The sequence below is a fragment of the Phoenix dactylifera genome, unplaced genomic scaffold (assembly GCF_009389715.1).
Source record: "Phoenix dactylifera cultivar Barhee BC4 unplaced genomic scaffold, palm_55x_up_171113_PBpolish2nd_filt_p 000077F, whole genome shotgun sequence".
Lineage (NCBI taxonomy): Eukaryota > Viridiplantae > Streptophyta > Magnoliopsida > Arecales > Arecaceae > Phoenix > Phoenix dactylifera.
Genome location: NW_024067676.1, coordinates 919314 through 1063492, shown reverse-complemented (window position 1 = coordinate 1063492; position 144179 = coordinate 919314). Strand labels below are relative to the sequence as shown.

The 144179-nt window shown below is 41.1% G+C and overlaps 6 protein-coding genes and 1 pseudogene across 7 annotated transcripts in view; 3 read left to right on the top strand and 4 right to left on the bottom strand.

Moving 5' to 3' along the window:
* LOC103715082 (auxilin-related protein 2-like) overlaps positions 1 to 20209 on the bottom strand; it is a 22531-nt gene extending 2322 nt beyond the window's left edge. Inside the window, exons 1-7 of the mRNA XM_008802598.4 lie at positions 19416 to 20209; positions 13372 to 14941; positions 13153 to 13294; positions 12943 to 13040; positions 12732 to 12797; positions 12465 to 12554; positions 5104 to 5280 (exon numbers count right to left, since the gene is read on the bottom strand). Coding sequence (XP_008800820.2) covers positions 5104 to 5280; positions 12465 to 12554; positions 12732 to 12797; positions 12943 to 13040; positions 13153 to 13294; positions 13372 to 14941; positions 19416 to 20077 — 2805 coding nt within the window. The 5' untranslated portion in view covers positions 20078 to 20209. The remainder of the gene's footprint in view (positions 1 to 5103; positions 5281 to 12464; positions 12555 to 12731; positions 12798 to 12942; positions 13041 to 13152; positions 13295 to 13371; positions 14942 to 19415) is intronic.
* Positions 20210 to 25351: 5142 nt separating this feature from the next.
* LOC103715083 (translationally-controlled tumor protein homolog) lies at positions 25352 to 30139 on the top strand. Of its 2 annotated transcripts, XM_008802600.4 has the most exons (6): positions 25352 to 25635; positions 28438 to 28511; positions 28783 to 28908; positions 29023 to 29180; positions 29575 to 29638; positions 29789 to 30139. In XM_008802600.4, the coding sequence occupies exons 1-6, from the start codon at positions 25608 to 25610 to the stop codon at positions 29810 to 29812; spliced, it is 474 nt and encodes a 157-aa protein (XP_008800822.2). In that variant the 5' UTR covers positions 25352 to 25607; the 3' UTR covers positions 29813 to 30139. The 2 variants fall into 2 exon arrangements, with proteins under 2 accessions (XP_008800822.2, XP_008800821.1); XM_008802599.4 differs by lacking the exon at positions 29575 to 29638 and having other exon boundaries at positions 25355 to 25635.
* A 21825-nt stretch (positions 30140 to 51964) lies between these two features.
* On the top strand, positions 51965 to 53202 carry LOC120104704 (zinc finger BED domain-containing protein RICESLEEPER 2-like). Its single transcript, XM_039116291.1, has 2 exons — positions 51965 to 52959; positions 53050 to 53202. The coding sequence occupies exons 1-2, from the start codon at positions 52632 to 52634 to the stop codon at positions 53133 to 53135; spliced, it is 414 nt and encodes a 137-aa protein (XP_038972219.1). The 5' UTR covers positions 51965 to 52631; the 3' UTR covers positions 53136 to 53202.
* Positions 53203 to 56962: 3760 nt separating this feature from the next.
* LOC103715084 lies at positions 56963 to 61803 on the bottom strand (annotated as a pseudogene).
* Positions 61804 to 79108: 17305 nt separating this feature from the next.
* Positions 79109 to 99706, top strand: LOC103715085 (kinesin-like protein KIN-13A). Its single transcript, XM_008802602.4, has 12 exons — positions 79109 to 79822; positions 80528 to 80734; positions 83791 to 83967; positions 86358 to 86462; positions 89344 to 89421; positions 89570 to 89651; positions 93410 to 93572; positions 94556 to 94885; positions 95097 to 95315; positions 95417 to 96011; positions 96107 to 96172; positions 98907 to 99706. Exons 1-12 carry the CDS (start codon positions 79631 to 79633, stop codon positions 99087 to 99089), a joined length of 2397 nt encoding a protein of 798 aa, XP_008800824.2. The 5' UTR covers positions 79109 to 79630; the 3' UTR covers positions 99090 to 99706.
* A 14319-nt stretch (positions 99707 to 114025) lies between these two features.
* LOC103715086 (ABC transporter C family member 14-like) lies at positions 114026 to 127086 on the bottom strand. The gene is given in 15 exon segments (XM_008802606.4): positions 114026 to 114605; positions 114782 to 114905; positions 114907 to 114930; positions 114932 to 115023; positions 115600 to 115627; positions 115629 to 115664; positions 115750 to 116055; positions 116361 to 116575; positions 117523 to 117817; positions 118110 to 118274; positions 118475 to 119104; positions 119665 to 119751; positions 120467 to 120787; positions 124379 to 126603; positions 126733 to 127086. Coding segments are annotated over 14 exon segments (4533 nt in total). The 5' UTR covers positions 126488 to 126603; positions 126733 to 127086; the 3' UTR covers positions 114026 to 114504.
* Positions 127087 to 142214: 15128 nt separating this feature from the next.
* The window catches only part of LOC103715087 (pentatricopeptide repeat-containing protein At3g06920), a 3470-nt gene continuing 1505 nt past the window's right edge, over positions 142215 to 144179 (bottom strand). The window contains exon 1 of the mRNA XM_008802607.4: positions 142215 to 144179. This exon is cut by the window's right edge and continues 1505 nt beyond it. Coding sequence (XP_008800829.1) covers positions 142521 to 144179 — 1659 coding nt within the window. The 3' untranslated portion in view covers positions 142215 to 142520.

Below are 144179 nucleotides of genomic sequence, written 5' to 3'. Positions count from 1 at the left end.
AGATGGGCTCACCAATTAGCCCCTGTTGTCAGTGCCAAGCTCTTCATACTTGCCATCCCACTCATTATCTATAGTGGTGTTGTGGACTTTAGTGGTATGGCATTGTCATAGGTATTCAAAAAGTGCAATGCTCTCTTTCCCCACATGTATAATATGTAGGTGGCATCAGACGAGCAACTTTTAGGGATGCTTGCGAGCTTCTTCACTATTCTTGATGCTTCTTGCTACTTCTTGATTGGTGCTGGTGTAGTTTGTAGAGTTATTTATAGGCACACCTCCTATGGGGCTAGAGCAGGATTCTTGTTGCAAACTCTATTAGCTTGCCAAGATAAAGGGTTTGAGCCCTCCTTAGCTTTCTTTCAACATGCAATGCTTTTTGATAGGCATCATTCACACATGATATTTTGTGCTCTACAATTTCATTATAAACCGAAACCCATAAGCCATTTAGGTAATAGGCTACATGATTTCCTTCATCCTCATGCCGGCATACAAAAGCGTAGATCTAGAAAAACTCCTGTCTATAATTAGTGATGCTCATTTTTTCCTATCTAAGATTTATACAAGATTGATAGAGAGCGTCGGAGTAATCTACTGGAACAAAGTGACAATATAGATTCTTCTCCATCCTTAGCAAATCAACTATCTTCATTTTTCAATGCTCACTCGAGTGCGTTGGATATTCTTCCACCAATAAGCCTGCTTATCAGACGGGCCAGGCCGTGTTCGATACGAGGTACGAGCAAAATTAGCTAGCCCCGAGCCGAGCTCAGCCCGGCCTTCAGGCCTAGTTCCTAGGCCCAAGCCCAATATCTTCAAGCTTCGGGCTAGGCTTCAGGCTTCACGACAAAGCTTCCAAGGAAAAGCGAATAGCATCCGAAGCTTCACGACAAAGCCCTTCCACCACCAAAACTCCTCCGTCTCAAACTCTTCAGTGGAAAAGCCTCCATCCAAACCCACCTTCTCCACCAAAACCCCGTCATCAGGCCCAGAAGCGGCGACGGTTGAAGGAGACGACGACAGGGCTCCATCATCTTCTCCCCCGGCCTTGGACTCCTTGTTGCCTTTGTTGTTGGTTCTTGCGGTGGAGTACCCGAGGGCTCGAATGGGAGAGGTTTGGTGGGGGCAGGAGAGGGAGGAGCAGCAGACGGGAGGAGGGTGAGAGGAGGGGAGGAAGGGGGAGAGATGGAGAAGAGGGGAGAGAGGGGGGTTGGAGGAGGAGGAAGAAGAGAAGAGGAGGGTGGAGGCGACAAACCCGACGAGACAAGAGGATGATGATTTGGACTATGAGGCTGCCAGAGAATTCACACCCTTGAGGAGGAGACGAGACAAGGAGAGGAGAGCCCTCCTTCGTAGTTGGGTCAATTCAGGGAGAAAGAGGTGAGGAGGTGATGCCCTAGCCACTGCATCCTTTTTCCCTTTTGGTTGGATCTTGTGCTATATATATATATATAATTCTAGGCTTCTACCAGGTTGATGTAAAACTAAGCCTGGCTTGTTTAATCAGCGGGCTCAAATTTTAAACCTAGCCCAGCCTACTAGGCTTAAAATCCAAGCCTAAGCCCGTTCGAAACACTTTGAGCTCGGGTGGGCCGAGCAGATCTAGTATTTGAACAGGTCTACCCACCAAATAGATAGTAATTTTAAAGCCATGATTTTCACTTTCTTATTATTGTGGATGTCCATAGCTTCAAAGAATCTCTCGATGGTGGTGATCCAATCGAGGAAGTCCTTTGGATTGAGCCTCTTGCAAAACTCAAGAAGCTCGGGTTTGATGCTAAAGAGCCTTTCATGATCTTGTGTGTCTCTTATGAACCAAGGGAAGACGTATTAGCCCTTGATTTAGAGTCTAGTGGTGGAAAGGGTTGACGAGGTGCTCGAAAAATGTATCTGATGTCACATTATCTTCCCTATCTAATTCTTTAAGGCAGCAATCACAACCAACCACATGATCATGCTCCACCAGTAGTTGTGGTATCTGTTCTTGTAGTTGTTGGATCTCCACAACTCGGGATGTTACAGGTGCTTCAGCGAACTATTACTTCACTATCGATGTAGAACACCCTACGTGAATTGGAACCGCTCTGATACCAAAGTAGTATGCAAGGTAATGTTTTTCTTTGAGGAAGAAGATGTACCTAATAAAGGGAGTAGCAAAATTACAAAAAAAAGATATGATAAAAAAACTCTCAAACTCATAGAACAATGGAGAAGAGAACTAGAAACTTCAATTCAAGATGGCTTTTACAATGGCTAGGCACCTATATTTATAGTTATAGGACTTGAACTTACCTATGAATGTGTTCACATTCATTTTTTGCCGAAAAGGTAAAAGTTTCAACAAAAAAGAAAATAATATTAGAAAAGAATCTCTCCTAAGTCTGCTAGGATTTGATTTAAGCATAGGTTCGTCCCCGAGTTTGCCAGCATGTTCACGAGTATGGGGATTGATGCAAGTTTTATTGAAGAACACAGCATCCATCCGCTCAAGAAAGGCAAGCAAGCAAACTGCCCCAAATATGAATCGTCCCTTCATGCTTGGATAAAAATCGGATACGCATGAAGGATGTCAAGTAAGACAAGCATGTTCCGTACAAATGTGTAAAGTGGTTGTACAAATAATCTCCTCTTGATTGGATAGAAACTCTGATTGATCTTGATGTCGAATCTTTTCCAATCTGCCTAGATTTTATTGATGCCAGCCTTATTTAATTAGGGCTCCAGGATTATTTCCCAATCTGCAGCAACCTTCTAGAACTTAAGTCCAAACTCAATGACAAACCCCTTTACTCCTCTAGTAAGGACATGAACAAAGTCAAGTACGTGTCAGCTAGGCCTATGATGTGCAATTGTACATCATTTACCCAACCACGACATTTTTGCCATAGCTGATTAAAATGTGTAGCTGATCAGTTGGCTCATTTTAGTAGTTTCAGCTGTATCATTTCAGTTTCACTTTCAACTAGATTTGGATGAAATACTTCAATTCCAATTTCAGATTTCAGCCCAATTATTGTGTCTAGGATGAAATGAGCAAGACATGTTTGAAGGATGACAAAAACTGCCACTGTATTATTCTGTTCCAGACTATTTAAAAAGACAAAATGCTCTAACCAAGATTGCAATCCATGACTTATACCATCAAAAGGAGTAAAGATTCACAATATAAATTCCCTGATAGTGCCTTTATTTGGCCAAAGCATTCTTCCTGCATTTTTTACCATTTCAGGTTGCAAATAAGTGTCATGGTCATGTCATAAGTAAAATGAAATTAGTGGATTGCTTGAGAAAACCAAAGGTCTTATTTAGGCAAAAAACAATAACTATTACATCCAGTCTAGCGGATTAGTAGACATAGTTAAACCAGTGGGGCACATACACCTGCAAAAAATGATGGTTGTTATCTTTTTGTAAGCAGTTCTGGAAATTGAACCTGCACTCCTGTCTGGAGTAAATACATGGGGCATGTCCCATATTGCCTTCTGCTTTTCTTTGAGGACACCTTTTAGAAAACGTGCATGAGAGTTCCTCCAATAGAAGTACTTCTCATGTTGTATGGTAAACAAATGTTGCAACAGAACTTTATAGAAGCAACAACAAGAAGATGGTACGGCAAAACATAGGGCATAGAAAATTAAGTGTGGATGGGTCTAGAGTGGTCTTTGTCTGGCATGAACTAGAACGGGACTCAATTAGACATGGCATGATGTCACCCATTTATGTAACTAGAAAACAGGCTGCTCCAGCTAAAGTTGGTTCCAATTGAAATTTACTGGTCTAACTTAAAATATATCAGCAATCAGATCAAATTCACTACCAATGACATTCCAATTTTGCGAGAGTTGGGAAATATAGCAAAGTATAGGGTGAAAAAAACAGACTGCAAGGAAGCATTATTAGGGTAATTGTAAGGGACTCCTTAGAAAACATCTTGAAAACAGCATACTTAAAATGGATCAAGAAATTATCATTGATGTCTTTGTGGAGAAATCTGGATATCAGTTGGATTCTTCAATAGGAGGAAATTTAGTGGAGACAAACCAGGGTTGCAATGGTTGTAAACTTGAAATACAGTGATAGAAACCCAGTTTTTTTTTTTTTTTTTTGATTTAAGCTTGTTGACTGACACAAGTAGGAAAAGATAATCATGCTGAAGTCCATTCGTGCAAAGGTTCTAATGAGAGAGAAAGTGGGGGACGAGACTTCATGGGAAAATGTCTGGAATAAGAATTTGGATGTCCTTGATGTACCTATCTCATGCACCAAAATGCAATTACAGATGATACGAACAAGATATTTAATTTAGTTCATTCAGATAATATGACAGAAGTTATGTTTGACAAAAAAGCCTAATAAGTTTCCAAGCCCAATCAGATTTCTAAGAACTTTTTTTCAAGAACACCTGGCAAATTGTTTTCTTTCACTCAAGAGTACCAAAACTTCCTAGGGACAGGGACCTAAACTCCACTTTTCTTGTTACTAGGAGCAAAAATCTTTTCGATCATCAATTTTGCCCAGTCAGCCATATAAATCAAGTTTAAAATTTGACTCAGATGATGCCACACACATAAATGCGTATATGCACACAGAATGCATGCATATGCATGTATAGGGTTAGGAAAATTCTTCTAGATAATAAATTATAAACTTGATTTAAGTCACAGAGGCTCATTCATGGTAAATTCAGTCCCATGTATATGTCAACCACAATGAAATAGCAATAACATTACTCTTTTCTGATATACATAAGCATGGTTTGTAGTACAACTACCCAACTAGTACAGTATCGATATGGTCCAACTCTCAGTACCAATTTTTTTTTTTTTTTTTTTTTTGGGGGGGGGGGGGGGGTAACCGAGTGTTGGTTCACTACAAGTACAAGTTGGTACACCTAATACAGTCCAGTACTACAAATCATGTAACAATAACACAGGTTCTTCATAAATTCCTTCAGCATCCAATAATTTAAATATTGTTATGAGCTTAACTAGAAAGCAGTATGAAGAACAATGTCGACTCCAACAAAGTAGTTTCTTGATGACTGAAAAAATAAATATAAAGCAGCTGACCTGTAAGAAAATCAAACCATAATTGAATGCATACCTTAAGGAGATCAAAAACCTTCTCAGCAATGTACTTTTGTTGAAGATTTGCGCCCTTCTGTTGCACCTTATCAGGATGGATGCACAAGGTTGCTTTCCTATAAACCTTTTTTACCGCGGCAGCAGTAATTAAATCAGTCAAAGAAACAGGCTGCCAGCCACATTCAGGCCAAAGCACCTGTTTGTTTGCAACACAAACAAGATAACCTAGTGAATAACTGCGAAACAGATTGAACTTTCCATGAGAAAGCAAAATAAAGTCTAGTTTTCCCCTTTCATCAAAACAGGTCCGATGGGAGAAAACAGAAGGAACTACAAATGAATTCTTATAAATTAAATTCATGATTAACTAGTCTGGTGGTGGCAAAAACTTAATCCACTCCTATGTGGAATGGCATATATTGCATGATACCTCCTTCCATTCTCAAATTTTTATTAATGTAAGTATATATTGTCATCCGCAGGCACCTTGTACATGTGGTACATTTGAACAGTGGAACAAACATAAATTATGATACATGTTCAAATTTCAACAACGAATAGAGATACACTTAAAATATTTGCCTTCTTGAGTAAATGTATTTTCTCTTTTCAGGCACCCATCACAAATATCATATGATAATTTTACTCCAAAAGTCCAACTCGGATAATCATGCACATATTGCTGGATACACACTGAAAGCATCTTTGCATATGTCCCATATTGCCTAACAAAAAGAACCAAGGGAAAAATACTAAATTGTTTGTCTTGCATATGGTAGAAGTAGAACTAGGACAGTTATAAGCATTTTTTTGCCTCTTTTATTGTTCAATATTCTATCATTCAGCAGGTGGCATCACCTTATAGGATGGAGAAGGAGAACGGCCGAAAGAGGAAACTTCAACGTTCTCTTTCTCAATGCATCCACCATGAACACTGCCCTTGATCCATCCTCTCCCCCCCCCCCAACAATATAATATATATATATATATATATATATATATATATATATATATATATATATATATATCCATTGTGAAAATCAACAGCAATAGCAAAAATCATTTCACCCATCCATCAGGCCAGCTCCATAATCACTTCCACCTTGGCATGATGGCCAAGCAGTAGAAAAGGAGAAGCTTACAAATACTCCTATAGATGGATCTGTCTTAAAAACCACACTGGTGAGCAGCCATATATCAGGCTCCTTAAAAAGGAGTAAAAATTAAGAAGGAAAGATAAAGAGGCACGACCTTGGAAACTGATGTTAATCCTGCTCACAAGTTTGGCTTCCTAAGAGCCTTCTCTCGCATGCATGGTAAGGCAAGAAGGATGCACGGAAGTTGTCTATCGGTCAAGCCATATATCAAGCAGTAGAAAAAAAGAAGCTAGCATATGCTGCATAGTCAAGGCAGGAAGGATGTGTGGAAGTTGTCTGTAAGTGCAACCATATATCAAGCAATAGAAAAGGAGAAGCTAGCAAATGCTCCTATAGTTGGATACTTGGATCTATCTTAAAATTCATATTGGTGACCAGCCATATATCAGGCTCCTTAAGAAGTAAAAAATTAAAAAATAAAGATGAGAATAGGTGGCTTTTGGTGACTGATGTTAATCCAACTCGCAAGTTCAGCTTCCTAAGAGCCTCCTCTCCCATGGTTAAGGCAGGACAGGTGTGTCGGAATTGTCTATCAGTCCTCAAAAAGTAAAGGGAGTAAAAACTCTAAAGGATTTCTTTCTTTAGTTACTGAGATAGGATTTAAGGGGAATGTTGGCAATTCCAAACATGTAATAAACTCCAAAATAAGCATCATTCTATCGTACAACAAAGACATAGGTGAAATAGGTCTAGCACACACTCTTTTGTGAAAGAAGTATCTTTTCTATTGTTCGGCAAAGATAAAAATGAAGGAGGTCTAGCACACTCTCTTCTGTGGAAAGATAAATCTTCCTTCACAGGAAGACCCTTATAGGGGGTTTTCTTTCTTTGGCTTGCATAGGTAGGGACAAGAATAAACACCCATTATTTGTGCCCCACTGGGCACCCTAGCAAATACACATTCCCATCATCATAAGTAATGAAGACACACTGATCTTCTTTATTATTTTTATCTTACCTTCATCCTGCTGTAGTTTGTTATTTATAGGGTAAAAGAAAGAGACTTGCTTGGAAAGTGCACGTGGGTTTATTTTCAAATTGAACCTAGGGCACCGTCAAAGCTTTAATATGAAACATTATTCTTCTTGTAATTAACATATTTAGAATTTGTATTCATATAAGTTGGCTTTTTACCTTTGTTCAAAAACCGCATTTCCGAAATGTCAAACTTCTCAAGTTGAGTAATTTCTCCATATCAATCAGTAGGAATCTTGGCGAGTTTTCAGTTTTCACCCTCCTTACAAAGTTGTCTCTTTGATAGTTAAAAGTTTACGTGATTCAAATTCAAATTGGGAATGTGTTCCAAAAAATAACAGGAAAAACGTCGTCTTAGCAATATCATAGTTTATAGGAGTGAGGATCTGGTTTAAACTAGTAAAAATTTCGAGCTTAATGTCCAATGGTAGTCTTAATCCATATTCCGTGGGCTAATTATAAATAAAGTTACTATTTGTTAAGGAAGATGCGCCATTGTGTGTCTTCTGCAGGTGATATAGTGTTGCTTTGATAGCAAGAAAATAGGAGGGAGAGAGAGAGAATGTTAAACTGTATTTATGGAAGAAAGCTTAAGAGATTAAAAATCCACAAAACAAAAACAGGGTGTACACAATGCAATTTTAGTTAGAATACAAATGAAGATATGGCTCCTATTAAGGTTGGTAATTAAGAGATACAACAAAGTGACTATTTTGTTATTTAGGATTCAGATTACAAAATAATGAAGAGATGAATGAAGATACATGTCATAGAATTAGAGCTTCTTGACTAAGCTTCTAGGGTATGTGATCAATACATACCTTGATGACAATGTTGTATGCCACAGAATGTTAAAGACTAAAAAGGACTGAAGAAAATAATTTCAGAGTTGTCAAGGTAAAAACATCGAGGTGGTTGTGTAGTAAACAATATAGAGTTAGAACAAGTATATTAGATGGGATGCTGGAGTTGCATGAATTGAGGATATAGTGATGGAGAAATGATTGAGATGGTATAGGCACGTGCAATAAAGAATCTAAGTGGTTTCCATATGCGCTCCAATTTGACTTGGAGGATGTAGAAAAAGGAGGAGAAGGCCTAAGATAATATGGATGGAGGCTATGAGAGAGGATATGCAAAAACTTGAATTTTCATCACATATAGCTAAACAAGAATGTTTCATAAACAAAGATCCATAAAGTTGACCCTAAATAATTGGACATGGCTGGATGGTTATGGTAAAAAAAAATTGCAAGAGATATAAACTAAGGTTGGCCGAACAGGACCGAATCGCCCGTTTTGGCCCGTACCGAGCCGACCCGGTCAGAAATCGAGTCGGCTCGCCAATTAAAATCAGAACCGGCCCTGAAGCAGCCAAAAAGGGTCGGAACCGAACCGAACCAGTCACGAACCGGCTAGAACCGTTCGGAACCGGCCGGTACCGTTCGAACTCGATGAGTCGGCCCGATTCGGAACCAGGCCCCTCACCCTTTCCTTCTTTTGTTAAAACAAGATGTTGGAAAGGGCTTGTGGACCAAAAGCAGGAGCCGGAGCTCGATGAACGAGGATCGCCTTCACGACCGGCCAGTTTCGTAGCCCGTAAGGCTAGGGTCGATGCAGGATAATGGGCAGAGAGCAATATTCCACGCATCCTTTCAGCTGACCAGCCACAGCCACAGGGCTCACTAGGGAGTCGGTCACCACATGACTCCTTATCCGAGACATCCTCTTAAAGATATGATTGAGAGATGCTTAGAAGAGGCCACTATGCTACCTGGTCGACTCGATTAGGAGGGTGGCATACATCCTTCCAACATAACTAAGCAGATAAGGGCATGAAGGATAAGCAAACCAAAAAGGATATGAAGGGTAAGCAGGCAACAAATGGCATGAAGGATAAGCAGGTAGCGAGTGGCACGAAGGATAAGCAGGCAGCGAGTGGCACGAAGGAACGAAGGATAAGCAGGCAGCGAGTGGCACGAAGGATAAGCAGGCAGCGAGTTCACTCAAATTCAGAGACTAGGAGCAGTAGTTCTGGTGGTCATTAATTTGCTGGCCAGGGAGGAAGTGGAGGACATGAAACCACTCGCAACCCCAACGGAGAGTGTGGAAGAGCCGGTTCACTCAGATTCAGAGACTAGAAGCAGTTGTTCTGGTGGTCATGAATTTGCTGGCCAGGAAGGGAGTGGAGGACATGAAACCACAATTTATGAGACAACCGCAAGGTGGTCTTCGATTCATCGGGGGGTCCCGATTTACGCATGTTACACAAGATAGGGATCACGATACATGATTTGATAGAGCTCATGAGGATACAATTGCATATAGAAGATGGACTTCTTGAGGTCATTCAGGAGGACACGATGCAGCTGCAGATAATCTCGCATGTGGAGTAGGATCCATTGACGTATCAGCTTTTGAGTCATATACTGGATCCTATTACTCGCAATAATAGGCAGCCTATGATCCATACGGATACGAATATAGATATGGTGCATCTAAGGCATCTTTCAGTTATCCTACACAGCCCGAAACATCTTATAGATCCGATTTTGCTACCGGTTTATGCGGATGGGCCCTTTCACAGCCGTTTATCAGCCAGAGAATACCTCTCAGATTTAGAGCTTCAGCGAGAGATCTGAGAATACTTATAACCGAAAGTGCGTTCATTATGAGATGAACATACAAGACTACAATGCTGTTTTATTAGAGAGATGGACTGATCTACCTCTTGACTATACTAATGATCCAAATATCTACAAAAGGCATCGTTACTTGACGAAATTTTAGATATCAATATATATGTTATACTTTACATATATATAATTGATTGTATTATTTTATATTTTTACCTTACTAGTTAATTTTAGGATATTTCATGTTGTTTCTTGTAGCATGCAATATCTCACTAATCATTTTATATTTTGTATCACTTTAAAACAACAAAATGCATCATTTAGGTTATATTGGAATCATAGAAACATCAAAAGTTATTAAAAAACATCAAAAAAATATCAGATTAGACTAAAAATTATTGAAAAAGTTGAAGAAGATTGATTACCAATTAATTGAACTTGAAAAACTCAAAAAAAATTGGGCATGCCGATTCAAAACCGGTATGCCAAGCGTATCATGTGTCCGGTACGGTACCGAACTGGTACGGTACTGACCCGTCCACCCGAACCGCATGCCCAAGCGTATCATGCATCGGTACGGTATCGAACCAGTATCGTACCGACCCGTCCAGTGATCAATACGGGTCTCGATACCGATTCGACAGATCTTAATATAAATTTTGATATTTTTTCTAATCTTACGATAAAATTTCAGCTTGTTTCACATACAAGGGTCAAACACCATTCAAATGAGGCAATATGAATGCAACAGACAAGGCTGGCCATGGGAGCAAAAAGTCTAAAATAAACAGGTAGAAACCATCAACCAATGCTCTTAAGAAAATTGGGGGAACAATATAGGTAACAAACAGGCAACTAGGGGACCTCCTAGAACCTAAGTGCCACGCAGCTAGCCCAAAAAAATACTCTCAAAAAAAATTAATTGACATAAGGGAACATCTACAAAAACAAAGTTATATTCCAAAAGATGAAGTGTATCATATTAAATAAGATGTAAGTTGATGAGAAGAACCAAATTGGTAGCATTTGGTGCTAACTCATGAGTTGATCTTGTCCTCCAGATGATGCAACACTGTGAAGGGGGTCGTTCTTCTAAAAACGCGATGTCGAGGCCAAGGAATAAACAATGTGAGGTCATTATGGATGAAGAGAAAGGAAGAGGCTAAGCTCTAATAGTTATGTCTATGCAGTCAGTATGCATGTTTAGGGGAGGGTGTAAAGAATCCGTTCAAAGATCATCATAGGTCAAATGTATCCTATATTATTAATAATTCAGCAACACCTATCTCCCTCTACAAATGCATCTTACCTTAAACTGCACCTTATCGGTTCAGATTGGTATTGGTTTGATAAGGCAAAGTTTGATCTTTAAAACAAATGACAACTATGCTGCCAATTCTCAACCCAATGTCATCCCTCTACAAATGCTGGCAAATTCTTAGTCTAGGCAATTAAGAAGGTTTTGATGTGATACATGGAAGACCAATTTGTCGGAAGGAATTAACTTTGAAGCAATGATTAGAAGAATGAAAGACAATGAGGAATAACTGACGTACGGCTATTACTGATCTTAGAAACACATGTGAGAGATATAGAAAAGATAAATTGGTGGATGATGAGGAAGGGAACATTGGAAGTATGCACTAAAATACTAAATGGTGTGGAAATGTGCAATATGGTGAGTGCACCAATTGGAGGTTCTAGGCTCTAACATTTTAAAAACATAAAGGACATTTAGGAGTAGCACCAATTGGAGGTTAAAGGGTAACAATTTGATATAACAAGGCTATTTGCAATGTAGGCAAAGATGTAGTGGGCCCTAACCTTGGTGGACTAAAAAAAGGTATGGAGTAAAGATGAGTTGGATGGACCATTGATAATTGACTGGACGATGTTTTCTTTTCAGGTAAATTGGCCCTGTGAAAGAAGCCTAGTGAAGTAGGGTGCACAAAGATAAAAAGATGGAGTAAGGCTTGTTACTTTTGTTAACTGAAAATATAATGTCTTGCTACTGTATTTTGGTTTTGGCATCACAAACTCATTTTCTGAAATTAATGGTATGCAGTTTATGGACCATGAATGTAGAACATGAATACCCAAAAAATTAACAAATTCAAAGGCAAATTAAGATCTGGGTATATGAGACAAAAAGAAAAAGGAAAAAGTTCATCAAGGAAATTAGTCAACTAGGTATCCCACATTACTGGTGACAGATTGTAGAATCACGATACAAGCGATACTACAATATAAGTGATGTCTGCTTGCAGAAGTTCAAAAAGTAATTAAAATTCTGAAACTAGTGAATCAGCAGTCAACTGCAACAGTCACATGCCACTGTTTCAAAAGATCATCCTCAGGACTTCACCAAACAATAAGCAGCGCTATGTCACCATCTACTATGCAATACCAATCCAAACAAAAATCTATATAAGACAAAAACACCTAACACAAAAAAACATGGCACAACCAACTAAGAATACAAGCATTAGAATCTGGGATGCCAAAATAGGAGAAAAAGGAGAGACAAAAAAATTTTAAAGATGAAAAATGACAATCAAGAAACATCTTCAAGAAAGCAACAAAATTTATACAAGAAAAGAAAACTAGCTCACATATTGCAATGTTGATAGTAAGGCCCGTAAGTTGCCTTCTTTCCCTGCTGACCACCGTTTTACCTCAATATCCAGTGTTTCAGCAATCCTCTGAAAACAGCATAGAGCAGCATTAGAGGAAGTAACAACTGACATGACAGAGAAAAGGTCTTCAGAACAAGAACCTAGATCAAATGCAATTATAAGTGAAGTGATACTTTCATATATATAGTTTGAATGTAAATAAATGTGAAAATTAACTGCTTCATTCAGGATTAGAGGGCTTACATGTCTCTCTTCCTGCTCCCTCTGTGTTTGCAAATCACGCTCATTCTTCTCAGCCAGAGCTTTTGCCTGGACAAACAGAGTTAGCAGGTGTCTATCTTCAGTTTTAATAATAATAGCTACAGTGTTTAGACTTCTTGTTCAACTGTCAGTGGTGGGTGCAGGTGTCTATCTTCAGTTTTAAGCAGTACAATACAGACAAAAACACAATTACCGCACGCTCAAGCGTTCTTTGGTGTCTCTCAAGTCTAGCTTTTCTTCTCTCATCGCTCTCTCCCTCAATTTCTTGAAATTCTCCCGAGGATGAAGGGGCTTCAAAAAAAATAGTGATAATAATAACAAGTTAGTTGAATAGCAGTTATTAAGCAAGCAAGAACCTACATGATGGCATAAAATAATACAAGTTAAATCCAAAGAATATTACCTCCAAAAATGGAACTCAAGTCATCCACAATATGTGTTGTAGATGATGCCTTTTTTTTCATGGTGGATGAGGAACCAGAAGATTTCTTCCGAGCTCCATCAGCACTGCCCCTGCCTTGAGCTTGAGTGTCAAACGTAGTCTCCTGAAACATCCACGTAGTAAGTGGTAACCTGCTTAAATCACAACAGATGCTGCCAAATTTTAGACATAGGTTCTCACCGAGGATGTAGCACTTTGCTTCGGTGCACTGTTTGCTCGAGCACCCATACCAAAGAATGACTCGAGATCATTTTCCGTCTTGTTCTGTTTTTCTCTGGCAGCAGCAGCAGCCCTTTCACGAGCTTCTGCATTAGCTCTATCTACTGCTGCCCTTTCAGCTCTTATCCGAGCTTCTGCTGCAGCTCTCTCCACAGCAGCCCTTTCAGCTGCAGCCTTCTCTCTAGCTTCAGCAGCAGCCCTCTCCTTTGCTGCAGCAGCCTTTTCTCTGGCTTCTGCAGCTGATCTTTCCTTAGCTTCTGCAGTTGCCCTCTCAGCTCTTTCCCTTGCCTCTGCTGCAGCTCTTTCACGTGCTTCAGCCGCTGCCCTCTGTACTGCAGCTCTCTCAGCACGCTGCCGTGCTTCAGCTACTGCCTTCCCGCAAGCGGCCCTCTCAGCTTTTGCACGGGCTTCAGCAGCTGCTCTTTCCCGTGCTTCTCTTGTAGCCCTTTCCACAGCTTGCCTTGCCCTTCCCCTTTCCCTCTCAAGTTCTAGTTCTCTCACCCTTTCAAGTCTCTTTTGCTCCTTCTCCTCCCTTTCCTTTTGTTCCCATTCACGATCTAGGTTTTCTTGTTTCTCATTATCTTCTAGATCCTGGGCATCTGACTTTGCTTTTTCATCTCTTTCTTGCTGTGCTCGTTCTCTCCCCCTTACCTCCCTAGCATGTTTAATCTTTGCTTCAGCTCTATCCATGGCCTCCTTCATAGCAGCTGCAGATGCTGCTGCAGCTGAATTTGTTTCAATTTCTTCTTCATTGGAGAATACTTCTTCACGATCATGAGCATACATTTGAGGCTTTCCCATGGCAAAGTCTTCTAGTTCATCTATTGGAGATACACCAGATTTCTTCTCTGAATCTTTAGGGTAAGGATAGCTTTGACTAGACTGTGAAAAAGATTCATTATCCCTTCTTCTAACATTTGCTACAAAGGGTGCCGCTTTAATGACAAGTGGAGGAGGAGGTCTTGAAGGTGATGGAGCACTTGTAGGTTGTGTGAAGAGAGGAATTTCGTTAACAGTAAGCCATGCATCACTTGCTCTTTCCAAATGGTCATCAGATTTGGGAGATTGGTCTGCCATGGCATTTCTTCCATATGTATCTGAATTGTTTCTACGAACAGACTTCTGAGAATCAGAAGATTTAGTTGACCACATTTTTGGAGCAATATTTTCAAAAGCCTCCATTGAAGATCGTTGCGGTGGTTCTTTCCCAAAACGATGCCCAGGGCTTGTGCTCTGGACATTTTTTGGGGGGTTCCTGCCCTTCTGGTCATCATTCATCTCACTTGTATACGAAGGCATTGAATTTGAGAAGCCATCAAACACATTAGCATCATCAAATATCACACCACTGGCAGAAGCATCAGCTTTTGTGCTTCCAGAGTTGGCAGTCCTACTAATGTGTTCCAAAGGGTCATTGAATATCCCGGAGGATGAATATGCCGAGGTAGATGTTGTTTCCAAAACAACAAAAGGATCTTCTGGAGTACTTGCAGTTGGTTTAACTTTTTGTTGGTTAGTCTCTGGAATCTCCCTGCAAACAACATTCAAAGTTTGAAAAGATAATAGACAAATAACATATTTAATGCAAGAATATGAGCACTTAAATATGAATGATTGAAAGAAAACTACCAAATAAAGAAATTTAGAACACAACCAAAAGAAAGGTGGAGGATATATTAGATAATGAGTTCTACAAAATAACCAGCATTTTGAGAGGAGATTTTCCACATGGATGGCCAAAAACTTAGGAGGGAAGAAACTAACGTAGAGCCAAGATAATTCATGAATATCAGATGAAAATGTGAAATGCCAAGATAAGGTACATAACATCTCCATACAGTCACAAACATATGAAGATGCATCAGGATATGAAAATTGATAACCAAAACAAAACTCAACAAATAGACTCAGTTCATAACTCTATTCTCCTCCATCAACTTCATACATTTTCCCTAGGAAAGCAAAATTACTTAATAAAACAATGCAGGCATTTATAAAAGGAAAAATGGTTTACTTTAAATCAAGTTCTTAACTATTAAAACAAATTTTGTTAAGCATCCATGTAGTACACTTTGGAGATTGTAAAATATTGCCAGTGTAAGTGCATCAATATAGGCAACATGGTTGACCACAGGCTAGTGCCAACAAACAATGAATGCTTTCGTAGGTGAAAATAAATTAACTTGGAACTGTGATAAGTTAAATTCTGAAAAGTTGAGAGTAGATACTAATTTAAAAATATTGATGGTAAGCTATATGAGACTCCTGGAAAAAGAAAAGAAAAGAAATATAAGGTCAAAACTGAATCATCATCATCATCCGAGTTTTTTTTCATCAAAATGGGTCAGTTATTGAGCACAACTCTGAATCCAGTCAGCTATGGAATTCCAATCAAAGTCAAAATGCTAAAGGAATAAGCAAATTCTTACAAGCAATTAACTACTCAGCATCATCTAAGTACCCGTGTCAAGTCCCTGGTTGGGAGAGAGGCAAGCCATGAAACCTCTAAAGGCAGCTGGCAATCAAAAGACTTAAAATTATGATTGTAGTTTGACTTAATGCAAGTTATGAGATATTTAAGATCCCCATCAAACTGTAAAGAGTATGGATGAAAGAGAGACGAGAGGGTCATTGCTTAATGCAACGGAAAAGGCTTGGCTAACAAGCACAATGGCGTAGGTTCAAGTCATGGGCAGCCACTTTGTGCAAAAAAAATAAAATATAAAGTCAAAGATTAAGTATGTCCCCAGTTCGCCCCTCCCAAGAACTTGGATTGCTAAGACCATAACTAGGTAATGTGGCATAGATGAAGAGAGAAGATGACAAGGTTTTGAAATAGTGAACTTCTTTCATCAAACCAATGCACCAACTCATGTAAGGTTGAAATTGATAATAATATATAATCGATAAGAGACCTTCCCAATGACTGATTTAATCCTTAATCCTTTTACTCAGTAGTATTTAAAATAAGTGGAGAGAAAATGCAGTTGAGCCCTCTAAGGGTGAGGCAACAAGCTATAAGGCAACTAAAGGCATAAGCTTAATGATTGGATTTAGATGAGTTGTGACCAACATATAATCAACAAAGCCTAATAATAGGAACAAGACTTCGGAACCATCTTTGCTCTTCATTCAAATAAATGGTATCACCATTCTCAATGCGTATAAGATGATTTGTAAACTACCCTAACATATAATAAGAAATAACAAAAGTGGAATAAAAGAAAGTAGTTGGAAGAAAAATAGCAATGACAACACAAATCATAAATTGTAGCCAAACAACAATCTTGGGGACTTTTAACTTGTAAATCAAGGTTTGATGTTTTGGATAATGGATCTATTTTGGCCAAAACCTTAGTCTAAGCCAATTTTGGAACTAACTGGTTTGAGTCCAATATTCGATGGTTTTGGCAAGTTTCAACTAAAACCGGCTCAAATCGGTTATGAATGATCTTTTTATTCGTTATATTGATATTTTAGTGCCATCTTGGTGTCCTTCATATTGGTGATTTATGTCATTTTTAGAGCCATTATTTTGAAAATAAAGGTGGCTAATTATTATCGAACAAGGTAAACTGCAATGTCCAGGTATTTGAGAATGCACCACCCAAGACAAGGATTGCACAACCGGTACCAATAGGCATGCTGGTCGGTGATTGGTGTGGTATGGTACCAATCCATATCGTATCGAACCAACATACCGAAATCAAGGGTAGGAGAGAGAGAACCGGAGAGGAAGAAGGGAGGGAGAGGGAGAGGGGGAGAGGAACAAAAGGGTGCGAGAGAGAGGGAGGGACAAGCTTTGATGGGACTAGACGACCTTCGATGGCTTCGCGATGACGGAGAGAGGCTGGAGAGAGGTCGGATCCGAAGGAGGAGGATAGAGAGAGAAGCCAGAGCTGATTTCGAGCCGATCTGACATCGTTTTCCACTAGAGCGATGGTATCAGAGATGATTTTTAGCCGATTCTGAGCCCTTATCTTCCGATTTTCCCTTCAAGGACCAAAGCGAAGCTATCAAAGCTCCACTTTCCTCCCCTCTCGTGTCATCCATCATGGTGACCTGGCCATTCTTAGAGACCAGCAATCTCTTGGCGGCGGCGACAGTCCAACCGTCAAGTTGCTCCAATGGGGGGTTAGGATGTAGCATTTCAAGGGGAAGGGGAGAGGGGAAGTGGTTGTGGGTGTCGAGGGTTTTAAGAAGGGGAGGCATAGAGGGGGTTGTGGGGATCTAGGGTTTAGGTTGACAAATTGGAGGGATCGAGGGTTTGGGATAGGAGGCCAAAGTTTCAAATTGGGTGGATTCTTTCTTTAATGGGAGAGAGAGAGCAAGAGAGAGTGAAGATGAGCCTCGACGGTCTTGGACATCAAACGACTCGGACCGTCGGAGGTTATTACTGAGTTGGAGAGAGAGAGAGACATTCGAACTGTAGGGTATTATTATCGAACCAAAAAAAAAACCTGCAAACCATTCCGACTTGACGTCGGTTTGGTTCAGTACAAGCAGAATCATCTAATTCGGCTCGGTTTGGTAATCAATGACCCAATGTTTGAAAACAAGACCTCCTCCAAGGAGAGGAGAGAGCGATACCTAGCTCACTAAGATCAAACATAGATATTTGGAACTTTATAAAAACTTGATGAATTTGGTTGTGTAACTCTAAAAGACATTAGTGAGCATATGATGGATATATTGGCTGCTCCGGAGTCAATTTTGTGCAACCTTGTGATAGTATAACAATCCAAAAAACAAGATAAACAATTTTTTTCAGGTCTTCTTTTTTCAGTGGTATGGTTCAACATATGACACTGTATGTGAATTGCAGCACACAACGATCAAAAGTTGCCCGCAATGACACTGGAAAGGTACATGACTCACTCTTAATGTATATTCTAGATATACATAAATATAACTTTTCTACTTGTAAATTTTTAATAGCTTTAGGCATATCCTAAACTTGTAGAACGAATACTTGATACTTACAATCATGTCAAATAGTTCAAAAGCTACTCAAATATGAAAACTAAACTATATTAATAACTACAACCAAAGATAAACAACAATACAAAATTTGAAAGAACAAATCATAAGGTAATTTAATTAGCATTGATTTTGTACACACTCTACTCTGTCACTTTGTTATACAAGATAAAGGTTGCTACATTCATGTGCATACTCATACTGGTTTCTATGCTATGTTGGTGCATACCCATTAAGATACAAAGGATGTACATGATGTTAATAAGGACTTGCATGATACATGATGTATGATATTATTGTACATATCAGGACATTTGTACCTTGTCTGTAAGAAGAAGAAGAAAATAAAACAAAAATAATGATGGAGAAGAATTGAAAAGGTAGAATTAACAAGAAAAACTTTTCTCAAACCGTTAAATATCCCAATACTTCCAGAAGCATAGAGATAGTAAATTATCCTGAAATTTGATTGAGAATTAATACATTTACCGTTGTTCATAGCTCGAAATAGCAACGGAAGGAAATCAGGAAAGGGAGTGAAATTGCAATCTGGTAACAGGCTTGACAATATGAATTAATGGATTATGTTTCAACATAGCATCAGCTTGCCCTTCTTTCTTCAAGAAAAGATCGTTTGTCTAATGCAAGTTTTTAGTTCCTCAAAACCATAAGGGATTGAAAGAAAAAACAGAAAATTAATAATGACAAGTCTAAATCCTCCCATTTATTACTTTGAACCAGCATTTAGGAACAAGTACTTAAGGCGAGAAACAAATAATTATAACGGCTGACTGGTCTCATATTTAAACAGATTCTCTGTGATTCGATTAAGAAAATGCTCTACAAGACTTAGAATTCTAATATCAAATTTTTCCTTAGTAGAATGTATGTTTAATAAGGATAATTAGTCCACCTTTGGTCTAGCAATATTGGAAGAAAAGCAAAGATGCTCCGACAAAAGCCACAAAATTCAACATTTACAACAGAATAAGATCGTCAAGACATTGATGGAGCCAAGATTGTACCTTTTTTGTAGAGGACTGCTCCCGCCAAATCCAGGTATCAGCTCCTCGAATCCAGACGAGTCCTGATCTTTCTGCTCCCCCGATCTCTTATCAACCGCACTCTTTGACTCCGGTATTGCCTTCCCAAGATTCTCAAGAAGATCATCATACGGTGGTGACGAGACGTGATTGGATCCGGCCGACACCGAGGCAAAGACATCATCATACTTGACCGATGAGCTCTTTATTCCGGGAACCCCATCAAATATGTCATCATCATAGACGGGCTTATCATACACGGGCGACTTCGTCGCCAGCTTCGCCCCGGAATCCTTCAAATCCTCGAAAATGGAGTCAAAAGAAGGATGGGAGTTAGCGGACGCCGAGCGGCCATGGGAGGAGGAATTCGATTTACTCGGGGGGCCGCCAAAGACGTCGTCGTAGGTCGGGGGGCTCCGGCTGTCGGAGATCCCAACGCCGTGATCCCCGAAGAGGGAATCGCCGGTTGAATTCCAGCCGGATCTTGACTTGCTCCCGTAGTTGGACGACGCGGAGGATCGGGCAGATCCGGACCCAATATTGACGCCGCCAACGGAAGCGGCCTTGGGGGCGGCCATGGGTGCGTTCTTTCCCTGGGGCCGGAATCCGAAGTCCCGGGCCAGGAGGCCGGGGAACTCGTCCATAGTCGGGGGGGCGGCGATCGAGCTGCAGGGGTTGGAGATCTCGGCCGAGGGCTTCGATCGCCGCGGAGCTCCGGTTATCGGCGGCGAGCCTGCGGAGGCGAGAGAAGGGGGGGGGGGGGCTGTGGATGGTGCGAGCCCGAGAGACCGGGGTTTGGTGGGGTGGGAACGGGGATTAAACTTTTGGCTCGCGGAGTAGGCCCCGGTCGGTCGAGAGGGAGGAGAACACGCCTTGTATTTTGGCGCGGGGACCCACCTGAAGGTGGACGGTAAGGATTCGTCAGTGAGAAAGTTTGCTGTTTGGGGCTGAGTACTGAAAATTCTTGCGATTGAGGGGGTGCTTGATTAATATATGATGCATTAGAGCCAAGGAGGATTATTAAAAATGACTAATCTAATTAGGAAACACCGTACGGGGATCTCTTTCCCCATATGGCCAGCCGGGGAGCCACTTATGGATGTTATTATTGTTTTCATCTTTTATTTGACTTTGTTGACCTGAGTTAGTATTATTTTTGCTTTTCCTTTGAGCATATAGCAACAACTTTTGAGTTTTTTCCTTTTTTTTTCTTTTTCTTTTCACATATATGTTGCATGATAGGAACTAGAGAACTAACTTTGATCGGTCTCTTGGGTGCTGTGAAACTCTAAGAGGAAGCATAGCAAATGATATTGGATTGTTAGTCTTATATTACATGCGAATTATAGGAGTAGGTGAATTGCATGCATTTACAGAATGTATTAATAACAAACTATCTTCTTTTACAAGGGTCTAAAGTCTAATGTTGAAGATAATAAAAAAGATTAGAGCGTGATAGCCTAAACTATTCTAAGGTTTAGGAAGTTTATTGATATTTTCTGTATTTATACATGTTAAGTATTATAACTTGTACCAAAAGTGTCAACAAGCATAGGTCGTAAAAAATTAAGTTTTTGGAGTTAGTATCAAAGATCTAGGCTCAAGTTCCACCCTCGCCCAAATTTCAGTCTAGATTCCTCCTATTCTAGCTCTTAGAAAAGATTCATAAACTTGTACTACATTCAAGCCAAGGATGGATATAGGCTATGACTAATCTCTTAAAGTGTAAGTCCAATAAAATACATGTTGATGCACCATTGAAAAGTTAATTCAATATCAAAATACATTAATACATTTTACAATACTTCAGTCTTCAAAGCCATACATATTGGTGTAGGGTATATATTTTTCAAATCTAAATAAAGCCTAAGCTTAGACTTTGGCCAACCAATCTTAAATAATTCTATTATTTTTTTACGTGTCATTATTGTCATTGTAATTATTTTTTGCTATATGTGTAGACATCTGAGATTCAATGTGCGTCAAAGCTTGTCAATATCGTTCATCCTTTGTTAATATTCAAAAAGATGCTCTGCTTATAAAGTTGTCCTTTAAGCTAGCTCTTCATATATTGCATGAAATTCTTATATACATGCTAAAAGAAATAAAGATAGAAATAGAAACATATCACTCATTGCTTTTTATTTTGTGAGGTGAGTGGAGAGTAGATATTCCCAAGTCAGCATAGAAGGCAGTCATGTGGAGGGCTTAGTCACAAGCCAATAATTTTTGTAGTGACCGAGAGAATAGTTAAGGCTATTGCATCATTATACCATATGCTAAGGGCCCTAGATAGTGAAAGATATCCTCAGGTGGAATTCTTTTATCGCATAATGATGGTTGCTAAGGCCGAGATCAAGCAAGTAGACTTGAAGCACGCTCAATAGTATATTGACATCATTGAGTAGAGATGGGATTACCAAATAGATAGGAAATTCCATCTAGCAAGTGATGGTTTGGTCACTTTTGTACCATTTATTCCGGTACAATAAAATCTATGTGCAATTATTTGTTTATAAACTAAATCAAGCCTACTACAAAATTCAAAGTTTCAGTGCAATATTCCAAGAATGGACCTGGGCAAGGAACTTCTGACTGTCCTACATAATATGATTTATAAGATAGAGTCGGATTTGGTAGTTGCTGCTTAATATCTGGAGAAGTTTAAGTTAATTTTAATAGAAGAAGGGATCATTAGTTTCTCAACTCAAGCAAATCATTGACATCATATAATATGTGTATGTTTCACAGACTAAAACATTTAAGGAGGGCTCCCAGAGCTTTAGCAAGATGATAGCTGCGGCAGGCAAAGATGTGTTTCACAAGCTAAAGCATTTAAGGAGGGCTTTCACATATTCAACGAGAGGATAGCAGTAGTAGGTAAAGATAACATAAGTCCAAGTATTTTAGGATATCAACTATAATCGGTATGATATTTTATGATGAGTAGTATCTGATATGTAATTTGCTTGATTGCATTTATATACCAATAATGGTTCCGTTGAATCATCCAAAACCCCCAGAAGGTTGGCAATCCAGATCCTCTTGTGGATAATCTTCTGCAATGACTATAAGAACAACTGGTTTACATTCGTCTTGGTTCACAGTAAGTAGAGAAACTGCCTCATATAGAAGAACTCGAACAACCTCGTATAAGTTTGTTATTATTGGAGGCTTGAATTAAAGTGTATTGAAAAAGAAGATGGAGTTTAAGTACGATGATCCACTTCATAATAAATTTGTATATGATGAGGAAGATTTGATGACCTGTTGGCTTGATGGCTAGCAGTAGTAGCCAGAGTTTGATAGGTCATGATTGCCTCCTCTATTAGTCAGTTTCATAGCAAGGGAGATTGAAGTGGATATAGAACAATGGGTAAAACGATGTATATCACACTCATGTATAACCAAACAATCATAGAGGTCAAGGGGAGTCGATCATCATCATAGGGTTCCATGTTCGAGACATCCTCCCAGTGCTTCGATAAAAAGATACTAAAAAGAGGCCATCCTAGAACAAATCTAGTTAGGTAGGTAGGGTCACTCGCGATGGTGGGCTAAGTCAAGTCACCTAGTAGATTATATAGATAGAAACATCTAGGAAAAGAAAGATGTTCCTCAAATCAGCAAGAAAGAAAAAAAAAAAGAAAAAGGAACCACATTTCTATTGTAGAGAGTGGATGAGGAGGCTGTTTACTCTAATTCTGAAACCAATGATCCCTCAGATTACTAATTGCTTAGATCATCTCACGATATCAGCAATGATGATAATGATAGTTCGAACAATAATGATATGATGGCTAGGGAGGTGGCAATCGATATTGTAGGGGTGCATATGACTCATAACCCTATGATATTTAATTTATAGGTAAGCTGCAATTCATTCATACCACATAGGATGGAATTATGGTACACAACCTAGTAAAGTATGCAAGGATACGATTGCATACAGAAGACGGACTTCCCAAGATGATCCAAGGTATGGTGTTGCTATTGTAGTTGATCTTGCATATATAGTAGGATCCATGAATGTATTTGCATCCGAGTCATATATAAGATCATATTCGATATAGCTAGACTATGAGTTGTATGGATATTTTTCATTTGATGCATTGTATTCATATGGCTACTACCCTCCATGGCCTTAGACAGCTTATGGATCAAATTTTGTTACCTTCATCTTCATATGACCAATCCGGTATCAGATAGAGGATTTGTATCAATGTAGCCATGCAAAAGGCAGAGCTTATGGATTACAAGGCTGAGTGGCAAATTATTTGGAAAGTTAGAGTAATACACCAAACCTAGACTATAATCAAGATCCTAACATCTACAAAGGATATAGGGACTCCATAAAATTTTAGTTATTGGTATGTATTTTGTACTTGAAATCCATTTGATACTATATATGTGTATGTGTTAATCATTCATTCAATTATGTTATAATTTTGAGACCTATTTGACATAAAAGACATGTAAACAATATTGAAATCCTAAATTAAACAACCATAATTATTAAAAAATATTAAAAAAATTAAAATTGAAACAGCAAAAAAAGAAGAAAAAAAAACAAAATGACATATTAGTATGGAACTATGCCAATTGCATGTTGTGTGTTGCTATGGTGCCAAACCGATACTATATAGAATCGATCACCTACAGGTATAGCACCTGGTAGAGGTTTGGCGGACCATTATCTTGGGTAATTTCGGTCTTCTTATTTCTCGAGTATCTAGACAATCTTCGTGGAAACTCGGATCATCTTTATATAATGCTCAAAATATTATAATTTTGGCTATCATCTACACCATAAACAAGCTCATAACAAAAGAAAGCACCTTAAAATCATAAAACATCGAACGTAACCATTCTTGATCTGTGCCAAATATACCAAGCATATGGATTGGCTTGGATCAACATCCTAGACATACATGAAGATAGATCCAAACTAGATTTGGAACACCTTTAGATTCCAGTCCAGTTTGACAAAGTCAGTCCACCAGCTTTTTAGTTCTTTAATAACAACAAAGATTCCCAATCTCTTAAGACCATTTAGATGAAGCACTCTTCCACCAAATAGCTTTCTTGTACTGTTGCACAAAGCTTCGCCTTTACTCCTCTCCATCCATACAACTTTTGAAGAGGGAATAATGTCATCTTTCCAAGCCATGGGCCCATGGCATCCACCTCCTTGTGCCTACTTTTATTCCCCTTTCTACCCAAATATATAATACTGACCAGAGGCTAAGTTTACTTTCCACATGAAGATCAATCATGGTCTAATTAAATCTTACATTGCACATAACCAATTCCAAGGTCTAGCCGACCTGGCACAAATTTCTAAGACAATATCCTACATTATTTTAGACCGTTCTAGTCCAAATAATTGAACGATTTGATCCATTGAACCTCTTCCCAAATGCACCAAGAGGTTGATCAAGCTCAATCTATGGCCAAGCTGAGCACATGTTTATACTTAGTTTATCGAACCAATCACTTTGCGAGCTCGAAACATCTACTAGTCGAGCCAAGATAGATCGACTAGCCTCGGAAAACTTAGTGGATTGATGGATATCTCGGAACCATGCCATTGTAATGTTAAATTGGTTAGAATTATAAAAGAACTTGTCCGAGTCAGCTAAACCTGGTTAGCCGAACTTGGATTCAAACCACACTGACCTATCAAGTAAGAGGCTACTATAATCTAGTTCTAAATCCAAGTCCTAGACCGTCGTCCAACAAGGCAAAATTATAGAAATATACATTTTTTTGCAGAACGGGAGGTTAAAATCTCTAGATACTGGACTAAAAATTATAGAAATTCACAATCGTCGGATCTTTCATCCGGTGGCTGCACTAAAACTCCGCCGCGAGTTATCGTACCGGTCTGCGATTGCTCCCGGAAGACGTGGGTTCTCCTGAAACGACTGACAGCCGTCCATCTGGTATGTTCCCGGAATATCCCACCCATCGGACGGTGAAGATTCGAGATCAGCTCGAAGTCCAATTTAATTCCGGCTATAATTACCCGGAGAATCCTATTCCGCTAGCGACGAAGAAATAAGCCTCGTCTGATTCCCCTCCTCTCCCTCTCGCGCGCTCTCTCTCTCTCTTCCCTCTCTACTTCGGTGCTCTAGGGTTAGCGTTTGTTGCTTGATTCTTTGGTAAGGAACCATGATCGTCTACCAGGATCTGCTCTCAGGTATAGCAGATATATCTTCTTAGACTGTTTTCTGCTCAAGTTTTGGCTTTGGATTCGTTAGGAAGTTCGGATATTGGAGGCATAGCACAAGAATTAGTTTTTTTTTAAGAAAAAAAATATCAGTGGGCTACATGTGAAATTTTGATGTTTGATTGTCTGGTTTGATTAATTTGTGTCGTTTTTAAGCTTGGGTTGCTGGAATAATTCGGAAGTTGTATTTTTTTTCCCTATTTGATTTTGTTGTTCTATTGGTGGTGATTAAGATGGGCTTTACCTTTTGAGGTGAAGTCTTCTTGTTGATCGTAGAGCTGAAGATTATGACTGTATTTGTTAAAGTGATGCTGAAAATTAAGTAGTTGTTTGATGGTTATTGTTCCCGATGGAGATTTATTGACTTTATTTTGCTTATTATTGGTGCTGTGTTTACTGTGTCTTGCTTTTTTGGATTGAGCTTTTTTTTTATATATATTGTTACTTAATTTGATTTCTTTTTTTCTTGTTTTTGGGGACTGGTTCCTGTGTAGGGGGTCATTATTGCGCATATGCATGCTTGATGAGATTATTAATTTTCAATTGAATATGATAATAATTGTATAATAAGAGCATAAAGACCTCGAAAGAGAATCGTGGGTGTATATTATGTATGGAAAACTAGGAAGGGCTGTCAGGTGTATGTGGTATAAGGGGCCCCATATAGATAAACAATTAAAACAATTGAAACGAGTTAGTAGGATGAAACTAGACTGCATAGGGTTAGCCTTGTACCATCACTTGGATAGTTCTCTAGGAAGTGAACCGTGCAAGATGGTGTCGGTGCACAGTCATGATTCTCAAAGTAGAACAGGAACACTCATGCTGGAAACCAGATATGTTTTTCCATCGCCCCACCATTCGTTGCTCTTGAAGCATGTGTTTGTTCGTTCATGTGGCTTATGTGCAATTGGCTAAGAACCCTGGTATCTACTACTGCATGCACACACCTTAATGTGTTTTGAACTTGAACATGGTTAGGAAAATGCAAAGTTGTGCCACAACCTGATTCTTTATACTTGAAGCATACTGTAACAACACCTGATCAGGTGGCCTCGTGTTAACTTGGCTTCTTGAGTTGTTGGAAATTGGATGGCTTCAAGGCCCTAACTTGTGTTTCTATGTGTTTAACCACCCATCTTACGGGTTATCTATAAATTTCAAATTTAACGAATCGAGTACATTCAAGGTAGCCTTGAAGTGTAAAAAAACAAAATTCAGATTTGATGTTCAATTAATATTTGAAAGAGCAATGGTTTAAGAAGATAGTGACATAGAAATGCAGATGGTATCATATGTGATGTGGATGAATTTTGCTGGTACAGCGATTACGATATTTGGATGGTGACTGATATTAACCGTAGCAAAGAAAATATAGTCAGAAATAGATGTTTTGTATGGCATCAATCTTCGACTGTAGTTGATATAGATTTGAATCATGAATGTCCTCTAAAATAAGGCCACTGGGTGTTTTGGACAAGCGGGCAATCATGAAATAGTTGCGCATTTTCACATAGAAGCTGACAAAATGGTTGAGCTTGTGTCAATTCTGGTCAATGTTACAGGAGCCTCAGTTTGTGAGCAAATCTACTTGGTCAGGCTCCTGGTCTACACAATTTTATCACCTATGATCATTGTTCGCCTATTAAAGGATAACATGTTGGGAGAGATAACCAGAAAGGCAAATTAAGTAGGCATTTTATAGTTTTTGTTGGTTCTGACTTGGCTCTGATATAACACAACTTAGGCCTTTATGTGTGACAAGCTATCTTGAACTTGATTTGTTTTGCATTATAATGTGGCACTGCTAGCAACAATGTTATTAACTGGAGTTATAAAATGGCAAATTCATTTCTGTTTTTTGTGCAGGATTACATGTGAAATAACATAGCGTGACATGTAAGTGCTTAAATAGGTCATGAAGATTTTTATCTTTATATATGATCCAGTTTAATTTAGTCACTCAGCATATCTTACCCTTGTCAGCTATATATTTACTTTATTCTAAGAGAAATGGTTAGGACTTTCTGGTACATGTAATCACATTTTACTTTAGCAGTCTTTGAAGGAGAAGATGTTTCAGAATTGGGTAGGGGTTGAACGTGATCTCAGTCGTGTGAACCTTATTTAATTATGTGTTCTTCTCTCTTGAGCTAGTAATCGGTCTTTGTTGAAAATATTCTATCACCATGACACACCTTTTCTACACAAATTCTTAAAGTAAATTTGATTTCCATTATATGGGTTGTGAAAACCCGACTTGGAGCTCAGATCTGCCCATTTGGGTTGACATCTGCCTGTTTGGTTCTTCAACATGCTCAAAGGATTAACAAGTTCTTGATTTGTTATGCCATAACTATATTTACTAAGCCTTCTACTGACTGTTTCCGGATATCAATAAGTTGTTCACAACGACCTAGCATTTACAACAATTTCATAGTTTGACATGCATTTTATGACTGTCTGTCAGCCAAATGTCGACCTTTCTACCTTTTCATCTGGGCTTGCAATTGGCATTAGTACTGGTGTTAGGTCCTTGTATGCTGCCAACTCTGTAGTTGTTGTCAAAAAAATCTAAGATTGTATGTCTAAATTTCAACTCTTTCTGTTGATTCTTTACTGCTGTTGTCCTTTCAATATTGTATTTATCCATTCCATGGCTTCTATACTTTACCATGTCCATGCTAGTAGCACTGAACCTATGTTTTCCTGATCTGATATTTTTAATGATTTGATGCCAACATTTAATTGATCAATTTAATGTTTTTTTAGGTGACGAGCTCCTCTCAGACTCGTTCCCATACAAGGAAATCGAAAATGGAATGCTGTGGGAAGTTGAGGGGAAGGTTAGTATTTTTAGCTACTTGAAATACTTTTAAGCATACCATTTGTGCACATCCTTGTTTGTTTCTGAAAAGCCTCTTTTCCCCTTCTTTAGGTTTTTGTGTACTTTCATCATATATCTGCATAAAGTATGTCATGCATAGATTGCTTGGTTGTGAACTATTTTTATTCACTAACTATAAGAATTTTGAAATTCAAAATTATTATTGGTGACTTGGTGTGATACAAAAATCTCCAGGAACTTAAATATATAATTTGTTGATTGATTAACAGTGGGTTGTTCAAGGAGCTGTAAATGTAGACATTGGTGCTAATCCTTCTGCTGAAGGTGGTGAAGAAGAAGGGGTTGATGATCAGGCTCAGAAGGTGGTTGATATTGTTGACACCTTCCGCCTTCAGGTTCATGCCCTTCTCTTGGGTTAATATCTTTTATTTAGATTTATTCTGGAATCTGCCGGTCGAAGCTATATTGAAGTGTTTTTGATTTTCCATTATAATATCATTTATTAACAGGAACAACCTGCCTTTGACAAGAAGCAATTTGTGACTTATATGAAGCGTTATATTAAGCAATTGACACCCAAGCTGGATGAGGAGAAGCAGGAGCTCTTTAAGAAGCACATTGAGGGAGCTACGAAGTATTTACTCTCGAAGCTCAGTGACCTACAATTGTAAGTCTCAAGTTTCCATTTATTCAAATTTGATGTAGTTTGTAACTTTATATCATCTCTTGTGTGGATGATGCACAACTCTGTCAACTGTGACAAATTTTATGGCGAAGGCAACTTCTTTTATGGCTTAGTTGGAGCAAATGTAGAACAGCACATACAAACCCAAAACTTTTACCCTTTTATTTAAGTTTTCATGGAATTTATCAATTTGCCAGACTCTCTTGTATAAATAGCCAAGTCTCTATCACTCTTTGAATCTTCACAGCCATGAGCATGTGAATTTTCATCAGATGTGCCTAGAATTCACATCAGATGTGCCTAGCTACTCATGATAGCTGCACCTGGAAATTTTTGCATGCATATATCTTTATAAAACTGCTGTCTGTATCATTAGATATTCCAGCCTTTTGAGGTCAAGGTACCAACCTCCCAGCAGAATGGATGTTGCCAGGCAGAAGGCATGTGTCATGCTTTTGTTAACTTTGATCTTTTCAGTTGTGAAAGTTGAACTGTTTCTCTTCTAGGATTTTACCGTGTCAACATTTGGACCTCGAATTAATTCCCTGTTACACTTCTGTGACCCTTACAAGCTAATGTTTCTTTGGCAGTTTTGTGGGCGAGAGCTTGCATGACGATGGTAGCATGGTCTTTGCATACTACAAGGAGGGAGCCACTGATCCAACATTTTTGTACTTTGCCTATGGATTGAAGGAGGTCAAGTGCTAAGGATGATGTTGCCAGTCCCCAAGGGGATGTTGCTTAGTTAAATAGTACTGCCTTTATCTCTGTCAGAAGACCTATTATGTTATGCTGTTTAACATTTTCTCTTTTTATTTTCTCTCTTCAACTAACTGGTTTGAATAAGTACTTGTTTGAGTTTTGCTTAAGAGTGTTTTGATGAGTTTTTAATGGAATATTAAGTACCGGTTGAGGAATAAAATATCTTGCTGCTTTTTTCACTTGTTCTTGGGAATGAGACCTGGTAAGGTTATTTTGATATCTATGTTCTCTGTGGTGGTTGGAGAACAGCTCTTACTGACCATGTCTTCGTTGGATTACAAATGTCTATTTCAAGAGCAGTTGTATGCTCAAATATTCGGAGACTTTTCAAAGGAAGACTAAGGTAGAAGCCTGGATAGGAGGGGGGGGGGGGGGGGGGGGGGGGGGGGGGGGGGGGGGGAGGAACCTCCCTTCCATCAGGAAATATTCGATGCGGGAATTTCCAGATGGTCTTTGATGGCGTGCCACTTGCACTGCCAGCAACCTCCAACTAGGATGAACTTATTTTTACTCAATTCTATAACATACACTTGCTTTATGCTTTTATTTATCTAAATTCTGACTGTTAAGGATGCAAAAGTTAATGTATTGACAGAGTAGTTGAATCAGTAGTGAAAATTTACTTGAGGCTTTTCTACTTGCATGGAATTATCATCAAGTTATTTGGTTGATTAATTGAAGGGTGAAAGTCTTCTATCAAAGAGCTTGCATTATGATAGTAGCAGAGGTTTGGTAACTGGGGCCATCAATAGGAACCATAGTGGAGACTTTACATACATCATAGCGACAAGCTAAACAAGGAGTTCTGAGTCAAAAATTATGAATGCTGCGTTTTGTTACTAAATTTTTCCTCAGAAAAGGATACTATAGTAAAAATATGTTTATGAATTTATAGATTATGCAACTAGCACTGTTGTAATCAAACTGTTAAGAAGAACAAGTGTTTATGAGTGGGTGTGAAATGTATTTTCTTTTATAAAAAAGAAGGGCATTGTTTAGCCTTTTTTGCAGTTTCTATTGGGGGATTCGATGCCGGAAAGAGTGCAAATGTGAGGTACGAGATAGATATGGTAAGAAAATAAGAAAATGGGAAATATGATTATAGACGAGAGGCTCTAGTCACTATAAGGTCCAAAAAGGTCAAATGAAATCAAGACTATAATGAAACAAAAATATTGCACACAATATGTATGAAAAATGTATAGAAATCATAGGATAATCATTGCTAAACTAGTTTTATAAAGATTGTTGCTAGTGTATACTATTTTCCCGAAGGAAGCAAATAAAATTGATGATTATTACAAGAGCAATGCTATGTAGGGCTGGAAGTGGGCTCGGGCCGGCCCGAAGCCCATCGGGTCGGGCCGCCTGCGGGCCGGGCTATGGGCTAGACCCAATGATTGTCGGGCCGGGCTCGGGCTGCAAACTTAAGCCCAATTTTATTTCGGGCCGGGCTCGGGTTTCCCATTGGCCCGGCCCGGGCCCGGACCAAGCCCGAGCCCAATGCCAGCCCAAACCAAGCCCAACATCACGGCCCGAATTCCATTTGGGTAATAAAGACTTAAGCTTGGCTGGCTGGCTGCTTGGGTAACCGGTTTAGGGCTTGCAGAGGGCCAGAGCTCGTCGACCGGGTTCGTCGTCGTCGTCGTCTAGGGTCTAGTGGAGGCTCGTCGTCGTCGTCGTCTAGGGTCCGGTGGAGGCGTCGTCGGCTCGTCGAGTGCAGAGGCGAGATGAGAGCGGGGGAGGCTCGTCGGCGGCGGCTCGTCGAGTGGTAGGGTTTCTCCGCTCGTCGTCGTCGGCTCTCAGGTTAGGGTCCCTACTTCTGATTTTGCTGTTTTCCTGGGATGATTAGCGGATTTCTCGCCCCTCACCGTCACCGATGCCCAACCTCCCACCGCCTGCTCCGGTTTAGGGCTTGCCGAATCGTGATTTGCAGAGGGCCAGAGCTCGTCGACCGTCGTCGTCGTCGTCTAGGGTCCGGTGGAGGCGTCGTCGGCTCGTCGAGTGCAGAGGCGAGACGAGAGCGGGGGAGGCTCGTCGGCGGCGGCTTGTCGAGTGCTAGGGTTTCTCCGCTCGTCGTCGTCGGCTCTCAGGTTAGGGTCCCTACTTCTGATTTTGCTGTTTTCCTGGGATGATTAGCGGATTTCTCGCCCCTCACCGTCACCGATGCCCAACCTCCCACCTCCTGCTCCGGTTTAGGGCTTGCGCTCTTCTCTCCCGCCAACGCCTCATACTCAATTAATCATCTGATCATTATCAGTCTCTTGAGTTGGCCTATGTGCAAAAGCTGAATGAGTTACAGGATATTTGGTTATGCCTTTTCTTCTACTAATGTTCTGCTATAGAATAAAATGACTGATAGGAAGGTTTATTTTGCATGTCTAAGGGGTTTCTTTCCTGGTTAAAAATATCTTAAATCATATACTTCACCGGTGAACAGACAAAGTGACAGAGGGCAGAGTATCTAAAACAGAGTGAGACCTTATGGGGGATGCCTTGTCAAATGTAGTTCTTACGTGCTGGCACATCACCATCAAATTCTGGAGTGCATCTTTAAGTACATCTTTGGCTGAATCACCTACTCATGTAATTCTCAATTCTCAGATAGTTGAAGGTCATATTCTTAAGTCTGATCTAATTTCTTTCTATTTTAAATGAAACCGAATATAATCAAAATGAGCAGAAACTGAAAGAAAACATCCATAATCATGTTAAAAATTGGCCAACGTTTTGGCTGACATTTTGGATCCACAGTTTCAAAAGAATGAAAAATAGAATGTCTAACATTTAACTAGTGTCATTCTAGCTATAACTATTAACATTTAACTTTGTCAATAACAAGAGTTTTAAATTTTCGTACATATATGATGCTATAGGTTAAATTTGTGATATTTATTTTGTTATTTGGGCAGATTATTTTTACTAATGTCTCATTCTAAAGTGGGTGAAAATGAGACTGTTGAAGATTTAAGGAATGAGGATGATAGAAATGAAGATACTGCTGAAAATGTTTGTGACAATTCTTCTAAAAAAAGATCTTGGGTATGGAATCACTTTATCGAGGAAAAAAATTCTGAAGGATCAATAGCTAAGTGCAAATATTGTAAAAAAGTTTTAAGTGGGAGCACTAAAGGAGGAACGAGTCATCTAAAACGCCATCTTGAAAATGTTTGCAAGAAGTATCAAAAGAATCCGACTAATCAGTTGCTCTTACTACCAAGTTCAAAAGATCCGATAAAGTGTTTCAAATTCAATCAAGAAGAGAGTAGAAAAATTCTTGCAAAATTTATCATATGTGCTGAGCTTCCATTTCATATTGTTGAGCACACTATTTTTCTAGATTTTATGAAATCTCTTCAGCCATTATTCAAAATTATGGGTCGTAAGACTGTAAAACATGATTGTATGGCTTTGTATCAAGAAGAGAGAAAAAATTGCATAATGTATTCAAGAACCTAAGTTCTCGGGTTAGTTTCACTACTGATATTTGGACATTAAATCAGAAAATTGGTTACATTTCTTTCACAGCACATTATATTGATTCTGATTTTACTCTGCATAAGAAGATTATTAGTTTCAAGAAACTTCCATACCCTCACACCAGCTTTGCAATTGAAGATGCTGTAAAAAAATGTCTTGTTGAATGGGAATTGGATTGTAAAATATGTGCTATTACTTTGGATAATTGCAGCACAAATGATGCTGTAATGAGAAGGCTCCTGGTGCGGGCACCAGAATCCAGAAAAGACTCCAATCAATTAACTCAAGGTCACTGTGGCTTTGATCGAGTCCTGTAAATAAATTCAATAAGTCAGAAAGCAAGCCTCAATAAGTCAGAAAGCAAGCCAAGTCAGGACATGTTGCATGTTTCTACCACCACCTTTGCACACCCTTGGAGCACCACCTCGGCATCCACATCAACATCAGCTGGCCACCTCACCACCACTCCAACCAATGGAAGCACGCCAACCAGGATGAAGTCAAGCATAAGGAGCCGACCACATCATCTCATCAAAGAAACCAATGCAACGTCATGCCACCTCATCAGAAGAACCAATCACCATGCCACCTCATACAAGTTGACACGTCACCCAAATTCAAAGTCCAAGAGGTCGGCCACAATTTAAATGCAAGAAAATTTCAAATGGGAGCCAACAACTTTTCAAATCCTCCCCCTTAAAGCCGGCCAACTTTCTTTCCTTTTCTCTAGCAACCAAGCCTTCAAATGTGGAGCGCCATTCATTATATGTTTAAATTTCAAATCATGAGGAAAGTCTATAAATACCTCCTCATGATATCTTGTAATTTCAATTGATGAATGAATAAAAAGTACTTCTTTCTTCCTTAGCAATCTTGCTTTGTCACCTTGAGAGAAGGTTGGGCGTGAGGCCCTTGTTCCAAGTTGGGCGTGAGGCCCTAAAGCCACTACCACATCCACCGCTGCCCTACCTCCTCTCGCCTCCTTTTTCTTTTGTGATTTCCATTCCCCTCTCACGCCAAAGTTCTAATCCCTATTTCTTTGCAGGTCCTTAAAGTACTCCATGTCATTGGGTCAATTATCCTTCCAAACCAATAGCAAAAGGGCCCTGTTGCAACGGAAGATGAAGCTTGGTCATCCAATCATCAACCTTCGAGAGTGAGATCAAGGATCCTCCTCCAAAAAAATTTCAGAAGTTCAATGTTTGGTAAACCTCAACTCTAGGTCTGATTTATTGAAGGAAGTGTCCTAATCAAGTGGTTTCTCAACCACAACGGTCCATTCTTCTAAGTCCTAAATGAATTAGTACATGCGGGTAACTAGTCTTGAAATTACTATGCTCATGTTAATGTTTTCTTATCCCATATGTGACTGAATTTTCTGCTGCTATTAGGCTAGTTAATCAACATAACTTACTGATAATCCTTATGTTTAAATCCCTCGCATTCATCCCGCATCATTTTTGGTATCAGAGCAAGGTTAATTAGGACACGCACATTGATTATGCTGAAATTCTGCACTTGCTGAAATTTCTGCACTTTCCTGAAATCCATTGATGCCAAAATCCTAGTTTGCATGCCTTATTAAGTTTATGAATTAAATCTGAATATTTCAAATTTTAATTCCGAATTTTAGTTATTAAAGTTGAGATCTGATCTCCACAAATTTAGGATTTGAAGTTAACAATTTCAAAGTTAAATTTGAAATTCTAGGTTTGGGCTCCAAATCTGAAATTTCCAAATCTAAAATTTCCAAATCTGAAATTTCCAATATGACTTTTGCATTCGAATTTCAAAACTTGAAATTTTGAAATATTAGATCTGAAATCCAAATTTGAAATTCAAAATTCGAAATTAAAAATGGGAACTTAAATTGAAACAAAAAAAAATTTGAGATTCAAAATTTAAATTTGAAATTTAAACTTGAAATTTGAAATTTGAAATTCAAAAGCTGAAAACTAAAATTCAAATCTAAAATTCAAAATTCAAAAATTTAAATTCGAAATTTGAAATTTGAAATTTTAAATCTCAACTTGTGTGGACATTTAAAATAGTTGCATCCATCATAAATCATATTAAGGGCACTCTAATTGCAACATAAGGGAAGGATTTCATCACCTTTCCTTAGCCCAAAACAACCACCCTCATAAATCTAGAACCTAAGCCTAATTTAAAACTCAACTAGCCAACTTAACTTAGAAACCACAACGAGTCTTTAGGCTAATTGAATTTGGCTAATTCCTTGCTGTCTAGAAAAGTTCCGATCAGGGTCGTGGCTACCATCTTATCTGCCCAGCCCCGTTAAGCGGTTGGTGTCAGCTAAGTATGGTTAATGGCGGTTACACGAACTCTTGGTCCAACTGGCCTGGGCAAGTGGTGAACCAATTTTGATTAGATAAGTCTTTGATTTAGATTTAGCAAACCCTAGCATAGGCTAGTCATTTTGTTTTGTCTTGAGCCTTGTATGACAACTAGATCAGGATCACCCTACAACCCATCACATACACAACCCATTGAAGCCATGGACCCCAATCTTGAGACCATCCTAAGGACTATGACTGAGCAGTTCAAACAATTGAACAATAGGTTTGATCAAGTTGAGGAGAGGCTAGGAACCCTAGAGGAAAATCAACAGACCCGCGTGGAACCTGAATTGACACCCCAACCCCATCGCCACCTTTTCACTCCTGAACATAATCAGCGACGACCACAACAGGATCATGTAGACCAGGATGAACGAGCCCTTAGGAGTATCAGACTTGATGCACCCTCCTTCGAAGGAAGTCTAGACCCTAAGGTATACATTGATTGGGAAAATGACATGGATCAATATTTTGAGTGGTATGAAATGTCGGAAGAAAGAAAATTCAAATTTGCCAAGCTTAGGTTGACACGACATGCAAGGTTATACTGGAGAAATATTGAGAGGATCACTAGGCAAAGAGAAGAACTACCTATCAATACATGGAGACAGATGAAAATTAAGCTAAGAGAGAAATACGTCCCATTATCCTACGAACAGAGGTTACTAGATCAATGGCAAAGATTAAATCAAGGAGGAAAAACTGTATCTGAATACATTGCCAAATTTGATGAGTTCGCTATGAGGTGCAACATAGTCGAGTCAGAAGCCGTAACCCTATCTAGGTTTAGAGCTGGTCTTAAGGAGGACATTCAAAGGGAATTGTTCTTAAGGGAAATTCATGATTTAGACCAAGCCTACCAGATTGCCAGAGACTGCGAACGATTCCAGAGGGGACCCATTTTTCGACGACCTGAACCCAATAGGATTAGCAACCCTGGAAGCAGGCCAAACCCAAGTTCAAACCCATCACACAGACCCAATCCTATCACTCCACAGGCTCGTAGGGACGACAAAGGAAAAGCCCCTGAAGGTAGAAAGGAAAACAATGTCCCTTGTTTTAGGTGTCATAAAATAGGACATTATGCAAGCCAATGCCCCACTAGAGTGTTACACATAGGAGAAGTAGAAGAAGAAGATCCTGAGACCCTAGAGAATTATGGAGAAGAAGTCTACGAAGCAGAGACCAATTTGGTAGATGAATATGAAGAAGAGGAAGAAATCATTGAGACGTCTGAATTTCTAGGAGTTGTGAGATGTATATTGACCCAGGCTAAAGAACAAGAAGATTGGCGTAGGACCAACATCCTACAAACCTTTATCAAAATAGGAGAAAAAGCCTGCAAAATCATCTTAGATAGTGGAAGCTGTGTCAATGCCATATCAACCAACACCATCAAGAGTTTAGGGTTGCCTACCGTACCCCATCCCAATCCCTATAAGGTATCTTGGATAAATTCGACCTCAATACCCATTAAACTTAGATGCCAAGTCCAGATACAATTCCAATCCTATCAGGAGAAGGTATGGTGTGATGTCCTTCCTATGGGAGTAAGTAGCATTATCCTAGGCAGACCATGGCTATACGATCATGATGCTACCCTGTTTGGACGATCAAATTCATGTTCCTTCAATCATAATGGAAAGAAAATTGTAGTTCACCCTACCCCACCTAAGGACAACATTAAGAGGGGAGCTAGTAGTAGTCTGAAGGAAAAGAAACCTGGATTGAACCTAATCAATGCTAAGGAATTAGAGCAAGAGATCAATGAAGGTTCACCCATTTGGATGTTGGCTGTTAAGGAGACCCTGGACCAAACCCCAGTAGCACACCCTCAAGAAGTGGTTGAAATCTTAGAGGAGTTCAAAGATGTATTTCCTAAAGATCTTCCTGACAACCTACCACCTTTAAGGGACATTCAGCATGCCATAGACCTAGTTCCAGGAGCCACCTTGCCCAATCTACCCCATTATAGGATGAATCCTTCAGAGCACCAAGAATTGCAAAAGCAAGTTGGCGAGTTACTTAGGAAAGGGTTCATTAGGGAGAGTTTAAGTCCTTGTGCAGTACCTGCCCTTCTGACCCCTAAGAAAGATGGCACTTGGAGAATGTGTGTAGATAGTCGTGCCATCAATAAGATTACCGTCAAATACCGTTTTCCTATTCCCCGTCTAGACGACATGTTAGATATGATGGCCGGAGCCACGGTATTCTCCAAAATCGATCTTAAGAGTGGCTATCATCAAGTAAGAATTAGGCCGGGGGATGAATGGAAAACCGCCTTTAAGACTAAGGACGGCTTATTTGAATGGGTAGTGATGCCTTTCGGTTTATCCAACGCACCTAGTACCTTTATGAGGATCATGACCCAAGTTTTAAGGACATTCATTGGAAAGTTTGTAGTGGTCTATTTCGATGACATTCTTATATATAGCAAAACAAAAGATGACCACTTAAATCACCTTAGACAAGTTTGTCAATCACTTAGACAAGATAGCCTCTATGCTAATCGAAAGAAATGTGAATTCATGACACATAGGACTATCTTTTTAGGATTTGTCGTGACCACTGAAGGAGTATCTGCCGATCCCGAAAAAGTCAAATCCATAATCGAGTGGCCAGTACCCAAAACATTCATGACGTTCGTAGCTTTCATGGTCTAGCCACATTCTACAGGAGATTCATTAGAGGATTCAGCACAATTGTCGCCCCCATTACTGATTGCCTTAAGAGAGGAAATTTTGAGTGGACCAAGGCAGCTGAAAAGGCCTTTAGAGAGATTAAGGACAAGATGACACAAGCACCTATATTGAGATTACCCGACTTTTCCAAAGTTTTCGAGGTTGCCTGTGATGCATCAGGAGTCGGGATTGGAGGCGTTCTAAGTCAGGAAAACCACCCAGTAGCATTCTTTAGTGAGAAATTAAACGATGCCAAGCTAAGGTATTCTACCTACGATAGAGAGTTGTATGCAGTGGTCCAAGCCCTAAGGTACTGGAGACACTACCTTCTGCCACTAGAGTTTGTCCTATACTCCGATCATGAAGCCCTACGTTTCCTCAACTCTCAGAAAAAGTTGAACCCTAGACATGCGAAATGGGTAGAGTACATCCAGGCCTATACCTTCGTCCTGAAACATAAGGCTGGAAAAGAAAATCGTGTTGCCGACGCCCTTAGTAGACGATCTATGCTCCTCACTTCTGTTAGTACCGAAGTCATAGGTTTTGAAAGGCTCAAGGAGGAGTATGAACATTGCCCCGACTTTAAGGAAACCTACCAATCAATCCGTCAAGGACCCTCGAGCCAATTTTCCGATTTTACCATTCACGACGGATTCCTCTTCAAAGGAAATAAGTTGTGCATTCCCCGTACCTCCACCCGAGACTTTCTAGTTTGGGAAATCCACGCAGGAGGCCTAGCTGGTCATTTTGGTAGGAACAAAACCATCTTAGAAGTTGAAGACCAGTTCTTTTGGCCAGGTCTAAAGAAAAACGTTGCCCAAATAGTAGCCCGATGTCGAACCTGCACCACAGCAAAGCAACAACGACAAAACACCGGTCTATACACTCCCCTACCAGTCCCCGAATGCCCTTGGCAAGATATTAGCATGGACTTTGTGTTAGGATTACCCAAAACCCTGAGAAAACATGATTCAGTATATGTCGTGGTAGACCGATTCTCCAAAATGGCACATTTCATACCTTGTTCCCAGACTTATGATGCCTCAAAAATAGCTAAACTTTTTCTAAATGAAGTGGTTAGGCTACATGGTTTACCCAAGACCATCGTATCAGATAGAGACGTTAAGTTCACTAGCTATTTCTGGAAGACCCTTTGGCATATGCTAGGAACCAAACTCAAATTCTCCACTGCCTACCACCCTCAAACTGATGGTCAGACCGAAGTCGTTAATCGGAGTCTAGGGAACTTATTGAGATGCCTTGTCGGTGACAACCTAGGAAACTGGGATCTCCTATTATCACGCGTTGAATTCGCTTATAACAGCTCAGTCAATAGATCCACAGGAAAGAGTCCCTTTGAGATTGTCCATGGATATAAACCTAGAAAACCTGTAGATCTTATTCCATTACCCTCACATGCACGAGTCTCAGAGACAGCAGAATCATATGCACAACATGTCAGGGATTTACATAATGAAATCAGTAAGAAAATTGACATGAGTAACAAAGCTTATGCGCAAGCAGCTAATCGTCACAAACGGGCTAAGGAATTCATTGAAGGAGACTATGTAATGATTAGACTAAAACCTGAAAGGTTTCCCCCGGGAACTATGAAAAAATTGCATGCCCGCAGTGCAGGTCCATTTAGGATATTAAAGAAAATTGAACCTAACGCTTATGTGGTTGACTTACCCCTTGATTTTGGTATTAGCTCGACCTTCAACATCTCAGACCTTATAGAGTATAAGGGACCAACATTGATACCTAGTGAGCCTTTTGATCATGCTCCCATTGAGAGTGAACCCACACCTGAGTGCCCTCCAGCCACATTTCCAGAATCGAGAGATAGGGTTGAACATGTTTTGGATGATCAAGCTATCACCACCCGGAACAAAGGGTACCAACGCTATTTGGTTCACTGGGAGGGTCGACCAAAATCTGATGATTCATGGATTACTCGAGAGGACCTACAGAGACTTAACCCAGATCTCCTAGAAAAGTACCACAGCCAAACCAACCCCTGTTCGACAGAGTCGAATTCTTCCCACCCCGGGAGAATTGGTGCGGGCACCAGAATCCAGAAAAGACTCCAATCAATTAACTCAAGGTCACTGTGGCTTTGATCGAGTCCTGTAAATAAATTCAATAAGTCAGAAAGCAAGCCTCAATAAGTCAGAAAGCAAGCCAAGTCAGGACATGTTGCATGTTTCTACCACCACCTTTGCACACCCTTGGAGCACCACCTCGGCATCCACATCAACATCAGCTGGCCACCTCACCACCACTCCAACCAATGGAAGCACGCCAACCAGGATGAAGTCAAGCATAAGGAGCCGACCACATCATCTCATCAAAGAAACCAATGCAACGTCATGCCACCTCATCAGAAGAACCAATCACCATGCCACCTCATACAAGTTGACACGTCACCCAAATTCAAAGTCCAAGAGGTCGGCCACAATTTAAATGCAAGAAAATTTCAAATGGGAGCCAACAACTTTTCAAATCCTCCCCCTTAAAGCCGGCCAACTTTCTTTCCTTTTCTCTAGCAACCAAGCCTTCAAATGTGGAGCGCCATTCATTATATGTTTAAATTTCAAATCATGAGGAAAGTCTATAAATACCTCCTCATGATATCTTGTAATTTCAATTGATGAATGAATAAAAAGTGCTTCTTTCTTCCTTAGCAATCTTGCTTTGTCACCTTGAGAGAAGGTTGGGCGTGAGGCCCTTGTTCCAAGTTGGGCGTGAGGCCCTAAAGCCACTACCACATCCACCGCTGCCCTACCTCCTCTCGCCTCCTTTTTCTTTTGTGATTTCCATTCCCCTCTCACGCCAAAGTTCTAATCCCTATTTCTTTGCAGGTCCTTAAAGTACTCCATGTCATTGGGTCAATTATCCTTCCAAACCAATAGCAAAAGGGCCCTGTTGCAACGGAAGATGAAGCTTGGTCATCCAATCATCAACCTTCGAGAGTGAGATCAAGGATCCTCCTCCAAAAAAATTTCAGAAGTTCAATGTTTGGTAAACCTCAACTCTAGGTCTGATTTATTGAAGGAAGTGTCCTAATCAAGTGGTTTCTCAACCACAACGGTCCATTCTTCTAAGTCCTAAATGAATTAGTACATGCGGGTAACTAGTCTTGAAATTACTATGCTCATGTTAATGTTTTCTTATCCCATATGTGACTGAATTTTCTGCTGCTATTAGGCTAGTTAATCAACATAACTTACTGATAATCCTTATGTTTAAATCCCTCGCATTCATCCCGCATCAGCTCCGAGATCACTTTTGTTATTCAATGTTGTTTAGTGGGGAGTACAGTCATAATAGATGTTGTGCACATATATTAAATATTATGGTTCAGGATGGAATGAAAATCATTCATGAAGCTATTAAATGTATTAGAGAAATTGTTAGATATGTCTGTTGCCCAGATAGACAACCCAAGAGGGGGGGTGAATTGGGTTTTAAAATAATTTGGCTATTAAAACTTTTGTGGATAACTAATTAATTCTTTTGCGAGATGATTAATTAGTTTCTATGTGCGGTGAATGAAATGCGAGAGATAGAGAGAGACAAACAATCACAAACACAATATTTTATAGTGGTTCGGAGCTAACCCTTGCTCCTACGTCCACTCCCCAAGTCTCACTTGGGAATTCACTATAACCCCTTGGATTACAGCCGGTTGTTTTCCAAGCTCACAACCAAACTTGTTGTTTTACGAGCTCACAACGAACTCGGTCGGTTTTCCCTGGCTCACCGACTAGAACCGCCCCGATTGTTTTTCCGGGATCACAATCGAACCCTTACACACGTTGGTTTTACACTCGGCTCACCAACCAACCTCAATACCCTTGATTCAATCCCCCGATTGAACCAAGTAAAGACCAGGTGAAAATAAAAGGTACAAACAGAAAACACAGCTTCTCAAAAAGCAGATAAATAACAATATAAACAGAAGAAAAGTTAGAAGCCCTCAAACACGTTTGAGTTGGAGTTGAGTGGGGCTTCTCGAACTTCGGGTCTCCTCTTGAATGTGTGGTCGACTTGAATGCAGGAGGAGGCTTCTTTAATTGCTGGGAAGAGGAAGTTGGATGGAGTTAATGCCGCTCTTCCCTCTTTTTGTTGAAGAATAGGTTGCAGAGATTGAATGCTTGATTACTTTGAGTGGAATAGTTGTTCTCGCTTTTGCTACAGTCCTCTGTGGCTATTTAAACCAACCCCCACGGAAACTAGCCGTTAGAGACCTTTTTCTGCCCGTTCTGCACACTCTGCACAGCCTGACAATATGTCCGTTGGTGGGTTGGAGTCGACTCGCGCGATCAGGAGTCGACTCGGCTGTAGCGGGAGTCGACTCATGCTTTTCTGGAGTCGACTCGGCAACTGTTTCGGATTTGAATTAAAGTAGCCTCTTCGACTGGGAGTCGACTCGTCTTGACCCGGAGTCGACTCGCCAACTTCTGGAGCTGACTTGGCATTTTCGGAGTCGGCTCATCCCATGAAGTCCACGGAGCCAATTTTCAACTTGGCCAACTCGAGTCGACTCGATTGTCCTGGGAGTCGACTCGGCGCTCAGAGCCCGAACTCCCGATCTTCTGTCTTTTGGCTCGTCCAGTCTTGGAGTCGACTCGAACTTCCCCGGAGTCGACTCGGCTCTCAGTTTCCGAAACTTAGTCTTCTGTGTTTTTGGTGAAGCGCTGCCTTGGAGTCGACTCGAGCTGTCTGGGAGTCGACTCGAATCTCAGAGACAGCAAATTGGTCTTCTGTCTTCTTTGGGGTCGCGGTGTCTCGGAGTCGACTCGTGCAATGCGGGAGTCGACTCGAATCTCAGAGTCCGAAAACTGCTCTCTGACTTTTTCCTTGTGTTCCTCTGAGAGTCGACTCTCACTACCTTTGGAGTCGACCTGCCAACCATCGGAGTCGACTCGCGTTCCACAGGAGTCGACTCGAATCTCAGGGTCGAAAACCGCTCTCTGACTTTTCTGCCTGTGACTCCTTGGAGTCGACTCATACTTCTCCGGAGTCGACTCGGTAAACATCGGAGTCGACTCGCGCACTTCAGGAGTCGACTCGCTGACAGATTTTGAGTTGATGCTTTTTGTTTGTCTGTCTGTTCTCAGTTGGAGTCGACTCGTAATGGTCAGGAGTCGACTCGAGCCCGTGCCAGTGATCCTGATACGCTTGGAGTCGACTCGTAATACTCTGGAGTCGACTCGAGTCTCAGACTTTGGTTCAAACTGACTTCTTAACTTATCCAAAATATTATGAACCAAGTCTAGAGACACTTAGACAAGATTTTCACTGAAACACTTAATTGAATTCATTAGTAAACAAGAGATATACTCAAATGCTTTGAGCTCATCAAAATCAAATAGGGTTTTAATCAATCACTCCACAATCTCCCCCTTTTTGATGATGACAAAACATTGAGTATATGTAAAGTGAATTGCTCTATAAACAAGGAAGTAAAATCCATAAATGAATTCAGATGTCTGGTAATTTAATTTATCCAAGTTTGAAAGGTGTGAACAATAAATTTCGGAGTTAAAGCTTCCCCTTTCATTTGGAATTATATAAGCCTTCATATCATGCAATCAATTGTTTGGCTTATATATCTTTAATGATTTAGCTTGCTTAAAATTCAGATTCTCCCCCTCAACATATGCAATCTACTTTGTTTTGATTCATAAGAATTTTTGACTTTTAAATTTTTGGTTTTTAGAGGAAAAATCTGTCAATTTGTTCTTGAGTAGGATTCAGCTAATCTCCGAATATCCCTTGAATAGATTCTGGAGATTACTCCATTAGGAGCCCCAAAAAAGAGATAATGAGCCTCGAGGTACCAAATCCACTTAGAACAAATTTTTGTGTGTTTTAAAAGTTTTTCTTTTTTTTTATATTGATTTTCATTGATTCCTTTTACATATTTTATACATATTTCTCCTCCTTTTTGTCATCGTATCAAAAAGGAGGTAAGCACACACAATCAATCATAGATCAAATGGCACAGAATTGAAGAAGATATGGCTACTCATTGTATTGATTTGTATGTAAATACATTTGAGAATACAATAAGTAAAGCAAAAACAATACATGTCAAAACAAAACACAAAAAACAGCTATGGTCTCCTCGAGGATGTAGCTCCTCCTCTCGAAGATGTATCTCCTCCTCTCGAGGATGTGGCTCCTCCTCTCAATCTGCTCTGCTCCATGAGGAGGGTGACTGCATCTGTAACATGCCCGAGCTGAGTGATAATCGACGAAGTGGCTCTGCTATGTGTAGTGGAGAGCTCAGTCACCGACGTCTGAAGTGCGTCCAGCTTGTCGATGAGCACATTCGACAAGCGCTCGGCCCCCTCGGTAGTGGTGTGCATGTCACGTCCTATGTCATCCCGCATCTGTCGAGTGGTGCTCGTGACCTCACTCAGGCTATGGAACTGGGCCTGGAGCAAAGTCCTCATGTTGTAGATCTCTTCCCGCACATGAGCCGTCATGTCAGTCACGACCGTCAGGGAAGGGACCAACGCTGAAGATGGAGCGGGAGAGGGAGCAGGCACTGAACCTCGGAGCTCCCGAAGCAGATCATCCCGCAGATCTCGGACTATCTCCTGCCGCAGCTCCCGGAGCTGCTCAGGAGCGATGCGGACCTCCATGGGTGGTGGAGCCGAGGAGGAGGGTCCGGCAGAGGTGGTAGGAGCAGAAGTGGATGGAAAGTCCGGTAAGTCAGGATAGTCAGAATCTGGCTCAGGACTAGGGGAGTGTCTGGTGGTCTGTGTGGTGATGGCGGACTTCCTAACCCATGTCCCCTCTATCTTCCGAAACCCCATCCTGTGTAGGGTCCCCGGACACATGTGATCAGTCCATCGCAATGCGCAAAAGGGTTCCCCCTCAGAGATAGGAATCTCGTACTCCCTAAACAACAGAGTGAATACCATACCGTAGGGTAGGGTGAGCCTAGGTCTGTCTAGTGGCTCACACAGGTATCGATAAATGAGTTTGGGGAAGTTGATTGGGGTGTCCTGAAGCATGTAGAACATGAGAGCTAGGTCTCTCTCAGATACAAAATCAAATCTCCCGGTCTTAGGGAAGATGGACCTAGACAATATACTCAGGAGGATCCGCACCTCAATCGGAAGTGAGCTAGCGGATACCTCGTCTAAGGGTGACTGGGGTGGATGCCCTAGAATGGCCGTAAGGGCCTCAACCCTGTCCTCGGGGTGTGTGGGAGCCACCCCTACTTGTGGAAGGTGGAGGATGTGGGCAATAAGATCCTCCGTAATGAACAGAGGGACACCGGCTACCGTGCCCTCGATACCCCCATCTCCCCGATGGACGGTACCGTAAAACTCTCTAACTAATCCAGGGTAAGTTGGGAGATCTAATGTGAGGAAATACTCTAAGCCCTGGACACGCAATCTCTCACCTATGGTGAAACCCTCCCGGGAGAGATAGTCGAAATCGACATATCTCCCGGTGGTGACGGCCTTCCCGGCGCACGGCCTCGCGGGAACCGCCCTCGGCGGGGAACGAGCCGGAGGTTGTTGCCTCGCGGGATCGTGCCGAGCCTTGGAGCGCCTCTCGGGACCGGCCTCGGGTCGGGACCTCTTCCGGACTACGGTTTTACGCGGCATAAGGACCTAGATTGGGAGGAAAACCCTAAGGGACGGTGAAAGGTTGACGGAAAAGGCTTGGGGACGACCGGGGACGACCTAGGAGTCGGCTCTAGGGCTTGTGAACAGTGGCGGCGGAGAATAGAAGTGTTTCCGAAACGACAAATTTAGGGTTAAAAAGTCGGATCCCGACTGCGAGTCGACTCCACTGAGACGCGAGTCGACTCGACCTCGAGTCGACTCCAGAATATGCGCGAGTCGACTCCCCCTCTGCTGCCATCAATCTCGAGTCGACTCCCGCAAATGCGCGAGTCGACTCCCCCTCAGGAGCCGACTCTGAAACTTACTCGAGTCGTCTCTAACTTTGGCACGCACCTAAAAATCATGTTATGTTCGTGCCGAATGAGGAAAAATCGCTAAATTATGATCTGATTTGATGATCATTGAAAAGAAACTCTATTTTAACCACAATCTAATCATCAAAATCAACGAATCTAGTGGAAACTACCACTAGGATGGATCAATCACTCCTAATCCCCTCCTAAGCACACTAAACCTCTCTTCACTTAGGGGTTTTGTAAAAATGTCTGCTAATTGATCATCAGTACAAATAAATTGTAGTGTCACATCACCATTCAGTACATGATCTCTTATGAAGTGATGTCTTATCTCAATGTGTTTAGTTCTTGAATGCTGAATTGGATTTTTAGTTAGATTAATGGCACTTGTATTATCACAGTTAATAGGTATTTTATCTTGTTTAATGCCATAATCTTCTAATTGTTGTTTGATCCACAAGATTTGAGCACAACAACTCCCGGCTGCAACATATTCAGCTTCAGCAGTAGATAATGCAACCGAGTTTTGTTTCTTGCTAAACCATGAGATTAGGTTTTCTCCTAGAAATTGACAAGACCCGCTGGTACTTTTTCTATCAAGCTTACATCCAACGAAGTCTGAATCTGTGTATCCTATTAGGTTTAGGCTAGATTCTTTAGAATACCATAACCCTATGTTCTTTGTTCCTATTAGGTATTTAAAGATTCTCTTTACTGCAATTAGATGTGATTCCTTAGGATTAGCCTGATATCTAGCACACATGCAAACACTAAACATAATATCAGGTCTACTTGCAGTAAGATACAATAAAGATCCTATCATACCTCTATACAGTTTCTGATCTACAGATTTACCTGATTCATCTTGGTCTAATTTGCATGATGAGCTCATGGGGGTGCTGATTGATTTGTTTCCCTCCATATCAAACTTCTTGAGCATCTCCTTGATGTATTTGGCTTGATTGATGAAGATGCCTCCTTCAGACTGTTTGATTTGAAGCCCGAGGAAGTAGTTCAGCTCTTCCATCATGCTCATCTCAAATTCACTCAATACCAATGATGTGACCTTGGTTGTTGTCTCCAAAAGTCACAGCACCTCCCTTCTTAGCTTCAAGGGTGAAAAATTGATCCTTGTCACCCGTCATGTGTCTTGAGCAGCCACTATCCAAGTACCAGCAATTTTTGTTGACCTTGGCTGTAAGACACTCCTACACAAGCAGATCATATAATCTTAGGTACCCAAGTTTTCTTGGGTCCTTCATGGTTAGTCATATTGGTTCCTTTTGGAACCCATACCCTTTTAATTTTTCTTTTAGTTTTCCCTTTCCTATAGTCACATACATTTGCCTTATGTCCTACAGTTCCACAACAAAAGCAGATTACTTTCTTAGTTTTGCTTTCTCCAGCTTTAACAAAGAAGTTACTAAGAAGTTTTTGTTTATTTTTGGATTATACCCTAAACCCGCTCTATTAAATACTGCTCGTTGACTATTTAGTATCATGTTCAATTTTTCAGAACTATATGTAAACTTTTCTACCAAAGGTTTGTACTTTTTAAGTTCTTTAGTTAGAGTTTGTTTTTCGGTTTTTAGAATGTTTAAATCTTTTATGAGTTTCTCGTTTAAGTTTTGTTTATTGTTTTTAAGTTCTGAAATTTTCTTAGTTAATTTTTCATTATCTTTACTCAAGGTATTAGTCTTTTGAGTTAAGAGTTGATTGCTTGTCTTAAGTTCTAAATTTTCTTTGATAAGAACATCTTTATCCTTAACTAATGAATCATACTTACGGATATAAGTTTGGTTAGTTACTTTTAGTTCTTTGTTTTTAGCATTTATAGCCTTATATTCAATCATTAGTTCATTAAAAGCATCATAAAGCTCATCAAAAGTAAAATCTAAAGGCGATTCGGACGTTACCTCATTTTCATTGGCCATGAAGCAGAAATTGGCCTTTTTCTCTTGTTCCTCATCCGATGAAGAGGATGATGAGTCAGAGTCGGATAGTGTTGTGACAAGAGCCTTCTTCTTCTTGTACTTGCTCCCCTTCTTCAGTAAAGGGCACTCAGCTCTTATGTGACCCGGCTTCTTGCACTCGTAACACCCAATCCCCTCATTTTCCCTTTCCTTACCTTTATCCTTGCGGTAGGAATTTGAGGGGCCTCTCCTTTGATGATAGGACTTCTTGTGGTTGATGAATTTTCTGAACTTGCACACAAGAAGAGACTCATCATCATCTCCCTCATGATCTTCTTCTTCACTGCTGCTACTGCAGGACAAATCTTTGTTAGATGATGTGGATTTAAGAGCTATTACCTTTTTCTTATGTGAGGACTCTTCTTCGCTGTGTTGCTTCATGGTTAGCTCGTGAGTCATTAGGGATCCAAGGAGCTCTTCAAGTGGAAGCTTGTTCAAGTCCTTAGCTTCTTGGATTGCCGTTACCTTGGCTTCCCATGACCTTGGTAGACATCGAAGAATCTTCCTGACAAGCTCACTGTTAGTATAGTTTTTGCCAAGGCTTTTTAGGCCATTGATAATGTCAGTGAATCTAGTGAACATGCAAGTGATTGTTTCATTAGAATCCATTTTAAATTTATGAACCAATATATTTATTTTGGATTATTTGACTTGATTCGTGCCCTCATGGGTCACTTCAAGTCTATCCCAAATCTCTTTTGCAGAATTGCAAGTAGAGACTCTATTGAATTCATTCCTATCTAGTGCACAGTAAAGCACATTCATTGCTTTAGAATTGAGTTGTGCCTTTCTCATGTCGTGTTCATCCCAATCCTTTTCGAGTTTGGGTACAGTGACCCCCTCTACATAAATGGATGGGATGTAAGGCCCATTTGCTACAATGGTCCACATCTCATAGTCTTGGGCTTGGATGAATATTCTCATCCTAGCCTTCCAATATGAGTAGTCAGATCCATTAAAGAATGGGGGTCTTTGGGTGGACTGACCCTCAGGGCTCGTTTGGTTCGCAGGAAAAGGAGGGGGAAAAGTGTGGTCAACGGGAAAGTAATGAAATGCCTCTTGTTTGGTTGGAGTTTTCAAAAGAGAGAGATGGGAAAGTTGTATTCCCATGGGAATATGATTCCCACATTTCATGGGAAAGTCTTTCCCATGAGAAACATGGGAAAGTTACTTTCCCATGAGGTGGGAATCACTCCTTTTTTATTTTTTCCCAAAAAGACCCTTCAACATTAAAGAAGCATTAAAGAGGCATTAAAGAACTAATTTTTATTAAGGGCATAATAGAAATTATACATAACTTTCCTAGGAAAGTGGATGGTCAACCAAACATAAGCACTTTGGAAATTTGTCACTTTCCCGTGGTTAACCAAACATGCCAAAAATACTTTCCTAGGTATCCTCTTCCTAGGAATATGGTTCCTAGGAATCATATTCCTAAGAGAGAAAATACTTCCCGCGAACCAAACGAGCCCTCAATGTGGGAAGATCCAAATGGGGTTGTCATTTTGATCTTTGACTCTTAGAGTAGAAGAGTTTAGGCTCTGATACCACTTGTTGCCCAGATAGACAACCCAAGAGGGGGGGTGAATTGGGTTTTAAAATAATTTGGCTATTAAAACTTTTGTGGATAACTAATTAATTCTTTTGCGAGATGATTAATTAGTTTCTATGTGCGGTGAATGAAATGCGAGAGATAGAGAGAGACAAACAATCACAAACATAATGTTTTATAGTGGTTCGGAGCTAACCCTTGCTCCTACGTCCACTCCCCAAGTCTCACTTGGGAATTCACTATAACCCCTTGGATTACAGCCGGTTGTTTTCCAAGCTCACAACCAAACTTGTTGTTTTACGAGCTCACAACGAACTCGGTCGGTTTTTCCTGGCTCACCGACTAGAACCGCCCCGATTGTTTTCTCGGGATCACAATCGAACCCTTACACACGTTGGTTTTACACTCGGCTCACCAACCAACCTCAATACCCTTGATTCAATCCCTCAATTGAACCAAGTAAAGACCAGGTGAAAATAAAAGGTACAAACAGAAAACACAGCTTCTCAAAAAGCAGATAAATAACAATATAAACAGAAGAAAAGTTAGAAGCCCTCAAAACACGTTTGAGTTGGAGTTGAGTGGGGCTTCTCGAACTTCGGGTCTCCTCTTGAATGTGTGGTCGACTTGAATGCAGGAGGAGGCTTCTTTAATTGCTGGGAAGAGGAAGTTGGATGGAGTTAATGCCGCTCTTCCCTCTTTTTGTTGAAGAACAGGTTGCAGAGATTGAATGCTTGATTACTTTGAGTGGAATAGTTGTTCTCGCTTTTGCTACAGTCCTCTGTGGCTATTTAAACCAACCCCCACGGAAACTAGCCGTTAGAGACCTTTTTCTGCCCGTTCTGCACACTCTGCACAGCCTGACAATATGTCCGTTGGTGGGTTGGAGTCGACTCGCGCGATCAGGAGTCGACTCGGCTGTAGCGGGAGTCGACTCATGCTTTTCTGGAGTCGACTCGGCAACTGTTTTGGATTTGAATTAAAGTAGCCTCTTCGACTGGGAGTCGACTCGTCTTGACCCGGAGTCGACTCGCCAACTTCTGGAGCTGACTTGGCATTTTCGGAGTCGGCTCATCCCATGAAGTCCACGGAGCCAATTTTCAACTTGGCCAACTCGAGTCGACTCGACTGTCCTGCGAGTCGACTCGACTGTCCTGGGAGTCGACTCGGCGCTCAGAGCCCGAACTCCCGATCTTCTGTCTTTTGGCTCGTCCAGTCTTGGAGTCGACTCGAACTTCCCCGGAGTCGACTCGGCTCTCAGTTTCCGAAACTTAGTCTTCTGTGTTTTTGGTGAAGCGCTGCCTTGGAGTCGACTCGAGCTGTCTGGGAGTCGACTCGAATCTCAGAGACAACAAATTGGTCTTCTGTCTTCTTTGGGGTCGCGGTGTCTCGGAGTCGACTCGTGCAATGCGGGAGTCGACTCGAATCTCAGAGTCCGAAAACTGCTCTCTGACTTTTTCCTTGTGTTCCTCTGAGAGTCGACTCTCACTACCTTTGGAGTCGACCTGCCAACCATCGGAGTCGACTCGCGTTCCACAGGAGTCGACTCGAATCTCAGGGTCGAAAACCGCTCTCTGACTTTTCTGCCTGTGACTCCTTGGAGTCGACTCATACTTCTCCGGAGTCGACTCGGTAAACATCGGAGTCGACTCGCGCACTTCAGGAGTCGACTCGCTGACAGATTTTGAGTTGATGCTTTTTGTTTGTCTGTCTGTTCTCAGTTGGAGTCGACTCGTAATGGTCAGGAGTCGACTCGAGCCCGTGCCAGTGATCCTGATACGCTTGGAGTCGACTCGTAATACTCTGGAGTCGACTCGAGTCTCAGACTTTGGTTCAAACTGACTTCTTAACTTATCCAAAATATTATGAACCAAGTCTAGAGACACTTAGACAAGATTTTCACTGAAACACTTAATTGAATTCATTAGTAAACAAGAGATATACTCAAATGCTTTGAGCTCATCAAAATCAAATAGGGTTTTAATCAATCACTCCACAATGTCTCTGCATCCCCATCTCGAATGCAAGCATTTAATGAAATTCTACAGCATATGAGACTTCCTGCTAGAAAAGGACTCACTTTGGATGTTCCTACAAGATGGAATTCTACTTATGAAATGTTGCATGATGCACTTGGTTATAAAGATGCTCTTATTAGATATGCAACTGAGCATTCATGTGTATGCCCCACCAATGATGAATGGAAAAAGGCTTCTATAATTCTAAAATTTTTAGAAGCCTTTCTTGATGCCACTAAAGTATTTTCTGGTTGTAAGTATCCCACATCCAATTTATACCTAAAAGAAGTTTGGGGAATTAGGGCTTTGTTGATGGATGAAAGTATCGATACTGATGAAACAGTGAAGCAATTAACAAATGAGATGCTAAAGAAGTTTAACAAATATTGGTCTCAGTGCAATAATTTGTTGGTAATTGCTTCTATTTTGGATCCCAGATCAAAGTTGATATTTGTAGAGTTTTGTTATCAAAAGGCATTTGAGTTGGAGGAGTGCAAGAAAAAGATTGATGATATTCGTGCTTGTCTTTTTAAATTGTATAATGAGTATGTAGATACAACAAGAATGCATCCCTCTATGAGTTCAAGTGAGCGAACATCTAATTTTGGTGGACAAGGTGATATAAGTTCAGTTTCTTCCAAAAAAAATTTGGTATGGATTTTGCTCAATTTAGAAGTCAGAGTTCTTCAAAACGCCCTAAGAGATCCGAGTTGGATAGTTATTTGGATGATGATGTGCTTCCTGATTTGGAGAATAAGGAGTTTGACATCTTGGCTTGGTGGAAGAGCAATGCAGCAGTCTATCCTATACTATCAAGAATGGCTCGAGATGTTCTAGCTATTCCAGTCTCCACTGTTTTATCTGAGTCAGCATTCAGCACTGGTGGTAGAGTTGTGGATCAGTATCGAAGCTCTTTGAGCCCTTCTACCGTAGAAGCCTTAGTGTGTACCCAAGATTGGCTTCGTGAACAATATGATGAAGGTATATAAATCTTTTAAATTTATCTAATATTTTTTATTTGCTTGTTGTATTTATAATTTAAACATTTATGATTGATTTGTGTGTTAACAGTTGCAAATTGCTCGAGTTCTGTAACGTTGAATGTAGATGACGACACCCTGGACTCCTGGAGTGGGCAATTTGGGAGAACTGAATGACGATACCCTCCTCATCAGATCTAGTTCATACCTAAAGTATCAAGTATCAAGTATGTTTGTTGATGGAGTATTTTCAGGTGGATCATGGTTATTTGTTGCAAAATTTTATGAGAGTTGTATGTTTTTGAATTGTAAGCCTGAAGCTGATTTCAGGGGGTTTCTCTATTACATGGATATGATGAATATATTATTGTGCAGGGAACAACGACTTCAGGCCGATGATTTTTTTTATCCTCCTGTTTTTGATGGAATCCTTTTGTTTGGTTTCAGTTGTATCGTTGCAGTTGGTTGCATGGAATGAATTTTTTTGCAAGTTATCTTCAAACCATCAGATGCTATTTTGTTAATGATCTGTCTGATTGCCTATTTGGTCCATCTCATATTTGATTTAAGTTGAGTAGGTTGTTTGCTTGTCGACATTTTTGCTTGTATGTTTTCATGTACTTGTATTTGGACATACACCTCTGTGAAATTGTCCTCTGTGCAGCCGTGCAGGTGATCTGTCATTTGAGCGTATCTACAATACTCATTCATTTAAAAACTCCATGCAATGTTCGGCATCAGTTTCTTCAGCACATATATATTCTACTATACATCCAGAAATTCTTGAGAGTCAGTTCATTTGTCTGTTCACAACTCGGATATGCACACAGCTCTTGCACTTCTCTTGAGAGAAACTTCACTGCTGACACTTGACCTTCATTTTTTGTTTCAACCCTTGGAAAGATCATATATGTCCATTAAATACTATTTCCTCTTCCATTACCATGATCATTAGTGTGTCAATCAACAATACTCCAAACGGGCTCGGGCTCGTCATCGGGCTGGCCCAAACGGGCTCATCATCGGGCTAGCCCAAAGGGGCTCGGGCCGGGCTCGGGCCTCGTTCCTTTAAAATTGATCGGGCCCCGGCACGGCCCGAAGCCCGGAAAAAAATTTCGGGCCGGGCTTGGGTAGGGGTTTGGCCCGGCCCGGCCCGGCCCACTTCCAGCCCTAATGCTATGGAGATTCTACAGTGTATATACCAAAAGTTCTCATGCCATTTGGCATGAAGGGATCGATATGAACTCTAAAAGTTAGTAGGGTACGAAGTAGTTGAATATGAAGTTGCATAACGGATTTTAAGTTTTTAAGCAATAATACCAAGGATTTGAACTATGACCTCCTCTAAAAGCAAACCTTCAATAGAATGGTGCGAACTACTATTGTTAATTCCCAGCCAATAAAAGTGAGTCTAAGGAACTTCTCATTTCCACCTAACAAACTATCCATATTATTTTTCTTGTTATAATGGTTCTATCAAGATCATTAAGGAGAAACTCCACCCTCCTTGCCATACCCTTCTCCTAGTTTATCCACCAAGAGCTCAATTTGTAGAAATTCTTTCTACTTCCACATTTAGGTTTCAGAACAAGTTTTCAATAGGAACTGCATGGGCTTTCCAGTTCTATTTCTTAAAAGCTTTTACTTGAGCGGACAAGCATTCTTATCAACTTTGTCTTTTTCTACCCTAATCCAGAGAGTATACAACTTTGCATCGTACATACTCAAGATATATAATTTTAGTATCTTATGATAATTAGTAGAACTACAATGACTAGAAATGTTAAAAAGGATATAGCACCATTAGTGGTCTAGAAGTTGCAAATGGTGTTATAACCAAAATATATTCTCCTATTAACATAAATCCTATCAAACATCTCTTTAGTGCCTCTGAGAGGTAGATGTTTAATTTTCTTTTTATATAAATAATTATTGGAAAAGCGAAAGAAATGGTGCTTTTCTCTCAATCTCTGTCTCTCTTCTTTTGAGCAACACTAAGGGCTCGTTTGGTTCGCGGGAAGCATTTTCCTTCCTAGGAATATGATTCCTGGAAAACAAATTCCTAGGAAGAGGATGCCTAGGAAAGTACTTTTGGCATGTTTGGTTGACCATGGGAAAGTGACAAATTTCCAAGATGCTTATGTTTGGTTGGCCATCCACTTTCCTAGGAAAGTTATATATAATTCCTATTATGCCCTTAATAAAAATTAGGTTTTTAATGCCTCTTTAATGCTTCTTTAATGCTGAAGGGACTTTTTGGGAAAAAGTAAAAATGGAGTGATTCCCGCCTCATGGGAAAGTAACTTTCCCATGTTTCTCATGGGAAAGACTTTCCCATGAAATGTGGGAATCACATTCCCATGGGAATACAACTTTCCCTTCTCTCTCCTTTGAAAACTCCAACCAAACAAGAGGCATCTCATTACTTTCCCGTTGACCACACTTTTCCCCCTTCTTTTCCCGCGAACCAAACGAGCCCTAAGGAGTCCACCAAGTACTTATTGAAGATGTGTCAACCGAGCTAACAATTATTGGCTTTCCTTCTCAGTTATTATCTCCATCTTTAGTAGTATACCTCTCAAAAGTTAGAGCACATTTATTGATCACAAAAACAACAACAATACTTTGAACTAGATGGAAGTCATAGCTATCTGCGATTCCTTTCATATGCAATGTGAACAAAATAGTAAATAGTATTAAAATAGGAGAAGGAAAAGAAAATAGGAATATTTATTGAGTAAAAGACGAAATCAATGGAACATGAAAAGATCAAGAAGATGTAAAGAAAACATGGTTGTTATCTTTGAGGTATAAACCTTGACATAAATGTGGTAGATTTTCTGGACACAGAGCCATGCAAGTTTTTCTAGCTGTACTATAACGGCACAACAGATTGAAGAAAAGAAACTTTTAATATCACTTTGACATAATTTATTGGGTGACAGTGTAAGTGCAAGGAGGGGAAGAGGTGGTAGAGTCACTAAACATTGTTCTCCAGCAAGAAACATATATTGAAAGGTGGTACTAGTAATGGCTAGATCCCTCTGAAAAATGGATCAAAAGCAAGTCCATGAATCAAATCTTCCATAGATCTGCCTTCTTGGGTCCACCATGGCTGAAGGTCCGGCGAAAATCCATGAACACTTTGACTCTCCATCATGTACGTTATCAGAAGGTAAGTTACAGGTGCTCTTTGTAGGCTCAAGATGCAGGATTGTTATTGAATCTGAATGCAATATATAGGTTCATGAATCAAATCCCATCGATTTAAAACCATCATATTTGGTGGAATGATCATCATAGTCATATAACAGTCAGGATCCAAAATCACTGCAGGCTGTTGAATGCATATTAAATTATCAACATGTTTCAAGATACCATTAGTAGCCACTATAGCAGAAATTAATCAACGACAATAGCAAATAATGGTGTTATTTGACTCGTTAACATATTTTATTTAAGAGCTCTGAAAAAATGAACACTTAGATTTTACAAAATGGAGCTCATAACCACTGTATTCCTGAAAATAAAAGCAAGCATTATATTGCTAAATATGTACTTTATACAAAAGTGTATAAATGTCAGGGAAATACTTTTCCAAACCATAGCTAATATAAAAACCCATTAAATTGATGTTGCTAATTTATGCAATGATCACCATGAACAGTAACATGAACTTCGAGCATATCTTTTTGTCTCTGGAAACAAGACGCACATAGAACTTCTGTTGCAGGCTTCACAACTTGCATCAAAATTTCTTTTAGAAAGCTAAGTAATAAACAGCTAACCATGTGCGATATTGCCAGGCAACCATCAATGTAATAATAATGATCCTATCATAATGGACAGATATAGATTTGCCGAGTTGCTATTAACTTAAACACCAATAGTTCTGCCCCTTTCGAGGGGCATAAATTTGTAACTACAGTAGAGCATATAGTCTAGGTGCCCTGCATCCTCTAGCGGGGACGAGCGGCCCACAAGTGTCAGGAAAATTAAGCAGATTCCTCAAAATAAACATCATTTCACAAAATATATTTCACACCTTTGTAATGATTATTCAGAACAACTGAATTATTTTACATCATTATCACATATTTACTGACAACATATACTCTGCGCCTTGCAGAAAGTGCACAAAATGCTTGTTGAGATAAAGATACACAGAGAACTTCTGATTGTCAGCGTTTTATTGCATAAAACACAAGTTCACAACAAATTGTAGAACTTTTTCTTCTGTATCTTTCAAACAGATTGATCAGTGCTTTGGCTTGGGCTTTTTCACTATCATCACGGTACAGTGTGCATGATGAGCACAGTAATCGCTCACACTTCCCAAAACCGCTCTGCAGTTAAGTATAAAGGCTATCCATATTAGTTGAATTAACAAGAGCAAAATATAGATAGCGCGTACTCTTTGTTTACTATAATTCCAATGCTCATGCAATAAAGCACCTGGATCCACTACAAAGATAATTATTGAGACAAGCATTATTTGCATAGAATTTTCAACAGAGCATGCCTGGTTTAACTATTTTAGAAACCAAATGCTTATAATTAGAGAAAAACTTCCTACACATTCAGCCTAGAAGGAAAGGAAAATAAAGGAAACTCACTTTTACCATTTAATTTACCATAATACTGAAGGCCTCTAGTGGAGGTGATGCATCTAATAGTTGTAAGTCATCAAAATTGAGAACAGATATATTTAGTTTTCCACTTTTTGCTGTTAATTCTGTTTATTTTTAATCTTTAGTCGGTTTGTGTTAATCTACAGCTGAAATCTTTTCATTTGAAGCCTTAACAGATAGTTAAATAAGTCATATTACTGTAGCCAGTACTGTTCATTAGGATTGCATTAGGGTTTGCACTTTTCCTATTATTATAAATAGGGTTACTGAGTCCGTAATACAGTCTTGGAATAGTTCCGCAGATTTTCATTGGAGTGGGAGTAGGTCGCAGACCCTTTTCTTTTCTCCTCTTTCTTCTCCTTATCCCTTCTTATTCTTTCTCTTAAGCTATTATATCTTTCTTCCCGATATTGGTTCAGATCTAATCAGATCTTAATTTAATACATTATTATTCGATCAGCATGTAGCCTTCTATCTTTTACGACATTGCATTAAGTTTGGCATTAAATAGATCCAAGCAACATACTTGCTTCAAGAGGCCTTTTGAATCTGCACTCTTTACTGTGCACAAGAATTGAAGATCCTAGATTCTTGTAACAACCCAGGACCTCACCCCAAAAAGCTAGCCGAAAGGTATTATTTGAGTTCCTCGATCCTATATAAGTACCCAAGATCTACCCAGTGTATAACCAATGTGGGACTAAACACATGCTTGCATTCCCTCGTTTAAGCCCTAGTGTCCTCATCAATCTAAGAGTCCAAATCCAATCACAAATACCATGATTAACCTATGGTCAGTCTTAATGGACCCATGCAGTAGTATCCCCTAGCCCATATGAGCCGTAGACCAGGTCCACTTTGATACCATTTGTAACAACTCAGGACCTCACCCTAAAAGGCTAGCCAAAAAGTATTATTTAAAATTTCTTGGTCCTATATAAGCACCCAAGATCTACTCAATGCATAGGCGATGTGGGACTAAACACACTGCATGGTCCTCAAGGTTCTCAAAGAGGTATTTATGGTTAGATGAAGCTTCGGACGCCTGGAAGCTTTGTTGCAAGCCAACACAACCTTCTATTGGAGTTTCATCATCCAACAAAACTCGGAAAGTACAATCGAACCAGAATGTATAGGTAATACTTGTAAGGACTTGCATTGTTTCTGGGCAAGTATGACACATGAAGAACAAGTTGGAAGAACCTAGGATAAAGATCTACTGAATAAGGAGCCTATGGTCAAACAATTCATCCTCCAACATGATAGAGGAAGGCCAATCAGCTGAATATCCACAACCAGAGCAACATAAGTTCATGTGAGCATGCACGGTTTCCAATCATTGAAGAGAAAGATCCACAGATGTTGAATTAATATTGGCCAAGATCTGATGCTTTGGAGATCCATTCTTTGATGATTTACCAGATCCATCAGTGGTACATCATTCGATGGGTGATTGAATGTTACGCAATTGTTAATCAAAATGAACCAAGCCATTGTCTGATGATCTGACTGGCATATGTTGGTTTGCATCATCAAGTTGAGAATCCAACAATAAGGACCACACAAGTTATGCCATCAAGATCTTGGGACAAATTTTACACAGTGGAAGCGAAATGACACATCTAAGGGTTGCAGGTCATCAAACTCTGAGAACAGATCTATTGAGTTTTGGTAGTTATTTCTGTTTAATTTTAATCTTTAGTGTATTTCTGTTAATATACAACTGAGATCTTTCTTTTCTGAAGCCTTAATAGATAGTTAGATAAGTCATGTTACTGTCACAGTACTGTTTGTGGTGACTATTCATCCTACTGTCCCTAGGTGCTTCTTAGGGTAGTTTGGGGATTTAGGTTTGCATGATATAAATAGGATATTGAATCTATGTAATGCAGTCTTGGAATTGTTATGCAGATTGTATTGGAGGGAAAGTAGGCCACAGACCCTTTTCTATTCTCCTCTTTCTTCCTGTCCCTATCCCTTCTTCGTATTGTTCTCTTAATCTATTTATCCTCTCTAATCCATGCTGATTACGATCTGAATTGAATTCATTATTAATCTGATCCACATGTAGCCTTTAATCTTCTATGAGGTTACAACAAGTTTGGAATCAGAGCAAAAAAGAGCCAATGACATACTTGCTTCGAGAGCCCTTCAGCAACCCTAAATCTGCAGCCATTTCTGTGCACAAGAGTGAAATTATAAGAGTACTTAAAGATGTATTCATGGTTAGATGAAAGGTTTTATGCCTAGAAGCTCTATTGAGCCAAAACAACCTTCTATGGAGTTTATCATTCATCACAAATCAGAAGGAACAATCTAAGTGGACTGCAATAGGTAATATTCCCAAGGATCTCAATTGTTTCCAAGCGATTATGGACACATGAAGAACCAAGTTAAAGGAATCTACACTTGAAGATCTGCAAAACCAAGGAGCCCATGGTGAAAGAATCATCTTCTAATATGGTAGAGGAAGGCAAAGCAGCTGAAAATCCAGAATCGGAGGCAACAAAACTTGTATTCAATTCATTATTGATCAGTCATGTGAGCATACATAGCATCTAATCATTGAAGAGGAAGATCCACGAGTGTTCGATGATATGGCCAAGATCTAATGCTTTGAAGTCTTTAAGGACATAAAACCTTTAAGCATCTATCTTAAGAGTGAGTAAATTCTCTAAACATTCTTATGAGGTGCTAGATTCCTCATAATGGATATATTAGCAAGGCACTAATATGTGTTGTTCGAATGGCTACTTGAAATCTCCAGACCTTATCAAAAAACAAGGGTCCCTTTTTATTCAAAAAAATAATGGGTACTTGAAATTCAAAGAACAAAAAGAAGAAATTTCCAGACCTTTTATAGCTCCATAGCCATGCTACCAACAACCAACATATCTGCGTGATGTTTCTCCACTGTCTCACAAAGAACATTCCTTGGATCTCCTTCCACCACTTCATATTCAATATCAGCCACCTGTGATTAAATCAGATATTCAAAGTAAGCACAAGAATTGACCGTCAAAACTCCTAATATCATAACTCGACAAGCCCAGAGCACACTAATCATGATTGACATTGTGGAAAATTTGAAAAAAAAAAAAAAGAAGATAGATTTCATGGATCCTACTGCAAAGACCCATCAACCCATCAATGATTTTGCGTTGATAGATTGGATTTCAATCCTACAAAAGAGAGGCAGAGAATCATACTGAAAGAATTTGAATAATCGTCCTACTGATACAAACTAAATGCATAAGTCATTCAAGTGCCAGCCTTCATCATTGATCGTGATTTAAAACATTAAGTGTGTCCCAATACTTCAAATATCAAGAATAAAGAGGTCCTGCAGGCAGGCTTTTTACCTATGCATTAAGTGGTCAAAAAATTCGAGCCTGCAAAAAAAAATCTAAGCCTGCAAAAGTAGGTTTCAGTGTGTCATCTAATGTCCATAAAAAATACCCGTACAGCTTCTATACGAGTCTTTACGAGGATTTTGTGAACTATAACATAACTAAATTTTGTCTCAGGGGTATGAGTTTCTATGTTCTAACAAAAAATTACATCGAAACCCCCAGAAAAAAAAAAAAAAAATCTTTTGAAGTTTCTTGACAAATTGACTCAATTTTAACAAATACGTAGCCACCAACTATAAATTTTGGAAAGAAATTAAAGTCAAATATCTAAATGGAGCCAAAGTAAGCCAAAATCACCAATAAATGTCAAAATTAGCAAAATATTAACAAAATTTGGGCAACTAATACTACCGAGTTGGCAGTACAGAGCTCCTTAGCCTTCTCCATCACCCTCGCAGCAATCCTCTTCAGATCCGACTCCAGAAACGGCAGCACATCAGCAGCAGCTACCACCAAAAAAATTTCATAAAAAAAGAAAGAAAAAACTCATTTTTTACTCATAAACATCCCCAAGAAGCTGCTTGAATAGGGAAGAAACCATAGAAGAGACGAGGAGGCTACCAGGTCCGGCGAGGCCGACGACGGAGGTGGCGACGGGCTTGGCGTGGACGACGACGAGCTTGAAGGGCGGGTTGGATCCGCGGCCGCCTGAGAAGAAGTGAAGGAGGGTTCCACTGGAGCGCGTAGAAGCTGTGCTCGCTGTCGTCGATCCCCACCACCATCACCGTCTTCCCCGCCCGCCCCCGCCTCCGCTGCCGCCATGTTCTCTATGTTTTTGATAAGGCAAGGAAAAGGCCGATGAACTCGGGAATAAATGGCGAGACGTGGGTGGACGGCGGCCCCGCGAAATGATTGGAGACGTGGGGACGAGGATGAGAAATGGGTCGCCGAACAGCAGACAGGGCGAACTATAAATGGCAATGCGACCAGTATGGCCCGGTGGATAATGTGTACGTGGGTTCCCAGTGGTGGTGGTGCTGTTTTTGGTGGTTTGACGCGAGTGGCCGGCTGCCGGTGGATACGGGATCGGGCGAGAGACTTCCATTCGTGCACGTATTAAAGAGAAACCTTTGCGATTCGTTCTAGGCTTTTTTTTTTTTTTTTCTTTTTCTTAATTATTTTTCAAATGGCTACTTTATAAAGCTCCAGAAACAAGCCTCCCATGGTAGCCTTGTTGCGCAGCAACAAGCAGTGCAAGTGGTTCGGATCATATGGGTCATGGATGATCCCGACTCAATCTGATTCTTTGGAATCTAATTTTAGACCCAAATATAATTTAATAAAAAACGAATCGAATCGAATTCACCATTCGGAGTTGGGTCATAACCATGTATAACCCATATCCAATCTAAAAAATTTGGATTCGATTCGAATCCAGGTCGAATTCGGTTCGGATCAACCCATCCATGACTTCAAAATTTGTGCGTACCCCGTGTGCTATGGCCCGCGAGCACAAATAATTTTATAGTTTTGGATCTGGTGGAGTCAAATCGTAGGATTGAAAATTCAAAATTACGTAAATTTCAAAATAGGCTAAACTAATTTGAATTCAGTAAATCCAGATTCTAACCTAGAAAACAGAATGGTCCAATTTTAGGACCCAACCTGGCTCTACAGTTCCTCCAAAAACGGATCGGATTCTGGTCAACTTGACCCATTACAGCTTTAACAGCAACTAGTCGGCAGCATCAAGAGTCTTCACTCATTAAAAAAATATTTGCTCGCATTTATAGATTAAAAAAAAGAAAAAAGAATCCAGCCTTGCTCGGGCATTTCTTTGAATCTATTTTATTCGGGGGAATTTGTTTGAATTTTGCTAGGCGCAAATTGACTATCATTCTCTGAGTCCTCATTTTCATGCATTTGTCATGATTGAATTATATGCTCAACTAAGGATTGCCATAATGTTCTCTGGGAGAAATAAAATGTCTAGAAGAGAGAATTAGAAGATGCTTATATTAAAGTAGCCATATGTTGCTAGTTTTGCAGGAACTGAAATGGTTACCGAGCTTTTGGGCAAATTGACAAAATTGATTGCAATAGGCATCCAATTCAACCATTTTAATTATTTCGATGTGGGAAGTGATGAAGAATAAAAAACGGTCTACAAGGGCTTTTTTTTTTTTTTTTGCTAATAAAAAGGGTAGGGAGAGGAAGGACAAGCCCACCCCCACGTAGCAGCCCCCATTGGGCCCCCGCCCCGCCAGGAGAATGTTCGATGCGGGCAGAAATGGCCGTATGTTGGGCACCCCGACCGGCCGGCCACCACCCCAGCTACTAGCGGTTCAAGAGCGGTCCTTACACCACAAGTTCCAAGCAGTGACCAAAGTAGTGAGCTCCGGTCCACAATTTAATCCTCGCCGCAGCGATTCGAACTTGGAACCTTGTGGTTAGAATTGCTGCCCGAGTACCACTAGGCTACCACCTTGGTGGCTCTACAAGGGTTTTTGCTAAAATTTGGTTCACATACGGATTGGTCATTATTTTGCTACAAAGAAATGGCAAACTAGAGTGTGTATTGACATAAAAACTAGCTAGCTAGCTAGCTGATACATGAGATGAAACCCTTGGATCTTCTCTCTCTCTCTCTCTGTATTACGACGACTCATACACTACAGATATGAATGCGGCTAACAAAATCAAAAATAGAACACTATGTAATGGCCCTGGCACAGACTCACTGTCGACCCAGATAAAACCACTAGAGTGGTGGGCCGCATAGAAGGCCACCCAGTCGGTCGTCTCGTTGGCCTTTCCGAGTGAAGCATGGTGGGAGTCACACTCCTCCATCAACTTGCGAATCTTATGGATCAACGGCCGGTCCTCAGCTATGCGTCTCCGTCTCTAGATCTGCTCGACCATTGTGGCCAAATCACCCTTAAGAATGATATAGTCCAACCCCGTGTCCGCCTCGCATAGCAGATACCCTCTCAGGCTGCCTTAAGCTCGGTACACACCACTGACAAGTCAATCGTCCGCCGGCCCTCCGCCACAACTAATCTGGCGTTGTGATCTTGGATGGCGAATTCCATACCCCTGCATCTTTCTTCATCAATTACACTGTCGTCGAAGTTCACTTTGAGAAAACTTGAAGGGTGAACCCTTAGATCTCGGCAATCTTAAACTCAATTGACGAGGCCCTGCATAAGTCAGAATAATCCCACCCAATAATACGTGCACCGAGAACTAGAGCACTTCACAAACAACAGGTCATAGAGACTCTCTATATATAAAAAAAAAAGCCAAGTATCGACAAAACAAAACTCTATTTATTCAAATATAAACTAAAACTAGAGTTCTAAAGCTAACTCAAACGAATAGAATTTTACGGAGACCAAATAAGTTAAACTCTTAATATTAAAATCAACTCTAGATAAACCAGGAGATGCAACAAACATCAATACCCTAGTTATTGCAAAGTCCATGCCGACAAAATTGAACCTGTTGCTGGAAATTGGACCCGGGGGCCGCCGTGAAGCCGGAGAAGGAGGAGCTCCGCTGCTGCAGGGGCGGACGGCGTGCGCCGGCTGGCTGCGTCCTCCGCTGCGGGGGGGTGTGCAAGTCCTGCAAAGAAAACCGGTGGCCGGGCTCCCCGGCGCCGGCCCTCCGATGCCTAAGTCAGAGGGGGCAAGTATGTGGAGAAGACAAAGAGAATCTTGTGTTCAATTGTGTCTGTGCTGTTTTCTTCCTTTTTTCCCCGGTCTAGGAGGGTTCTCTCCAGCTCCGGGTTTTTTCTCTGGTTTTTTGGTCCCCTTTCCCTTTTCCCTCCAGGTTTCCTTTTATAGGAGGATTTTTGTTACCTGGGAGGTGACAGGAGGTTTGTCCTGTTTGTAATAATTGGGCACGATTTGGCCCATTAATGGCGTAATGGAGAACGGGACCGGATCAGACCGGAATCAGGGAGTTGTCACGGTCGATCGGACCTGTTGGAGTGGTTGAACCGCCGGCTGTGGTGGGCTTGGGGTCCGTGGATGGTAAGTGCATTTATTACCGAATGAACCGGTGGTCAGGGAGAGCCATACGTTCTGATGGTTCAGTGATCCGGAGATCGTCTTGGGCCGTGTTCATTAAATGCCTGAGTGCATCGGAGACTTGAGGGAGTCTCATGCATTAATGGCAGGTCGTGCCGAACGCCTGCGGAGATCTTATGCCTTGATGGCTTGGAGATAGTGGCAGGTCGCAAGCCGTAGAGTTGTCAAGTCCCTTGGACTTTAGGCGGGAGGTTGAACATTTGGTTAAGGCATCGGCTCGGCAAGGGTGCCGAGCCGAGCTGATCGCCCAATGGGGCGCCCTGTGGCGGGGCTGCTTTGAGTACTCCTGGTCGGCGCCCTTTAGGCGAGCACCTTCTAGCAGAGCGCCTGGGCGCTGTCTTTGGTCGGGCACTTTCTAACCGAGCAGCTTATTTTGGTTGGGCACCTCTTGGCGCGCCACTCTGGTCGGCGCCTTCTAGTCGAGCGCCTTCCTGGTCGGCATCCTTTGGCCGAGCAGCTTTCTGGTCGGCGATCTCTGGCCGAGCAACTTTCCGGCTGGCGCTCTTCGGCCGAGCGCCTCCGTGAATGTATGCTTGGGGTTCTTCCCCCAACACTACCCCCCGACTTCCGAGCTCCAGTTGGCCATCAGCTGGAGCGCGGGAAGTAGCTTTAATTGGGTCATTACGAATTCCGAAAATTTCGATTTACTGCGCGTTTTGAGTTATCGAACGCTTCGAGGTGCCTTTAATAGGCGGCGTCTCTTCTTTCCCGAAGAGCCCCATTATTGGACACCTTTTGCGAAGCGTCCTCGCGTCGTGGGCTCATGATGGGGCCGCACGATCCTCGATTGCGGACGCCTTTCCGCCGCGATCCGATGGGGCGCTTCGACGTTCGAAGCGCTAGCCCTAATTAAATGCGTCGTTCTGTCTTTTAGACCGACACGTGTTATCATCTAACCAGGACGCAGCGCTTTCTTCGCTGATCCGGGCCGTTGGGGAGGTCTATATAAACTCTCCCCCGGCCCCCTGTCCTCTTTCTATTGCCTTCTGCTTCCAGCTTCCTATTCTCCCAGCCTTCCTCAGACCGAAGTCCCTTTTCTCCGACATCTTTCCCAGGTCCCCCTTCTTTTTGATTTCCCTCTCTTGTAATGAGTTCTTTGCCTAGCGAAGTAGTATCCACCATGAGTGTCCTGGAGGTCGAGATGACCGAAGAGTGGTTTTTCCCTCTTCACGGGTTCCGTTTGGAACCCGCCAGGCGAAGGGATCGGGTAACCGATCCTCCGGTAGGCCGGATCGGAGTGCACTCGGAGTCACTCTGGGCCGGCCTCCGATTTCCTCTTCACAGCTTTGTGGATGAGTTGCTGGCGGTATGCCAGTTGGTTCCGGCGCAACTCACTCCAAACGCTTGGAGGACAGTGATGGGTTCCTGTCACTGTGTTTACTACAGGGGATTCCTACCTCTGTCAACGTCTTCCGGCGACTTTTTATTTTCAAGTCGAACCCGGGAAGACGGGGAGTGGCTCTACATCGCCCTCCGGGTGGGTCGGCCACTTTTTCATGGTGCCCCCTCATCCATTCATGGTTGGAAGGAGAAATTCTTCTTCCTGGGTTCTGAACGGTCCTGGGGGTTTGACCCCAGGTGGAGGCCGGGACGATGATTCACATCATCCGAGGACTATCGGGACCGGGCCCGAAGGCATCAAAGGGGCGCGAGGAGGCCGAAACAAAGTTCCTCGCGTCTGAGGGCCGAGCAGAAAGTGCTTCAAGCGAAGCTAGGGGCGGCCGAAGACGAGGTTCGGACTCTGGTCGCCGAACTTGAAGAGGAGAAGGGCGCGCACTCTTTGACTATGTCTGAAGTGCGCGCCGCGGAGGCCCGCCGGACGGAGGCCGAATCGTCGCTCGCTATACGCGAGCAGGAGGTGGGGGAGGCTCGAATAAAGGTCCGAGATCTCGAGATCCGTCTACTTGACGTGCAATCTCTGCTCGCGGATCGCGAAAGAGATAAAGATTTTGGAGCGGAAGGCCGCCTACCACGAGGCTCGAGAGAAGGAGGCCCGGGAGCAGGCCCAGGACGCCGTCAAGCTTTTCCGCGAATCGGAAGAGTTTCGCGACTTGATGGAAGAGGAAGGCGTCAATGGTCTCATCCAGGGCTTCAAGGACTTCCGCAATCAGTTGCGGCGACTTCTCCCAGATTTCGACCTTAGCCTGCTTCAACCAGGCGCTGGGGTCGAAAACCCAGAAGCGGAGGCGGAGGTAGAGGTTCCAACCTCTGGCGGGACCGACCAGGAGGGTCAAGCTGAAGAAGGCGAGATCGCTCTCGAGGTCACCGAGGCAGCTCCCAAAGCCACCGTGGGGGCCTCGGCCGCAGAAGAGCCAACTGTTCCTGAAGTCGCCGGGCCTGAGCCCTTGGTGTAGTTTTCCCCTTTTTCCTATCTTCTTTTTCTTTTTGTAAGCCGGAGCGGCCTCTATACTTTGTTAAGGCCGGGTCCGAGCTCTTGTACTAGGCCTCCGGGTTTTTTGAAATGAATATTCATTTGTGTGGAAACTCGTCTATTGTAGTTTAAGTTTCTCTGCTCGGATCTGTTTTAGGTTCCGAGGATATGGGCTCTAGGGCCTGAGCTTTTCCCGCCACAGGGTTTTGAGTTAGAGTTTGGCTTGCCGAGCTCCATTGCTCGGTTCTTCGACTAATGGTATAGCAACGCTTGTGCTTATACCAAGGGTTTGGGCTCGGAACGTTTTTCCGAGCCTAGTCCAGAATTCGACTAAGCCCTAGGGCGGTCGTTAGGACTTGGGACTTCTTAATGCGGCGAATTTCGAATCCGAGCCTCGGGTTGCCGAGGCGAACCAGATTCTTTTCTTACAAATGGACTGCATACCCGTCAGCCCGTGACGGGGATTCACCGGACTTGCAACAATGTGTCGGTGTCATGAGCACTTCTTCGCCGAGGCGATCGAAGACGCTCCTCTGTTCGGTGTCCACTTTTTGAGGACATCGGCAGAGAAATCCAATAATGGGTAATGTAAAAACATTAAATAAATGGGTACCTTGTACCGTATGCGTCCTTGCGCCGAGGCGACTGAAGACGCTTCTCTGCTCGGACTCCGTTCTTCGAGGACGTCGGCAGAGAAATCCAGAAGCAGAATAGATAATGTAAAAAACATTAAATAAATGGGTACCTTGTACCGTATGCGTCCTTGCGCCGAGGCGACTGAAGACGCTTCTCTGCTCGGACTCCGTTCTTCCGAGGACGTCGGCAGAGAAATCCAGAAGCAGAATAGATAATGTAAAAAACATTAAATAAATAGGTACCTTGTACCGTGTGCGTCCTGGCGCCGAGGCGACTAAAGACGCTTCTCTGCTCGGACTCCGTTTTTGGAGGGCGTCGACAGAGAAATCCAATAATAGGTAATGTAAAGACATTAAATAAATAGGTACCTTGTACCGTGTGCGTCCTGGCGCCGAGGCGACTGAAGACGCTTCTCTGCTCGGACTCCGTTTTTGGAGGGCGTCGACAGAGAAATCCATCGATGAAGGAACGAGCCGAGCTCGTTGGTTGAAGCTGGTAAAGAATGAGCCGAGCTCGTTTGGCCAATAAAGACAACATCCCAACGTATCGGGGCATCCCGATGAACCGGGGCGTCTCGACGTCTCGAGGCATCCCGGCCGAGGTCGGGGTAGGAGCACGAGCCGAGCTCGTCCGGTCAGAGGACCGCTATTCAACAATCGATGGAGCACGAGCCGAGCTCGTCCGGTCAGAGAGGACCGCTACTCAATAAATGGATGGAGCACGAGCCGAGCTCGTCCGATCAGAGAGGACCGCTACTCAATAGTCGATGGAGCACGAGCCGAGCTCGTCCGGTCAGAGAGGACCGCTACTCAATAAATGGATGGAGCACGAGCCGAGCTCGTCCGGTCAGAGAGGACCGCTACTCAATAGTCGATGGAGCACGAAGCCGAGCTCGTCCGGTCAGAGAGGACCGCTACTCAATAATCGATGGAGCACGAGCCGAGCTCGTCCGGTCAGAGAGGACCGCTACTCAATAGTCGATGGAGCACGAGCCGAGCTCGTCCGGTCAGAGAGGACCGCTACTCAATAGTCGATGGAGCACGAGCCGAGCTCGTCCAGTCAGAGAGGACCGCTACTCAATAAATGGGATGGAGCACCGAGCCGAGCTCGTCCGGTCAGAGAGGACCGCTACTCAATAGTCGATGGAGCACGAGCCGAGCTCGTCCGGGTCAGAGAGGACCGCTACTCAATAGTCGATGGAAGCACGAGCCGAGCTCGTCCGGTCAGAGAGGACCGCTACTCAATAAATGGATGGAGCACGAGCCGAGCTCGTCCGTCAGAGAGGACCGCTACTCAATAATCGATGGAGCACGAGCCGAGCTCGTCCGGTCAGAGAGGACCGCTACTCATGTCTCGACGCCTCGAGCTTCCCGGTAACCGGGGCATCCCGACGTCTCAGGGCATCCTGACCGTGGCCAGGGTAGGAGAACGAGCCGAGCTCGTTGATGGAGAGCGCACCATAAACTCGTGGACATCTTCAGGGAGTCCACGCAGGTACTCCATCATCCCGAGGTATCAGGGCATCCCAACCGTGGTTAGGAAAGAATAAACCTGATGCCATTAGATAATCAAGAAAATTGGTGAGCTCGGAATAAGTTCGCAAACCATCAGTTTATCGTGAAATGAAATTCATAGAGTGAAATTCATAGAATGAAATTTAATGGTTGAATAATGAGGGACCCCTTAGGGTTCTACTGGTGGTACACGCGGAGATTTTCAGAGCTCCAGCTCCGCGGAATGGGAGTCCCATCTAGAGACTCCAATTGATAAGCTCCGGGTCGGCGAATGCGCGTGACTCGGTATGGTCCCTCCCAATTCGGGGCCAGCTTCCCTCGCTCAGTTGGTCGGGAGGTTTCAGCTCTTCTTAGGACAAGGTCCCCTGGTCTGAAAGATTTGACTTTGACCCTGGCGTTGTAGTACTGAGCTGTCTTTTGTTGGTACCTCGCCATACGCACTCGGGCGACCTCCCTTGTTTCCTCGATCAGGTCGAGGTTGCCTCTGAGCTGCGAAGAGTTGGAGCTAGCATCGTGGTGCTCGACTCTTGGGGAGGGGAGCCCAATCTCTAGTGGAATGACGGCCTCCGTCCCATATGTCAGATTGAAGGGAGTCTCGCTGGTGGGGACGCGGAACGTAGTCCGGTAAGCCCACAGGACATTGTATAGGTCTTCGACCCATTGTCCTTTGGATTTGTCGAGCTTGGTTTTGAGACCCTGCAAAATAGTACGATTTGTTACCTCGGTTTCTCCGTTTGTCTGAGGATGCGCGACCGAGGTGAAGCGGTGGTCAATGCCAAGCTCGGAGCAGAACTCTCTGAAATGGATGTTGTCGAACTGGCGACCGTTGTCAGAGATAAGGATGCGGGGAGCCCAAATCTGCAAATGATGGACTTCCAAACAAAATCCCGCATCTTCTGCTCGGTGATCCGGGCAAGGGGCTCAGCTTCCACCCACTTAGTGAAGTAGTCGATGGAGACGACCAGGAATTTCCTTTGCCCGGTGGCCAGAGGAAATGGCCCGAGGATGTCAATTCCCCACTGGGCAAAAGGCCAAGGGGAGCTGATAGAAGTCAAAGGAGCCGAGGGCCGGCGCTGAACATTGGCGTTCCTTTGGCACCGGTCGCATCTTTGGACGAAATCCATAGCATCCTTCTGAAGTGTCGGCCAATAATATCCTTGGCGCAGAATTTTATGGGCCAAGGCTCGTCCTCCCAGATGGTTCCCACAAATTCCTTCGTGGACTTCGCGCAGGGCATAATTAGCTTCCGTTGGGCGAAGGCATCTGAGAAGGGGAGAGGTGAAGGATTTCTGATAGAGCTTTCCCTCGTATAGTATGTATCGGGTGGCGAGGCGCTTGATTCGGCGAGCCTCTCGTACATCAGCAGGGAGGGTTTCGTCTTGCAGATAGCTGATGAGTCCATCCATCCAGCTTGGCTCGAGCTCGGTGCAGAGGGTCTGCTCGGGCTCGTCTGTGCTGGGTTTTTGGAGATATTCCAGGACTGCCTCTTTGGGAAGCTCGCTCATGCGAGAGGACGCCAGCTTTGATAGCTGGTCGGCCCTGAGATTCTCCGACCTGGCAATATATTGAATGTGGAAAGAGTCCAAGGTCGAGGCGAGATCCCGTACCTTCTGGAGATACTTCTGCATGGTCGGGTCTCTGGCTTCGAAGTCGCCCACAATTTGGTTGACGACGAGCTGAGAATCACTGAAGGCCTTCAAGTCCTTCACTCCTAGCTCTTTGGCTAGCTTAAGCCCGGCGACGAGCGCTTCATACTCCGCCATATTATTGGAAGCAGGAAACTCGAGGCGCAGGGCCTGCTCGGCGACCACCCCCTCCGGGCTGGTGAGAATAAATCCTGCTCCACTACCCCCCGAGTTTGAAGAGCCATCGACATGTAGAGCCCATGTAAAACTCGGGGTCCGCTCCAGCGGTGGCTCGGGTTCAGGCTCGACCTCATCTGGTATGGTGCACTCGGCTATAAAGTCTGCGAGTGCTTGTGCTTTGATCGCCGGTCTGGGCCGGTACTCAATGTCGAATTCCCCGAGCTCAATGGCCCATTTAGTGATCCGACCCGCACGATCTGATCTCTGCAGGATCTGCGGCTGGTCAGTCAGCACAGCCACTGTGTGAGCTTGGAAGTAGGGTCGGAGCCTCCGGGCCGAGATGACCAGAGCATAGGCGGTCTTCTCAAGCTTGGAGTATCGGGTCTCGGCATCCCTTAAGACCCGGCTGGTGTAATACACCGGTTTCTGAAGTTTTCCCTCCTCTCGGACCAGGACCGAGCTTACTGCTACAGGGGAGACAGCTAAATACAAGTAGAGGGGCTCACCCTGTTGAGGCTTCGTGAGCAGGGGAGGGGGAAGCCAGCAGGTGCTTGAGGTCTTCAAAAGATTGCTGGCACTCGTCCGACCACAAAAAGTCCTTCGGCTTCTTGAGGACTGCAAAGAATGGAAGGCAGCGCTCGGCCGAGCGGGAGATAAACCTCCCGAGGGCTGCCACTCGGCCCGTGAGCCGCTGTACCTCTTTGACCGTCCTGGGAGGCGTCATCCCTTGGAGGGCTCGGATCTTCTCTGGATTGGCCTCGATTCCTCGTTGTGTAATGATGAAGCCGAGGAATTTGCCGGAGGTGACCCCGAATGCACATTTAGCTAGGTTGAGCTTCATCTGGTACTTTCGGAGTGTGGTGAATGCTTCATTGAGGTCGGCTATGTGGTCTTGCGCCGCCTTGCTTTTCACCAGCATGTCATCCACGTAGACCTCCATATTTCGGCCTATTTGGTCTTTAAAGATCCGGTTGACCAGCCTTTGATAAGTCGCCCCGGCATTTTTTAGACCGAACGGCATCACTTTGTAACAGTAGGTTCCCCCGTCGGTGATGAAGGCTGTCTTTTCCTCATCTTCTGGCGCCATGCGGATCTGGTTATATCCGGAAAAGGCGTCCATGAATGCTAGCAGCTCGTGACCTGAGGTGGAGTCCACGAGCTGGTCGATGCTGGGAAGTAGAAAGCTGTCCTTCGGGCAGGCTTTATTCAGGTCGGTGTAGTCCACACACATACTCCACTTCCCGCTAGCTTTTTTGACGAGGACCACATTGGCGAGCCATTCCGGGTAGGATATCTCCCGGATGAAGCCGGCTTCAAGGAGCTTGCTGACCTCCTCGGCTGCTGCTCGTTGTCGCTCAGGGGCGGCGCCTCGCTTCTTTTGTCGCACGGGCTTGCAGGTCGGCTTCACCTGAAGCCGGTGGACCATGACCTCCGGATCTATCCCCGGCATGTCTGCAGGCGACCAGGCGAAGACATCCATATTGTCCCGTAGGAAGTCGACGAGGCGACTCCTCTCATTTTCGCCAAGGCCAGAGCCGACCTGCACGGTTAGCTCGGGAAAGTTCTCTCGTAAGGGAACTTGAATTAACAACTCACCAGGCTCTACCCGCTCTTTCTGGGGGTTGACCCGTGCCTCCATAACTTCAGTTAAGGGCTGGTCAGTCGTTGGGGCAGGCACTTCGGCTGGTCGTCTTGCCTCGTGGGTCGCTAGGTAGCATCGCCTTGCCACCATTTGGTCCCCTCGGACTTCACCGACCCCCTGGCTGGTGGGGAATCGCATCAGCAGGTGGTGGGTCGAGACCACTGCTCGGAGGGCGTTGAGTCCTGGCCTTCCGAGGATGGCGTTGTAAACCGAGGGCAGGCGTATTACAAGGAAGCCCATTCCCACGGTACTTTTACGTGGGGCGAGCCCAGCTGTGACCAGAAGGTCGATCTCGCCCTCTACTGGAACTGAATCCCCAGTGAATCCAACTAGCGGAGCATTCGTCCTCCGTAGCTGTTCTCTTGTCATCCCCATTTTACAATATGCACCAAAATACAAAATATTCGCCGAGCTTCCATTATCAACCAGGATGCGTTTTACATCAAATTTATTTATGATCATGGAGATGACCATGGCATCATCATGGGGAGTTTCGACTCTCTCTAGATCGTCATCAGAGAAGGAGATGGCTTCAGTGGTGCGCGGGCGCTTCGAGGAGGCTTCTTCTCCTGAGGCTTCTCTTGCCGAGGGCCCGCCTCGGATAGTGTTGATGACGCCGGCGATGAGCCCGTTGGCATTTGAACCTTCAGGCTGTGCTGCTCCTTCGGCTGGCTTCTTCCCTTCACGCCGGCCTTGCACAAACCGATCAAGCACCCCTCGGCGAATGAGCGCTTCGATCTCATTTCGAAGCTGATAACAATCCTCGGTATCATGGCCGTGATCCCGGTGGAAACGGCAATACTTCCGGAGATCACGCCGGATTCTGGTGTCTGGCTTTGGAGGTGGGAGCCGGATGTCATCCCGACTCTCAATCTCCATGAGGATTTCAGCCCGAGGAGCATTGAGGGGAGTATACTTTTCATACCTCCTTTCGGGTGCTCGGGCCTGCAGTGGGAACCTCGGGCGGAGTGGTGATCTCCGCTGTGGCGGTCCTCTCAACCGGAGTGGACTCTTCGGGCGGGGCGGATTCTTAGCTCGTCGTGGAGACGGGCTTCTGGGCCGGCCGCGTTCCTTGCGGCGTCTTTTCTTGGGGTTCTGCTCGGTCCCACCCCGCCTAACTGCCACGGCCTCTTCTGCCTTGGCATACTTCCGCGCCCGAGTGATCATTTCGGTGAGGTCTGTGGGAAAATTCTTCTCGATCGAGAAGAGGAATCTGTAGGACCGGGCTCCAGTCTTCAATGCCGACATGGCGATTGACTGGTCGAGCTCCCGGACCTCCCATGTTGCGGCGGTGAACCGGTCCAAGTACTCCTTGAAAGATTCTCCCTCCGTTTGTTTAATGTCAAGGAGGGAGTCGGATGTCCGCCACTGGGGCTGGTTGGCGGCAAAGTTGCCAGCAAATTGTCTGCCGAGCTGCTCAAAGGAAGAGACAGTACTCGGCTTCAGCCCGGTGAACCAAAGCCGGGCTGGCCCTCGGAGCGTCGCCGGAAAAGCTTTGCACATCATGGCCTCCGAGGCTCCTTGTAGGGCCATTAAGACCCGGTAACTCTCCAGGTGGTCCAGGGGATCGGCCTTGCCATTGTAGGGCTCCACCTGGGGCATTTTGAACCGTAGTGGGACCGGTTCATCTTCGATCTCCGGGGAGAAAGGAGACTTCGTAGTGAACTCGAAGTCGTTATCACGTCCTGATTTTCTCCCGTGGAGCGCCTGGATTTGGCGTTCCAGCTTCTCGACCTTCTTGTCGAGTTCATCATTCTGGAGGATCGCTGCAGCGGTTCGTTCGAGCGCAGGTTGCCCTGGAACCGACTCGGCTTCTGAAGGCTGTGGCCAGCCTCCGTAGCCTCTGGCTGGATGCTCTCTCCAGAGGGAGGCCTGGACTTGGGAGTCCCGACCTCGATGGGGAAGTCCGCTTGTAGGAGGCTCCGGTTGAGCTGGAGCCGGAGGAGGCGGTGCCGTTGGGATGCCCCTGGGTTGCAAGCTTTGGACAACGGTAGCCAAGGCTTGCACTTGTTGCACCAGGGCATCAAACTGCTCCGGCCGAACCTGAGGGGTTGACTCGGCCGAAGGTGGTGAGTTCCGGACGGAATGCTCAGGACTGGGTGGAGGACGTCGAGAGGCGTTGGAAGCCCCTTTGCTTCTTAGCTTCATGGCAGCGAACTCGGGCCCTTCCTCTAGCGCCAACTGTTGCTGGAAATTGGACCCGGGGGCCGCCGTGAAGCCGGGGAAGGAGGAGCTCCGCTGCTGCAGGGGGCGGACGGCGGTGCGCCGGCTGGCTGCGTCCTCCGCTGCGGGGGGGTGTGCAAGTCCTGCAAAGAAAACCGGTGGCCGGGCTCCCCGGCGCCGGCCCTCCGATGCCTAAGTCAGAGGGGGCAAGTATGTGGAGAAGACAAAGAGAATCTTGTGTTCAATTGTGTCTGTGCTGTTTTCTTCCTTTTTTCCCCGGTCTAGGAGGGTTGTCTCCAGCTCCGGGTTTTTTCTCTGGTTTTTTGGTCCCCTTTCCCTTTTCCCTCCAGGTTTTCTTTTATAGGAGGATTTTTGTTACCTGGGAGGTGACAGGAGGTTTGTCCTGTTTTGTAATAATTGGGCACGATTTGGCCCATTAATGGCGTAATGGAGAACGGGACCGGATCAGACCGGAATCAGGGAGTTGTCACGGTCGATCGGACCTGTTGGAGTGGTTGAACCGCCGGCTGTGGTGGGCCTGGGGTCCGTGGATAGTAAGTGCATTTATTACCGAATGAACCGGTGGTCAGGGAGAGCCATACGTTCTGATGGTTCAGTGATCCGGAGATCGTCTTGGGCCGTGTTCATTAAATGCCTGAGTGCATCGGAGACTTGAGGGCGTCTCATGCATTAATGGCAGGTCGTGCCGAACGCCTGCGGAGATCTTATGCCTTGATGGCTTGGAGATAGTGGCAGGTCGCAAGCCGTAGGAGTTGTCAAGTCCCTTGGACTTTAGGCGGAGGTTGAACATTTGGTTAAGGCATCGGCTCGGCAAGGGTGCCGAGCCGAGCTGATCGCCCAATGGGGCGCCCTGTGGCGGGGCTGCTTTGAGTACTCCTGGTCGGCGCCCTTTAGGCGAGCACCTTCTAGCAGAGCGCCTGGGCGCTGTCTTTGGTCGGCACTTTCTAACCGAGCAGCTTATTTTGGTTGGGCACCTCTTGGCGCGCACTCTGGTCGGCGCCTTCTAGTCGAGCGCCTTCCTGGTCGGCATCCTTTGGCCGAGCAGCTTTCTGGTCGGCGATCTTTGGCCGAGCAGCTCTCCGTTCGGCACTCTCTGGCCGAGCAACTTTCCGGCTGGCGCTCTTCGGCCGAGCGCCTCCGTGAATGTATGGCTTGGGGTTCTTCCCCCAACAGAACCTACGATGGATGGATGCTATGAAAGAAATCTTTCATGCAAGCTTCACAACATACACAGCAAAGGGTTCTGAGTTGAGGAGCGTGAGGTCGCGCATGAGAAGAGAAAAGAGGGGGATAAGGGGGCTTAGGAGAAGGGTTCGGCTCATATATTAATACAAAAAAAAAAAATAATAAAGCGAGAAAGGAAAATTTTAATATACTTCATGGTGTGATGATAGCTGTAAATCTTCCCTATCGATGATGGATTGTATCAACGCTGAATAGCTCTTCTCGGTGAATTAAAAAAACACTCAGACGATAGTTATCATAGCATTGAAACCATAACCCAGGGCGATATAGATTTAGGAGTGTTCCTCTACTCCTCCCCTACATATATTGGAGTTAGTAGAGGACCTGCAATACTATTTGAGGAATTCCAATGAGGCGATCGAGCTTTATCGAGGAAGGGATCAGGATGATATACTTGGCCTATCACATTTGGTTGGACATGAATGCTCGTGTCTTTGAGGGCAGTAGGTCGGCGCCGAGGACGATGGTGGGCAGGATGTTTCATCATGCAACGGAGATCATCACGGTGACCGTGCTGAGATCCTCTGGAATGGCCGGAGACATCTGAGATATCCGTTCCGTTTTCACAGCGCCCAAGTTCGCCCTCTTTTCATGGGTACCCCCACCTTGTGGTCATCTCAAAATCAATTTCGATGGTGGCATGTCGGCGGATGGAGCATATTGTGGAGTGAGCTTTGTGATCAGAGACCATTTTGGTAGGATGATTGGGGGGGGGGTCGGTGCACCATCGGACGGACCGCCATTGAGGTGGAGCTTCGGGCCGCCTAAAAGGGTATTTCCTTTGCGAGGAGAGTTCTTGGAGCGGACATGGTCCACCTCGAGGAAGACTTCTCCACGGTGATCGATTGGATATGAGGAGTGGAGCGTTATGGGGACGGTCACCCATTGATCAGTGAGACTCGCAGATTGGTGAGAGAGATAAAGTCCTTCCAAGCAACTCATGTGTTTTGGGATGCAAATATAGCTGCAGATTGGGTTGCTTCCTTTATTGCTCGGCACTCCAGAGATTTTAATTATCTAGACTACGACTGCTGATATTCCTTCATTGTTTCATCTCCTTTCTTTTAACTTGGTTGGCTGTACTTATCTAAGAGCTATATGAAATGCCCTCACCTTTTTTTTTTTTTTAAAAAAAAAACCATAACCCAAATGCTGTACTGCATCCAAACATTTTATTTCATGCAAACTCATTTTTTTTGAGAAAAAGATGGGCGACACCCATTAATATTCTACTGAAAACAGTGAGGTGTAAGATTATTTAAGACCACAAGAAGTAAATAGAAGTAAATATTCTTATACTGTTCTGCATTGCATCATATTTGGGAGAGACCACAGCAGCATGAAAGAAAAATAAAAAGAATGAACAATGATAACCATGAAAGCTAGTGAGATCTACAGGACTCGAGTTGATAAGGCTTTATTACGCCATCATTTGGGATCATATTATGGTGAAAGGATGAGAGCTCACAGGGATCTGCGACCTAAACAAGCTGCCTTCCGTTGAGGATGCTTTGATTGGACTCCCAGAGCACATAATGATGGGGTCCCAACCTGCATGCTTTCCACCAAAGAAAAGCCTTTCTGCTGGAGACTGGAGTGAAGTGTTCCTCAAGGAATCACAGGATCTAAGCCCACATCTAATTAAGATCCTGCAATCCTGCTCCTGCCCAGCTCTGTGGGCCTACGTGGAGCTACATTTATAACATGATAATGACCATTATGATGGTTTTGTAGACCTGCCATTATCTTATAGATTTGTGTAATTAGAATTAGATTAATGGTCATTATTTTATGATTATTTTGCTATGATTGACATTAGATAAGTTTGTTATGGATATCATTTGATCTTCTAACTAAAGCATATGTTTTATACCATGAAGTCCCTCAAGTTCTTGATCCAATAAAAAAAATTCAAAATTTCAAATTATTCTAATAAAATAATATTGTACTTTGAAGAATAGGAATATCAAAGGTTAATCTAGATCTAGACTTATAGTTATTATTATTAGATATAATATATTTGATAGTTATTTATTTTAAATTAATATAAGTTATATGGAATGGACTATACTTTAGTAATAAGATTAAAACATGCTTTTTTTCAAAAAATTAAAATAATTAGAGCTATCAACACAAACCTTATAAATAAAAGTTTTGAAAGATTTTAGACTCTAACTAAATCTCTTAGATAATAAAGCCATACACTAAAATGATTAAAGAGACCTTTGCCGATCTAAATTCCGAAAGAATTATATTGAAACAATATTATTTTTTTCTCCTATTCAGTTAAAATTTTTTAATGCATTAACATAAACTGATGGAGTGGCTGTCATGGTAATTTCATTGGTAGGTATTAACTGAGTTATTAATGTCTTTATCCATAGAATTTGAATCCAACCCAAAATTCCAGTACAACCTTTAGGTAAACTTGAACATAGATCTTCTTCTCTCCCCCATTTTGAAAATTTATTCATACAATCAAACAATAAACATCTTCATCCTTCCTCAAAACCCACCTAACAAATCCCAATCAAGCAATAAAATTCATCTTCTCCATTTTTCTGAAAATCTCCTCATAATTTTTTTTATAAAAAAACCCTCAAGGACATCTACGTCTCACCCTAAGCCCTCCCCAGCATATAAAAAGAGCCCATCCAAAATAAGAAAATTAAATTCATCCCACCTTCACCGGAGAGTCCAGTGTTCTTCTCCATTTGGAGAAACAAATCTCTCTCTCTCTCTCCAAACGCAAAAAGATCACAAGAAGAGAGAGAGAGAGCCTTCCCACGCCACGGGGGCGTGCAGTCTCTTCGACATCGCTTGCTTTCATTCGCACGAAAACCCTCCCACCTGACCTAACAAAAGGGGAGGGGATCAAAAAGCAAAGGAAGAAATCGCCCCCAAATTCTAAAATTAGGGTTTCTTCCTCCCCGATCCCAACCCCCATTGGCCCCAATTCGCTTCATTGGCCCTCGGATCCAGCGCCGGATCTGCTACCCCATCGATCCTTCCATCTTCCCACCCTCCAAAACCGCGGAGATTCCTCGCATTTCCGAATCCCATCACGATCGGCCTCGATTGGATGATCTGCGGGTCTCCGTAGGGATCGGGGGTTCGGGAGATCTCGTCCTGTCTAGATCGTAGGAGGTGTTTGATAGGGAGGCGGAAAGTTGGCGCCCCAACGCAGGTCGCAGCGCCCCATGGGTGGCCAGGTGCAGCAGAGCAACGCCGCTGCGGCGGCGGCGGCTCTGTACGACCACCACCCCAGCGGAGCCGTCGGGGACGCCGGGGACGCGGTCATGGCGCGGTGGCTCCAGTCCGCCGGGCTCCAGCACCTGGCTTCGCCTCTGGCTTCCGCCGACCAGCGCATGCTCCCCAATCTGCTCATGCAGGTACCGGATCTTGCGTCGATCAGAGATTCCTCTGTTCTCGGTGACGTGTTATGTTAAAAACTTAATTTTGATTCACTCTCATGTAGTGGTATTAGAAAAAGATCTCCCTTTTTTGCGTTTTTGCTCTGATTATGCTTCATGACGGGTCTTTTATTTTGAGGGGTATACTTAATGATTTGTCATCTTTTTCTTTCCTCTCTCTGGTTTAATCCTGATTCTTATATTGCGGTGATGGAATTGGATGCTGTTTGCTTAATAATCTTCAAATAGGGTAGTCTTGTGTTCTCAAGATCGGGGTTATTCCTTCGTTTGTTCAGATCGTGGAATATTTGTAATGCTGCAAAGATGAAATTTCTTTTTTAAAAAATAAAATTTTTCTCAAATTTCAAAGCATATAAATGGTCTCAAGATCCGGGGTATCCTTCATATGTAGGTTGTGGAATATTTGTACTGCTGCAAGGATATATTTTTTTAAAAAATGTTCTCAAATTTCAAAGTATGGAAGTACGGGTTTGTATCATTGCTTGTTTACTCGTGTTGTTGGAGTATTTATTCTCTTGTGATGCGGCCTTCACTGTTTAATTATATTTTGCCATTTGAAATATTGGTGTTATTTAATGAATATACAATAGCACTGTTTCTGGTGGTTTCGTTGGGTTTGATGTAGTTTATAATATCCTTCTGTTTTGGGTGCTGTGGCGTTAGGGTTATGGACCACAGACTGTTGAGGAGAAGCAGAAGCTCTTTAAACTTTTAAGGAATTTGAACTTTAACATGGAGTCTGGCACAGAGCCATACACCCCAGGAGCAGCTGGTGCATCTGATGGCTTTTATTCACCTGAGCTGAGAGGGGAATTTGGAGCTGGCCTTTTGGATCTTCATGCTATGGATGACACCGAACTTCTTTCTGAAGTATGATCCTTATGAATGTCAAGAAAAACCAATTTTCAAATCCATTCCTCCATGGAATTTACATTTTTCATGTTTCAATTAACATTTGTATATTGCACCCATATTAATTTAAAGGGTGGCACAATTTTACACTGCATCGCATGATACTCATATCTTCTTTTTATTTCAGTCTTAATAAATGTTTGCTAGATGAACATTTTTCTTAACAAACTTCCTTATTTTTATAATTTAGAAGTACACTATTTGGAAAACAGTATCTGCTAGAAATCATTTCTCATTTTGTTTAATTTGAGAAAGGATACATAGGAATACTTAGAAGAAAGAAACAACAATGAGCATAAGATATATGGGATGAAGCGATCCATTGTTTGTGATTTGCTGAAAATAATATCTCATCATTCTTCTTCTCACAGCTATGTGCAAACAAGAATATGTCATAAATGTGAATGACTGCAGTAGAGAAGTAGGAAAAAAACTAAACTATCTGTGTCTGGTGGAAGAGGCCATCATCATCGTGACATCATGATGGGTTTTTAATAGTAACTCATAACAAACTTTATCTTAATAAATAAAGTATCATAATTAGCTATATGGTCCATCTTTATTCACCTATTATCGACATGTTCTTGGATTCCCTTCTCTCTCTGCTCGATCGTGGTTGTTATAAGCCCATCACATTACTTTCCCATGTAATTCCCACACTTTTTCTTCTTCTTCTTCCATCTAATCTTAAGTGTCCATGCACTTAACCAGACTATTTGTTGGACATGCACTTCATGTCCAACTATTAGTTTGCTTGCATATCTTTCAACCTTTCTTCCTTTTTTTTAACTGTGATTAAGGGGTTCCTGTTTTGCACAAACTTGCATTATTGAAGGATATAATTGGTCCCATATTTTCATGTAGGTTAAAAGATGTGACCAGCTGATTTTTATTCTTGACTAGGTGTGCTGTATGGATTTTGGGATTTTCTTCAGCATATAATTCTGGTGACATAAGAAATGGTCTCATAGGTTTCATGCTACCAGCTGATGCTATGCATATCCTTGCATGTCTGTTGCTACATTAGACTGTATCAAGCCCTTTTAATCAACATATTAACATATCATGACATATGGTGGAACATGCTAAGGTATGTGATAACAACAATAATGACAATTAAGCCGTATCCTATAATTGTAGGGTTAATTATTGAGTACAATCTGCATATTTTAGAAAAGGTTACATTAGTGGATTAATAAAATATTATTCTTAGTTGTTACTATGGCATCATCCTCTCACATATTGTGTAACATTCATAGCTTATGCTAGATGGTGGTGTGAGAAAGAAATTAGGGGAAAAAGAAAATGGAAGTAAGAATTTTGCTGTTTTGAAGGAGATCCACAATTGAGATCATCAATATATAGGTAGTCCACTCTATCCTTAAGCGAAACTATGACTTCGTACTTTGTTCAAGCTATCTTGAAATCTCATTTTAGTTATTTATTATGTCAAAATTTGGTTATTAACTTGATCTGAAGCAATAATAGTAAGAGTGTGGTGATAATTTTATGCTTTGAAAGTTAAAATGCTTATTCATTTTTTAAGAGAAAACTGATTCATTTTGTTGAGTAAGAGCAATCAGGTAGATTCTTTGATGAAGACATGAATAGATCAGATTAAACAAATGATTTATTGATTATTCTGTAAAATTTTAATTAATGGAATTGATAATGAACCAATTAGATCTACTTCAAATCATCTAAATGTTTGCTATTCATTTTTAAAGTTTAATACTTGGTTTTGTTCCAAGGTCCAAACAAGGCTTAAGGAAACGTTTTGGTAATTTCACTAGTGTTGGCTTCGGCTTGAAACTCAGTAGATGTTGTTTAGAAAATTAAAAAAAAAAGTAAAATCAATTAAAGAAGTAGAAAGTTTTCGAGTATGGAGAATTCTTGTAGACTCTACTTCATTTCTTTTAATGAAGATCTGATACCGATAGGTTGTCACTTGTTTCAAAATCACTAAAAGCTCGATGCCAATCCCATTACCCATTTAATATTGTATATGAGAAGATAGCGAGACAGAGTAAGACTGCATTTAGTTGTAGAGTAATCTACCCAGAGTAAATGGGTTCATTTACTCCTTTTCCTCTTTACTCTGGAATAAACTACTCCACCCTAGATGGTGGATTAATTTATTCCAGGTTAACTGGAAAAAGTAGCAGAACTTTACTTTTTAAGATACTGGCCTTACCTTTGGAATAAAGGTTACTTTATTGGTGTTTGGTAAGTTAAAAGTGGAATAGGTGGAAAAGGTCTTTAACTTTATTCTATTTAACCTCCCTTGAGCCTGCAAGCAAACACAGCCTTTAGAGGATGCAAATATTTATAAGCAGGTTAGTGAATCAACCAAGTGTTTTACAAGGGAGAAAAAATTGTCTCTGTGAACTTCAGTAAATAAAACTAAGTCATCTAAATGAATTTTTGAAGATCGAACCAGCCTCTTAAGTTGTTTCATATTTCATTTTCATATTGGCTAATATAAAAACTTTTTAAGTGTAAAAAAATAAGGGAATAACTAGCTTGGGTTAAGGGGAAGGTGGCATTTATGCAATCACTCTTCTACAATGCATTGTGAGTCTGTGACTGTGGTAGTCTTCATCTTTGTTTTCTCTCTCTTCCATGATTTATATGATTATTTGGCATCGATTAGCACTGATTATGTAAAAGCAACAGAAATGGTGGGGGCGTGCTTTTTTTATTAGTAAACCTACAAATTTTACTATGATATCTTTCAGTCATTGAAATTGTCTATTGGGGATCAAACTGTTATCCAATTGTGTGAGAGATCTAATAATTTGATCTGTCACTGGTTTTCCCTTCACATACCCCATCCTCTCCATCAAAAAAAAGGAAAAATCAGTCAATGGATCAATTTCATCATGGATGTAGATGACAATTGTTAGTCAATATATCTTGTTTTTTTTTTTAATTCGATAATGTTGATATCACATGCTATTTTTTCCCTTTTTTAAAGTCCTAATTGCAATTTGTGCTTTGTCCTCTCTTTGCAGCATGTAATGTCAGAGCCATTTGAGCCATCACCGTTCATGCATACCAGGGGTTTTGATAATGATGATGGTGCAGTGCCTAGCAAGCAACAAGGGCTGGCCGATAGCAATATTAGATCTTCAGTCAGTGAAAGAGAAATTAGCACAAAAGAGAGCAATGTAGCCAAGATTAAAGTTGTGGTATTTAAATTGCTTCTAATCATATAAACTTGATAGTTGATACCATAGGGTTGGAATGCATTCTGGATATTGTGCTTTCACATTATTGATGCCTCTGCATTTAGAAAATTTCACCTGGATGTTTAAGATACTTATATTCCAATTTGGAGATAGTTTTATACACTTAGATTTCTCAATGCATGTGAGAGATATTTAGATACTTGAGTTGTAAATGACTTCATATCCTATCCAAACACTATGTAAAAATGGCTAGAGTTCCCAAATTTTCAGTTCTCATAATAACCTTAATTAGATTTCTCTCTTAAGAGTTTTGAACCATGCTAAAGTTCTGTAGAAACGGATCCTAACATTGCTGGACTCTGAGGAGTCCAAGGGGGAACTCTCCTTAATTGAGGATTATTTTATGCATAATAAGAGTCCCATATCCACCAAATTCCAAATTCATAGTGATTTGTTAGTCATAGCAAAACTTAAGCTTATCTAGATTAAGAGCGTAATATCCCAAATATATCTTAAGCAATTTAATGAGGAAGGCATATTAGCTTCCAACCATGCTATCTTTTTAAAATTGATCCTATAGATGAAATCTTTAGTAGTAGCCACATGCATTGGCATGTGCATTATAACTAGTCTTTTGATGGAACAGTTCATTAATGTATTATAGCTTTATCTTTGATAAGATGTGAACCTTGTCACTGTAAGAATGCTGCTATTTCGCCTTTTTTTTGGACCTTAACCCTGAAGTCCTAATTTGCATCTCCTATCACTGCAACCAATATTTTTATTTTCATCCTCATGTATGTTCAACTGGAAGTTGTCAAATATAAGTGGCACAGATAAGAATTCTCCAGGGAATTGGTTCCCCACATACATGGGCTGTACCATTCCACCTGCTATATGGGTGATATTCAAAAGTCTCCTACATTTTATGCTGTCCTTTTTACTATATGGTGAAGTATTATTTTGACGGCAACAGTTTAGGGGTGTTTGCCATTACAATTCTACTTGATTGGCCCACAAATATTTCCTTTCCAGCAGAGATGTTCAAATATCTTTATGTATATTTTGTTTAGTTTATAGGTCCAACCATTAGACTTTTGCTGATTCAATAATTTATGATGGACTGAACTATTGTCATGGAGGAATAACATATTAAACTGGAGAGATTGAATCTGGATTGCTGATAACAAAAAAGAGAGTGCAAACAAAAATACTTATTTAGAAAAAGCACTAACATTATCTACCACATGTTCCAAATATGAGGAGATGTGTAATTTTTTTCAAGAAGTTTTTTAGAAGAGGTTGTCTTTTTGTAAACTTCGGTATATCGCATTCTCAAAGCTTCTATATTAAATTTTATTGTTAATGCTTTGCAAAGGTGATTTCTCTATGGGTTTGTCATCACACTCAAGTTTCAAGCAAACAAAATTTGAAAGCACATTGGTATTGATGAAACAATCACACTACTGCCCTCTATTATATCCCAAGCTGTTCTCTTCATACTAAAGATTGAAATTTCGAATTTTTAATTTGACTTCAGTGAAGCCAATTGAGTTTATGTTTGCATTTTAATGTTTCAGCTGAAAAATATTTTTAAAATAAAAAAGAAAAAGATCATAACGGTAAAGATAAATGAACCATGTGTCTTAGATGTGATGTTAAAGTATATTGTACTGTCTTGAACCCTTCATTGTATTGTTGTTTGGTTACTGTTGTTTGAAACTTTTCAAAATGTATTAGATTATTCAAAGATAACATACAGAAAACTTTTGAGAATAGCATAAGAATTACAAAAAAATTATGTAGAAAATTGATGATGCATCATGTTAAGATTAAAAACGTTATGTGGTGGAAATCTAGTCTATTAGGATTTATGCATTTTTAACAAAAGTTTTCTGCAGTTTACAATATTTATATTTTTATTCGGAAACTTAAGTTATTTCAAGATACTTCATGAAATGTAAGCTCTACAAAGTCTTGTTTAACTGTTACCAATTTCAGCCATTGGTTTAATAGTCCTTTACATGCGTTTCTTTTAGCATTTTAAGATATTTTTGTTCTCTGAGGTCCAGCTTGCAGATTTGAATTTAGTCCTGAAAAAATGCATCCTAGAAGCTTGATACATCACCCATTAGCAAGCTTTATGTTAGCAAAAATGAAGGAGAAAGATCCTCAAAATATTAAATTTAGATTTTTATTTAGTTTACTTGGCTGAAACTAGCTGAAGCTGGATCAGAACTGATTGTTGCAATTGAAACTTGGGCAGTTTTGGATTAGTTTTGATTGGGACTGCAAACCTTGCTTAAAGCTTCTGTTAATTCATTGTTGTTGATTTATGAGATGCACTCGGGAGTCCAATTGACTGGTTTGTTCCCCCCCTCCTTTTTCAGGTACGTAAAAGGCCTTTGAACAAGAAGGAGATTTCTCGGAAAGAGGATGATATTGTAACCGTACATAATAATGCATTTTTAACTGTTTATGAGCCTAAGTTAAAGGTTTGATATCTTTCTTTGTCTGCAGAATATTATACGATTTTGATGTTAACCATCTTCTTTACCATGACTCTCGGATACTTGTTTTTGAATGAGTTCAACTGTTTACTAAGCATGTAGTATGAAATAATATTGCAAAACCTCTGTGAGATTTACAATCCAAGATATTTTTTTCCATTACATGATTGAATGTTATGTGAACTATTGCCTTCACAGTTTGGTATTTTTTTTAATAAATTTGAATTGTAAGACGGTTCTCCATAAGGACCCGTTTTTTGGTGGGTAAATATCATGGAAAAGTTGGTTAACTTTTCCATTGACCAACTTACCCATGTTTTCATGCTTCTCTAGGCGGGTAAGTTATTTTTCCATAGATAGCATTTACCCATGAAATGGGAGAAAAGTTTTAACCACCTGGGAAGTGGATAAGTCATTTTTCCATCAGATGGTAAAGTCACCTTATTATTTTGTCCCTAAAACACCCCTAACCCTAATATAATATTATTATTATTATTATTATAATATAATATAATCTTCACAAAGAACGGGCCCTTAGTATCAAATTTTTCCATGAGCGGGTACAGCAACCTTTTTTCATCCCCCTAAGAACAGGCCCTTGGTACCAAATTCTTCACATGCGCATTATACAATTTCTTAACACCTACATAAATATTCAGTTGGATTTTTCAGCAAGTTACCAATTACCATGTGATGTTTCTTTGTTTGGCATTCATTATTTATTTGCAGGTAGTAGGCTTATTTCCATTTTTTGTTTCCAAGTATTGGCATCTAAATTCAGTTAAATGCTGACCTTGAAACAATATGACCCAATTGTTAACAAACTAGTTCCTCTGTTTGGTTCCACATGTGAAAGAATGATCATAGAGATGTGAGAAATTCTCAAAAAGCCACCATAACCTAGATTTTCCTTGTTTAAATTCTTACATGAGTTCCAGGCTGGTCCATGTGCTTTCTCTTTACATTAGGCTGAAGTAAAGGAACCATATTCAAGGCCACCTACTACTCAGTTGTGCAAGGTTATGAAAGCTAGCCTGAAGGCTTCTACTTCAGGATTAGTGATTAGGGCTTGCTCTTCAAAGTTAGACATGCCTTGTATAATGATTCTGCGGTAGAGAAATGGTATGTATTATGTTGTCACATGATTTCCTTTTATAACTAAAAAAATCCTTCTTGTAACCTAATAAAATTTAAATGGTGTCCTTTGAAAATCAACGACTGACATCAACATCTTGAGTCCTTGGTGGCGAGACACCAAGTTCTTCAATCAAGAGGATGCAATAAAGTTAAACTTTCTCTCCAAAAAATGGTAGATACCCTAATTTATCTTCTTATGTTATTTTTAAGGAAAATAAATTTAATTCTTTATTGCCTCTACTGCCTCATGGTTTTGACTTAAAGAAAGATTTACTTTGTTATCAGGACTTTGATATATCTGGTAAACCCTTGAAGTGTGGTTCTTTCTCCTATTATTGTTCCCCAACAAAGTTACTGGGATCCTTAAAATTTATAAATTCTTGTAGTTAACAGCCTACAAAGTTTTGACTTATATCCAAGGGTCCTACAGGGTTCTGTGAAATTGGTTTATTAGTAGCTTCAAAATGATTGTCTATTTGGAGCAAGGAATTTTTGCTTCTGGAGGAATCAGCTGTGATCTGTTGCCTAGTATCTGATAAGTTGTGCTTTCACTTTCTTGTTAAGGAAGTGATGATCTTGGAATGAAGAAAATAATAAAGATACTTAGTGGCGAGTCTTTTGTTATTCCCGTTATGGGCCCTTCTATTGTTTGCTATTCTGATTTTGCTCAATCCCTTGAAATTTTAAAAATTCACTTATGCTAGTAGGCTGTTTGGGTTAAAAAGAGGCTCCACATCATTGGTATGGAGTTGTGTTTCCGTCTTTGTGAGTTCTAATTATATGGAAAAGATTTCTGTATATCATCATCAGAAAAGATTTGAATAGATTTAGTTACATAAAAAGAAACCTTTTGCTGTGGCTTCAACATGGGCTTGTGTTGAGACTTAAGCTACAGCAGAAGCACCTTATTTCAGGGTCTAACCATGGGCTGGGCCAAGATCAAGCATCTTTGTGCCGCAGCTGAAAGTTTGTTATATCAAATGAAAACAATTTCAAACGTGATGCTGAATTTAAACCCAATGGAGAGATTTGTGGATGAGCTTTCTAATTCAACCAGATTGTATTGCTTGCAGTTTGTATGGAGTGAATGGCTGAAACATTTACTGATTTTGTCACCGAAGAGAGGTTCGATCAGTGAAACAAGTTTGTTCCTTGCGAATCATGGCTCTTGATATTAGGTTCTACCTTGTTGTTCCCTTGTTTTAGCTGGTGTGAATTTTGCAAGGTTCTGAAAGCCTGGTATATAGTGTAGTGTAGTGGGGTTTGTATGATTTTCTTTAGGTAATGAAAGCTAATTGTTACAGTTAGGGGTTATTATAACTACAAAAATCAATATCCTGTTCTTTTGATGAGGTTCATCACTTGCTTGTTGATGAGAGTCTGAAGCCCAGGCCATTGTGAGTGAGATTTCATCAAATGCCCTCATGCCACACTCATATTTGATAGGATGATGGTCTTTTTAAGTTTTTATGCTTAATTGTTTCCATTATTTTTTCAGTGAATGTACTCTTGGTTTAGTTTCTTTATTGCATCATTCTTTGGCTTGAATAATTACATTACATCACCCTTAAGTGCATGATTTTTTCTTCTCTTTTCATACATGGTAACAAATATTTATGATGAATTCTGTTGTTGGCATGTAGCATGCCAACCCTGCAGTGGTTAGTGCCTGCTTTCTTTTGCTTGTTGTACTCACTGACATGACTGATTTATAATCTTGACGTGGCAGGTGGACTTGACTGCATATGTGGAGAAGCATGAGTTTTGTTTTGATGCAGTTCTGGGTGAGCATGTTACAAATGATGAGGTATGATCTCCTGTCAGAATGACCTTCAATTTGTGAGTCTGTTCATCTCTTTTTTTGCCATAAGACTGCCTTGATATGTTTGCACAGAGAACTATCCTACCATTCCTGTCAATTCTGTGTATCTTTTTAAGCTCACTAACCTGAACAGGTATATCGTGAGACTGTGGAACCGATTATACCGACCATTTTTCAGAGAACAAAAGCCACATGTTTTGCTTATGGTCAAACAGGTGTGTTGAACCATGGACAAGATTAACAACCTCTATAGTAATTTCAGATATGCAGTTTCTTTATTCATGTGGAGCTCTGTTCTAGATGTATGGAAATCTTTTATTTTAAAATACTTATTGCGTGCAGGTTTGTTCAACTTGTTTTTCTACAACTTATAATCCCTTAGAAGTTAACGAAACATGATTTCCGCCAAACACTAGAATGCTGGCTATGGAGCAATAACTTTAGAAGGCTTTGTGGGAAAACTGGGCATAGTTTTATGACTTAACATGAAGCTTATGCAAGTTCTCTATGATTTGATGCTAAGATCCTAGGCAAGGCAATTTTTAGCAACAAAAGGAGGTCTTCCATGATACGCTGACTGAGATGCAGCTTGGTGGATCAGGTTAAAGGCCAACTGGAGCCCAACCCAACCCGATAAGGAATTTGACTACCCAATTGCAAGTTGAACCCAGCTCCAAAACCCAGACACAATTTGGGTTGGGCTCGGTTGGGTTGGGTTGATTTAAGCAAGGTTTCAAACGGATTATGTTGAGAGCTCTATTGCAGAAATTGGAGTCAGGTTTAGTTTCGGAGCACCTAATACAAGTTAGCTTTCATGTTAGGCCAGGCTAGTAGGTCGTGGTATTTCAGGTTTGGCTTGGTTGAGTTGCCCAAGCTTTTGACTTGAAACCAACCCAACCTGAAATCAGGTTGACAATTTTCCCAACCAAATCCAAACTGCAGGTCGGTTGGGTTGCTTCAGACTAACTCAGCTTGGGTTGCACCCCTATATCCGAAAGGTTAGTTAGCATGTGGGTGGACTAATCTCACTGATTGCAATTTATGCTCATCTGACCAAAGCAACCCTTAAGATTCCTTTAAACTAGAAGAGGCTAGTTGAAGAGGGAAGATGGGGAGGTTTGATATAGGGAACTGTGTTATCTGAGGAATGAATTATAAACTAAAGAATCAGATTGCAACATCTATCAACTTAAATTTCTTATATATATATATATTAGAATAACATTATAAAAATTCAAAATAGAGCTTAGTCACTTGAAGCAGGAGCTGGTGTGGGTGTGGCAGAAGTAGGCGCAAGACAAGGGTGTGTTTCCAAAGAGATTTGAAGCCGGTGTATTGCCCAAGTTAGAAGCTTCTGACAACTTTTAGATAGGAGAGGAAAATGCTGGGGTTGGGGTGTAAGCGAAGCGTACAAAGTTGTTGGATCATGCCTGATGTAACCCATATTAAGGTAAGTTGAAATAAAGCACTGTTGAAGCCTTGAAGGCATCTAGCTTGCTAACCAATTGTACAACTTGTCTTTCTTTCTTAAAGTTAATTGTCTTTCTTAAAAAGTTAAAAACTGGTTTTTGTTAAACTTTAAAACGTGAAGAGGTTAAAAAATTGAGACTATCATTATTTTTGTCATCCAAAGGAGCGAAATTAAAGAAAAGACTGATGCTGCCCTACTTCATAGGACTGATCAGCTAATATTTCTTAGACCATTTTTTGAAGTTTAAATTACATAGTGCAAATGCTCCGCTCACTGTGCGGACATCCCAGCACATGAAAATGATGATTTTAGGTGGATGAATTATGAGATGATGGCTTGATTTTGAATCATCTCGTAATATACACAGAGAACTTCACTGGGCTGTCAGTTGACTATTCAATCATCTCAGTTTTAATTAGGATTATTGCTAGTGATTCAGAGTATAACTTAAAAAGGATAATCCAACTAAAAAGGGAAAACAAGGTTTGGTACTATCGTTTGTATAGTCCCAACTTCCAAATGAAGGAAAAAGAAAATAGGAAAACACAGTCAAAATTCGAATAAAAGTCTCACTGCATGCAAGAATCTGTGATTCCCAAAAAATTTGATCAGATAATTGTTGATGGCACATGAATATGATGGCCGAAACCAGGTGAAATTGGACCAATGTAATAAAGAAAAAATTAGCGAAGAAGAAAAAAATTGATCCATGCTTCTCTCACGTGCATAGCATGAGGGCTGTGCTAGTAGTCATATAAGATGCCAAAAGAATCAATAATGCTTTTTGATAAGCCTTGCCAATAAATTAGTTTGAATAGGCACAAGAAAATTTGGTATTGAAATAAGGAGAGAGAGTACTAGGAGGAATCAATAATGCTATACAGGTCCTTAATAATTCGTGAACTACCTTATCAAGAAGTTAGCGAAGAAGAAATTATAAACAGGTCCTTAATAAAGAAATTATAAACAGGTCCTTAATAATTCGTTAACTGCCCTTAGCCCACTTGAAGGAAAGAAGAGGAGGGAGTGCAGGTGAGGGGCTGTTAAATTGCCCCATCATCTCCTCATCCAACTATTCAATGTCTTATGATCTTTTGATTTCAACCATGCACCAAAAAACCCACCAAGGTTCAAATTAACATGGTAAAACACTAACTAAAGAGTAAGATCAGTGAGTGGAGCTTTCATGAATCACATTTTGGTGACTGAATGTCCAATGATGAAAATGAATATCCTAGCTACTCCTTGCGTCACATAGACTGAGAAACCAGGCCTTGGCTTTTCTATTTCTTTGGTCAGTTTCCTTTTTGGGAGGGGTTAACAGAAACTGTACATTTGATATTAGAGTAAGATCAGCGAGTGGAGCTTTCATGAATCACATTTTGGCGACTGAATCATCCTATGAGCATCCTAGCTCCTACTTTCATCACATAGATTGAGAAACCAGGCCTTGGCTTTTCTATTTCTTTGGTCAGTTTCCTTTTTCGGGAGGGGTTAACAGAAACTGTACATTTGAGAGCTGCAGCTGAAGCCTTTTCGAATCAGAAGCTTTTGGGCCTTCCTTTGTTGAGTGCTATGTTTTTGATAGAAGGCTGATGATTTTTGTTTTGCATTTAGTATTGGAAATCTAGCCTTAAATAATGGGTCTTCTTTGGCTGCTGCACCTCTTATGGCACATCATAATGGCATATGTAGAGCCTCCTTATAATTATAGCTATTATATATTTATTTATACTTTCATAGTTATTATTGTTATCATTTTTATCTACCATTATCAGTTTGAGACAACATCAGACGTAACTTAGGAATTCTTATTGAATGATGATTCACAAATCCAAAAAGTTTCCCCCATTCTTGGGAGAAGTTAGATGCAGAGTGTCTAACTGGTTTTCATTAGGATAAAAAGATATGGTCATAAACCCATATAGTTCGGAGAAGGTTTGATGGTTATGGTAATGGCCACACCCTTATTACAGGGGACCTACCTCAGTCCAAGGAGCATTCTACATGTCATAAAGGGTTGTATGCCACCTTGTAATAGTCCTATGATATCTGAGAAGTTCACTTCCCTAGTTAATCTGAATTATTTGCCTCTTGAAGGCCTGTCTAAAAAAATGTGCCTTTTGAATCAAAGAATGTTATTTGCATGCCTATTTATTATCGCTAAACGTGATTTTAAGTTTTAGATCTGCTCTGCATGGCATCCTATTTTTGTCAACAAGGAAGTGGTGTATCCTTGAAGTTCTTGCACATAGCATTCATGCCAGTTTGTATGATGATGTTTGATTCTCTTAGAAATTAAAAATGAAAAGGATGAAATATGAGGCTGAAGGTATGGTTTGAAACTAATATCTGAGTAGAAATTTTTGTATACAGATGCAAATCTAATATACAAAAATACTCATTTGCCTATATCTTTATAGATTTATATTTTGGCACATTTTTATGACAAGTTGTTAGTCATCAAAATAACCATAATACCTGGTTTACTTGTTTTTCCAGGTAGTGGGAAGACATACACAATGAAACCTTTGCCTCTCAGAGCTGTAGAAGACATTGTTCGATTGTTGCGTCAACCATACTACCATAATCAAAATTTCAAATTGTGGCTCAGCTATTTTGAGATATATGGGGGGAAACTTTTTGATCTTCTTTGCGATAGGAGGTTGGCTTCTCTATACCTATTAATGTTATATAACTAGTGCACCTTATCTAGGGATTTTAACTTAATGGTATTTGCCAAGGTAGACGAAGAGAAGAAGAGAGAGCGCGGGGAAGAGAGGGAGGGAGGAGACCCGTCGCCGCCATTGGAGAGCCGCGGAGGGGCGGTGGAGGCGGGAGGGGGGGGGGGGTAGAGCCCGCGGGGGTGCGGCGGAGGCCGAGGCCGCGTCCCTCCCGACCTCCGCCGCTCCTCCGCGGCTCCCCAATGGCGGCGACGGGTCTCCTCCCTCCCTCTCTTTCCCGCGCTCTCTTTCCTTCTCTTCTTCTTCCCCGGCTCCGGTGGGGAAGAGCGGGCCGGTTCGTATCGGCCGGTTCCGGGTAGGCGACCGGTACGCCTACCGGATCTGGTACGGAGAACCTTGGTATTTGCCTTGTTTTTTGTTCAACCAAGTTATCAAATTTCCATTGTCAATAAATTTTTGTTTGATTCTCTCTCCACAAGTTCTTGGAAATACCAACAAAATGCAATATGTGGCATAAAATTCTCAGCCGTTTAATCTTCTAGTTATTCAGTAGAAGTTTTCTTGATAGGTAGTTATTGGAAAAATAACTAAGCACTTGATTGATAGATGTGCAGAATATTGCTTCTTCGGTCATGTGCAAGGATTTATCTTAATGCTTTAAGAATTAAGACAAAGCTCTCCAGTAAGTTCATGATGAACAGTTCTATATGACATGGTTGATTGTGGAATTTTTCGAGTCCCAAAATACATGATGCCCTCATACTACTGACAACATTTTTTCCTTATTTAATTAAATAATTTAATAAGTGACTGGTTTTACCAACTTGGACAGACATTGTGGGCATGTGTACTATAACTGGGTACTCTTTCAATTTCTGTTTTGTCGTTAGTTGTCACAAATGGTTTTGCAATGTTTGTTTTAAATGGAAAAACCGTAATTCTTTCCCTATAATGTTTTCATCAGGAAACTCTGCATGAGGGAAGATGGAAAGCAACAAGTTTGTATTGTTGGATTGCAGGAATTTGAAGTCTCAGATGTTCAGATTGTTAAGGATTTCATTGAGAAAGGAAATGCTGCACGTAGTACAGGTTCTACAGGAGCCAATGAAGAATCATCAAGATCTCATGCCATCTTGCAACTTGCCATTAAGAAGCACAAAGAGGTAGTTGACACCAGAAGGCAGAAAGATGGCAATGAATCTAAGGGTGGCAAGGTTATCGGGAAGATCTCTTTTATTGATCTTGCTGGAAGTGAGCGTGGTGCTGATACTACAGACAATGATCGTCAGACACGGTGTGTCTTTCAGAAAAGTTTTTTATTGCAACTTTAATTTGTTTATATTTGTATCTTGATGTGACCACATAACGATGCAATCAATTATTGTGTTCAAGTGTCTGATTTTATTTACTGTGTGACCCTTGCTAAGTGAGATTCATTGATTGTTATTCTTCAAAATGCTGTTTTTGATGTTAGTTGATATATCTGTATTATTTTCTCACTTCAGAATTGAAGGAGCAGAAATAAATAAGAGCCTTTTGGCTTTGAAGGAATGCATCCGTGCCCTAGACAATGATCAAATTCATATTCCGTTCCGTGGGAGCAAACTGACAGAGGTGCTTCGTGACTCTTTTGTCGGCAATTCAAAGACTGTTATGATTTCTTGCATTTCCCCAAATGCAGGCTCTTGTGAACATACCCTTAATACCTTAAGATATGCTGATAGGTATGATTAGGTACATTTATTGAATCTGAACTATAAAATTGCGTGAGAATTGCTGGGTTGTTGTTGGAGCTTTACTGACTGTCTTATTGTTATCTGAATAGGGTTAAAAGTCTCTCCAAGAGCGGTAATCCTAGAAAAGATCAAGCTACTGGATCATTAGTACCTTCTGGCAAGGAATCAGCTTCAGCATCATCTTTTATTTTCTCAGTTGAATCCGAGGATCTTCATGAGCAAAATCAAGAGGTGAAAGTGGCGGAGCTGCCAAGGAGAAATGCGGAAAGTTTTTCATATAATTCCACATCAGAGCTTGATAGGAATTCATCCAGTATGATGTCAAATTACACCCATAATGGAAGGGAAGAAAGTGGAGCAACATCAGGCTCATTTGAGAGGGAGAGGGTTGACATAAAAAGCAGTCAAAGCAGTTACAATAAGAAGTTATATTCTTCTGTTCAGAACTCATTTGACAACCAGGATGAAGAAAAAGTATCAAAGGTCTCTCCACCTCGTAGAAAAGTTTCTAGGGAAGAAAAATCTGAAAAAACGAACAATTGGTCAAGAAAAGACACTGCAAGTGAATTACCTGTCGCAGGCCGTAAGCAGCAACAAATGTTTGACTCTGTTTCTAACATTTCATCAAGGCAATATGAACAGGAAGTTTCATGTAATGATGGTGAAATCGATGCCTTACTCGAGGTAGCGAACATGTCCTTTCATAATAACTTTTTTTTCCTGTTATTGATTGATAAAATATGCAGTCTTTGATCTTTTCCTTCTCTTGATTGGTACAGGAAGAAGAGGCTCTTATGGCAGCTCATAGAAAAGAAATTGAAAATACAATGGAGATAGTGCGCGAAGTAAGCCATCAGTCCACTTCCTTCTATTTTTTTACTTTTGGCAACTTTTGTTTTTTGGGGATCCTTAGTGCATTTGTTATATGATTGTTTATAGACCTTCCATTATTTGATTGCAAGCTATCTTAATTTTTGATTTGCATTATTCTTGAGATTTTCATTTTCAAAGTCCTTTTCTACCTTCCTTTTCCAGCTTGGTCAATTATATGATATAACTAAATAATGAATATATGCTTGATTTCTTTCTTTAGGTTATTGACCTTTTATCATATAATTTTGAATGTTCATGCACTTAATAAGATACATAGTCAAACAGGACCATTGTGCCTATTTGTTTCCTCTCCACTTGATCTAAATTGTCCATGCACTTGATCACATGGTCAACTTCTTGGACATGCATATTCTTTCTACTGGACCATTGTCTTGTTGGGCCTGATTTTATCATTAACTGGACATGCTCGTATGTCTATTCGTTCTTACTGTACTTGACCTCACACTTATAGCAGACCATTTAACCATGTGATACATCTTTTCTGCTCAGCACCTACTCTATGACATCCATGGATTTGTTTTTTTTCTTTTGAGCATACTCCATCATGCAACCAGTCCCTCTACAATTTTTTTTGCAAATTTAAATGAATATCAATTTCATGTGCCATGCATGTGCATAGTAATATTCTCCACTTAATCTTAACCATCATTATATATTTTTGCCATGACAGTCATGCATAGGTGTACAGTGCCATGAATAAGTTTTTATGAAATGGTGGTGCTTATGTTTGTCAAATACTATCCTTTCGTGATTGGATGCTGAATAGCATGCATCAAAAAAGAAGTTGCCTTATGTTACTATCATGAATGCGGCTCTCCATATGAATGCAACCCAACCAACCTTCTGCACCCCACCCTAACCCCTCAACTACCCCACACCACTGCGCATTTCCACCACCATACTACCAGTCACATGTGATCCTTTTGCTATGGCTTTTTTCTTCTTTTCATATACAAATTGCTATTGCTTAGTGCATGGTTTTGTAACTCAGTGATTTGAGTCAATGCTTGCTGAGAACCTGCCATATATCTATATTAGTTGGATCATAAAAGATTGCTGTTGGAGTTTTGGAGGTTGTATTGGATAATTGGATCAGTCAAGTCTACAGACTTGGTGCATTTCCCAGCGTAACATTCATATTAGTATTTCCTGTCAAAGAATCACAACTTGTAATAATTTACCTTCTAAATGTTTGATTCCTTAAATTATAGTAGTTAAGTCAATGCTTGTATGACTGCTAGCAACATTATTAGAACATTGCTGCCATTTTATGTTTTGCTCCTTGCAATCGCCTTTTGCTCCAGCATCTACACACAAAAACGGTGATACAAACATCTCCAAAATTGTTTTAACCAAAGTTTTATCTTAAATTTACAATTCCACATCTTTGTGATGTTCCATATTTAGAAGATGGATCTGGATTGTTCTCAAAGATTGAATTTATCTTAAATCCTTTTTTATATGTACAAAGTGAATTTAATAAAAACGATGGCTAAGCGTTTTCTATGGATAGGTCATAGTAGTGCAACAATAGTCATCTGATTAAATGATGATATTAATGTTTCTAATATATCTTTTTTCTTTATTTATTTGTTTGTGTCAAAATATGTCATAGCTCACCCAAATTTCCAAGTTGACTCACTAGAGTCTACTTTTCCTGAGTGCTGAACTTTCAAACCGTTCTTTCATTAGTGCATACTGTTTCTTCCACAAATTTGTTGTTAGTTAGGCAGGCTAAGAGGTATTAAAAGAACTAATTGGGATAAGTTATTTTAGATTTGGTATCTATGATTCCCTGAATACTCTCCAAAAGCAAGATTCTATATTTAGAATGCAGAGAGGAATCTATTGGAGCTATGATACATCTTACACACTAGTATCTCATCCACTTAAAACAATCTAGCTATCGTCTCTAATCACGGTTGTAACCCATTGACCTGGTCCAACCTGTTTTTCTGGCTGGAACATTGCTAACCTTGCGTATGATCTAATCATTGTGAGGGGCTCTGGTGACTGTCGATCCTACAGCAGTCTCCCCAAGCTCCCGTTGCCATCAATGATGTTTTCAACTTCCTCTGCCCTTCATCACCATCCCTCCTCTCCCCCCTGACAGCGAAACCTCCTCTTTCTACCAATCCCCCTACCAGCAACCAGTCCCTCCTCTCTCCGCTGTTCTGATTACATGTCCAGCTGAACCATGGGGAACGAGAACCATGGACACCCCTTTCTTCAAAAAAGATCTCCTTGAATTGCTGGGTTAAATTTGGTTTCAGTGTTTTGGATGGTTTCGCCGTACAGCCTGCTCGGTCAGTTGTCTTTTCTTAAAGATTTGGGTTTTTGGGTGACCCAACCCACCAGAGCTCCTGGGTGACTGGTCAGGCAGGTTAACTTGTTTGGGTCTCTAAACATAGGTTTTGATCTTAATAACTTTCAAGTAACCTTTCATTAAGCAGATGTCATTCTGTGCGGATTTTTCTTATTTGAATGTGATATTTTTGCTCAATGATGATTGGTATCAATGGATAAGCTATGAGGTGTGAATATTTGTGGTTAAAAATTTTTGGGGTGAACAAGTGGTTTATGGGAAAGAGGCCTTATGCAGTTAGCACTTAGTTATTAATTTCTTCTTTGTTTGTCAATTTCATGCGCCGCCGCTGCTTATCCCAGTGTTATTTATCTATGTAGGAGATGAATTTGTTGGCAGAGGTTGACCAACCAGGAAGCCGCATCGATAACTATGTGACACAGTTAAGTTTTGTGCTCTCTCGCAAGGCTGCAGGCCTGGTTAGCCTTCAAGCCCGATTGGCAAGGTTCCAGCATCGCCTAAAAGAGCAGGAGATCCTTAGCCGCAAGAAGGCACCACGATAGTTGCTTCCTTCTGATATTCTGGGATGTTTTCCCATTGTTTCCGGTGGCCACTTGTGCCCGGAGCCCAGTGGCCATTTTTTTCGTTCTTTCTACATCTCAGCCATATCATCAGTTAAAAAAGGTTGGTGCCTTCAAGAATGTGCGTGAGCTCTGAAGTGTGGAAGATGTAGGTGACTTCGGCAGAGCCCCCTTTTAAGTTCAGTTTCCTTTGGTTACCACCGTTGTTTGTGGTGTGCGGCTGTCTGCTCTGTGAAGCGCCAGGGTGTGTGGGAATGCATGGTGATATTACTGGCCAACAGTTTGTATGAAGCGTGTATCTGCTATCAAGATTATGGGGTTGATTCTGGAGGACTGGTACCAGAATAGTGTTAGTTGGAAGAAAAAAAAACGAATTTTAGGTGGTTTAAACATTAAATCTCCAGAGATGTATGTAACCCTCTTTCAGTCATTGTATTCTTTATTTCTATGTACGCTCTTTGGAAGAGCCGACCGGACCGAGAAAAGAAAAGGTGTGCAAATAATATTTGTTACTGCAAAAGATTCAGCACCATTAAGTAGGAAACATCTTGTTGGCTGAATTTATCAATGAAATCCCGAGATCATTAAAAAGCTACAAATCTGGTTAGGCTGTTAGTTTTACATGCTTATTTTGTGATTTATATGATCACCATGGACAATTTAGAGTTTGTAGAAAGCGATGTTACTTTGGCATTGCTGATGATCTTGAGCATGAAGCATCAATACTCATCTGTGTTTCTTACTGGTATATATTTTGGTTTATCATATATTAGAGTGGATATGTAGCAGGGAACGTATATATTTTGGTACCTGTATTCTCTAGTACTACTTCTATGCTTGAGTGCTTTATCAACTGAGTGCAACCTTCGCCACCCTCGTTTAACTGGGCCCCAAGCAGGAGCAGGAGTACTAGATCCTCCAATGTCCTTTGTAAATGACAGCTTAAGTAGATTCAGCCACTAGATCCTCCAATATCCTTTGTAAATGACAGTGTAAGTAGATTCAGCCTGTCTCCTACTTACTGCTTATGAAAGATTAAACAAGAAACATTTTGTTGACAAAAAGCCTGTTTTAGGGGCCTCCTGCTTACTACTTACGGAAGATTAAACAAGAAACATTGCGTTGACAAAAAGCCTGTTTTAGGCAAGTACAAAGCCTTGAATTAGTGTTGTTTTGTAACGGATCATCACACCTAGACCCTACCAAAACAAGCTTCCCAGACCCATAATGCAAACCATGGAATAGGTTATCAAGCCCACACCTACCTATCTCTCTATGTGTATATACAATGCCTACATTAGAAAAGAAAATGCTTGACATTTTGAGAGCCTAAGTCCCTACACATGCACAAATTATGGTTTTCTTTTGTTCCATTTTTCATGTTATCACATTCCATGTTTATCCGATTTGAATTGGATATCATACAGTTGAATGGATTTCATCCTCCACGCTGATAGTTAAAACTAGATTTTATTACTCTAAAGGTATGTCCATGGCAGACAACTTTACAAGGACAAATTTGCTTTGAATGTTACATAAACAGCTTCCTTTAATATTGATTTTGATATCTTATGGGATCAACCTTCCTAATAACCTGATGGCGTTACTATTTTTTTTTCAATTCTTAGTGGCTTATAATTTCAAGCATTTTAAGGATTTGTAATGGCACAAAACAAAAAGGTTCTAGTGAGGTTTGTAGCATGGTCCAGGTATCCAATATAAAAGACTAAACAAAAAACGAGAGAAAAAATTCTGCACTAGAATCAGTGTCTTTTTTTTTCCCCCCCACATTGTATTGTACCAAAGGACTTAGACAAAGCTGCCAACTGCCAATCCCCTAGTTAACCAACCACTGCATTTAAATAAAGAAGACTAACATAAGCCAGGAGTTGTATAATGGCCAGTTTTCTGAATATGAATCCAATTACCAAAACCTACCTTAGGTTTTGCTAAATTAATTACAAGACATTATCTCATGTTTTCAGGAGGGGTCAATTCCATCTTGACTCACAACTGACTACGCAAGTACTTGACTGCACCCAGTGACCTTCCGTCACTGAATTAGAAATTCAGGTAGTCCGATACTAAAGTACAGTGAGTTGCTTGCTAGTCACAGATTGCGGTCTCAGGTCAGAGGTCCAAACTTATACCCATATCTATTCGGAACATCTCTCGACAGTAGAGCATTCCGGAATTGGTCACGTTCGGTGAAATGTACTCCTACACTTCACCTGTGTGGCATACCAGTGTCTCCATACTTCTTGGTTAAGAGGACAACCAACGTATATGTCACACAACAACCTAATCTTGATAATGTTGCCGTCCTAGTAACAACAAATCATTTGGTCGCGAACAAGTTTAAGGACTCAAAGATAAATCCTCCTTTATCAAAACAAACATAAACTCCAACACCCTAAGTAACTAGATTACATTTTTGCATCAATATTTGACACAAGCCAGAGCACTATGTTTTTTGTTTTAATGCAAAATCAATTAATAACTTCAAGAATATAGTTTTTCACTAGCATCAAAGTCCAAAACAAATCATGGAAGGATGTTGCCCAGATAGACAACCCAAGAGGGGGGGGGGGGTGAATTGGGTTTTAAAATAATTTAGCTATTACGTTGTGGATGACTAATTAAAACTATTGCAAGTTGTTTAATTAATTGCTATGTGCTGTAAGTGATATGAGAGTAAGAGAAAGAGAGACAATCAATCACAAACACCAAGTTTTATAGTGGTTCGGAGCTAACCCTTGCTCCTACGTCCACTCCCCAAGTCTCACTTGGGAATTCACTATAACCCCTTGGATTACAGCCGGTTGTTTTCCAAGCTCACAACCAAACTTGTTGTTTTACAAGCTCACAACGAACTCGGTCGGTTTTCCCTGGCTCACCGACTAGAATCGCCCCGATTGTTTTCCCGGGATCACAATCGAACCCTTACACACGTTGGTTTTATACTCGGCTCACCAACCAACCTCAATACCCTTGATTCAATCCCCCGATTGAACCAAGTAAAGACCAGGTGAAAATAAAAGGTACAAACAGAAAACACAGCTTCTCAAAATGCAGATAAATAACAATATAAACAGAAGAAAAGTTAGAAGCCCTCAAACACGTTTGAGTTGGAGTTGAGTGGGGCTTCTCGAACTTCGGGTCTCCTCTTGAATGTGTGGTCGACTTGAATGCATGAGGAGGCTTCTTTAATTGCTGGGAAGAGGAAGTTGGATGGAGTTAATGCCGCTCTTCCCTCTTTTTGTTGAAGAACAGGTTGCAGAGATTGAATGCTTGATTACTTTGAGTGGAATAGTTGTTCTCGCTTTTGCTACAGTCCTCTGTGGCTATTTAAACCAACCCCCACGGAAACTAGCCGTTAGAGACCTTTTTCTGCCCGTTCTGCACACTCTGCACAGCCTGACAATATGTCCGTTGGTGGGTTGGAGTCGACTCGCGCGATCAGGAGTCGACTCGGCTGTAGCGGGAGTCGACTCATGCTTTTCTGGAGTCGACTCGGCAACTGTTTCGGATTTGAATTAAAGTAGCCTCTTCGACTGGGAGTCGACTCGTCTTGACCCGGAGTCGACTCGCCAACTTCTGGAGCTGACTTGGCATTTTCGGAGTCGGCTCATCCCATGAAGTCCACGGAGCCAATTTTCAACTTGGCCAACTCGAGTCGACTCGATTGTCCTGGGAGTCGACTCGGCGCTCAGAGCCCGAACTCCCGATCTTCTGTCTTTTGGCTCGTCCAGTCTTGGAGTCGACTCGAACTTCCCCGGAGTCGACTCGGCTCTCAGTTTCCGAAACTTAGTCTTCTGTGTTTTTGGTGAAGCGCTGCCTTGGAGTCGACTCGAGCTGTCTGGGAGTCGACTCGAATCTCAGAGACAGCAAATTGGTCTTCTGTCTTCTTTGGGGTCGCGGTGTCTCGGAGTCGACTCGTGCAATGCGGGAGTCGACTCGAATCTCAGAGTCCGAAAACTGCTCTCTGACTTTTTCCTTGTGTTCCTCTGAGAGTCGACTCTCACTACCTTTGGAGTCGACCTGCCAACCATCGGAGTCGACTCGCGTTCCACAGGAGTCGACTCGAATCTCAGGGTCGAAAACCGCTCTCTGACTTTTCTGCCTGTGACTCCTTGGAGTCGACTCATACTTCTCCGGAGTCGACTCGGTAAACATCGGAGTCGACTCGCGCACTTCAGGAGTCGACTCGCTGACAGATTTTGAGTTGATGCTTTTTGTTTGTCTGTCTGTTCTCAGTTGGAGTCGACTCGTAATGGTCAGGAGTCGACTCGAGCCCGTGCCAGTGATCCTGATACGCTTGGAGTCGACTCGTAATACTCTGGAGTCGACTCGAGTCTCAGACTTTGGTTCAAACTGACTTCTTAACTTATCCAAAATATTATGAACCAAGTCTAGAGACACTTAGACAAGATTTTCACTGAAACACTTAATTGAATTCATTAGTAAACAAGAGATATACTCAAATGCTTTGGGCTCATCAAAATCAAATAGGGTTTTAATCAATCACTCCACAATCTCCCCCTTTTTGATGATGACAAAACATTGAGTATATGTAAAGTGAATTGCTCTATAAACAAGGAAGTAAAATCCATAAATGAATTCAGATGTCTGGTAATTTAATTTATCCAAGTTTGAAAGGTGTGAACAATAAATTTCGGAGTTAAAGCTCCCCCTTTCATTTGGAATTATATAAGCCTTCATATCATACAATCAATTGTTTGGCTTATATATCTTTAATGATTTAGCTTGCTTAAAATTCAGATTCTCCCCCTCAACATATGCAATCTATTTTGTTTTGATTCATAAGAATTTTTGACTTTTAAATTTTTGGTTTTTAGAGGAAAAATCTGTCAATTTGTTCTTGAGTAGGATTCAGCTAATCTCCGAATATCCCTTGAATAGATTCTGGAGATTACTTCATTAGGAGCCCCAAAAGAGAGATAATGAGCCTCGAGGTACCAAATCCACTTAGAACAAATTTTTGTGTGTTTTAAAAGTTTTTCTTTTTTTTTATATTGATTTTCATTGATTCCTTTTACATATTTTATACATATTTCTCCCCCTTTTTGTCATCGTATCAAAAAGGAGGTAAGCACACACAATCAATCATAGATCAAATGGCACAGAATTGAAGAAGATATGGCTACTCATTGTATTGATTTGTATGTAAATACATTTGAGAATACAATAAGTAAAGCAAAAACAATACATGTCAAAACAAAACACAAAAAACAGCTATGGTCTCCTCGAGGATGTAGCTCCTCCTCTCGAAGATGTATCTCCTCCTCTCGAGGATGTGGCTCCTCCTCTCGAGGATGTGGCTCCTCCTCTCAATCTGCTCTGCTCCATGAGGAGGGTGACTGCATCTGTAACATGCCCGAGCTGAGTGATAATCGACGAAGTGGCTCTGCTATGTGTAGTGGAGAGCTCAGTCACCGACGTCTGAAGTGCGTCCAGCTTGTCGATGAGCACATTCGACAAGCGCTTGGCCCCCTCGGTAGTGGTGTGCATGTCACGTCCTATGTCATCCCGCATCTGTCGAGTGGTGCTCGTGACCTCACTCAGGCTATGGAACTGGGCCTGGAGCAAAGTCCTCATGTTGTAGATCTCTTCCCGCACATGAGCCGTCATGTCAGTCACGGCCGTCAGGGAAGGGACCAACGCTGAAGATGGAGCGGGAGAGGGAGCAGGCACTGAACCTCGGAGCTCCCGAAGCAGATCATCCCGCAGATCTCGGACTATCTCCTGCCGCAGCTCCCGGAGCTGCTCAGGAGCGATGCGGACCTCCATGGGTGGTGGAGCCGAGGAGGAGGGTCCGGCGGAGGTGGTAGGAGCAGAAGTGGATGGAAAGTCCGGTAAGTCAGGATAGTCAGAATCTGGCTCAGGACTAGGGGAGTGTCTGGTGGTCTGTGTGGTGATGGAGGACTTCCTAACCCATATCCCCTCTATCTTCCGAAACCCCATCCTGTGTAGGGTCCCCGGACGCATGCGATCAGTCCATCGCAATGCGCGAAAGGGTTTTCCCTCAGGGATAGGAATCTCGTACTCCCTAAACAACAGAGTGAATACCATACCGTAGGGTAGGGTGAGCCTAGGTCTGTCTAGTGGCTCACGCAGGTATCGATAAATGAGTTTGGGGAAGTTGATTGGGGTGTCCTGAAGCATGTAGAACATGAGAGCTAGGTCTCTCTCAGATACAAAATCAAATCTTCCGGTCTTAGGGAAGATGGACCTAGACAATATACTCAGGAGGATCCGCACCTCAATCAGAAGTGAGCTAGCGGATACCTCGTCTAAGGGTGACTGGGGTGGATGCCCTAGAATGGCCGTAAGGGCCTCAACCCTGTCCTCGGGGTGTGTGGGAGCCACCCCTACTTGTGGAAGGTGGAGGATGTGGGCAATAAGATCCTCCGTAATGAACAGAGGGACACCGGCTACCGTGCCCCCGATACCCCCATCTCCCCGATGGACGGTACCGTAAAACTCTCTAACTAATCCAGGATAAGTTGGGAGATCTAATGTGAGGAAATACTCTAAGCCCTGGACACGCAATCTCTCACCTATGGTGAAACCCTCCCGGGAGAGATAGTCGAAATCGACATATCTCCCGGTGGTGACGGCCTTCCCGGCGCACGGCCTCGCGGGAACCGCCCTCGGCGGGAAACGAGCCGGAGGTTGTTGCCTCGCGGGATCATGCCGAGCCTTGGAGCGCCTCTCGGGACCGGCCTCGGGTCGGGACCTCTTCCGGACTACGGTTTTACGCGGCATAAGGACCTAGATTGGGAGGAAAACCCTAAGGGACGGTGAAAGGTTGACGGAAAAGGCTTGGGGACGACCGGGGACGACCTAGGAGTCGGCTCTAGGGCTTGTGAACAGTGGCGGCGGAGAATAGAAGTGTTTTCGAAACGACAAAGTTAGGGTTAAAAAGTCGGATCCCGACTGCGAGTCGACTCCACTGAGTCGCGAGTCGACTCGACCTCGAGTCGACTCCAGAATATGCGCGAGTCGACTCCCCCTCTGCTGCCATCAATCTCGAGTCGACTCCCGCAAATGCGCGAGTCGACTCCCCCTCAGGAGCCGACTCTGAAACTTACTCGAGTCGTCTCTAACTTTGGCACGCACCTAAAAATCATGTTATGTTCGTGCCGAATGAGGGAAAATCGCTAAATTATGATCTGATTTGATGATCATTGAAAAGAAACTCTATTTTAACCACAATCTAATCATCAAAATCAACGAATCTAGTGGAAACTACCACTAGGATGGATCAATCACTCCTAATCCCCTCCTAAGCACACTAAACCTCTCTTCACTTAGGGGTTTTGTAAAAATGTCTGCTAATTGATCATCAGTACAAACAAATTGTAGTGTCACATCACCATTCAGTACATGATCTCTTATGAAGTGATGTCTTATCTCAATGTGTTTAGTTCTTGAATGCTGAATTGGATTTTTAGTTAGATTAATGGCACTTGTATTATCACAGTTAATAGGTATTTTATCTTGTTTAATTCCATAATCTTCTAATTGTTGTTTGATCCACAAGATTTGAGCACAACAACTCCCGGCTGCAACATATTCAGCTTCAGCAGTAGATAATGCAACCGAGTTTTGTTTCTTGCTAAACCATGAGATTAGGTTTTCTCCTAGAAATTGACAAGACCCGCTGGTACTTTTTCTATCAAGCTTACATCCAGCGAAGTCTGAATCTGTGTATCCTATTAGGTTTAGGCTAGATTCTTTAGAATACCATAACCCTATGTTCTTTGTTCCTATTAGGTATTTAAAGATTCTCTTTACTGCAATTAGATGTGATTCCTTAGGATTAGCCTGATATCTAGCACACATGCAAACACTAAACATAATATCAGGTCTACTTGCAGTAAGATACAATAAAGATCCTATCATACCTCTATACAGTTTCTGATCTACAGATTTACCTGATTCATTTTGGTCTAATTTGCATGATGAGCTCATGGGGGTGCTGATTGATTTGTTTCCCTCCATATCAAACTTCTTGAGCATCTCCTTGATGTATTTGGCTTGATTGATGAAGATGCCTCCTTCAGACTGTTTGATTTGAAGCCCGAGGAAGTAGTTCAGCTCTCCCATCATGCTCATCTCAAATTCACTTTGCATCAAATCAGCAAATTCTTCACAGAGGCGATTGTTAGTTGCACCGAAAATGATATCATCAACATAAATCTGTACTAGTAGCATATCTTGGTTTTTCTTTTTCAGAAATAGTGTTGTATCTACATTACCCCTAGAGAACTCATGTTCTAGTAGGAATTTGCTAAGCCTCTCATACCATGCTCTAGGTGCTTGTTTCAAACCATAAAGTGCTTTGTTCAATTTATAAACATGATTAGGGTATTGATGATTTTCAAAACCAGGAGGTTGTTCTACATATACCTCCTCATTAATATACCCATTTAAAAATGCACTTTTTACATCCATTTGAAATAACTTGAAGTCCTTAGAGCATGCAAATGCTAATAATAATCTAATAGCCTCAAGTCTAGCTACGGGAGCAAAGGTTTCATCAAAATCTATACCTTCTTCTTGATTATAACCCTTTGCTACTAGTCTAGCCTTATTCCTTATTACAATTCCATTTTCATCTAGTTTATTTTTATAAATCCATTTTGTACCTATAATTGGATATTCAGAAGGTCTCTCAACTAGATTCCATACTTTGTTTCTAGTAAATTGGTTTAATTCTTCTTGCATTGCATTTATCCAATTTACATCATTTTCGGCTTCTTCTATGTGTTTGGGCTCAAAGTGTGAGACAAAAGCTAGATGGTTATTTAAATTTCTAAGGGATGCTCTAGTCCTAACCGGTTGAGATGGATCATCTAGAATTAGTTCCTTAGGATGCCCGTGAGCATACCTCCAAGCTTTAGTTAGCCCATGATCCACAATAGCCTCTTGGCTTGATGATGCATCTTCAATCAATTTTTGATTGTCATCTTGTAATGTCATCTCATTTATCTTTTCTTCAAGAATTTCAGCCTCATCATCAAAATTACCTTTCTTACTAGAGGAAAAATCACTAGAATCATCAAACACAACATGTATGGATTCTTCTATAACTAGGGTTCTTTTATTAAAGACTCTATAGGCTTTACTAGTTGTGGAGTAACCTAAGAATATGCCCTCATCAGATTTAGAGTCAAATTTACCTAGATTATCTTTCCCATTATTATGAACAAAACACCTACATCCAAAAACATGAAAGTAATTAACTTTTGGTTTTCTGTTTTTCCAAAGTTCATAAGGTGTTTTCTTTATAATGGGTCTTAATAAAACTCTATTTAATATATGACAAGAAGTATTAATGGCTTCTCCCCAAAAGTACTTAGGGAGGTTACTTTCTTTATGGAATTTCTTAAAAACAGAAAATGCTTGATCCTTATATGCTAGGAACATGACCCATGTGTACCTAGAATAATCATCTACAATAACTAGACCATATTTATTTCCACCTAGGCTTGTTGTTCTAGTTGGTCCGAATAGGTCCATGTGTAATAATTCTAGAGGTCTAGAGGTAGAGACACATTTTATGGATTTAAATGAGTTTCTAGATTGTTTGCCAAATTGACATGCTTCACATATTTTATTCTTTTCAAATTTTAATTTTGGCAAACCTATCACAGAATCTCTTTTAACTAGTTTAGTTATTGTGTCCATGCTTGCATGACCTAACTTACGGTGCCATAACCAACTAACATCATTATCCTTAGTTTCATTAACAACTAAACATTGGTTATGTTTGGCAAGATCTTCAAGGTCTACAACATACACATTCCCACGTCTAATTCCTTTAAAAACTAAACTATTGTCATTTGGGTTTGTTATAATGCATAGTGATGGTTTAAACATAACATCATACCCTTTATCACATAATTGACTAATGCTTAATAGGTTATGCTTAAGACCATCAACATATCTAACATTATCAATAAAAATAGAAGGAATAATTTGAACTTTACCAATACCAATGATGTGACCTTGGTTGTTGTCTCCAAAAGTCACAGCACCTCCCTTCTTAGCTTCAAGGGTGAAAAATTGATCCTTGTCACCAGCAATTTTTGTTGACCTTGGCTGCAAGACACTTCTACACAAGCAGATCATATAATCTTAGGTACCCAAGTTTTCTTGGGTCCTTCATGGTTAGTCATATTGGTTCCTTTTGGAACCCATACCCTTTTAATTTTTCTTTTAGTTTTTCCTTTCCTATAGTCACATACATTTGCCTTATGTCCTACAGTTCCACAACAAAAGCAGATTACTTTCGTAGTTTTGCTTTCTCCAGCTTTAACAAAGAAGTTACTAAGAAGTTTTTGTTTATTTTTTGGTTTATACCCTAAACCCGCTCTATTAAATACTGCTCGTTGACTATTTAGTATCATGTTCAATTTTTCAGAACTATATGTAAACTTTTCTACCAAAGGTTTGTACTTTTCAAGTTCTTTAGTTAGAGTTTGTTTTTTGGTTTTTAGAATGTTTAAATCTTTTATGAGTTTCTCGTTTAAGTTTTGTTTATTATTTTTAAGTTCTGAAATTTCCTTAGTTAATTTTTAATTATCTTTACTCAAGGTATTAGTCTTTTGAGTTAAGAGTTGATTGCTTGTCTTAAGTTCTAAATTTTCTTTGATAAGAACATCTTTATCCTTAACTAATGAATCATACTTACGGATATAAGTTTGGTTAGTTACTTTTAGTTCTTTGTTTTTAGCATTTATAGCCTTATATTCAATCATTAGTTCATTAAAAGCATCATAAAGCTCATCAAAAGTAAAATCTAAAGGCGATTCGGACGTTACCTCTCATTTTCATTGGCCATGAAGCAGAAATTGGCCTTTTCCTCTTGTTCCTCATCCGATGAAGAGGATGATGAGTCAGAGTCGGATAGTGTTGTGACAAGAGCCTTCTTCTTCTTGTACTTGCTCCCCTTCTTCAGTAAAGGGCACTCAGCTCTTATATGACCCGGCTTCTTGCACTCGTAACACCCAATCCCTCATTTTCCCTTTCCTTACCTTTGTCCTTGCGGTAGGAATTTGAGGGGCCTCTCCTTTGATGATAGGACTTCTTGTGGTTGATGAATTTTCTGAATTTGCGCACAAGAAGAGCCTCACCATCATCTCCCTCAAGCTCTTCTTCTTCACTACTGCTGCTTGCAAGACAAGTCTTTATTAGATGATGTAGATTTAAGAGCTATTACCTTTTTCTTATGGGAGGACTCTTCTTCGCTGTGCTGCTTCATTGTGAGCTCGTGAGTCATTAGGGATCCAAGGAGCTCTTCAAGTGGAAGCTTGTTCAAGTCTTTAGCTTCTTGGATTGCCGTCACCTTGGCTTTCCCATGACCTTGGTAGACAGCGAAGAATTTTTCTGACAAGCTCACTGTTAGTATAGTTCTTGCCAAGGCTTTTTAGGCCATTGACAATGTCAGTAAACCTAGTGAACATGCATGTGATTGTTTCATTAGAATCCATTTTAAATAATTCATACTTATGAACCAATATATTTATTTTGGATTCTTTGACTTGATTCGTGCCTCATGGGTCACTTCAAGTCTGTCCCAAATCTCTTTTGCAGAATTGCAAGTAGAGACCCTATTGAATCATTTCTATCTAAGGCACAATAAAGCACATTCATAGCTTTAGAATTTAGTTGTGCCTTTCTCATGTCATGTTCATCCCAATCCTTTTCTAGTTTGGGTACCGTGACACCCTCTACATATATGGATGGGATGTATGGCCCATTTACTACAATGGTCCACATCTCATAGTCTTGGGCTTGGATGAATATTCTCATCCTAGCCTTCCAATATGAGTAGTCGGATCCATTAAAGAATGGGGATCTTTGGGTGGACTGACCCTCAATGTGGGAAGATCCAAATGGGGTTGTCATTTCGATCTTTCACTCTTGGGTGGAAGAGTTTAGGCTCTGATACCACTTGTTGCCCCAGATAGACAACCCAAGAGGGGGGGGGGGGGTGAATTGGGTTTTAAAATAATTTAGCTATTTAAAACGTTGTGGATGACTAATTTAAAACTATTGCAAGTTGTTTAATTAATTTGCTATGTGCTGTAAGTGATATGAGAGTAAGAGAAAGAGAGACAATCAATCACAAACACCAAGTTTTATAGTGGTTCGGAGCTAACCCTTGCTCCTACGTCCACTCCCCAAGTCTCACTTGGGAATTTACTATAACCCTTGGATTACAGCCGGTTGTTTTCCAAGCTCACAACCAAACTTGTTGTTTTACGAGCTCACAACGAACTCGGTCGGTTTTTTCCTGGCTTCACCGACTAGAAACCGCCCCGATTGTTTTCTCGGGATCACAATCGAACCCTTACACACGTTGGTTTTACACTCGGCTCACCAACCAACCTCAATACCCTTGATTCAATCCCCCGATTGAACCAAGTAAAGACCATGTGAAATAAAAGGTACAAACAGAAAACACAGCTTCTCAAAACGCAGATAAATAACAATATAAACAGAAGAAAAGTTAGAAGCCCTCCAACACGTTTGAGTTGGAGTTGAGTGGGGCTTCTCGAACTTCGGGTCTCCCTCTTGAATGTGTGGTCGACTTGAATGCAGGAGGAGGGCTTCTTTAATTGCTGGGAAGAGGAAGTTGGATTGGAGTTAATTGCCGCTCTTCCCTCTTTTCGTTGAAGAACAGGTTGCAGAGATTGAATGCTTGATTACTTTGAGTGGAATAGTTGTTCTCTACTTTGCTACAGTCCTCTGTGGCTATTTAAACCAACCCCCACGGAAAACTAGCCGTTAGAGACCTTTTTCTGCCCGTTCTGCACACTCTGCACAGCCTGACAATATGTCCGTTGGTGGGTTGGAGTCGACTCGCGCGATCAGGAGTCGACTCGGCTGTAGCGGGAGTCGACTCATGCTTTTCTGAAGTCGACTCGGCAACTGTTTCGGATTTAAATTAAAGTAGCCTCTTCGACTGGGAGTCGACTCATCTTGACCCGGAGTCGACTCGCCAACTTCTGGAGCTGACTTGGCATTTTCGGAGTCGGCTCATCCCATGAAGTCCACGGAGCCAATTTTCAACTTGGCCAACTCGAGTCGACTCGACTGTCCTGGGAGTCGACTCGGCGCTCAGAGCCCGAACTTCCGATCTTCTGTCTTTTGGCTCGTCCAGTCTTGGAGTCGACTCGAACTTCCCCGGAGTCGACTCGACTCTCAGTTTCCGAAACTAAGTCTTCTGCCCTTTTGGTGTACCGCTGCCTTTGAGTCGACTCGAGCTTTCTAGGAGTCGACTCGGCTCTCAGACACAGGCAGATTGGTCTTCTGTCTTCTTTAGGGTCGCGGTGTCTAGGAGTCGACTCGCGTATTGCGGGAGTCGACTCGAATCTCAGAGTCCGAAAAATGTTCTCTGACTTTTTCCTTGTGTTCCTCTGAGAGTCGACTCTCACTTTCTTTGGAGTCGACTTGCCAACCATCGGAGTCAACTCGCGTTCCACTGGAGTCGACTCGAATCTCAGACCCGAAAACTGCTCTCTGACTTTTCTGCCTGTGACTCCTAGGAGTCGACTCATACTATCCTGGAGTCGACTCGATGAACATCGGAGTCGACTCGCGCAGTTCAGGAGTCGACTCGCTGACAGGTTTTGAGTTGATGCTTTCTGTTCGTCTGTCTGTTCTCAGTCGGAGTCGACTCGTACTGATCCGGAGTCGACTCGAGCTCGTGCCAGTGAACTTGATACGCTTGGAGTCGACTCGTGATACTCTGGAGTCGACTCGAGTCTTAGACTTTGGTTCAAGCTGACTTCTTAACTTATCCAAAATATTATGAACCAAGTCTAGAGACACTTAGACAAGATTTTCACTGAAACACTTAATTGAATTCATTAGTAAACAAGAGATATACTCAAATGCTTTGAGCTCATCAAAATCAAATAGGGTTTTAATCAATCACTCCACAAAGGATAAAAAGGAAAAAAAATAAACATAATGACAAAAAAAGTATCAACCAAAACCTTAATCAAAACCAACATGTTCATGTAATATTTTTCGATCTACAGATTCAACATTATTTTTACAAAATAATTAATTTTTTTCGTACGTAAGACAGTAGAATTGGACTATACCCACGTGTTCATGTAAATTGGTTTTAACGTTCTGTTTAAATATCAAATGTACAAGAAGGCTGCTGTCTCAAAAATCCTGTGCTCTATCCTTTTTTCTTCCTCTAGTAACATGGAGTTATAAGGTTAGGCTATGATAAAGGTAAATTCAATGGAATAAGAATTTTATTAATAAGGCAGCTAAAATATCCAAGTTCTTGTACACTGAAGGAACAGGAAGAGCATTAACAAGTGCAACACTTCGCAGTGAATAAAGACTTTGGTCTGATTGATCATCAGCAAATTAGAGTTTGTTGTTAGGAGTGTACAAGTTCTGAGGACTGTTGATTGCACATCATATTTTATCAGCTTGGGCAAAGGCATTACATCAAGATACTAAAGGGAGCGTACTAGTTTACTGGAGAGGAACTAATGCTTGCTGGAAAAGTTGAAGCCCAGAGAGACTTATTCTGCATTATTTATTCAATTAGATGGAGAGGGAGAGAGAGAGAGAGAGAGAGAGAGAGAGAGAGATGGGTCATGACATGGGTCATGACACAAGCATCAAATCTTTTGAGAAAACTTGTGCCTGGCTTTGTTCACATAGATTCCATTAACATTTTTGGGTGTTGGAGAACGTACTGGCATAGAAAGTCTAAGAAGCAACGAAGTTGCAGAGATTGATCTCAAGCTTATACCTGCGACCAAAGTGAAGAACCATACATATAAAATCCTACTTGATGTGCACCAAAAGCCTGAAAGTTTCTCTGAAGGGAGACGAGGAACAATTGTTCAGAACAAAAAATTGCTACAGGAGGAGGAGAAATTTTATTTCAAGGTTGGAGCTTATGTACTGCAAAATTTTCTGCTGCCTCACTGCCACTATTACATGGCAAAAACCAGTTACAAAACATAATTCTTCAAAGTTGGAGTTTGACCAAGTGTTTCAGCAGGTGGTTTCCTGAGTCAGAACCACCAGTCAATCACAGCTCAACAAGAGCTATGAAATTGAGTAATGGAGATCGAATAAATGTCATTCACTTATGAAGTATCCTACAACCACCCGATAATGTACCTTTCATCTCTCCACATCGTTGGCTCTTAAATATATATATATATTCATATGTTCTGCTACTCCAGACAAAATTCTTTCAGGATTCAGCACCATCAACTGCCACCCAGCCTGCGAGTTAGGATTTTAAACATTGATGTTTCTTTTGACCGAGGCAGGCCCATTTCTCCAATTTTTGCAAAATTCTGCTTACTCAAGTGACCTATAAATCAGAAGAGCGGTTGGCATACTCTTGAACCAATGCCCCGAAGAGGGATGGGCGTTCGATCAACTTGGCTGGCTTGTCGAACTCCTTTGCTAGTCCTGGTATGACATTAAAAATCAAGTATTATATCTGTGAGACTGTGATGTACCCAATGCTAAGTATGAGGTCATTGATGAAATGAAGAAAAACACTAAATACTACATTAAGTAGTGAGATACAAAAACTACTTTGACTCCATCAAATTCTCTCTTTTTAAGAAAAAAAAGAACATTACCTGCATCTATAACCAAAACTCTGTCGCAGTCCATGACTGTGGGTATTCTGTGAGCAATGCTGATGATTGTACAAGCTGAAAAGTCTTCTCGAATGATCTTTTGAATCACAGCATCAGTTTGTGAAATCCACTGAAGCAGTTGCCTCATCCCATGAACAAGATGCGGCTATGTTTCAACATAACCCGTCCAAGACAGAGAAGCTGCCTCTGTCCCACACTCCAATTCTCTCCATTGTCAACCACTGAGAATGTCAATTAAGAAATGCATAAGCTACGGAAAAGGGAATATCATAAAGGATAGAGGCGAGCCAGAGATCGTGAACGTTCAACAATAACTAAATGAACGAGCTGGTTTCTTCTTCTTTTTCAAGTTTCTTTCTGTGTTTTTTTTAATAAAAAGCCTTACTACATGGACGTAGCTCTGCACCAGATCACAGTATTCCATATTCCATTAAATGGTACTTCCCAGTGTTTAGTTTCATCAAGTTCTACACAGCCAACTTAGAACCACATTTCTTGACATATGTTATTCCAATATTGATCTATTTAACTGTGATTATACTGCTGAATTGTATAAAAACTGGGAATTCTGAGCCTTAACAAGACATAATACAGGCACTACAGCATTCTCAAATCACAATCACTCCAAGTGCAACCTTTGCTTGACCCTTGAAACAACTTTTTCTTCTTTTCCTATTTTTTGAGAAAAAATGGAAGGCAACCCTCTAATATTAACAAGTAGAAGAAGCCAAAAGGAAAAGCAAAGAATATTTGGTTTGCCAAGCAATAAACCAACTAAGAAAAGAGAAAGAGGATACCCAGTGCATCAAGCTTCTCAGTTTTTGAAAGTAACAGCATCTTTGAGCTGGCAACGCTCAAGGGCCTGTAAAGAAGCAAATTTGGAGACAACTGTCAACTAAACAAATACTGCCAACAACATTTGTTTGGATTTTATACTAAACTAATACCTGCCATATCTCATCATCTGAATACATTCCAATTGGGTCAACGTTGCTTCGAACTGTTCCTTCAAACAGAACTGGTTCTTGAGGAATAATACCAAAGCGTGACCTGAGATCATGAAGACCCAAAGTACAAATGTCTACTCCATCTATGATTATTTGCCCCCCAGAAGGCTCTACTATTCTGAAAAGAGTTTGTATCAATGTTGACTTGCCACTCCCAGTCCTTCCCACAACTCCTATTTTCTCTCCTCCATGGATGCTAATTGTAATGCCTTTAAGAACTAAAGGAGTGTTTGGTCGATATCTAACCTGCACAAGCAGAAGGCATAACTCAATTTAGCACAACTCTCACCATATGCCAAGATATAAATTGTAAAACAACGATAAAAAGTAGGAACAAGGTTTCAAAGATAAAACTACATGCAGCCTCATAGGCTTTGGTTATCTGGATCTTCGACTAACAACACTAATTCAACAACTTTTAAGTATTTTACGAAGTAATTGAAGACTAGAACTGACACTCTATAAAAAAAACATATTAACTTCAAAAACCACTTGAAAGTTTCATAAAGTTTTGGTTTAACTGCACGAGTAAAAGAAAGTTTTCCGGTAACCTTTAAATCCTTGATAATGACATCTCCTCTGGTTGGCCAATTCGGTGATGGAAGACAATCTTTGATCTCCCAAGCTGCCTCCGAAGGAATATTGCAGAACTGTTTTATCCTTTCTACTGAAACCATCCTATTCTCTATAAAGCAACTAATCCATATGGTCCAAAACACAACAGAGTTGAGAGAGAGACCATAAGAGAGAGATAGACCAACATACTCTGCAACACGGAAACAAACATTAATTCCTGCATATTTCATGGTAGCTCATAATAATTGTTCTTTAGAATATGAATGTATGAGGTGCATTGTGAGGAGACAACAGGCCTTTAAATCCTTGACCTTAAAAGTAAAACAATAATGCATGATTTTTTTTTCTTCTACTAATCAACATACTGACAAAAGTTGCATAGCAGAATTTTCATGTCTCAAGAGATAACCTTATTTTAGATTTCTGTAGTAAAACTAATGAACAAATTTTCTTCTATCAAACCTTCTCATCTTCCCTAAACTCTTTCCATATCTAAGGAAATTCTGGAGGTTTGCTCCATGGTTGCATGAGCTCAAACTGTAAATTAGGTGCACTCCCTACCCACCAACTTGTCTTCTAGGTCTCATGACAGGCCCCTCCCTTGCCTTCAATTGCTTCACGAAAGAGTTGACATCAGGAGAGCAGGTCAATCAGTTCTTCCGTGCAATGTTTTGACTACAAGCTGTTCTCATGGTTGACCCTATATTAATGGGAAATGAATTGGAGGTTGGTGATGATGAGATTCTTATATTAAGTCATCCAAACACAAACTTTGGGCAATGACACTAAAAAATTCCTAAAACTCGATATCTGATACCATCTTATTTGGTATGTACTATGCTATTTTAACATGAATTTTAGACATTCAATGCTGTAATGGAAAGGAAGATGATGCATCTGAGGACTTTCAGATTTCGCTGGACCGATGTTAGGTGTACATGATATGGAGGTCTTGCAGCTACCCAAAGAACCTAAATCGATTTATTCTGCAACCACCCCCACCCCAACATGTTCATTTAACGACTATCTCAGCATCTTATGATTTATATAGACAAATAGTCAAATGTGCTTGCATTTTAAAGACCATTAACATGCAAATGGTCGATACTAGTGATACCAGTGACTTCATATAGATACCTGGTTTTATAAAACTGCTAGGCAGCATGACCATGAGCAAAGCAGCGATACAGAGAAGAAAACTTCCTATCAATTCTAGCCGGAATCCCAGCCACTCATTGGAACCATTGTTGTGAAAATCCATGCGTAAGCTTGAATTGACTCTGTCCAAATTTTCCTGGAAAAACCTTTCCTCCTTTCTGAAGCACCGGATTGTCATGACGCCCTGAATGGTCTCTGAGAAGTGATGGATAACCGGTGCCTTTGTGATTGAGTCAAGACGAGTTAACTCCCGAGACGTTGCTATATAATACCCCTGCAGCCAAGACAGCAAAGAGAGAGTTGAAGGCTAAGGATCTTATTTAATTCTGCTTTGTCTTTCTTAGATTCATTGCCACGGTCGTAAACTACAGTAATCATACTTTAGCTTTCTCCTTAGGTGAGTACATCTCATCCTGGAGAAAAATATCTTTTTTTTTTTAAGAAAAGTCTGAAAGATAAATAATTAGCTCTCAAACAACATGCATATAAAAAGCATGACTTTGTTTTGACATGAAATATGGGAACCATGAGGGCATGAATTATTCGTTTTGATGACTGAAACATACCCGGTACCAGATGTTCAGCCATGCCAGTGGAAGCACGGCTATGGCTGTTTGCCAGGCAACCTGACACGTAACTATGATGATGCCAAGCACTGTGATGTACATTGAAACAGTTAATCCTACAAAGAAAGGAAGAAAAAGATCGATGTTGGTTTGATCGGATGATGCCTGGAAAAAAATAGATAAGTCACAAAAGTCAGATCAATCCACATGAATAGCCAACAACCAGAATCATAAGAAGAAGAAGAAGAAGGACCCGAAAGCATGAACCGACCGGAAACATTGTACTTAAATCATCTGGATATTATACAGATCAAGACACCAGGCATGTGTAAAATAAAACCAATATCAAAGAAAGCGAGACCTACCCTGGTAAGAATTCTTCCAGAAGGGGTAGTGTCAAAGAATGACATTGGTGCATGCAGGATACTGTTAAGAATCTGCTTGAAAAAGATCTGGGCAGTGATGAGCCCCAAGTATGATACAAGAAAGGACCTGGCTGCGATGAAGACAACTGAAACTGCTGCTATAGTCACATAAACTTGAATGAATAAGGAAGGGTGGAATGAAGCTGTATTCTCCTCGGAAGTTTCATATGCCAACCAGTAGTCACTTGCCATTAACGCACCTTGCCACACAATTGAAACCGCCAACACTGCCACCACCCCCCACCAACCCCAAGCCTCAGTGATGTATAACTTGTACACACGCCAGCTGACATGACCACTCTCCCTTTCCTCCTCCTTTATCAGTTTAGAAGTGCCCTTTTCTGTATTTGGAGAGATTGCAGAACCACTCTCCCCATTAGACTTCTCCAGATTTGTGGCAGGTTTTTCTGATAGTCTCGAGTGATGCTCTGTGTGTACACTAGTAGAGCCACTCTGTTCAACAAGCTCCATAGAACTGTCATGAGCAGCAACAAGTGCTGCGAAATCTGAGCCCGACTCTAGTAATTCACTGTATTTTCCAGATTGTACAATTGCGCCATCTCGCATGACCTTTTTTTTGATTATGGGGAGAGGAGAAAAAAAAATATTTAGCCAATTGCCAAGAACTCATCAATATTGAGGAACGATCAGCTAATTTAGAGAAGTAATATGACAAATTTGTAAAGTTTATAAGGAGAATGCTTATGAAAAACATTTATAGCAGACCCAATATATAAAATAGGAAAAAGATCTACTGACAGTCTGACACCTTTTTTGTAATAACACAGGAATACTCTCATCATGTTGACAACTAGTATGTATGAGGAACCAAGCAAAGAGGGAAAAAATACAAGAAAAATAGTAGCTAGAACTTCAACATAGGAAACAAATGAAGACGGATTCATGACAATTTTATCTTAAGATATCATTACTAACTAATCATTTTTTGAAAAAAAAAAGATGTTACTAGCTAATTTAAAGCAGCAACAGAAAAAGGCAAATGATGAAGCAAACATCATTTGTCAATTTCTACACAAATTCCCAATGAGAAATTATACAGCATCTGAAACTATTCTCCTCACCTCAAATTTGACATTCAAGAGTACTCAAGAAAGGAAAATAGCACTTACTAATATGAGGTCAGCATTATGCAGGAAGTCTACTTGGTGTGTTACGAGCACAATAGTCTTCTCCTTGAGCGCACCCCTTACACATTCCTACAACAATAAGATAAAAGTTATGATTCTACTTCCAAAATAGTCTATGGAACAGTACTTATGACATATTAACGAGTTTTCGGAAAAAAGATTTATATTAACAAGAAAGCATGCGTTTCGATTCACTCATAAATTGACATATCCTCTGCATACAATGGGAAAGCCCCAGAGGCCAACAAGCATGTTGGGCCTCTCCAAACTCTCCAAATCTAATGCCATGGATTAAGAGAGAGAGGAGGAGAGGAGGGGGGGGGGGGGGGGGGGGGGGGGGTTCATCTTCTTCCACATAAAAGGGAACCAACAGTTGTTGGATCATAGTTTTTGGTTGCTGACCAGATTTTCTCTCGAACGGGACTTTCTTGCACGTGCATTGCATATGATAGACTCTAGTGTTAATAATTGGAAAGCAATTTGTTCTTCGACAAAAAAACAGCAAAAAAAGAACAGAATTGATAGATAATGGAATAGACTCAAGGAGAAAAAGTGAATGGGGAGTCCCCTTGTGTCCACATACAAAAGGGAGGGTCAAACCATCAAGCTCAATTATCACTTTTGCAATTGGAGCTCACCATGTTTAAGTGTTTAAGGAGGGGAAATCAATATAATATAATTATATGTAACTTGTCTTTGATCTCCTTAAACTTTCACCTACAGACATAGGCCACAATAATGTAAGTTACCATCAAGAGACTAACACCAGAAGAGAAACAGTCACCTTGAAGATCTCTGATCCAGTGTGAGCATCGACAGCACTGAAGACATCATCAAGGAGGTAGATATCACAATCCTGATAAACAGCCCTGGCAAGCTGTATACGTTGCTTTTGTCCACCGCTGAGATTGATCCCTCTCTCCCCAATCTCAGTCTGGTCCCCAAACTCCATCATTTCCAAGTCCTTCTCCAAGCAACAAACCCGGATGACTTCCTTGTATTTTTCCCGATTCATTGGTTGTCCAAACAAGATGTTGTCTTGAATGGTTCCATTTTGGATCCATGCCGTCTGTGATACGTAGGCCGTGCTCCCACAAACGTTGACCTGCCACCATAATATTGAATGAGAATCAGACTGAAGGTTAGCCAAAGGAATTTAACTGCAGTTATGATACAACAGTGGTGGTGTTAGTGATGATGACAGTTAAATCGAGTCTAGATCCTCAACTCCTTGTTTGTTAGAACTTGTTTAAATTATAAATTTTATAATTTATAGTTACCGATAAATTTTATAAAAGTAGGGAAATATACCTCTTTGATACAAAGCTTACAGTGTTGTAAAGAAAAGACAAGGTGAAACACAGAAATGATAACTGATGATGATAGTATTGAGCTCACCAATTTCAACTGATTCAACAAAATTTAAAGGGACAAGGTACATGTACATCTAACACCCAGTGGGGTTTTCAAAACAAATAACTTTGTAAAACAAACTCCATTTAAACACAATTAGACATGACTTCCTTGTCTTTAAATTCCATAACAATCTAAAAACATGAAGTATTGTGATAATAAAAACTGTACTTTATAACCCTTAAACTAGATGGTAGCTGCTAATATCCCTTAATATTGGTAATGGCTTCTGTAATAAAGAAAAATTGAGAAGTGAAAGGCAAGGAAACAATTCTTTTCTAGTTGATGGTAACACTACTGTTACAGCATTGCTGATCTAATAATACACGAACACATTAAAAAGCTTATTTACCATAGGAGCTGTTTGGTTGATGGGTTTTATTAAAACGATATACAAAAGCTCAAAATGAACAAGTTTTATAAAAATAAATGTTTGGTTGTTTTCCATAAGATCTATTTTGTCAAAATAGATGAGTCATAAAACCTGAAAAATGAGTTTTATGAAAAACAAGTCTTCATTTATTTTCATCAAATTTATTTTACAAAGAATCATGTTTTACAGATGGCTATTTTCTATATTTAAGATTTATTATCTTGATAACAAGCAATAAACATATACATGAGTAAATACCTCACTCACTGAACCATGAACACGTGATTTGTCCAGATGAAGCCGACATAGTATACTTCTGATTGACATTTTTATTATGAACGAAAAACTCAACTCCACGGTTAAATCCATCTGTCTAATAAATACAAACAACAATTCACTGGATGGGAATGAAAGAGGAGCATTAATGCAAATTCTATTTGCCCAGATTGGCAACTCAATTGGTTTTTGAGGCACACCATAGAAACAATACAGGGAAAATATGATGCAAGGTGAATATTCTCTATGGGTATTGATATGAGCTCACCGTCTTGAGTTTGTCAATCCTAAACAACTGTTTAGAGCATAGTAATTAACACAATTGCCAACATATCGGCAATATTGTCATATAATCCATGATTCTTTCCTTTTTTGCCCCTTAACTATTCTCAGGTCATCAAGTAATCAAAAATTCTTTATTTACTCATGGAGTTTTGAAGGAACACACATAAACTACAAACTAATTAATGTTTACTGGTGTGGCCTTATTACTGCTTGTTTTGTTTATTGATAACATCATTTTTTAACAATTTTACTCTAATTTTTTAGTTTTAAAAATTTCAACATTTTTCAAACTCTCTATCAAATCACCATATTTTTTTCCCCAATCTCAAGTCTGATCTTATGTACAAGTCTAGCCATGATAAAATCTCGTTCGGTCAGTATCACCGCAAACTTTTTGCCATGAATACTGCACTTTCTCGCTGTCCAGCATGTATGTACGTACGTAAAAGAAGTCTAGCCATGATAAAAGAAGTTTGAATGAGTGGAGTACTTTTTAATTTTTTTTAAAGAAAGTAGCCTACTTTTTCGCTGTCCTGCAGTAGCATAAAAGGCTGTACATATGAGCACATGTACAAACATGAAACATGCAATCTCTCTCATGCCACGTCCTTTACCCTGTTCCTTTCACAGATTCACCGCTCACCTCTCTCTCTCTCTCTCTCTCTCTCTCTCTCTCTCTCTCTCTCTCTCTCTCTCTCTCTCTGCTTGCTAGACAGGAAGGGACAAACCCATCCTCACATAGCTGCCCCCACTGACCCTCCCACCACGCCAACAAAATATTCGATGTGCGCAGAATGAACGTATGTTGGACACTCCGGCAGATTTTATCATACCCTCCCCTCCCCTCCTTAGGCCGGCTCAATGACCTCTCTGGGCTCCGGCACGAACCCTCCGTGTGAGTATGTCACACCTGGCACCACCGAGACTACTAGTGGATCAGTAATCCTTCCAAACCTCGTATCAAAGCAGAAAGTATCTGGTCTCCTCAATTTAATCGATGCTCGCATGTTTCGAACTCGAAACTACTTGGTTGGAAGTAAGATTCATTTTGATGAGCTACTACCTCAGTAGCTTCACCGCTCACCTTTTAGCAATATTTTTATAAAAAGAGAAAAAAAAGAGCACACATAGTGCCAAAACTTATGTCCTTTCTTCTCCGCAAAATGCAAACAAAGTTCCCAGCTTCCATGCATGATGAATAAAGATATCCATGATACCTATACAATTATTTTTATGCGTTTGTCGGCATGGGCCGTTCATGCTGCTACCTAACCGCAAAATAATTTTTTATTTTTTTGTTTTTTTTGTTCAGTCGGCCAGGGTCCGCTTATGGACGCACCGAACCATTTAAAAAGCAGACAAAAAGCCGGCAAACAGAGAGGCGCGTCAACACCGGCATGTGAGAGGGCGTAGCTTCCTATGGTACGATTTTATTAATTAAACCGCCTGCGCCGTTTTGCTAACGGCACGTGCGCACGCAGCATTTAGTTCACGTGACAATGCCCGGTTCCTCCCAGTTTCTCGTCACTGACATGTGACATACTCCTGCGTGGACCCCACCACCCACGTGGCTCGTTTCAACGTGACACGACGCACGGCATTTACTTCACGTGACACCGCGCGCCGATCACTATGAGGCCCGTGGGTTTCCCACGGAGTACTTGCACGTGCTTCCCTAATTTTTCTTGCGTCGTTCACTGTCTTAATTAAATAACAAAATCCCGGTACAACCCCCCCCCCCCCCTCGTAGAGCTACGAGACACAACGCTCAAATGCTCCACGGAAGAAGAAACGGGTGGCCACCAAGGTAGTAGCCTGGTGGTAAGGGGGCGATAATTCCGCCCAAGTTGCCCGGGTTCGAAACGCGCGGGCGTCGATTAAATTAGGGAACCGGATGCCCCACGCCCGGCTGGCTTGTTGGCGGTTATGCTTTCCTTCCACTTGTACCAAGGTGGCGCTGGGGTGACGTACCCACACGTGAGGCGGTGAACCCAGTGGGGTGAGCCCACAGGTCGGGGAAGGCACGCGAAACCTGCGACCTGTATCGAACATTCCCTGGTGGAAGGGGGGCTCAGTAATGGGGCTGCTACGCGGGTGGGCTGGTCCCTCCCCCTCCCCTCCTATTCTTTTACCAAAAAAAAAAAAAAAAAAAAAAGAAGAAACTGGTACGATATCACCTGAAGTGTCGTTGTACCGGACATTCTCTCACGCTATAATGCCCGTTATAATGACCTTCTATCATAGCGGGATGATTTGGGTGCATGAAATGAACGGCCAGATATGCATCAAAGTGAGAGAGTGGGGAAATTAAAAAAAAAAACAGAAAGAGAGGGGGGGGTAAGCGTGTACCTTGCCGGAGATCTTGTGCATCTCTCCGAGAAGGCAGGAAAGGAAAGACGACTTCCCGGATCCGACGGTTCCCACCACGGCCGCGAGCGCGCCGCGGCGGATCGCGACGTCGATCCCCTTCAGCGCGGCGTCAGCGTCCTCCGCCTCGTCGTCCCAGGCGAACGCCCCATTTCGCACCTCGATGGCGAGGCCGTCCCCGTGATCATCATCACCGCCGTGCAGGCGCTGGACCGCGCCGTCCTCCAGCTCGCCGCTGGTCATGTACGCGTCGAGGCGTTCCAGAGAGATTATCGCCTGGGAGGCCGAGATGAGGGCCTGCGGGAAGTTCCGCATCGGCTCCTGGAGGATCCTAAAGAAGGAGGTGGCGGTGAAGACCAGGCCGGCGTCCAGCGGCACCCCGACCGCCACGCAGGTGCCGAACACGAGCGCCCCGACCAGCACCGGCGCGCTCCACAGCACGATGATGTTCCCGGAGATGGAGTACATGAACTTGGCCAGCCAGCCGTACTCCCCTTCCCGGAATTGCTTGATCCGCCGCTCGAAATGCTGCTCCCAGGCCTGGAACTTGATGACGCGCATGTAATTTAGCATCTCGTTGGTGGCCTTCATGCGCTTGTCGCGCATGCCCATGAGGGAGAACTGGTAGCGGTTGTTGCGGCGGGTGCCGAGGACGACGAAGAGGATCACGCCGGCGATGCCGACGACGGCGGAGGTGACGGAGGGGCCGAGGTAGACGTAGAGGAGGCCGAGGGCGGTGCCGACCTGGAGGGGCATGAGCCAGATGTAGTGGATCTGGAGCATCATGTCGGCGAGCTGCTGGGCGTCGACCGCCATGTAGTTCACGATCATGCCGAGGCCGTGGGACTGGCGGGCGGAGCAGGAGAGGCGGAGGCCCTTGTTGTAGAGGGCGGTGATGAGGGTGGAGCGGAGGAGCATGCCCAGCTTGGCGGAGTGGAAGTTGTACTGGTGGGAGGCCAGGACCTCCACGAACTTGGCGGCGAGTAGGGTGGCGCAGAGGTAGTAGCCCTCGGAGAGGGAGGACCGGCGGCCGGAGGTGTAGTCCACGAAGCGGTTGATAAGGGTGGGGCCGATGTACATGACGACCAGGCGGACGACGGAGAGGGCGGCGGTGAACAGGAGGTTGGGCCAGAAGCAGAGGATGAGGGTGGTCCGGACGGGGTGGGCCGACCGGACCGCCGGCCGGGGCCACTTGGACTGGAACAGCTCGTACATCCGCTCCGCCCGGTGGTCCAGCGCCAGGGACGGAACGTCGTCCAGATTCAGCGGCGACCGGTAACCCTTCGAGATCAGAGGGTTCATCCAGCTCCACGTGGCGCGGGAGAGGAGCGAGGCGGTGGCGTAGGGGGTGACGTTGGGTTTCCGGTCGTTGAGGCCGGAGTCGGACCGGGACGGCGGCTCGTCCGCGGCGGGGAGGTTCTGGACGGAGACGCCGGTGGAGCCGGAGACGGCGAGGAAGAGGAGGGGGAGGGAGATGACGAGGGCGATGAGGGAGAGGACGTCATCGGGGAAGATCGGGGCGGCGGCGTCGAAGCGGAAGATGGCGGAGGCGGAGAGGAGGGCGGTGAGGATGACTCCGGCGATCCAGTAGGTCCGGAGGGTGGCCGGGTGGGTAACGGCCCGGAAGCGCTTCTCGTGGGCGATGAGCGCGGCGGCAGCAGTGTGACAGAGGAATTGGAGGAGGACGAAGGCTGCCTCGGCGAGCTGCCACTGGGATCGGGGGAGGCGGGTGAGGGCAAGGACGAGGAGTACGGCGTATGAGGCGGCGAAGAGGGAGGAGATCGCGAGGGCGAGTTTGAACCGGAGGTCAGTCCGGATAACGACCCGGGACGCGGCCAGCAGAGGCTTACGCGAGTCAGAGTCCGGTTCTCCGCCGCCTCCACGGCGGCGGAGTAAGCGGGAGCAGAGCTTGTGGAGGGCGAAGGCGAGTAAGAGGAGTAGGAAAACGGCGTCGACGGCGGAGAAGAGAAGGCGCTGCGGGCACGGGGAGAGGAAAATGAAGCGGAGCCATTGGAGAGGCTGATGGATCGAGGAGGAGGGCTTGCACGTGAGAGAGTTGAACCAAGAAGAGGAAGAAGAAGAAGAAGCCATTGTGCTGGTGGCTTATTTCCTTATTCTTGCTGTTCAAAAATTATGAATGAAATAAATAAAGGAGATAAGAGTTTCCTATGCTTCCCCTGCTTCAGCTATCTCTTCCTCCCTGCTTCCTGTGAGAAAACAAAAGACATGGTGAGGGAGTGCAACTAAAGAGTCTCGCATAATTGGGGTCGGAGATGATTTGAAGCAGTATAATATTTTGTTTTCATAGTGAGAACTGGGAAGGGGTGGGTGTGTACTTTTGTAACTATATGATTGCCCTTCAAAAGAAAGGGAAGGGGGAGAGGGAAAAGAAGGAGAGCTTTTTCGGTGCATGGGGTTCCGGGAATCTGCGAGTCTATCTGCCGTTTTAAAGATTGCGTTCAATCTTGATAAGCAAGAGGAGAGGGAGAGAGAGAGCGTGTGACGCGGTTCCTTCGGGATTCGGAATACCAAACGCTTGGGGAAGGAAACTGTGTAGATACTGGATAGAATAACATAACAAATAGTTGCTCGAGCGAAGAGTTTGTCGTCTTGGACATATTAAAAGAAAAGCCGAGTACGAAGATGTATGGCTGGAAACCTTAAGACGTGACGCCGTTGCGAGCATAGCCGAGAGAAATTAACATTATGGCATATTTATACCCCACTAAAAAGAACTATACATATATATTTACTTATTTTGTAAGAAAGAGGGGAAAGCCTCATGGAGTTCATTGAGACGTGTAAAATGTAGCTTCCATGTCAAACTATCTGTTATAAATTCACAAAAATACAATGTGACTAAGAAAATTTTTTGTATGTCATACTTGTTACCTGATTTAGATGCCAAATAGTGAGATAAATGTGAATTGTTAGATCTTTTAGGTACCCCCATCATGACATTCTCCACTAGATTAAAGAAAGTGACCTGCATATGTTGCAGCATTGTCATTTATTATTGAATTTAATTCATACTTAAATTTTTTATGTAAATGGAATTATAGCCACAAATGTCGAGGGTTTCTTTCGTAGAATCGCGGCCAACATGGACAATAATTGTGAATGAATGTTTTTTTTTTTAGCCACAACCGTGGAATGTTTCTTTTATAGAATCTCGATCAATTTGGACAGTAATCGTGGATAATTTTTTTTTAAAATGTACATTATGTGAAGGCATGCGTCGGTTCATTCGACGGCCTCATACCTCGCCCAAAATAGCTAATCGCACATATTTTGCAAGTGACCAACAGTGGAAGACTCCCATTAGGAGTCTTCTTCTTCTGCAATGACTCTGGGACGAAGCTGGAGTTCTAGGATCGTCGAGATCCTAGGGCTCCTCTATAAAACGGCATCCCTTTCCTTTAGGACTCTCTATTGAAGAGCATCACACCTCTTCTTCTTTTTTTCTCCCTCTTTCCCCCTACTTTGTCTATTTACTCTCATTGTGCCCGTTGGGAATTGAGGCCGAGGACACTGCTGGAGCCAAGGCAAAGCTTCGGCCTTCCTTCTCATTGCTTTCTCTTCTCCCTACGACCTTAAACCACCGGCACCGGCAGAGAAATTGGCAAGAAATTAACCAAACTCCAATTTTTCTTTTTTTTGGCCATCGACGTCACCGCCTTTTGACACTGAACCGCTAGATGAGTCCTCCGGCCTCCCTATGGCCCTTTCTAGCGAAACTATGGCCACCGATGAGCGGCCAATGGCTAAAAACAAGAAAAATCTCCATATTTCTTTATTTTTCTGAACTTTTCCTTTGATTTCTTGCCAGTCGGTTGCCACTACCGGCCGCTCTCCACTGTCTGTCATTCGAAGCCGCCGACACTGTCATTCGACCAACCGTCCCATATTTCTTATTATTTTTAATTCTATTCAAGTCATCGAACAGAAATTAATTTTGTTTTTAATATTTTAAATAAGTTTAGCTGATTCACCTAGTAAATTTTTAAAGTTCAAAATAAAAGTAGTAAATAAACCTTATACTCCTCATTAATTTTCAAACTATCATATATTGTTTATGTATATATTATGGTTTGTGATTAATGATATTACATTTTTGTAAAATAAAGGATCAGCGTATGCATTATGAAAATTATGTCTTATTATAAAAAGTGATTCCGTGAATATTCTTAATAAAAATAGCATGTATATGAAGTTCTAATTGTATCATGTCTTTTAGTATTTTTCCAACTACTTATGTATATGTTTGAAAAAAAAAAGGATATGAATATTTCAGTGGCTCTCAAATAGCTATGTTTGATCTTTAGAATTGGAGAAGATCGACATCTGAAGCTAATTTCATACAAACACGGGCTTTGCCAACGGATATAAAGTTGGCATACGAAATATGATACTTTGTTGATTATGAACACAAGCCCTATTACGGGTATAAAGTGATCTTAACATGAATATCTGTGAACGATACTTTGAACTATGATATAACTAAATGCTAAAGAAAGATTTATGATTTTTATTTGTACACATACTTGGAGCTATATTTATGAAATTTTGATTATTTATGCATGCATGATTAGCTTTATAACTTGTTTTTATCATATCATACTTTAAAATATTTTATTTTGTAATATTTATTATTGTCTTTAAATGATACCTTGTTCATAGAAAAGCTTAAGCTTGATCCAGTAAGGTGGTATAAATTTTACTTACTAAGCTGTGTAGTTTATGTCCTTTTATTTTTGTCTCTTTCTAGATAATTGAGGTTACTAGAAATGAAAGATGACCTAACTTCGAGTTCGTGCTAGCAAGCTTGGCGATTTTCTAGTAAAATTTTAGTTCTTTAATTGATTATAAAATTTGTAGTTGATGATTTTCTGAATTTCGATGTTATGAATTTTGATATTTAAATTTGGATTTAGTCGCTTTGAATTAGCTCGTATTTATTTAATTAATGGATGATGAATTTGGATCTTTTAGTTATATTTTATTTGAAATAGAATTGTATACAGATTATAATTGCTGGCTTTGTGTTATCATGGGTGGTAGCTCTCGATAGCATCACCGTTTTATATCTTGTATTTGGAGCGTGACACGTTGGTCTTGTCCCTAAACCGACTCACATATAATAATTTTAGAAAGTATTTTTTCCACTAGTAGTGTTTTCTATACAAAATTATCATCTAAATAGTATTCAAAATAAGAATTGGGTGACAAAGAAGGTTCACTAAGGAAATCACTTGGCTTTCGTTTTCCCAAAAAGAACCTATCATGTATTTTACGCAACAACTACACCTCTACTTTTATATAGATATCCAGGTTTATTTTGGGCCATGCATATTTATCGACAATGGATGCACACAACACAGTTTGTGCATACTTTAAAAATACTCTAATAATTATTGATGGGGTAGTGATGAAACTAACGACATTACTTTCAAGCTACTCTCTCTTCCTCTCTCATGTATCCAAACCAACCACCATATGCTAATTAATGTCATCACCCAAATATAGTGATCCTATATAATAAATTAGTGTTAGTTTCGGCATCAATCTGAATCGACGTATGCTATAATTATTTTTAGTTTGTCTAGATCTGATACTATTGGTAACAACTTAAGACCTCGTCCAAAAACATCAATCAAAATATATTGTTTGAGTTCAAGATATACGTAATGCATAACCAATTTTCATAATCGGATGGCCAAAACTTATCTAATTTCAATAAAATGGAATAAATTAATTGATAAATTTCAAAAGTTTGATTTTTTTTGAAGAATTTAACAATAGTCTTTCTTAATTGGAGACACTTACCTTGAAGGAAACGCAAGGTAGTGTAAGAATTCTCGATTGGATCCAGCACTCCACGACCGAATCCACAGGCGAATCAAAATCGACGGCGAGCTCTCCGATGCGTCCGCGTCTCAGAGATTCTCTCCCTCCCTTTTCCCGGCTGCCGGATCGGATCGGAACTCACCGGCGGCGAGGGAGCGATCCGCTGGCCGACAAGAAGCCGCCTTCGAAGAAAGGAGATGATAAAAAAAAACAGAGAGGGGGCGCGGGCGAAGGCTCCCCCGCCTCAAGCCAGTTGGACTCTCGAGATCCGGTCACGTCCAGGTAAGATTACCGCTCGCGAAAGGAGGTGTGAAAGCCATGAAGATTTTGGGGCGTGGCGGTGTCGCGACAGCGATGATTCGATTGGGATTTGGGCGGTAGACCTGAGATCTCCTTCATCTAGATCCCTGATGGGACCTCAAGTCAACGGCTGCGATGGATGATCGTGTTTTAATCTGGGCCGTTGAATCGTGGAACCAGACGTAAGGGGTGATGTCACGAGGGATCCACGCGGCAAGGACAAAAGGATGCCTATTATTCGGACAGCAAATCACGAACCATTGACCGGATCGGTAGCCGAATTAATTATCTTACTTTAATGATGGCTTTAGGACCTCTTTTTATTTTATTTATTTTTAATGAAACCGCAATCTATATAGCTCTAACATGAGTACATCCTAACAAATCAAGAGAAAATAAAAGATACAAAGAAGAATGTATGTTTACTGCGGATGTCTAAAGAAACTCCCGAAATGTCGGGTGACAAAGGAGGCGACCCAATATGTTGCCCTGTTCGCCTTCCGGAACATATGTGTTGCCTGAAAATCGCCCATCTCTTGAGCCAGTTTGCGGGTCTCTTAGATGAGAGGATGACCATCACCATACATATCCACTCTCCGAATCCAATCGATCACCAAAAATGAATCCCCTTAGAGATGCACTTGCTCGGCACCAAGTAACCGCCTTGCATAGGATAAACCCTCCCAAGCTGCCCAAAGCTCTGCCCTAAGGACAGTGAGTCCTGACGTGCGGCGACCACCAGCTGCTATCAGCCTGCCAAGAGAGTCTCTGATCACAAACCTAACACCTCCAGACACACCGTCCACCGATTTGCTACCGTCAAAGTTCACTTTAAGATGACCAAAGGGTGGGGACACCCAAGAAACAAGGGCGAAACTGGGCGCTGTAACAGCAGAAAAAAATACCCCAGATGTCCCTGACCATTCCGAAAGAGAACAATGAGGCAGCTATGGTGACCTCCCCCGCATATAGCATAGCTCTATCCACCACCATTCTCGGAGACGACCTCCTACCCTCAAACAAGCTAGCATTCTTGTCCAGCCATATATAATAAGCCAAATATGCTCAAAGAATCCCCGCCTCAACAGAATTGGGACTCCGCATGGAAACTCTCAGCAGGTGAATCAAGTCCTATTCCGACTCTACCGAGTGGGATAGAGGTACAGGTGACCTACTCCATATTTCTCTGGCCTTGGGGCACTACAAAAGAATATGACCAATGGTCTCCTAAATATCCGTACATACCTCACAGCACGGAGTAATCCACACATCTGGCCAAGCTAGCAAACTTCTGGACGGTAGACAACCCCATGCCACCTTCCAGATGAAGAGCGCCACACGCGAGTGAATCCGCATCCTCCAAATCCATCCTCCCTCAATCTGCCGAGCTGGCTCCCTACTGATCAGAGCGTGAAGATCCTAGCTTGCACCCGTGACCGCCCCAACGACAACCATATCCAGGCGGGGATCGGTAGAGCCAAAACCATCTCTGCCAATTGCTCTCCAAAAATTTCTCGAATCAGCCCATCCCTCCACCGACCCCCATCCGGGACCACCTTTTTTCGTTGTGACCTGGAATTAGTATGTCTTGTTGTTCCTTCCTATGCTTCTTCAACTGCTTGTATTATTTGCTTTCTTTTCTTTTCTGTCGGTTGCAAGCCCAGCTTGCACACACCTCTAATATAAATACATCTAAAAAAAATTAAAAAATAACAGATCTCAAAGTACTCTAGACAACTCACTTTTTTTAATTCACAGAGCCCTCCAAGTGATCAACCACGTATGAAGCTGCCCAATTTACGATCCCATTAGTCTCTCTGTAAATATGTTCAATCTGAAAAGCAATGCCGCCACTAACCATAGCTCGAATAGTTGCCAGTTCATTGGTGGCGAAAGAAACATCAGAGGTTTTTCCAAATCAAAGTTCATATTAGAAGGAGATTCGAACACATTTATCGGATGGATTGGAAACGAGAGTCCCTGCAGAAATCTTATTATGCCCTCCTTAGAGACATACACCTTATTGTTGCTGCCTGCCTTTCAAGTGGTTCAAGCAATAGAGTCTTCATACCTCTAATGCGTCTTAATACGTATCCTCATAAGGATAATCTCTTTCTAGATTTTAAAGTCTTTCATCTACAAAGTATTTGTGAATTGGCTCAGAGCTTTGGAATCAAACTCCTGCCATAACAACTCCCTGAACCAAAGTCTTCTCCAAAGCATGCTGGCTCTGCACTCTCTGATATCTATATTTGTTATTCTTTTATGCGAGAGAGAAGGATGGGGGAATCCATTATGTTTAATAATGTGTGAAAAGTTAATTAGAGATAATGGAATTAAATAAGAACACAAGTCAACCTCTTTGCAGTTGCTAATTATATAAATAAGCCCCAAAACTTATGGTTGTTGTATGGTCGGTAACACGGTCGAGTTATGTTGCATCTGTCTGATTCGATCGTTTAGCGACTCTTTTTAAGAGACAGAAATGTAAATAGAAAACATCCCCTGCCATAATAATGTTGTGGACTTGATGATTTATTACATGAATTAATCTGCAGTAGCTGGAGAAGATGCAATGCATTAAATTTTGGATAGGCACAAGACACCAACAGTGTGGCGACCTCATAAGATATCTTTTGCTTATTTTTAGGTCAAGTTGATGGCAAGTAAGTTGGCTATGCAGCAGCATTATGGAAGTAGATTGTTTGTCTCTGCTAATACAGTATGTAAATTTATGAGCCCCCATATTGAGTCCTTGTTAGTTAGTTGATATGGTCCAATTCATTAGTCACTTCAAACATATTATAATCAACATATGTTGGGGCTAATTATAGGTTCGGGTGGGTTGTATCTTTCGTGAAGGAATGATTGGTCTTTTTTTATGATATCGATCATTAGATCAGAATCTATATAGATCTCGAAATATTTCGAACTCTTTCTTGTAACCACCAGCATAGCTCTCAAAACAACTATTGCTCAATCTAGCGGTAGATTTGTGCGAAGCAAGATGAATCCATCTCCAAATGCTAGCTTTGCACTATCTAAAATCTATTTTTCAAGTCCATATTCTAAAAGATTTTAGAAATTTTTGGTAATGTCGCCGAAAATAGAGAATTTTAAATTAATGAATGATGCTCTCTAAATATCATAAAATATCATCTTAAAGTTCATCCAAAAGCAACCTGACAAAACACAGCATCTGATTAATCTCTTATAAAACATATAAACTATCACATTGCATACAGCAAAACACATCGAATAACTCAAAGTATGATGACATGTGAATTATATAAACATTAAAGATACCAAAAGCATTGAATCATTTTATTGGTGCGTTGGATTCCAAAAGATGAACTGACTTTTGAATTAAATTAAACTGGCGAAAAAGCTTCCAATAATTTGCTATCATGCATTGACACACCACATGTTTTGTTCATCACATCTACCTCTTTTACCAGTAAAGTAAAAGAAAGTATATAAACCTTGATTCTTGAATGGTGTCCCTTAGTTGATTAAAAAATATGATTCCTTTTTCCCCTAAAAAAATATCCAAGCTTGGATGGGGTTAGGTAGACCCCCCTATCGATGCACTGATGGAAGATTAATAAACACAAGAAAGGAAGACATTTACAAGATTGATGCATATAATAAAGTAACTAATAAATAGGAATTGCTGTAGTTCACAGCTCATGCAAGTGATTCTTACATGCGCATGCATTATAATAAACTTAGGAAGAATAACATTTTAGTGCATCAACTTCAAGAGATGAAGAACAAATAATAGATGGAATTTTATGAGCTCAGGCAACCCCAACAGTAGCAAACAAAAGTTTTGGACATCAGCTGTGTCATGTAAGTTTTGGTACCATTAGCATTATTATTAATTTTTTGGGGGGTACAAATTAACATTATACCTGATAAAGTGATGCATATGATCCACAAGCAATCAATTGCCGCCTCTATTGGAAAACGCAAGGTTGTTTTTAGATAATATTTAGGTTTGGGTTCAAAATTAAAATCCGAACAAAAAAAAATTTGTTCGGATTAGGTCACTCATGATCCGATCCAACCGGACCTATTTGCATCTCTAGAAATTTTATATTATATTACATCTGAGATAGTAAAAATTATTATATATATTTTTTAATTTTTTAAAGCTTATATTTTATTCCACATGATGTGAACGTTGGGATATGGCACATGCATATTGTCAGATTTTCAGCAACATTTCTGCCGTCTGAAGGTAGGTATGGACGACTTTGAAGACTTAGGATTCCATTGCCAGCTTTCTGCCAAATGCAGCGTGACTAACGGAGCCTCAACCTAAATATAATAATAGAAAGATATTATTTGAATTTAATTTTATATAAATAACTAAAATTTATTTATTGCATAGTTGATATTTAAACCCAATATTTTTTTTATTAAACTAAGAATCTAAATTTATTTATAAATGCTGAAAATTTGTTTATAAACATCCCGGTCCCCTCGTGGTCATTCCAAATAGATAATATCCTGAACTTCATATAAGCTCAGAGCCGGCTCAATTCTTAGGCGACTAAGACGGTCGCCTAAGACCCCGGCTCTTGAATGCATTTATTATAGTGAGTTCGAAGGTGAGTGTCCAAATGCATTGAGGTCAAATGCTACGTATCTTTGTAGCTAAAATGCATTGAGACCTCCAAATGTTGGGACGTATTTCTTACCTAAAGAAATTTACCATCTCTTTCCTTATTTATGCATTGAAGCTCCAAATGCATTTATGTTGGGATCTTTGAGTTCGTCTTAGGCTTCCAGATGCATTGAACCGCTTCTGCATTGGCTATAGCTAGATCAAAATATATAATTTGTCACAACTCAAGATTTTATTTAAAAACGACGAGGATCGAAAGGTATTATTTAATTTATCTGATATCTATTTAATATATGTAATAAAATAATAGATGGAGAGAAGGAAGAACTTATCAGATGAGGCGTGATTTCACTGTCCTTAAGAATAGATCGCGCCTCTCGGAGAATGAATCTTGGTGTAGCAGGTAATGACGGCCTATCCTCCAGGATACAACAACTGGATCACTCCAAGCGCACACTCGCAGATGTAGTGATCTTGTCGAACAGCCCAGAAGCGCTCAGGAAAACAAAACAGAGGAGAGTATCCTCTCGGGAACACAGAAAACAGAGAGAGAGAGAGGCTCTCGGGAATCAGAGAGAGGATTAAGAGTCTCTCGGGAATCAGAGAGAGGATTAAGAGCCTCTCGGGAATCAGAGGATTAAGAGTCTCTATTTATTATCCTCGGATCTGATAGGGTTTAAAAAGAAAGGAAGAGGCGTATTTAAAAGACACGTCGTTTTACCAAAGAGGCGTTTTTCAAAAACGCGACGTGACAAAATAAAATAATTCAAAAAATAAAACGGCAAAAAGAAATCTGACTCAAGCCCACACCCGGGGGATACTAGAAAGGTCCACACCCTCTCTCTCTCTCTCTCTCTCTCTCTCTCTCTCGCAAGGAATAGTCCTTGCGTTCTGGCTGTCAGGCAAAAGCTAGAAATATCACATGTACGTGGAAGCTAGCTGCCATACTTAAAAGGGAGGATGGTCCACTTTTTTTTTTTTGGTCAAAAAGGATGGTCCACTTTCATTAACTGGTTATAGAGCTACAGAGGACTCACTTGATGGCAAAAATATTCAAGGGGCTCTCTCTAGTAATAGACAAAAGTTAAGGGGCTTCACATAAGGTGTATCTTCATATATTCTAGTATTCTGTAGCAATGTCACAAGCAGAATAGAGACAGCCACAGCTTAGCTAAAAGGGCTCTTGTAATTGCCTACAGAAATTTATGATAAAGGGTCTCAAAAGAGTTGGTGAAAATAAGTGGATTTGAACAGAAGTCGCAGAAAAACATTGGAAAACCTACAATAACACCAAAGGCTATTGACTGGTGAATAACTACTTATAAGGCAGACACTAAGTGCTTAACTAGTATGGTTATTATTACATTAAAAATGTTTGAAGTCTGTATGAAAAATATAAACATAATCTGAGTGAACATATTATGAAACACTAGTATATTTTCAAAAATATGAGAAATAACTTACAACATTGATCTTAATGGATAATGTCAGTTCAAATTAAAAATTTACCATATATATTTTGGAACCATTACAACACCAAAACTTGCACAGGGCTCTGGCCTTATTAGAAGAGACTCTTTCTAATATATTGGACCAAGTATATGCTCATGATTGACTCGATAATTCTGGAGTTTTGGATGTGTGTGTGTGTCTATATATACATATTTATATTCTCCAAATTTACGTGAAGATGACATCTCTTTTATTCACCTTCAAAGCATTCTCTAAGTCATTAGGTAAAACTCCCAATGATTATGGATGTCTTGTTCCTTGACTCCTTTCCCTAAATGTTGCTAAAAATAATTGCGGTTAGATGACACTGATGGACTTTGTAAGACAATCCGAAGTAGACACTCGTTTGTCATTCCAAAAGTTGACCATGATATGAAGAGTAAAATAATCTCATAAACAATCTGTAGGTAACAAAAGTTAGGATTGTCTTAGCTATAATATACAATAAGAAACTGCATAATCTTGGTTCTATAGTGGAATGACCATGAGGATTAAGCTTAATTGATTTCCCAAAAATGGTATAGGGTCCTAAGAAAAACATATACTTGATCCTATATAAGTACCCAAGTCCTATCCAACGAATAACAATCCATGCTGCAGTGTTCCCTATTCTACATAGGTTATGGACCGGGTCCGCTCTAATACTATTTGTAACAATAGAGGACCTCACCCAAAAAGGCTAGCCAGAAGATATTATATGTGTTTCTTGATCCTATATAAGTATCTAAGATCTACCCAATGAATAACCGATGTGGAACTAAGTATACGCCCGCACGGATCCTCACATTATATATAGCAAAAGATATGTGTGTTATTTTTGGACTTAATTTTAGAAATATTAGATATTTTACATACCAAATGGTGCATATTGTAATGGTTAGTGCACGGTAACACATCTAGCTTTTTTATGTTTAAGATATAATTCCATACATATCATACAAAAGTATATAAATTTTCCATCTCTTCCATTCTGTCCAAATCTTAAAAGCCTTTGTATTAAGTTTTTTTTAAAAAAAAATCGTAGTATTGCGATATTCCATGTTCGAAAGGCTCACCTATGTGAGCCAAAAGTGGTCCATAGAGAATCTCGTCCTGGTGAATGAGACAAAAGTATGACATGAATAGATTTTGTTGAGCAATGTTTGATGCATGCAATAATTGACAAACATTACTGTCCATGATTGACATTGCCATCCTTTGTCGAATGCACAAGACCTATGAATTTAAAAGGTCTCAGTAAGCAACAAATATCTATGAGTAGATATCTATCCAAGTAGGAAAGTGTCTCAAGCTGAGAGTTTCTTATGCTGCAAATATTATCTATTCATATCCCTATCATATCTATTTTGACAGCGGAAGGTATCATATTCTCACTCGAGTGCACGGTCTTGCTATCATCACTAGGGGTACAAAAGGGTTGGGTTGATCTGTGACCCGATCCGATCTATTTTAAAAAATCCGTATAGCTGGGTTGGATTCTAAAATTGGATTTGTTCCATTTTCAGCGCAGGATCTGAATTTTTTGAATTATGGTCCGATCCGATTTTCTATTCAGTTGGATCTGAATCCAAAATTAGAATCCGAATAAAGAACCGGATTAGATCAGGATCATTTATGATCCAGTTCGATCCGATCCATTTATACTTCTAATCATTACTAGTGTTCAAAACTCTGCATTCCTTAAGCTGCCAACTGCCGAGGAACAAAACCACTTTTAATCAACCCTTTAGTTTTAACACTGCATGTCCCCTTTGTTTAACTACTAGTGCCTCTCAAAGGGTCCAGTACTCCTTCCACTGCGTTCTTTCTTCATCAATGGCTAGATGCAAGTCAAGAGAGACTAATTGGCTGACGTGGATGGACAGTATCTCCTTGTCTGCTACGAGACTGAAGGAAAAGAGAGTTCGGTTTCAATGACGGTTTGCAAAAGTTCACGTCGTAGTGATTGGTTGGTTTGGAGGTACGTAAACAAAAAGAGACTAGGAATCAAATCTATGTTTGTACTTGGACCCGGAAGTACAGAAGAGGACTGCAAGGGCAAGACAAAAGGAAGGAAAAGTGGGGGGGAGAGAGCGAGAGCTTCTCATCTTGTCCGAGCTTTTAGCAAATAATTTTGGTCTTTGGCAGTGATGGCATCACTTGTGACGATTTCAAACCATTCATGAAGCCATCGAAACAAGGAAAGGATCCAAGTAGAAAGAGATGCCTCGGGGCGCAGATGGAACGAACTTTGTTGGTGGTGTGAGAAACTCACTCAAAATTTTCAGGCTTGAAAATAGATTCATGAACGAATGAGCTTTAATATCTAAGCTTCAACTCGGTTCGACTCAAAAAAAATTAATAATAATGTTCGAGATCGACTCGAATATCAACCAAAGCATATTCAAGCTCGAGTTCGAGCTCAAATTCGAACCTTAATTATAATTTAAAAATATAAATAAATAAAATAAAATATAATTTATATTTTAAAAATATAATATGTAGGTTTGTACCATGCTGTTTCGGAATGCATGAAAAATAGGAAGAGGGAGAAAGGGAGTGAGAGAGAAAGAGAGGGCAAGATGGAGTGAGGGAAGGAGGAAAAAAATTCTAACCCTATAAAATCAAAGGTCGAAGATGGGGAAAAGGTTAGAGATCGAGAGAGGGAGGTATTTTGGCCGTCATGCCCAACGAGATCGAGATAGGGTCAAGACTTCGAAACTCATCCATGTAAGGAAAAAAAAAATTAAAAAAAATGAGAAGAATAATAAAGAAAAGGAAAAGTGAAAGGAAAGAAAGAAAATATGAAGAAACCAATGAAAAGATGAAAAGAAAGAAGAAATGAAAGAGCAAGAAGAAAAAGAAAGAAGGGAAAAGAAAAAAAAAAGTAAAAGAAGGAAAGAAAGGAAGGCAAAGAAAAGGAAGATAACAAGAAAGAAAGAAAGAAAGAAAGAAAGAAAGAAAGAAAGAAAAAAAAAAAAAGGAGAGAGAGATAGAGGGTACCTATAGGACTCTTGAATGGGCTCCCATCCTGACATCCGAACAGCCCCATGTCATAGAGTTAAAAGTCCACAATATTGGGGTAAGGTAGCATGAAAATCTCCTCATAAATTTGTAAGACAAATTTCAAACCAAGAATAATCATGGAAAAGTTATACTAAAATGTTGCAACTAATCTCAACCTCAACTTATGGACGATCCAAAATGAAACAATCGATCATCACCTTTCCATACTGTTACTAAAACTATTTATCTTAGCAACTGCCAGAAGCATCTTCTTGCGACTTAACAGCAAGAAACAGAGGAGAAACAACAGTTAAAATGTAGACCAACTGTTGATGACAATGCAAAAGAAAGAGATCCTCCAGATCCCCTCCCACAGGGATCTTTATGGACCAACATAGATGACATGATTTTATAAACACCAATGTGTTGAAGAGTCAACTAGAGGTCTACCTCAAGAACAATTAATCCATCAGAATCTTTCATGTTTGAGGCATGTTTTTGCTTCAGCTTCATCAAAAGTACTTCATAAAGCATGAACTGGATGGAGGATTGTTTACTTTGTAATAATGGATGATTGAAGTTACAATATGACCAAGTCAGAACTTCAGAAATGTTTCCTTCTTCCCAATCATTCAACTGCTGAAAACCCTACGTGAAACCCCATAATCCAGATTCATGTGGAATCTTGCTTGAACCTGTATGGGAGGAATCAATTCAGTCAAAGAAGCTGCCTTAACTGGATCAAAGAGAAGAAAAAGCTAAAGCAGCACATGATATGACTGGAGTTGATATTTCAATTATGAAAAAAATATTTCTGCCTTGAAGACCTTGCAGGAGCATTTCAAGCAGACCACTAATAAAAACTATGATGAAAAATTATTTTACTAAGTGTTATTTTGATCAGCATATAGATTATCTGTGTCGATATTCTAAGTGTGAATACATGTAGTGCCTCGCCAGCTACATCTACAGTTTTATTTATTGAACAATTGACATTTCACATAACAATATTTCTTCTATCAAAGAAAAGAAGTGTAAATTGCATAAACTCACGAGCTGTAAATGTTATTTGTAAACCTTGAGGTAAGAGGATCCAAAAAAGTTATCTACAAAGAAATAGAATAGGAGTCTAAAAAGAGTTCCAATTAATTAAATAATTAGGAGTTTTTCATGCATATTCTCCTAAATATTAAAATTTGCATGAAAAATCCTCCTAAATTTGATATTTGCATGTATACCCTTATAAAATACTTGTTTTGCGTGTGTACCCTTTATTTATTTATTTTTTACATATGTGCCAACACCATCTAACGCCGTTGGAAACTTAGTAGTTTAAAATTAAAAATGACTGAAATAGCCTTACTGGGTAGATATGCAAAAAAAATATTTATAAAGGTATATATGCAAATAATACTTTGCGAAGGTATTCATGCAATTTCACATATTTAGGAGGGTTTACATATAAAAAATTTTAATTTTGATTTTTTTATTTCAACCTGTTTTAATACTCGAATTTGTCTAGTACCTGCTCCTCAATGTTTTCCGTAAACATATTGTTTAAAAAAAATATTGATTTGATAATTAAATAACAAAAAGAGTTATGAAAATTCTTTCATTAATTATAGGATTATTCTATTTTATTCTTCTTCATTTATAACAACCACTATATCTTATTTTATCAAAACATAGCTTATAATATTTATTGTTACAGATGTATATACAAGGGCATGTATTAGAATAAAAAAAGAGATTTAAATCTCTTAAAGAAACATGCGATAGATTGCAATGATCAAACTTCTTTGCTTTACTAGGCTCATGGGTGTATGCCTTTTTAAACATATAAAATTTCATGAATACCCTCCAAAATTGCTATTTACATGTATATCCTTATAAATATTTCTTTTGCATGTTTACTTGCTAAGGGTATTTTTGTCATTTTAATTTTAAACCGCTACCTTCTTAACGGCGTTAGATGGTATAGGTAGATATACAAAAAAAAAAAGAAAAAAAAACAGTATACATACAAAATAAGTGTTTGATGAGGATACACATGCAAATATTAATTTTGGAAGGATATTCATGCAAATATTAATTTTGGAAGGGTATGTAAACAAAAAAACCCTAAAGATGACTTTCATGCAAGCGTAAGATTTTCATCCTTCGTAATCTTATCCCTATGCATAGAACCTAGAGATGAGTTTGCATATTTCCTATCTCGCATTTTACACACAAACAAGATCAAACAGGACCTCTCATTTAGGTTTGGAATCCTTTCTAACTTGTAGCCAAAAGATGTATCTAGAAAGCGACCCCAAAACCAGTACTGTAACTGTAGCCGACAATAATGAACAAGGTTGAACAGCATATGTGGATTGCCTGCTATTTCTATCTATATTTCTACTCTTGCTCTTTTATGGACATGTCTAATAGCCAGGAAACTATATAAAATGATGAGATACAATTGTGATGCCACCTGCTCTGATTCAACTAAGTTCTGTCACAGAAGCTAAGTAAATAGATAAACACCTTGAAAGAAGCTCAGAATCAGATGGTGCAAAACAGACACCACAATTCCTCACAAGTTAGAAGCAAAAACATGAAATGTTTCAGAATTGACTGTTGGCACATGCATTTTGCATACAAAAATATTTCCAAATGGTGGTCTATATGTTGGGAAGATGATTTTCTCCCCAAAAGACAGGAAAAAGATGTTTGTGTATGCAGCAACTGCATGTATACAACCATAATTTATGATAGGTTAAAGGAGGCAAGACGCAGCAAGTCTCCCAAGCCTGCTATCGTCAAATATAAAAGAACCACAAGTTTTGTAACTCCACAGTCTACAGTCTACAAAGATCTAGCAGCATGTTGGGACTTTGCCATCTCCCTCAAGACAGCACCAACAATCGCAGCCTGTTCAAGACATTCAGCCTTATGCAATGCATCTAGAAGAACAATACAGGTCTTGGCATTAATTTTGCATCCCCTCAACCGTGTTTCTTCGAAAATCCTATATGCATCCATTGCTCTGTTGGCATTACTCATACCTTCTATAAGGGCATTAAAACTAACTGAGTCAGGGATACCACCATTAGCCTTAAACTTCTCAAAAAGTTTATTAGCCTCCATTATGTTTCCAACCTTTGCAAGCCCTGAGATCATGGTTGTATATGTGACCACACTTGGGATGAGACCCTGTTTCTGCATTTCTTGCCAGAAAACGAAAGCTTTATTATACTTCTGCACTCGACAAAGACCGTTGATAAGAATGCTGTAAGTATAGGTGTTGGGAGCACATTTCATGTCTTTCATCGATTGAAAACAGACCAGAGCTTCATTGATCTCCTCTGCCTTCACTAAAGCATCAATCAGGCAATTCCATGTGTACACATTAGGAGTTAAACCCTTCTGCATCATCTCTTCCATAATTAGGTAAGCTTCATCTATCCTCCCTACTTTTCCAAACCCATCTATAAGACTACTATACACGACAACATTTAACTGTACCCCTTTTGACTTTGCCTCTTCAAAAAGCATATAAGCCTCATCAAGTCTGTCAATCTTTGCAAGGCCATCAATTACAGCTCCATAGGTAACCACAGTGGGAGGATGACCCTTAATCTTCATCTCCTCGAGAAGCTGGTAAGCTTTGTCCACCTTACCTGACTTGCAAAACCCATCAATTACAGTGTTGTAAGCAAGGATGTCAAGTACACAACCTTGCTCCTTCATGGCATAAAACAGTTTGTAGGTCTCTCGTGCATGTCCAGCTTTTGTGAGACCATGAATCAATATGGAATAGCTCCTTACATCAGGAGAGAACCCGTAATTACTGATGTCCTCAAATATAGCACGACCCTTTTCAACTTCACCCGCCTTGAAGATGCAATCCATGTATGTGTTGAGAAGGGTTAGATCGGGGCGACACCCTCGACGGTTCATCTCTTTGAATACCTTATGGCCATCTTCTTTTCTGCCATGCTTGAAGAAGTTCCTAATTAAAGATGTATAAGCTACAGCATCAGGGTTATGACCTGCATCCAACATCCTCTCAAACATTCTATAAGCTTCTTCAACCTTGCCATTCCTTCCTAATCCATTAATAAGTGAACAATATGTTACAGCATCAGGAGTGCAGCCTTTTTGCCTGATGCCTTCAAATATTTTGCAGGCCTCATCAAGCTTCTGTGCCTTACACAACCTGTCAACCATTATGTTCACAGTCAGCAAGTTGGGAAATAAACCTGCTTCTTCCATGGCATCCCGAATCTTATAAGCAGCTTCAAGTTTTCCTGACATGCAAAGCATGTCTATAATAATGTTATAGGTTGACACATTGGGCTCTGCATCCTTCTTCATCTCCTCGAAGACGCTCAATGCCTCATCAACTCTCCCTTTCTTCCCTAGGCAAGTAAGGATAGAATTATATGCAACAACACTGGGAATGCATCCCTTCTCTCTTAGCCTCTCCAGCAGCTTGTAAGCATCATCAAACTTTCCTGCAGA

Excerpts from the sequence above, each read along its gene's own strand:
- LOC103715083 (XM_008802599.4), top strand. The coding sequence starts at position 25,608 with ATGATCGTCTACCAGGATCTGCTCTCAG. Across the intron at positions 25,636-28,437 it reads CTACCAGGATCTGCTCTCAG|GTGACGAGCTCCTCTCAGAC; the intron begins GTATAGCAGATA and ends ATGTTTTTTTAG. Across the intron at positions 28,909-29,022 it reads TTGACACCTTCCGCCTTCAG|GAACAACCTGCCTTTGACAA; the intron begins GTTCATGCCCTT and ends ATTTATTAACAG.
- LOC120104704 (XM_039116291.1), top strand. The coding sequence starts at position 52,632 with ATGGATTTTGCTCAATTTAGAAGTCAGAGTTCTTCAAAACGCCCTAAG. Across the intron at positions 52,960-53,049 it reads TCGTGAACAATATGATGAAG|TTGCAAATTGCTCGAGTTCT; the intron begins GTATATAAATCT and ends GTGTGTTAACAG.
- LOC103715085 (XM_008802602.4), top strand. The coding sequence starts at position 79,631 with ATGGGTGGCCAGGTGCAGCAGAGCAACGCCGCTGCGGCGGCGGCGGCT. Across the intron at positions 83,968-86,357 it reads TAGCCAAGATTAAAGTTGTG|GTACGTAAAAGGCCTTTGAA; the intron begins GTATTTAAATTG and ends CTCCTTTTTCAG. Across the intron at positions 95,316-95,416 it reads ACCTTAAGATATGCTGATAG|GGTTAAAAGTCTCTCCAAGA; the intron begins GTATGATTAGGT and ends TTATCTGAATAG.